Below are 144,179 nucleotides of genomic sequence, written 5' to 3'. Positions count from 1 at the left end.
TTGTGGATAACAGGGAGAACTGTACCTATGTTGTATATTGAGATTTTTGCATAAGAAATCAAACAGCTCTTCTCTAAATTCTAGTCCTCTATCCGAAAGTAGCTCTACTGGCACACCAAATTTGCAACATATGTACTCATAAACAAATTTTCCCATCTCCTTACTAGTAATCTGTTTGACATTTTTGGCTTCTTCCCATCGTGACAAATAATCCACTGTTGTCAAAATGTAAGCATTTCTCTCGCTACTCATAGGTGAGGGTCCAATAGCATCAAGACCCCATTTTTCAAACACATCAAAAGCTAGAATTGTTCGTCGTAATTTGGGCTTTGAAATTGTCTTTCCCATCTTCTGGAAAGGCGAACACGACTTGCACCAATGATTAACATCCCACTGAATGCTTGGCTATACATAGCCCTCTTGAAAATTTTTATGTAACATGATCTTCATGGCAAAACGGCCTCCACAAGATCCCTCATGATTTTCTTCCAGGATTTTGAAAATTTCCTCTTTCCAAGGCACACGACGCAAAACTAAATCACCTCCTTTCATGTACAACACATCATCAAGCATTTTGTATTTCTTGGATTTTCTTATGAATGCATACTTTTTAGAAGGACAAACCTTTAGGTAGAACACCTGTCAATAGAAAATCCACTTTCTTTGATAAGATTTCCCTCCCATGATATAAAGGGGCATCTACATTTACCTCAAACACACAAGTGATTATCTGCTGGGAAACATCATGAGCTTTTTCATTTTAAGACCTCTCAATATGCTACAAACTGCATGCTTCAAGCTTTTTGAGCAACGCTTTCACTTTGAAGTTTAAATTCTTTAGTCTAGGGTTCTTATTCTTCCATACACCCAACACTTGCTTCACAACCAACAAAGTAACTTCTTCAATTTGCAAGCGTCTAATTCCCAATGGTAAGCAAGTATGCAAACCACCTTCAAGAGCCATGTATTTTGCTTCATTTTTACCTTTGGCATCAAGTTTCAGCCCTTGATTCCACATAAGCTTTTCTTGTGCATCATAATGACAATGCCTCGTGAAGCAGTATCATGACCTCTTTGATAAGAACCATCAAAGTATAATAGTGAGGCATTAGGGATGGCAAGAGTCCTGACTTCCTTCTTTCACACCACCTCTTCTTTAACCAAAACTTGAGTATCCTTATAAGTGAGAAGATCTGCCAGGGTAGCCCGAGTACTTTCCTCCACGAGAAAGGTGAACTGAAACTCTTGAAGCTCAATAACCCATTTCTTTACTGTTTTTGATATATTTGAATTATTGAATAGTTGGGGAAGCAATGAATAACTGGTGAGAAAGGTGAATGAATTTTGCAGCAAGTAGTGTTTGAATCGTCTGCAAGCATAAACCATAGTGGTCATCACCAATTCAATTTCAAAAAAATCTCTTTCATGAGGAGTCTTCACTCTGCTAGCATCATGAATAGGCTTCATATACTGAGATTCCTTCCCCTATTGTAATAAAATAGCTGCAATAGAATCATCTCCGATTGATGGGTTGATATAAAACTCTTTTTCCCAGTCAGGAGCTTGCATAATAGGTAACGCACTACAAACTTCTTGAGCTTTGTCAAACACATCATCACACTCATGAGACCACTCCAAGGGATCATTCTTAGTTGTTTTCTGCAATGGATACAATAACTGTGATGCGAAAGGTATGAAACAAGACAAATATTTAACTTTTTGTATGAAAGCCGCCAACTATCTGGTATCTACAGGGGATGAGAGTAACAGCAAAGCCTCCACTTTCTCTGGGTCTGCTTCAATCCCATTTTCTAAAATAACATGCCCAAGAAGCTTCACCCGTGGTTGTGCCAAATGAATTTTTTTAGGATTGAGCTGACCCCCGCATTCATCATACTTGGCAAAAGTCGATTCAAGCCTTTGAACATGCTCTTTCCTTAAACCGTATACACAGAAATCATATAAGAATCCTTTGACAAACTTCCCAAGGAACAGGGTAAGGGTCCAATCTACTTCATTTTCAAAAGCTCTTGGCCCATTTGTCAACCCAAAAGGAAGGAAACAAAAGCAGAAACAACCCCATGGCATGATAAAAGTAGTCTTTTTCTAGTCTTCCTGAATACCCATCACATACCACTATATCTTTCAAAACTAGCCACTTCATTTAACAATTTATTAATAAAAGGCAAAGGGTAAGGATCTTTCTTGGTCATCTCATTTAGTGGTTTGTAATCAACACAAACTCTCCAACACCCATCTTCTTTGGGGTGACTACTACACGGCTCACCCATCAACATTATCTACTGGCACAATGAACCTTGCATCCAAAATCTTATCTACTTCCTCCTTTAAAGTATTCATCTGTTCCTTACCCACCGTTCTTAATTTCTGTCGTATTGGCTTGGCCCCTTCAACTAGCTCGATCTTCATATGATCCCCAACAAAACCCCTTATCTCCTGTTATGAGATAATGAAAAGATTTGGAAACCTGTCCAACATTGCTAAGTACTCCTTTATTTATCCTTGTGTCAAATCAGTACTCAACATATTTTGAATCAACTCTTTCTTCACTGGAAGTTCTTGTTTAGGTTGTGTCAACTCTTCAAGTTTCTCTAAACGGCTTGAGTCATTTATATTCCCTGATATTTGCAACACTTCACTAATTTCTTTCTAGTATTTGTCCAGCAACAAGAATGACACTTCACCCTCATCATTGGAACTCAAAGTAGTGCTACTTTCTGAGATTTAGAAATATCATCACTGGTAGCTTTGGACTCATCATTCTCACTCACATCTTCAAGTGCCATAGGTTGTTTGATAGTCATATCAAACACTTTATTTTCACCCTTCTTGCCATGCACATCAATTGTGCCCTTGCCTCAATCTTGCATGACACCAACAACTCTCAACCAAGGTCGTCCCAAAATGAAAGGAAAGGCTCCCAGACCAGCTGGCATAACATGAAAGTTCACCATAACCTTCACATTAAAGACTTCGTCTTTCAAATTCTTGATCATTCCCAAACATTTCACTTTGACATGGTTTGCTAGTCAAATTTGAAACCCAGAGCTTCCGCATATAATGATACCCAGTCTCTTGATACATAACTATGTGATTACACAAACTTGAGCACCTCCATCAATGTAGGATTCTCCCATGCCCACACCTTTGTGCCAAGAGTTCACCACAGGACATATGTTGGGTAACTCTCCCACAGACAACACTCTAACTTGTTCATGCTTTGGATCCTTTCCTGGATTCACTAATGACTTCCACTGCCTTTTAAGCTTGGGCACCATATTCATCAACTGTCCAAAAGTACAATCCACTGTCCTCCCAATCAAGTCTTTGTTTAAACTATAAGCTGTTTGGCCTTCTCCCAGCGTAAGTCCGCCACTTCAAATCATCTACGGTGATTTCTCTTTCTCTTGAATTTTGCATTTTCACCCTCTTTCTCCTTCCCTTTATTTTTGCTAGGCCCTGGTGCTGCATAGCCTTCCCTCTCTCTTTGCTGGCAGCATATCTGTTTCTTTCTTTTCAACTTGCACAATGTGTTGGGGTATAAAGCCCAATGTGGTCGCCCAGGTAAGTGGGCGGGCCGCCAGGTATGTACACATATTCTTTTGTAAAAACCTAATAAGAACTCACTATGCTCTACACATTACAGTAGAGCGAGTTCACCATATCGTCGTGCTCTTCTTCTTGCACTCTCTCTCGCGTCGCACTTCCGCTCGTACTCTTTCAACTGGTATCAGAGCTTAGATCGAGGCTCGGGGCACCACTGCAGGAGGTTAGAGTCACCAGCTCAGATTGGAGTGAAATTCGACAGGCAAAGACACTGCCCCAAATCTTGTGGGAGAGGTCGAAGGACTTGGTGTTCTCATAATTTCATTCTGAGGTCATCTCGGCCACTGTTCGGCTTCGACAAAGGTCTACACAGGCCATTTTCGACTACGTGGTCTCGACGGGTGTAGATCCGACTCTGCAAATTTGAGGTTTTCGGCCTACGACTGCAGGTGCTGAGGATATCGACACTCCCAGAGTGTTGATTTGTGGCTGTCTACACATCGAAGGACGACTCACAGTTCTTGGAGGCGTGTCACATACGACAGGGGCGCATCTACACACAGACTGTAGGCGACATCCACTAGTTCATCAGGTAGCTTGTGTTTGCTGCTTGATATTCCAGATTTCATCCTGACATTGCAGGTACTTCCACATGGGATGTATTGTCAGAGATGATGTATGTCTGTTGATGTTAGGAAATAAGACGTAGCTAAATAGATAATTGAGTAGATTACTTAATAAAGAGAGACAGATTTATATACACGAGATTATAGAGTAGAGAGAGAGAGAGAGTACACATGATATAAGTGGTTCACCCAATGTGGGCTACGTCCACGGGAAAGCAGCCACTCAATGGCTTTAGTACTTCAAAACAAGAAGTAGTTTACAAAGGGATTATACCCTTAATGGAGCTCCCGCCTTGCTTCACTCTCACCACCTCACACTCACCTTGTTGCATCAACTTCACACTATGAAATGTGTGTAGAAATGGCCTCCTTTTATAGGCCAAAAGGGCTGCCCTCTCTTATGAGAGACAGCCATGTGTAGCCGCCCTTGTGCGAATAAGTCCAAATCGGACCCTCCAATCCGCCCATGTGTGGCTGCCCTTGAGAAGACAAGTCCGCTTTTGAATTCGGCCACCGGCCACCGGCCATTGACTTGCGATCACCGGCCACCGTCCATTGACTTCCGACCACTGGCCATCGGCCATTGACTACCGGCCACCGGCCAATCGACCGGTTGTTTTCCGATCACTTTCCGGCCGCCGTCTGGCCATAATATTCCGGCGAAAAAAAAAAGTCTCGGGGGCCTCCGCCCCCAGGGCCTTTAAAGTTGCCCCTGAATCTTGTCCGTGAAAATTTTGGTTTCCGGTGAGTGATTTTCCTTCACGTACGATGGCTTCTCCTCATAATGGGGGCCTTACAAATGTGCGCTTTTACCACAGAAAATTACAAGGGTAAATCCGGCTCCATACTTAACAGTTGAGGGTTTGCTGGCTGTGAGTCACGCAGCAAACAACCGCCGCAGCGGTTACAGCATATAGTGGGAAATTTGTGGATGTATGACTTTGTGGGAAGTCTATGTACTGTCAGATTTACTGCAGCCTTTGTTGAGGGTCGAGTGAGGTTTTATTGAGATGGGGGATTCTCGAATGTTGAGATCCTTTCGGTGATACAGGTCTTGGAGCGATCCCTCCAGCACCCTTAGATAGGCAGCTAGGATGTATTGACTGTGAGTTAGACAGTTGGGATTGCATCTTTGCTTTACTGCCGTTGAGGCATTGTCGCAGTCTATGCTTACAGGACAGTGAGAGACAATACAGGTGGAGGACAGGTTTACCCGCAGCTAGGATGTATTGACTGTGAGTTAGACAGTTGGGATTGCATCTTTGCTTTACTGCCGTTGAGGCATTGTCGCAGTCTATGCTTACAGGACAGTGACAGGACAGTGAGAGACAATACAGGTGGAGGACAGGTTTACCCGCAGCTTCCAGTGTCAGAGAGACAGTGTTTTTTGAGCTGTTTTTGGTCTGTTTTTTGAGTACACCAGAGCCATTTTACAAAGGAGACTCTTCCAAAATTTATGCAGAATCTGAAGCTTTCTTGGTTCATTTGACAGGTTGATATTGGTTCAGAGTCAGTTTACAGGAGAAACTCTGCCGAATTTTTCCCAGGAAAGTAAACCACTGTGAAGCGTAGCTATGGCTGGATCACAGGACACTGCTCTTTACAATATCAAGAAGCTGGATGGAACCAATTTCCCATTGTGGAAGAAGCAGATTTGGCACGTGTTGGTACAAAAGAAGCAGATAAAACCTATAAAGCTCAAGGGGATAAAACCAGAAGATATGGACGAAGATGAATGGAGCGAAATGGATGAATTGGCACTTTCTACCATTATGTTGCACTTTCTACCATTATGTTGACTTTGGCAGAAAGCGTTTACTTCAATGTAGCAGACGAGATGTCGGCTTATCAAGCATGGTTAAAGATGAGTGATCTTTATGAGAAGCAGAGTGCAGCTTCACACGTATACTGGCTTAAGAAGCTTGTTGACTTGAAGATGAAAGAAGGGACACCTATGTCCAATCATCTGAATGAATTCAACACAATCTATAGTTAGTTGTCAGCTCAAGGTGTCAAGTTTGATGAACCTGTTAGAGCTATGTTCCTGTTGATCACATTGCCGGAAAGTTGGGACACTTTTCGCACAGCTTTGAGTAGTTCTGCACCTCCAGATGGTTTGAACATATCAGGTGTAGAAGGAAGTCTGCTTACTGAAGAAACCAATAGAAAGACAATGGACAAAGGCAAAGGAACAGCCTTAGTTGTCAGGGGAAGGACCAAAGAAAAGTACAAAGGTGGAAAGAGGAATCAGTCTCGTAGCAAGTCCCGCAGTGCTAAAGGCAAGAGTGACATAGAATGCTACCATTGTGGCAAGAAGGGTCACATGAAAAGAGACTGCAGAGAATGGAAAGCAGAAAAAGGCAAAGAGAAAGCTGAAGACCATGGTGAGAAGAACAAGTCCTCATTAAAGATTCAAGAAATAAATGTGACAAACACTGTTGCAGAGGATGACAGTCTAGTGTCAGGAGACATCTACTTCTTGAAGAATACAATGGACTCAGCTCTTCTTACAGCATCTGATGGAAATGCATTGATTGACTAGATTATAGACTCAAGGGTATCACTTCATGTGTCTCCAAACAAGGAGTGGTTTACCTCTTATGTGACCACTAAAGATCATGTTCGGCTAGGCAATGGGCAGACATGTGAGATCTTAGGTGTTGGAGATGTTCAATTGAAGTTTCAGAATGGCTCTTCTTTCACGCTGAAGAATGTGAGACATGTTCCCGCAATTACAAAGAGCTTGATCAGCACAGGTTTACTTGATGATGCTGGCTACGTCACCACTTTTGGACAGAACATGTGGAAGATATCCAAGGGTTCTATGACAATAGCACATGGAGTAAAGTCTGGAGGACTTTACATGATTTATGTATCAAATGTCTCTAAAAATGTAATCAATGTAACCGAGCAGCCGAACGTTTCTTTGTGGCATAGCCGGTTAGGACAAATGTCCAAGAAGGGAATGGAAATCTTGTCTCATTCTGGTTATTTGCCTGGCTTTTCATTTAATGATTTTGAATTCTGTGAACATTGTCTGTATGGTAAGCAAACACAACAGCCACATAAGCATAGAAGCAGTAGAAGAGATACACAGTTGGCACTTGTTCATAGTGATTTGTGTGGACCTATGCCTAACCTATCTCTAGGGGGAGCTTCTTACTTTATGACATTTATAGATGATTACTCGAGGAAAGTATGGGTTTACTTTCTCAAGCACAAGGATGAAGCGTTTAGTGTTTTCAAAACGTTTGTGACACTTGTGGAGAATCAGAGTGGCAAGAAGCTTAAATGCTTACGCACTGACAATGATGGAGAGTATGTTTCAAAGGCCTTTCAGGACTTTTGTGAGTCAAAAGGTATAAAACGTGAACTTATTGCTCTTTACAATCCTCCTCAAGATGGTGTTGCTTAGAGGATAAATAGGACCATACAAGAGAAGGTCAGAAGTATGTTGTCTAATGCACAGCTGCCAAATGGGTTTTGGGCTGAAGCTGTATCAACAGCTGTTCATCTTGTAAATAGATCTCCTAGCAAGGTTTTGCAGAAGGATTCAGTGCCAAAGATGGTATAATCAGGCAAAATGCCCTTATACAAGCATCTCAGAGTCTTTGGCTGTGAGGCATATACTCACGTTCCAAAGGAATATAAGAACAAACTTGAGCCAAAGAGTAGAAAGTGCATCTTTCTAGGCTATGGTAATTCTGGTGAGATGGGGTACAGACTTTGGGATCCCGAATCCAGAAAGGTTGTCCGCAGCAATGATGTTCACTTTAATGAATCCAAATATCATTCTAAACCAGAGAGGGTTGAGGAGATTAGAAGAGTTGTCATCCAAGAAGATGGACCTGCACGTGCAAGAAAAAATGTCAGGGCTCAAGAGGAGCAAGGATAGGATAGAGTGGAACCACAGGTTGTGGCTGAGCCTGAGCCACCTATTGTGCGTAGATATGGACATGTCACGCGACCTCCTGATAGGTTTGTTCCATCTATGAACTATGTCATGTTGACTGATTGGAATGAGCCTTCATGTTACAAGGAAGCAGTGCAAATGAAGGACTCCGGGAATTGGCAATTGGCCATGCAGTCAGAGATGAAAGCTCTGCATAAAAACCAGACATGGAATCTAGTTAAATTACCACGGGGCAAAAAGGCTCTACCTTGTAAATGGGTTTACAGGTATAAGATCACCGCTCATAATAGTCAGCCAAAGTACAAAGCAAGGCTTGTTGCCAAGGGCTTTAAGCAAGAACAAGGCATTGTCTTTCATGAAGTCTTCTCTCCGGTGGTCAAGATGACTACATTGAGATGCTTTCTTGCATTGGTTTCCATATTAGATTTGGTGTTGCACCAAATGGATGTCAAGACTGCGTTCTTGCATGGTGATTTAGATGTGGAAATTTACATGCAGCAGCCAGAAGGGTTTATTGAGAAAGGCAAGGAAGATTGGGTATGCCAGTTGTTAAAGAGTCTTTATGGATTAAAACAATCACCGAGGGCATGGTACCATAAATTCCACAAGTTTATGCTTTCTCAAGGCTACAAACGTAGTGAGTTCGATCACTGTCTATATGCAAAGAAGGCTAAGGATGGTAGTTGGCTTATCCTTATTTTGTATGTGGATGACATGTTGATTGTTGGAAAGCACTTGGAAGAAATTTCAGCTTTGAAGTCAAAGATGGAAAAATCGTTTGACATGAAAGACATGGGTGAGGCAAGTCATATCCTTGGTATGCGCATTGAGAGAGACAGATCAAAGAAGTTGATTTGGTTATCTCAAACAGAGTATATTGACAAGGTTTTGCAACGTTTCAATATGGAGAAGGGAAAGGCATTGAGTGTTCCATTGCCACCATATGTGAAACTTAGCAAACAAGATTGTCCTGTGTCTTAGGAAGAACAGGCTAAAATGGATAAGATTACATATGCATCTGCAGTGGGTAGTTTGATGTATGCAATGATTGCTACTCGCCCAGACATTACATTTGCAGTGGGAGTAGTAAGTCGATACATGTCAAACCCAGGAAAGAAACATTGGGAGGCAGTGAAAGGAATATTGAGATACCTGAAAGCTACAAAGAGTATGCGTATATGCTATGGGAGTCAGGAGCTAAGTGTAAAGGGTTTTACAGACTCAGATTATGTAGGTGACTTGGACAACCGAAGGTCTACGTCAGGGTATTTCTTTACATTGGCTGGTGGAGCAGTATCATGGAGTTCTAGATTACAAGATTGTGTTACTCAGTCTACTACAAAGGCTGAATATGTTGCAGCATCAGAGGCATGCAAAGAATCAATTTGGTTTAATCGACTAGTAACAGATTTGGGAATCAAAGAAGAGATGCCTGTGTTATATTGTGATAGTCAAAGTGCTCTACAATTGGCTCGCAATCCAGTTTATCACTCAAAGACAAAGCATGTGGATGTGAAGTATCATTTCATCAAGGAAATGCTCGAGGATAAGAAACTTCAGCTTGTCAAAGTTCACACCACAGAAAATCCTGCTGATCTACTTACAAAAGGACTTCCCTCAGAGAGCTTTGCGCATTTTCGCAAGCAGTTAGGTGTAGGGTAGTACATCACTTCTCTACATCTCTTGTATATTAGCTTGTATAGTAGCTTCTCTCACACTTAAAGTACCACATTGGACTTTAAGTGGGAGGTTGTTGGGGTATAAAGCCCAATGTGGTCGCCCAGGTAAGTGGGCGGGCCGCCAGGTATGTACACATATTCTTTTGTAAAATCCTAATAAGAACTCACTATGCTCTACACATTACAGTAGAGCGAGTTCGCCATATCGTCGTGCTCTTCTTCTCGCACTCTCTCTCGCATCGCACTTCCGCTCGTACTCCTTCACAATGCCCACATGACCACGAGAGGTTGAGTCTTGATTTTCCTGTGCAGTACCTCAATGCATAATCATTAGCCCTGTTATGGATTTGTTGAGGAAGTGGAGACATATCCCCTCCCATCCTTACTAGGTTTGAACAATAAGTGCTAGTATGACGAAGTTCACCACAATTATAACAAGTGGGGTTGAACCTCCTCTCTGGCTCAAAGCCACCTTGTCCACGTCCAACATTCGCATTAGGCTAAGCTTCACATGCTTGAGCCATTCCTCTACCACGTCCATGACTACAACCACCTCCACCACCAAGGACACTAAGTCACAATTCTTGCATCATGGTCGTCATGTCTTTCATATTTTGTTGTAACTGTTCGCTACTAGTAGCCCTTTGAACAGGTTGAGCTCCAATTTCTACCTGATTCTCCTCCTTTTGTCTACCATTATTTTGCTCAGGATCTCTTTTCCGTATTTATTAAGCCTTTGAGCTTTCCATTCTTTCTCTTTGGCAATGGCAACTGCCTTCTCAAAGGTGGTGGATCTTTTCAACTCATCTTTGAACTTCAGGATTTCTCTTAGATTTGCACAAAACAGTTCTTCTTTAACATGGATGGAGGGATCTCGTTTCCCAAAGCTCGGACCCATTTATCCCATAAATGGGTGAGTTGCATGACAAAATCATCAACACTGTGATTAGACCTCTTAGTGTACCCCAAAATTTCATGCCAAACTTCATCAGGTACTTTGATGGAGAAGTATTGTGCCAGGAAAGCTTGCTTCACATGGTTGTAGTCCAATAACACCTCTAGATTTTGTGCCTGCATCAACTCCTCAAAATTGTGTAACCAAACTTTTGCCTCATCCTGTAAACTATATTGCATGAGCTGCAACAATATAGCTTGGTCTAGTATATTGCATAGTAAGCAATTGACTTTAAACTTTTCAATAAACATCTGTGCATTTTTATTAGGCAATCCATGAAACTATGGGAACTTGTTTGCCATGTTTGATTGCCACAAAAACATATACATGTGACGTCGAAAACCTAATCCACCTCATGCTGGGTAACCCAGCCCCTAGTGCCCGGCTTCAAAAAACCTCACGACCCTCTAAAGGCTGCAATCCAAATATACGACCACCTCAAGTGTTGTCCACAATTTGCACTCCAATTATACCACCGCCTCAAGTGTTATCCACAATTTTCACATACATAGACAGTTGTCCATAAGGACCCACATCCCTTTTACATTCACTGCTTAGAGAATAGACATATTTCACAAGAATTGAACCATAGGAGCACTTGCTCCTCAGTTGTTGGTGCACCAAAACAATGTTATCATGTAAACAAGAAGGAAAATGATAACCTCTATAGCCTTGCACATACCACAACGTCGGAAGGAAACACCATAAAGTTGTGGAAAACACCTATGTCGAACACTTGTAAAGTCGGATAGGAAACAACCCTTACCCGGACCATGATAAAAATTGATGAGAACCAAGACCATAAAGATGAAGCTTGTGTCATGTAGACCTCCGTAGAGTATCCTTATGCTTGATTCTAACAAGAGACGATAGAGTTACAAGCTTTCGAAGTTGGGATATCTCTTAAAGCTCCAAAAAATCTAGTCTCTGTAAGCCAAAAAAGTGTGGAGGGAATTTTAGCTATTAAAAAGGGAATTGTTTTGGCTCTTATCCCAAGTAATTTTCTCTCTCCTCTTAGCCGACATGGTTCTCTCTTTGGGCACCTTTATTTGGTCCATCTTTGACCTTTTTTGGGTGAAAATTGAGCGGTGAACATTTGACCAAGGAATGGGGTGGGGGGCAAGTATCCGGGGACCAAAAAAAAGGCCAGGCGCATGTCCCGGTAGTGGGAACAATATTGGGCGCCCTTTCCTCCTCCAAAGTCCACGAGACCTCATGGGCTAGGCAAGTGAGCTCCATTTTCTCCTTTGATACAACCTTAGGGGGTACCCACTCCACCCCTTATACCCTCCAGTTTCCACTTTCTCCCCCCCATGTGGAATTACTCCATTTCCACTTGGCACCATCCTCAAGATTTCTAGCTTCCACAAAAATTTCCAGCTTCTCCCAAAGCATGACAGGACTTCTCAGACAATTTTTCCAGAGGCATACTTTGCTGCTCCACTCATGGAATGAACGCACCGTAACACACGACTCAAATCCTATCACCTCGGATATCTCCAGAAATATAGAACTTCAGCATTTTTAATCTTAGACCCCCAAGTTGGCCTAGTTTTCCTTCTTGCATGCACCTACAATCACCTTCTAAGTTGAGACCGCTCGTTTTGGATTCTCATAACTCATGATGTACAAGTCCGATTCACAAGCTATGAAGCACGACTAAAAATACTTATTGAAAACCATATTTTGGAGTATGGAACAACCCAAAACATCAGCATTCAAGCTTGGAAAATCACACCTTTATACATGAATTTTTACAAAGCCACTTCCAAAACTCGTAGGGCTATGTGCACACATATACACGAGGCTAGTGGGCAATCTTTTTGGCATGACCTAGTGACTTCATGCTTATCCAAAAAATGCCTAACAGCGTCCCCCTTTGCAGAAGTTTCTCGTGGTTTGACGAGCCTCGACATTTGTCATCATTGGGATTTCTTTGCCTACGACTTTACACGGTTTCTCCGCGACCCCTTACCAGACCTCGAGGAAGCTTCCTTCAGAGTGCATGTACTATTCCTTGCAGCTAGGGGGGATAGAGGCCTTGGACTAAGCGGTTGGATTCTCTTTTCCCCTATGCAATAGGGACCAGTCTAAGTGGACTCTAGACTTATTGTTGGAGTGGTTGCAAGCACAAGCCCTAGAGTTCTCTCATCACATGGGAGACCTAGGGGTTACAAACTTGGTTTAGACTCTGTGGCTACTGGCCAAGATTTTTGTAAAACCTCTAGACTTAGCATGATGTAGAAACATTGTGGTTCACTCCTTTGCTGACATGAAGATCTCGTCATGTTATGTACACATACATGAGGACTCCTGGATAGAGGAAGTTGCTTTGAGCATCGTTCTACTTGGGCTTGGGCTAGACACTTTTTGCAATAACACCTATCTTGGAGACACTCGGATGCGGATAACTCCCCATCCAAGCTTACCTCAAAGATAGCAGGGTTAGTCGGCCTGCAACATCATTTCTCTTTTGCTCCCCATGAGGATCATCTCATGGAATGTGCAAGGACTAGGTGGGCCCCAGTTTTAGCGTTAAAGGGGCCAGGGAGCTTCAACTATTCCTTATGGGAGAAGTGATTGACCTCCTTATGCTTCAAGAGCATCATCTGTGTGATATCTGCATTAGATGTCATGGTTAGCTTCTATGTGGATGATATGAGATTTTTTGGTCATCTACATTTGTACCTGGAGGCATTCAGGGAGGGGTATGTATGACTATTGCAGATTCTTTGCAACAGCCCATTGTGCGCAGATGGATTATTTTGCCAGGCAGGGCTTAGTGGATCATTATGTAGGTTTAGGGTTGCCTCGTGGGCTTCCTGAACATTTATGCACAAAATGTGGCGATTGCACGTGCAGAGTTTTGGTCTCAAATTGTTTAGTCTCTGCCCCATAGGTGCCGCAGGTAGAGCAATGGTGCATTGCAGGTGACTTCAACATGTTGTAGGACCCCTCTGAAAGGATTGGAGGTAGCTATCTACGGTGCATGGAGTTGAAGTGGCGGCTTGGGAGAGGTATTATATGACTGCGGTTTTTAGATGTGTGGTAGCATTCTAGCTTTGTGAGTCCCCCAGATAGCCTAGCCTTCTCTCATTCAATGGACCACAAAGGGGAAGGAGTTAATCTATGTCAGATAGATTGCTTCTACATTCATGACCACTTCTATATTCTCGTTGGGACTTCTTTTTTGGGCCATGCACTGGTGATCCTCATAGTGGCAGATAGACACAGGACTGGGAGCACAATGCTACACATCCTTGAGAAGCTTTTGTTGGACTCTCTCTCGGAGAGTAAGTGGTGGCTCTTTGGACAGAAATCTTAGACATGCACAACTCTACTGCTGACAAAGTGGCATCAGGACTTTCTCAGCTTAGTCGACAGGGTTTTTCTTCTTTGCAGAGGATGCAAGAGCAGCATCCACACAGTCCTTGGTTGGAGGATTAGTTTCAACAGGCTCTCCAGAAGCTCGTAAGCATAGAGGAGAGGTGCAATGAGTTTACTTTCCATCGAGACAGGCATCTCAGTGGACCTAGGTGGGTGAAAGAGTGACAGGGGCTTTCTTTGAGGCAGTGGCACCCCGGAATGTGCATGCCAAGGTTAGCCAATTGAGGAGGCCTAATGGGTCAGTTGCTTCAGAGTGAGAGGACATGCCTGCAGTTTCTATTGACTTTTACCAGGGCTTACTGTCTAGAAAGCCACAGTCAAAACATCAGGATCCCTACAAAGAGCAGGTGTGAGCATAGATGCCTTGTCTTGTGATTGAGGAGATGCACCAGAGGCTTGAACTGCCTCCTCAACTGCTAGCACGTGGCCCTTAGAGCACTTTCCCATGGTAGTTGTTAAGGTGAGGATGGTTTGACTCCCAAATTTTTCTTAGAGTACTGGGACTTGCTCGGCTCAAATCTCTGCAATGCTTTTCAATACATCTTGCATATAGGAGAGATGCCTGACAACATGAGTGAGGGCCTGATTTACCTCATTCACAAGGAGGGTGGCTCCTTGGATGAGATTTGACAATGGTGGACCATCACCATCCTCAACTCATCCTATAAAATGTTTGCCAAGGCTTCGAGTTTGAGGATTCAGTCATCACTTCTAGAGAGCATTATACATGGGACACAACTAGGTTTTGTCAAGGAGTGAAGTATCCTTGACAACATCTTTAATTCTTGGGAGGCATCTTCCCTCGCGTGGCTTTGTGGTGAGGATCCGGTGATACTTCTTCTCAATTTTGAGAAGGCCTATGATAGAGTTGACTGGGACTTTTTGGAGGTCACTCTATGCAGGATGGACTTCTTAGATGCTTGGATGTTGGTGTGTCAGCTCTGTACAGATGGACACAAAATCAGGTACTTTTGTTAGGAGGTAAAGGTGATTGTTTTATGCTCACACATTTGGTCAGACAGAGGGCTGCCCTCTTCCCCCCTTCCTCTTTATTTTCTATGCTGAGGTGATGAGTACGTTCTTGGTTTCACAGCAGGTTGGTTTATGTGCCTTAGCACTCCCTATTAGGGGAGATGAGCTATTGGATGCTTAGTTTACGGACGACTCATATTTGTACTTGGATGGCAAGGATGCCAAACTTTAAAGGTGTGAGCAAGATATTGAGACCTTTTGTTGTGCATAAGGCACACCGATCAACTGGAGAAAGACAGTGGCTTTCTCAGTTGGTACTGCTCCAACGCTTGATTGGATGGTTGCTAGGTGAGGGTTATAGGTGAAGTCCCCCAGGGACTGCAGTTCGATACTTGGGTTGTAAGGTTAGTTTGGAATTGTTTCTTGTGAGCAGCAAGTTTCTCCCCTCCTCGTGTCCATCAGGAGGAAGTTGTTACATTGGAGCTATGCACGACTTTCTCTAGCAAGCAGAGTTGTAGTGGCCAACCATGTGTTTTTGGCTACTATGTGGTACATCACTTCTTGTTGGATCTTTTCAAGCTCTTGCATCATTCATGTAGAGAGGTTGATCAGGAACTTCCTTTGTCCAGGGCCTGACACTCAGATAGCTCGGGCCAAAGTGGCATGGCAAGTCATCACTCTTCCTTGTTCTCAGGGAGGGTTGGGGATCATAGACCCAACATAGCATAGTAGAGCCCTTCTAGGGAAGTTTGTCATTAGAGGACTTCTTCTAGGGGAGGATCCTTAGAATGCGTTTTTGCTTTAGTGGCTTAGTGCTAGAGTGCCTCAGGCTCTGTTGACCTTCGACCAGATGTATTTTCACAGAGATGCATAGAGATTTCCTGAGTAGGAGATTGAAGGACCACTTTGCTGTGAATCTACTCCAATCCTCGGAGAAGCTTCTACGAGAGGTGTCAAGAAATGTCAGTCTACTTGCATGAAGGAGTTCCTAAGATAGCCCCTTGTTTGGAACCCCATGTGTAGCACTCATAGAGGCCACTTGGTTGGTAGTAGGCCTTATGTTTCCTTGGGTCCCATGGCAGAGGGTCCAACACGCACTTTAGGTGACTCGCTACAGTTGTCAGGCTTGGTAGAGGAGCTTCAATGCATCCAATTATAGGGCATGGGAGGGGTGCAAAGCATGTATCCGGACATCTCAGAGGAAGTATCAGTTGAGTGGCTCACACCTCTCAAGTCAGCAATGCCCAGATAGATGGGGCCCTTCACACACCTGGAGGTTGTCATCTTAGTTTGGGCTTTCTCAAAGATTGTACCCTCCCTATTTTTTGAGATACAGGGTGAGGGACGCTCACACCTAGTTTCATTTTTAGGTGGCAGAGTGTTGTTTTCAGAGGATCCAAATTGTGGGTATTTGGGGGAGGACTTGTGCCGTAGATCTTCACCCAGGAACTCTTGAGATAGTCTATTGGAGGCTATGGGCTTGGGAGTTTTTTCCACTGACACAAGTGTCGTGGGATCCTAGAGAGTGTTTTTGCAGGGACCATTTCTACTCACTAGACCATCCAGGTGTCCCTTTATTTTAGTACACTATTTGACTAGGACGTCAAATATTGGAATCACAGAGAGAGGCGCGTCCTGTTGCAACACCTCATTGGCAAGAGGAGGGTCTCATAGTCGAGTTTTAGCTTTCTGGGAGAGGTTGTGTCCAGATAGTCAAGGTGAGTCACTTTGTTTCAATGGATGGTGGTTTCACATCGAGCTATAGCAGTTAGGAGCTGGTTAGTACACAGTGGTCTCTTGACAGCATGTGCAGCTTCTGACCATCTTGTGGAGGGCTAGTACCACTGTCTTGGGGACTATCCTTTCACACAACACGTTTGGCTTGGTGTTCTTTGGTTGATGCCAGCTCTTTCCACAACTTGGCAGTACACTTGGGGGGGGGGGGGGGGGGGGGGGGGGTAGATTCTTTGTCCACTCTCATGGGCTCGACACTTCAGTTTGAGTTATCCTTCACTAGCAGGATGATAGTGGTACAGGGGGGGTCGACCTACACTCCAGGCTACTACAGAGCTTACTCCGCAGGATTGGTGCAGAGTGAGAGAGGAGTGTTAGGAGCTCATCTACGGCCCGACAGTCTAGTTCATCTGGCGAGCCCGTTGCCTCCACATCTTTGATGCTTTCCCTCTACCTCCAACAGAGACAGTTTGGGATCTTTGCCTAGAGCTGATCCATACTCTCAGAGGACATCTCAAGAGACTCCAGGGAGCTTCGACCGCATACGAGAGAGTAGAGAGGCTTTTCTTTTACTCTGACGCCCTCAGGCTTTCTTCACCATGGTCTAGGGTGTGCTCATATGGCACTACCATCCACCTGTGTGGATTTTCCCTCATCCCATTTCTTGATTTAGTCTCATTGTACATATGTTGTTTTTCTTTGGGCGAGTCTCCTCTTCATGATTGGTGTAGCCCTCTCTTGTAGAGGTGGTTATAGCCCCATGGACAGTTTCATTAACTAATAGAATGATCTTTTACTTTTTTTTTAAAGGCCATATTTTGCACTGCATGCACATTGCCATTGTCTCTTAGTAGCCTTGTGTTGAAACTTGTGGACCACTATCTCCTTAGTTTGGGATTCGAAGCCAACAACTACCCAAATGTAATATTAGCCTTAACTTTGCAAATCACTTACCAAATCATACTCAAGGTAGCCGCATCCCAGCTAATAATCTACTTGCTTGATCTTACAATGCCTCCTCCTCTTGCTAGTCTCAGGCTACTCTCTACCCTTGTACACTTTCTTTTTACCCTTGCAAGATTTTCTTTCCCTCTCTGTCTTTGTCTCCCTTTCACCTCTTACCCTTTTGTTAGCCAGAACTTTCACATCCTACTTATCTACTCCAATGATATTCACTCTAAGGACTTCATCACCATCTCACAAAGCTGGCTGCACTAGATTCTCAACTACTTGCTCTCTCTAGCCATTGAACTACCCTTGGCCTCTGTCTCTACCAAATAGCGAGTACATGCCTCCTCTTTCTCTTGATGGTTGGAGGCAATCTAGTGCATAATGTCCCTCTTCTCCACAATTTTAACATCTTCTAGGAAATGGACTCTTCATGCCTCTCACCCCTCTTGGTTGTCCTCTATCCATCACACTTAGCCGTAATTCTTGCATCTACTCATACAAATCATGCAGTTTTTGCATTCAACTTTGTGGAACAACCACTATGCCTTGATTTCCATGATTTTCCTCCCAAAAAACATCATGAGGGCTCTATGACTAGGTAGGAACACCACTTTGTAACCCAACATGCCCTACTCAATCTTTTTCTTTATCTTACTACTCATTGATCATGCTATCGCCATTTCCCCATTGTAATTATTTGGGCTCTCAAAGTCTAACTTTAGTATGCAAGCACACCATGAACTTGTCCAGCTTGAGATAATCACCATTAGCCAAGTGCATGGCTACTGCTAATTCTATCAAACATGCTTTAAAACGATCTAAAAACAAACTAAAACTATAACTTAAATTTTGTTTGAGCACCTTGAATTTGACATCCATATCAACTAGGGATGCTTCCTTGTAGAAATCATACAAAAATCGCGCCGCAAGAGCCGACCATGCCTACCTACAGAGGTCTCTACCCAATGTCTAAGTCACAGCTTTCAAGAGTGCATAAGAGGAAACTTCCTACAACGCTTTCTAGAGCCGAATACCCACCAAAAAATCTCGTAACACCATAGAACTTGAAAGAGACCCTACTAACACCAATAGGTCGCTCTCCCTAAGGTCTATGAACCAAAATCCCAACCCAAAACATCCGGTGCAAAATCATGTAGGATATCTGGCCGAAATTTGCACGTCTTCGTTTGCGAAATCTAAAGTGCCTAATGTGTAGCTCTACTCAATGCGAACGTGTGGATATGCTGCAATGAAAAATCGGACAACGTATGCTCACTGAATCACCAGATGAAACTCGTTTATGGAGCTTGCAAAACCGGACCGTACGCGTGCAATGTAGGTATTGGCGCGTAGCTCTTGTCAAGGGCAACACACTGCACTTCTCTGCACTCGATTCCGACCACCGGTACTCGCATAGCGTCAAGATGAAGCTCTCACTCTCTCTTGTACACAATACGGTCACTCATAGACTTCAAAACCTCTTTTAAAATGACAAAAGGTTTTTTCATTAAGGTCAAAAAGTGGTATAAATACCTTACAATTCTCAAACCCTAATGTTCCAATTTAACCATCTACTCAATCTAAATGTCAAAACTGGGATACAATCTGGAAACTTCTGTAAGCCCCCATATTTACAAAGTGAAATGTCAGGTTTTTCTCAATAAATGAATAATTACAAAAAATAATAATCTGTCGAAGCAGTCATTTTTCGTAGGGTGTGTCCAGCTTCTAACAGACGTATATACAATGCACGAGGGAAAACACCTCCTAGTGAAGAAAAAGTATCCCGACAATCACACACATCTCTACCGCATATATGGTAACACATTCATTATCAAGCAATACTATATCTGGTAAATAAGCCATGCTCTAAGGGAATCATTACAAGATGGTTACTCATTCTCCTTGAATTTGATTTTACAATGGTGGTAAGGCCCAACAAAAAAATCAGTCATAGGGTTGATCATTTTTCTAGCAAACCAAATGGGCAAGCTCCCATTGGAGTTTACAATGAATTGCTACATACTTCCCTCTTTATGTCTTTATGGTTGACACCATTCCTAAATGGAGTGAGAAGATTGTTAAGATTTTAGTCAATGGTTTTCCACCTAAAGAGCTTCAAGAGGATTTGAATAGGAAATTAATCAAGGAATGCAAGCCTCATTGCCTAATTTTCAAAATTTTCTATAAGCAAGAAAAGAGATAACATCCTTAGGCATTGTGTCCATGAGGAAGAGCATTTGTACATTTTGCAAGAATCACATATGGACATAGATGGAGGTAATTTCTTGAAGAGATTTAACTACCGGAAACGTGTTACAATCACGCTCACGATGGCCCCTTTAATAAGGATGCATCACTTTTTGCAAAAGGGTGTGGCAAATGACAGCATTACAAAAGAATACGTAGGAAGGATAAGATTCACTCACATCCTATTAAGGTATGCCAATGGTTTGAAAATTGGGGGTTAGGCTTTGTAGGTCCCATTGCTCCTACTGCCCGCAACAATCAATCTTAGTACATCATTGAAACTACTGACTATGTGATGAATTGGGATAAAACTAAGGCTACATGCAGGGACAACAACGTCTAAGTTTATCTTTGAGAACATTATTACATGATTTACATGTCTCTTTGAAATTGTGAGTGATAATAGTATCCATCTTATAAATGAAGTGATAAGCTAACTCACTTCAAGTTTCATGATTCACCATAACTCTACACCTTATTATCCACATGAAAATGACCATGGTGAGAGTACCAAAAGAATACTTTCTATTTTTATCGAGATGGTAGAGACCCATTGTACAAATCATTTGGATTTGAAGCTTACATTAGCTTTATGGGCTTATCGTATTGCTTATAAACTAGCTATTAATTGCACACCATTCAAGATGGTATATTTCCAAGGAGCAATTATGCCCCGGGAGTTAGTCATTCCTAGTCTTTGAATAACTCCTCAAGAATTTTGGGGTAGTAATCCGCTAGTCAAGCATTTACATATCCTTGAGAGGCTAGAAGAAGAGAGATAAGTAGCTATGTGGAATGCTCTTGTGGAGAAGGATAGGATAAATAAGTGGTTTGACCACCATTGAAATAACAAGGATATCAAAGTTGGTGATAAAATCATCATGTATAGAGTCCATAACAAAACAAAAAATTGAAATACAACTGGAAAGGACCATATAGAGTATGTGAAATTACTCCACAAGGTACCATTTGTGTGGAAAATCTTGATGGGGTTGAAACCATTGGACTCTTCAATGGGAGGAATTTCAAAAGATACTATTTTACTCATGAGTATTTTTTGTAGTGCTGTCCCCCCCCCCCCCTCGAATGTTATCAAACATGTTAGTTTATGTTTTTTTTTGCTTGATTCATTAAAACGTGACCTTTTTATTTGTAGATTTTATTGTAAGTATGTGATTAATCAAATGATCAAATGTCTATCATTATTTTTTCCATTTTTTGAAGAATTATCATGCTCTTTATAAATTTTTTTGTAAAATAAAAAAGAAGTACCCAAATTTGAGCATCTTAGTTCCAAACCGGTGCACGATAATGGTAGAGGTATTAGTCATGGAGAAACATGCGAGCGCTAATAACAATGATAATATTAGCAATAATAGATGTAGTATTTTTTAATTTACAAAAAAAAACCCTCTCCTCTTTGGCCACCCCATTTTGGACTCTCTCACTAAAATACACAATAAATGGCCGTGACAAACTCTTCATCCTCCTATAGAAAAACTAAATCAACTTGCTAAACAGAGGCACGGCTTTTCATCGTGTACTCCAAACTGCAAGAAGAGAAACTACAACACCGCCCATCGGGAAAGAATTCAAGTAAACAAAAGAGCCTCAAATCACATCAACAAACAAAAACACAGCTCCATGCTTACCTCTCCAATTTGTGATTGTCCTATACATGAAGATAATTTGAAAGTGGCTATCTAGTATTCAACACAATAAGAAAATCTCAAACCAACAGTCAAGCAGATTCATACTTGTAACATCATCACAACTTGATTTCATTTATCATCGGCTCCAAACCAAGAATATCTACCTCAAGGACATCTTGTCTTCCTAAATTTATATCCTCTCCTTCAAAACACCCCCTGCACATCGTGCATCAAGCAAAACAAGATGTGACGTTGTTGGGGTTTTAAGGGTTCGAAGATAATCCGAGACAGCACTGGGCTACTAGCTGTGAGAAAAGTGAGGAGAGGAAGAAGCACAACATTGTACAGTAGACAAATAGTTACCTTGAAATAAGACTTTGTATGAAAATAGAAGCATACTCTAATCATGAACAAGACAAGACACAAACGTTGATCAAGTGGCACCGTTATCAGCACCATAATGTAATTAAGTTGTAGAATATGGAGTTTAAACTCCCTTACAACGGGTTAATCCGGATGATTGTAGATAAACTAGAGAAAAATTGCCGAGGGAAGTACGTAGAAGAAGTTCATGCCAAAGAAGCTAAACCGATCTCGATCTCTCTTAGGAATACCGCCGTCTCGACCTCCCAAAACTTCCTCTTGCTGCTCTCTTCGCCCAATAATATCTCTCCAATAGCCTCCAAAATGGCTTAAAAAATTGTTTTTATAGCTCTCTGTCCATTTTTTGCTAAGTTCCCCCCTTATTGCATGTCGAACTCCACTTTTTATAGGGCGCCGGGCACTTGTCTGTACATTGCCTATGGAGTTGCCCCTTTTGGGGGGGGGGGGTACACTTCTCCTCTCTCTTTATTTTTGCTTTATGCACCGCAAGGAGGGCTCCTTGCGCTAGCAATATCGCTAGTGGGGCACTCTCTTGCTCTCAAAGTATTGGGTCCGTGGCGGGCCAGTGCGAACTACCTCTAGCCAGCAACACAGCCACGTCATCCACCGCTACGCCCCATCACCTACCAGGCCACCGGCCACCACTAACTACCACGCTACCAGAGCATTGCCAAAACATCGCCATGCGCCATCAAGAACCACCAATGCAACGACCGCCATAGCCCACGATAGAGCAAGCTCCCTTCTCCACTAGCTTACACACACAATGGTCACACTTTGGGACTTATAGCCCAATAACCGACAACTTAGTTGGACATGTGGGATTTCTTCCCCCCTTCCTTGCCGCGTGGCATCCCGGGGTCTTCACTAAGGATTACCGTATGGTGTCACGTGAGTGCACATTGGGGGGGGGTTTATGAGGCCAAAAAAGTAGATTTTACAAAGGAGGGTACCGTGTATAGAGGGTAAAATGGCAGCTTTGATGCACGCATGTGAGGTCTTCCTAGTGCTATTGGTGAATACCCCGAGCGTGGCAGCAGTAGAGCATTCCAAGCTCTAAGCCCTCACAAAATTCACCAAACATATAAATAAAAAGTTATTTTTGTTGCCTTGTTTCTCTGGCCACAATTCTTTGCTCAATACTCCTCTTGAAAATCTATAAAGCCATGCTTATAGACCTCGTCCCCAACTATGGGTGGTGTAGGCACCACCCCATTTGAATCTTGTCGGGCCCGCAATCTGACACGAACAAAACTTAAAAGAATCACCTGCAACCACTTCAACCTCAACTGCTCCAGACTTCCATTTTACATATCTCACTACCTGAGACTCTGATTGAATCACCGCCAATTCCTACTTATACCACTTGATGTATACTACATTCTCAAACCATGTCAAAGCAAGAAAAAAACACCAGACATAACAGTTTTTGATGCAGTCAGGCGGGCAAAAAACCAGCCCCCGCCAAAACTTTCTCTGCGAATATCTCTCTCACCTTGGCTCCAATTACCGATTGAAAAGACCAATAGGATCAATAAATCAAGCACTATGCATCTATACACTGAAACCACCTTGACCATCTGTCCCTATCTACCTTGTCCATCTCAGATCTACAACCACTTCTAGTGATAGCCGTTTTTTCGGCTCTTGGTAATTGCCACAGTGAGTTACCTCACCCTACCAAAATCACCCAAACACTGTGGCTATCCCTACCATTTCACTGTACATAGGCGTGCGTGAGTCACGGGACTTTTCCCATATCTTCTTAAAAACCCTCAGCTAGCTAGTCACTGGGCTAGGTGAGCCAAAAAAATTAAAAAAAATAAAAAAATAAAAGTATATTATGGCCTCTTTGTGTGTAAATATTTCATTGTATATATGGCCTAAATATAGGGATTTTTTATAATTATTTTGGTATTTTATTTAAATATTTCTACTTAGGTGTGTGTTTTATTAAACCTATGTACACCTTCTTTCATCCTCTTACACCATAATTATATATATATATATTTTTGCCAATATGTACATACTCTAACCTCATATTTTTCCTTTATACAAATCACTCCTACATTTTCACCCTCACCCTCGTGAAAACAAAAAATTGATTTCTACTCATTGGTTACTTTTATTATATTATTTACTTGCATACCTTTTCCTCTTTCACCCAAAATAATTCAAGGAGGGACCATATCATATGATTCCAATATCTTTCCATATCCATAACTCCTCCATATTTTTATTATTATTTTTACTCATTATTCTAACACCATGTGCTCATTGAGCTAAAGTCCATGAATAGTCCATACACTAGTCCCACCATGTATATATTTCTTTATTCACCAATAATCCTCCTCCATGCATGTGTCAAGGGCAACTTGGATGATTTGTATTATGATATGACAAAGGAGGGGCTCACTCTTGGATGCATTGTACAAATTCAACAAAGGAGGGGTCCACTAAAAGACTTTTGCAAGCATAAAAACAGGCTTTTTGGTGAGAATTTTGGCACCTATCTCCACTCCGAATTTGGAGCAGTGGTCAAAAGAGAAAATGTAGCCCACGCTCTGAATAATTACCTCAAATGTTTTCATGATTTTTGGAGCTACCAGCGGTGAGCTATGATTTTTTGAGTGGACCCCAGTCTGCCCACTTTTTTCACAAGTAGCCCATAGTCTTCTCTCACCTCTTTCCACACCTCTACACACACACACACACACACACACATTTCTCTCAATCCCTCACTCAAACCTGCACCTTCAATGGTTTCTCTCACCTTCTTCACCATTAACCTCCCCACTTACTCCCATAGCTCTCATATGAGCTCTCCATGTACATACACCATCTCTATGCCTCTCTCTATTATCTCCAAAGTACAATTCCATCTTACTCCTTATATATATACATAAATTCAGCATGTGTACCATGCTTAACCTCTGCAAATCAAAAGATCTCATCAACGGAATTACCATTTTCATCACGATGATCAACCTTGGCAGCGGTGGCGTAAAGAAGAGAAGACGAAGAAGAAGATCGATGGTCATTTTAAGAACCTACACAAGTAAGTCCAAAACTTCTTCAAGCTTCACCATCACAAGGATTTGTTCACTTCATTCAACCATCTTACTCCAACCATCCCACCCATTCTACCCATTGTAAATATATCATTAACTTTCTAGTGATTACTAACACTAACCACTAACATACTAACACAAAATAGCCATTGACCTAACCATAAAAGACACCTCACCTCAAGACATGTGTATAGTAACTCTCTCTCTCTCTCTCTCTCTCTCTCTCTCTCTCTCTCTCTCCCTCTCCTTACTTACTTTCACCTTATCTACCATCAATAATGCTCTCTTTTGAGCCCACACCCATGACTCAAGCAGACAAAGAAGGCCCACAATGTTTTGATATTCAAAAAATCATAATCTTGATTTGTTAGCTTGTAAATTAGGATTTCCAATAATCCTAATGAGGGGTCTCCAACCTATAAATAGGCCCCTCTCCTTCTTGCAAAACAACCTCCAATATCTCACATAGCACCCCAACACTCTATGCGTGAGGAGAGACTTAGGTGTAGCAACCACTTGTGAGCTTCACTCTTGGAGTGAGAGAAGCCTTCAAGCTACACATTGCAAGTGAGAGATCACGAGTTCCTCAAATCTCAAAACCACTATTGTATATGCTCCTTCATCATCAATAAATTGAGGTTTGGTGCATCAAAGGCGGGATTCGACGTTCAAATCTTCGTCCTTCCATTTGTGCAATACGGTTTGGTGAATTCAAGGTGACTTGTGTATTTTGAATTTCTATCGGTTGATCTTGATTTTAGAAAGTGTTTTAGTGTGTTTTTCATTGCCAATTTTGTGTCCATTGTAAGAGGGTATTGTGGTGAGAGGTCTCCCACACCCTAAGACAGTGTGTGTGTGTTTTGGCAATGTTTTAGCAATCACTAAGCATTGAGTGAGTTTTGTACAAGTTCTACGATAGCATCATAGCGAACCATCTCCATTTGCAAGTCACAAATAAGGTATTACGCAAGATCCTTTCCTCTCTCTCTTCCCTTTTCTCTAGCTCTCTCTGGTCCATTTCGTGTGTGTCTTGGTGTGAGGTTGCTTGTGTGTGTTGTGTGGTGCATCTTCTTGGTTGTGCCAAAATCTCTCTTGCGTCCTAGTTCGCATACCATAACTAGGTGGTGCCCCTATTTTGTTTGGGTTTGGCTGTGGGTTTGTTGTTGTGTTGTGCTTGTGGTTGCCCCAGCCCCAATTGAGCAGCACGGGAGCCTTGAGGGGTGTTTAGAGGTCGCCTCTCTTGTTGCCCGCCCCGGACCGCCTCAATTTTGGTGCCCCCACGGAGGACAGGCTTGTGTATGTTTTGTGTAGGCTCAACCTTTAGCATAATCAAGTAGCTTGCATGAATCACGAGAATTTGTATGATCCCTTCATTCCCATTGCAAGGCAAAAGGTACACATAATTGTTAGTACTAAGTTGCAATTTCAACGTGTAATTCGTAGAATTTTAGGTCCTCTTAGGTTGGCAGAGATAAACGCATCAGTAAATCCTTTTATTTTGCCTCTCATTAGGTACGACCTTAGTTTGGACGTCTATATTTTTGTTTTGTTTTAAGCATAAGGTCATGCATAGACAATGGATAATGGCCCAAGAATAGAGGTTTTCCCCTTTCATTTCACTCCACACATTAGAATAAACATTGCAATTAGTAGAAAAATCCATTTTCAACAACGTATGGTGTTCATGTTTGGTGCCCAAAGAGTACGAGAAATTCTCGCGTCACCAAACCCTGTCATCCTACCTCTCATTGATTATCATAGGTCATTTGATGTGAATATTTTTATTTTGTTGTAGAATAGATTGCAATTTAGAGAATATTATTGTGTAGATCTTTTAAAGAAAGAAAAAACAAAACGCGTCACTTTGAAATCAATTCAATGGAGAATCAACGCCAAATGTCTGGATATCCTCTTTTCTTTGGAGAGCCTGGAGAGGATGCAGAATTATTTTTGGCAAATTTCAAGATGTCTTGTCGTATCAAGAGGATAGTAACTGATCAAGAACGTGTAGAAATGTTTGAGGTAGTCCTTAGGAAAGATGCTAGCACTTGGTTTGACTCTTTGCCTGAGGAAGTTAAAGAGAATTACATGGAAGTTGTCAATCATTTCAAGAGATACTTCTTTGATCCCCAAAACACTCAAAAGCTATGGCAAGACATTGTTTCTCATAAGCAAAAAGACTTAGATGACTACTACTTGTACAAGCAAGAGTTCCTACGTCTTTGGGCTCTATGGATACGAAATGTTGCTAACCCTGGTGATGGTGCAGAATTTCTAAAGAAGGAGAGGTTCATAGCCGGACTCTTTCCTGACCTTAAGGTAAAAGTTGAGGCGGGTGCACCTGCTACCTTTGATGCAGCTGAAACTAGGGCTGCTGAGAAGTATAGGAAACTCAAGTGCTTAAGGGGAGAGGTTCCAATAGAAGGTCTTAGACCCAAAGGTAAGTCACAAGCATCAACATCTAAGGAGCTTCCTGAGGTAACGGTTGAAGTGATTGAGAAGTTAAATGAATCCTTAAGCAGCCTGTCAATTCACCTTGCACAAGCCGTAGGTCCAAAGGGACAAGCAAAGAAGTCTGAAGAGCGAGACCCACGACCTAGGAGAGTCTTGCAATGTTGGAATTGCGGAGAGTCTGGACATGGGATGTATAATTGTCCTTGGCCCCGTGGAGAGCCAGGGAGACCTAACTTGAATTACCCAGTGATGAATGCAGGAGAAGGAGATGGTCAACAACCAAGGCTTCTACAAAGGCCAAATGGACCAAGACCACCTCCACAAGGGGTAGAAGGAGTTCCACCTTTGCCAGATCCAAATGTGCATGTGGTAGAGGTGACAAACTCAAATGAGGTTGACATGGAAGCCAATGGAATTAAGCGTGGCCGAGGAAAAGGTAAAGAGAAAGAAGGAGTCACATCACAGAGTGACCATGGACAAGGCAAGAAGGCAAAGGGAACCAAGGAAACCAAGAGGACTCGACGTCGTATCAACCTCCAAGACTTCCCTCTTGGACATGGTATGGCTCCGTACAACTTGTTGGAAGACATGAGAGGTAAGGGTCCTGATATTTCATGGCCTCAATTTCTTGCATTATGTCCACAAGTTAGGAGGGATTTAACAAGGGCAGTTAGCACTAGGAGAAAGGTAAAAGAGAGTGTGCCTGTTGTAAAAATTGCACAAGCTGAAATGAATGAGGACATCACACCGGTGCTAGACTGTTACATCAAAGGGAGATTGGTTAGGAAAGGTCTAGTGGATGGGGGTGCACAAATTTGCATCATGACAGAGGGACTCATGCAAAAACTAGGCATGCACATCCATGAGACACCTGAAATTAGGGTTAAGATGGCAAACAATAGCAAGGCTAGGTGCGTAGGCATTTGTAAAAATGTTTTTGTGGAGGCCTTTGGCATTAAGAAGGCAGTGGATTTCTATGTCATGTCTACCAAGGGAAATGGTTACCCATTTATCCTAGGAAGACCATGGCTAATGAAAATGCGAGCTTTGCAGGATTGGGAGAGTGGAAAGCTAATTTGCAGGAATGACAATCACAAGAAGGTTGTCTTTGACATGAAGGAGCAACGCCAAGAGGAGCTCCATGAAGAATCATCTCAAAGTGAGACGGAAGAAGGTTGGACCGATAGCACTTCAGAAGAAGAAAGTAGCAGTAGCATTACTGAAGAGGAGTCTTCCATCGAAGTCATGGGGGTAAGGTTTAAGCCAAGCAACCAAGAGACCTCTTGTCAAGGCTTGGAGGAGGTAGGTCCTCAAGAGAACGAAGGTGAATATCAAGATGAAGGGATGCTGGAAGGTATGCTATCAACAACACTTACAAAGGATGAAAGAGAGGAGTTCAAATGTGTGCTAAGGAAGTTTCCTAGGCTTTTTGCTAAAGACTACACCGATGTGCGTGGAGTAGATGCTGTTCAACACAAAATTGAGTTGAAGCCAGAGGCCACACCTAAGGCTCAGAAGCTACGAAGGCTAGGAGTCATCAAGGAGCAGGCTTTACTCAAGGAGGTAAGAAAGCTTCTAGCAGCAGGGTTCATTTATCCAGTGGAGAATTCAGAGTGGGTCTCTCCTGTTGTTGTCACTCCTAAGAAGAACGGAAAGTGGAGGGTGTGTGTGGATTACCGTCCACTCAATGAGGCAACAAAAAGAGATCACTTTCCCCTCCCATTTCAGGATGAGATACTAAATGAAGTAGCTGGTCATGAGAAGTACACTGTGTGTGATGGCTACTCAGGCTACTTTCAAATAGGTATCGCATTGGAAGATCAATTGAAAACAACCTTTATCACTCCTTGGGGTTGTTATGCTTTTAGAGTCATGCCATTTGGTCTGACAAATGCTCCTGCAACATTCCAACGTTTCATGAACATGGTGTTTCAAGCATTCTTTGGAAAGTCAATTAGGGTGTTCATTGATGATTTTTGCATTTATAGCTCAGAATCATTGCATCTACAAAGGGTAGAAGAAGGTTTAAAGAAGCTCTACGACATGGGAGGTCAACTCAACCCCGACAAGTGCCACATAGGTGAGGATGAAGTGATCTTGCTCGGTCACAAGGTTTCCTATAAAGGCATTGAGGTGGATCCTTCAAAGGCAAAGGCTCTTATTGAGCTCCCATCACCGAAGAGTCTTAAGGAGGTCATCTCTTTCATTCAGAAGGTGAAGTATATGTCACGCTTCATTCACTTAGCCTCGGAGTTGCTTCATCCTTTGCAAAAGTTGACACAACAAGTAGAATTTGCATGGTCTGATGAGCTTGAAGAGTATTTTTGTAACATTAAAGTCATTTTGTCAGAGCTACCAACACTCATGCCTCCTTGTTGGGAGTACACATTCTTTGTTAGCTCTAGTGTTGGAAGGGAAACAATTGGTGCTGTGTTGCTACAACAAGATCCCCACAGTACAAGGATGCGACCCATCTACTTTGCTAGTAGGGTCATGAATGCTTTGGAGAGAGACTACACAGAAGCAGAACTCATGATGCTTTCTCTCATGTTTGCGGTGAGAAAGTTTAGATCCTACCTACTACCAAAACCTTTTGTAATTCTCACTGCAGAAAATTTGTTCCCTTGGGTGTCATCTCAAATGAATCTTAGTACTAGGATCTCAAAGTGGATTATGGAGTTGCAAGAGTTCCAATACTCTTTCAAGGTAGAAGATAGTGTGCGTGCACAATTGGTAGGGATTCTCACTTATAGGGTACATGAGAAGGAAATTAAGGTGCCTCAAGTAAAGACCCTACCATTGCCACCACCAAAAAGTATTCCCAATGCTTTTACCTTGTTCTTTGATGGAGCTTTTCGACGAGCCACAGGAAAAGCAGGGGGAGGGCTAGTGTTGCTCAACCCAAGTGGAGAGGTGGTCATGAAAGAGAAGTTCAATCTACCAAGTTCAGCTAGCAACAATGAAGCAGAATATGACACTCTACTTCAAGGTTTGAAGATGTGCATTGGCCAAGGGATACAACGCCTCATGGTAAAGGGAGATGCACTTCTCATTGTTAAACAGATTTTAGGCATTTGGGCATGCAAGAATGAGAGCTTACAGACAAAAGTTCATGCCATTCGTAGATTGTTTAATCAATTTGAAGAAGTGCAACTATATCATATTCCTAGGAAACAGAATGAAGATGCTGATTTACTTGCACAACAAGCCGTTGCATGTGTAAAGAAAGAAGTGCAGGTCATCATGGTGGCGGCTGCTGTGAAGCAACCGAGGTACCAGGGATTGGAGTCATTGGCTCCCATCATTGGCTACATTTTGGAGGGTGAGTTTCCACCAGACTTCACAAAAGCTCAGAAGAGGAGACTCATGAAGAAGGCAAGCGTATATCTCTTCCTAGAAGGCTCCCTCTATCAAAAAGGGAAGGATCAAGTATGCAGAAGAGTACCAACTATTGAGGAAATTCCAGCCATTCTAAAAGGTTTGCATGAAGAGGCATGTGGTGGTCATTTTGCCCAAGAATCAACTGTGAAGAAGATTTTGCTTGCGGGGTATGTTTGGCCAAGCTTGCATGTGGATGTTCAACATTGGTGTAAAAGCTGTCACAATTGTCAGATAAATGGAAATAGAAGGTTGGTGCATGGCCCGAGGCAAATAGTGCTTGCAAATGGACCCTTTGAAAAGTGGGGCATTGATGCTATGGGTCCTCTGCCTAGGACAAAAAATGGTAAACTCTACATTCTAGTGGCTGTAGACTATATGACTAGGTGGGTGGAAGCTCAAAGTGTGGCAAGAGTGAATGAGAGGACAGTTAGCAAGTTTGTGTACACTCACATTTGTTGCAGATTTGGCACACCTTTGGAGATTGTTTCTGATAATGGTCCAGGGTTTAGGAAGGTCTTGCTCACAGAAGTTTGTGAAGAGCTTCACATTCTACATCGTCATAGCACACCATACTACCCACAGTCAAATGGTTTGGTGGAGAAGGCTAATGGTGTCATTGCAGGAATCATTAGAAAGATGGTGCAAAACAAGACAAAATTATGGGATGACTTCTTGGATGGTGCCTTGTGGGCATATCGAACCACATATAGGGAAGCCACGGAGTTCACACCATTTCACTTGGTCTATGGTCAAGAGGCTTTGCAGCCTATCGAGCTCAACATTCCAACAATGCGACTTCATGGCAAAGGAGCACAAGATGATCAAGAGGTATGGATGGATCGACTTCTTACGTTAGTGGAGCTTGAGTGGAAAAGAGAAGCAGCATACGAGTGCTACAAGAGGAAAGCCACACAAGCGAAAGAAACGCACGACAAGAAACTGAAGGACAAAGGCATCAAGGAAGGAGAGCTTGTGCTAAGGTATGACAATCGACTTGACAATCGTTTTGATGCCAAGTTTGAAACTAGATGGCAAGGGCCATACATAGTCAAGAAGGCTTTCAATTCTAGTTACTATCAGCTTATGGACTTGAATGGTAAAGAGCACTCCAGGAAGGTAAACGGGTATCGCTTGAAGCCCTATTTGAGTCGCCTTCTACCAAAGGATCTACCAAAGATCTGTCCAAAGGCCGCTGTCTCATGTAAGTATTGTTACATGAAGCATGAGTGTAACTCCAGCCAAAATTTTGAGGGGCCAAACAATGAAGATCTCGTCAAGGACTCTGAAGCACTCTCTTTGGAAAAGATGCTCTATGATGGTACATGAATATACCATCATCCAGGGGGAGGGCTAATGATAGCCGTTTTTTCGGCTCTTTGTAATTGCCACAGTGAGTTACCTCACCCTACCAAAATCACCCAAACACTGTGGCTATCCCTACCATTTCACTGTACATAGGCGTGCGTGAGTCACGGGACTTTTCCCATATCTTCTTAAAAACCCTCAGCTAGCTAGTCACTGGGCTAGGTGAGCCAAAAAAATTAAAAAAAATAAAAAAATAAAAGTATATTATGGCCTCTTTGTGTGTAAATATTTCATTGTATATATGGCCTAAATATAGGGATTTTTTATAATTATTTTGGTATTTTATTTAAATATTTCTACTTAGGTGTGTGTTTTATTAAACCTATGTACACCTTCTTTCATCCTCTTACACCATAATTATATATATATATTTTTTTGCCAATATGTACATACTCTAACCTCATATTTTTCCTTTATACAAATCACTCCTACATTTTCACCCTCACCCTCGTGAAAACAAAAAATTGATTTCTACTCATTGGTTACTTTTATTATATTATTTACTTGCATACCTTTTCCTCTTTCACCCAAAATAATTCAAGGAGGGACCATATCATATGATTCCAATATCTTTCCATATCCATAACTCCTCCATATTTTTATTATTATTTTTACTCATTATTCTAACACCATGTGCTCATTGAGCTAAAGTCCATGAATAGTCCATACACTAGTCCCACCATGTATATATTTCTTTATTCACCAATAATCCTCCTCCATGCATGTGTCAAGGGCAACTTGGATGATTTGTATTATGATATGACAAAGGAGGGGCTCACTCTTGGATGCATTGTACAAATTCAACAAAGGAGGGGTCCACTAAAAGACTTTTGCAAGCATAAAAACAGGCTTTTTGGTGAGAATTTTGGCACCTATCTCCACTCCGAATTTGGAGCAGTGGTCAAAAGAGAAAATGTAGCCCACGCTCTGAATAATTACCTCAAATGTTTTCATGATTTTTGGAGCTACCAGCGGTGAGCTATGATTTTTTGAGTGGACCCCAGTCTGCCCACTTTTTTCACAAGTAGCCCATAGTCTTCTCTCACCTCTTTCCACACCTCTACACACACACACACACACACACACATTTCTCTCAATCCCTCACTCAAACCTGCACCTTCAATGGTTTCTCTCACCTTCTTCACCATTAACCTCCCCACTTACTCCCATAGCTCTCATATGAGCTCTCCATGTACATACACCATCTCTATGCCTCTCTCTATTATCTCCAAAGTACAATTCCATCTTACTCCTTATATATATACATAAATTCAGCATGTGTACCATGCTTAACCTCTGCAAATCAAAAGATCTCATCAACGGAATTACCATTTTCATCACGATGATCAACCTTGGCAGCGGTGGCGTAAAGAAGAGAAGACGAAGAAGAAGATCGATGGTCATTTTAAGAACCTACACAAGTAAGTCCAAAACTTCTTCAAGCTTCACCATCACAAGGATTTGTTCACTTCATTCAACCATCTTACTCCAACCATCCCACCCATTCTACCCATTGTAAATATATCATTAACTTTCTAGTGATTACTAACACTAACCACTAACATACTAACACAAAATAGCCATTGACCTAACCATAAAAGACACCTCACCTCAAGACATGTGTATAGTAACTCTCTCTCTCTCTCTCTCTCTCTCTCTCTCTCTCTCTCTCTCTCTCCCTCTCCTTACTTACTTTCACCTTATCTACCATCAATAATGCTCTCTTTTGAGCCCACACCCATGACTCAAGCAGACAAAGAAGGCCCACAATGTTTTGATATTCAAAAAATCATAATCTTGATTTGTTAGCTTGTAAATTAGGATTTCCAATAATCCTAATGAGGGGTCTCCAACCTATAAATAGGCCCCTCTCCTTCTTGCAAAACAACCTCCAATATCTCACATAGCACCCCAACACTCTATGCGTGAGGAGAGACTTAGGTGTAGCAACCACTTGTGAGCTTCACTCTTGGAGTGAGAGAAGCCTTCAAGCTACACATTGCAAGTGAGAGAGCACGAGTTCCTCAAATCTCAAAACCACTATTGTATATGCTCCTTCATCATCAATAAATTGAGGTTTGGTGCATCAAAGGCGGGATTCGACGTTCAAATCTTCGTCCTTCCATTTGTGCAATACGGTTTGGTGAATTCAAGGTGACTTGTGTATTTTGAATTTCTATCGGTTGATCTTGATTTTAGAAAGTGTTTTAGTGTGTTTTTCATTGCCAATTTTGTGTCCATTGTAAGAGGGTATTGTGGTGAGAGGTCTCCCACACCCTAAGACAGTGTGTGTGTGTTTTGGCAATGTTTTAGCAATCACTAAGCATTGAGTGAGTTTTGTACAAGTTCTACGATAGCATCATAGCGAACCATCTCCATTTGCAAGTCACAAATAAGGTATTACGCAAGATCCTTTCCTCTCTCTCTTCCCTTTTCTCTAGCTCTCTCTGGTCCATTTCGTGTGTGTCTTGGTGTGAGGTTGCTTGTGTGTGTTGTGTGGTGCATCTTCTTGGTTGTGCCAAAATCTCTCTTGCGTCCTAGTTCGCATACCATAACTAGGTGGTGCCCCTATTTTGTTTGGGTTTGGCTGTGGGTTTGTTGTTGTGTTGTGCTTGTGGTTGCCCCAGCCCCAATTGAGCAGCACGGGAGCCTTGAGGGGTGTTTAGAGGTCGCCTCTCTTGTTGCCCGCCCCGGACCGCCTCACTAGCTTTAAACTGTAATAACTTTCTCACCAGAGCTCTGTCTGATGAGCCATTAAGACAGGCCTATAAAGCACTTCAAGTACTCCAGTTCTAATCAATAAAATCCCAGCTATAGCCATTTTAAGAATAATCTCTTTTAGCATTAACAAGACAAATTTTGGCACTTTAGAGTAGCATCTAGCATAATTTTAACTTAAAATTGGCTTCTTATCAAACCCTGACCTCCAATCACTAAATACATAGCCTTCAAAGAAGCTTATTCTGCCTCCTTTTGCTCATTTTCTCTCCCTGGAACCAGAGCTGCAGGACATCCACCCTCTCTAAACCTGCACTGCCTCTGGTCTGTTCCAATTGTACTTAATTAGCTTCATCAAAAACATCATCAGGCACATCGTTTGATGCATACATAACATTATCTTGTTGAGGTTGATCTAAGTTGAGATCTTCCAGACCAATCTCCCCTTGTTGCTTTTTGAAAAGCTTGATCCGTTTTCCTACAATTGTCACCTTGAGCACATTGCCATCAAGTTCATGTTGCATTATAAAAAACATGAAGCACATTATATGGTCCAAACCACCGTTTGATCATTTTTCGCATAGTAGTATATTGATTCTCCAAGCTACTGTCATAAACAAGTACCTAGTCATCATCTTTGATAGCATGAGGACATAGTCTGTGCTTTTGATCAAATGCTGCTTTATTCTTCAATTTTTCCTCCTTAATCTTCTCTTTAGCCTATTCAATATCTTCTTGACGCCTCTCAAGTTGGTGAATACGTAGAGCAAGAAAATCTTCTGTAGTAGACATACCCTCTTCCCATGGCATTACAGTCCAAGTCATAACCGCTTCCTCAGTAGGCATAATGGGTTTTTCCCCATACATCAACTCAAATGGCATAAAACCTGTAATAGAACTGTGTGTAGTGCTATCAACCCATAAAGCAGATCGCAGGACTTTAGGCCAATCACCAATATTCCCTTGACACGCCTTCTCTAAATCTTTAACAATAGTCAGATGTCCTCTTTCACTTTTCCCATTACCTTTTGGATTATATGTTGTAGTGAGAGCCAATTTAATGCCCATACACGCAAAAAACTCTCGAGCTTCATCTGCATCCAGCTCTCTTCTATTAGCAGTAATTTTTCCAACACATCCATACCTGGAAATAACATCTTCAAGCAAGAACTTTCGTACAGAACTAGTAGCTTTGGTACATAAAGAGATGCCTTCAACCTCGTTTTAGTAAGATCTTCTCTAAAAAGAACAATATACCTCATCTGCCACACTCTTGCTCGAATTTTAATAAGGTTCACCACCACTTGTAGTGAATATCCAGTGGATAGGTGGGATGCAATCCATCTCTATGTCGCACACTAGAATATTGTTGGCATATTAAGCATGTTTCCACAAATTGAACCACATCTTTATACATACCTTTCCACTAGTACCGGTCTTTAATCTTGACAAAATTTTCCCAGACTCCTCTGTGTCCAGCCCATTAACTTTCATAAAATTCTTTGATAACCTATTGTTGAGTTTCTTTATCACAAAAAACCCATTGTGGTACACCTCCTGGGCACTTTGGTTGCTTCCATAAATGTCCATCCTTCAGGAAATAGCCGTAGGAATTTTTCATGGTGCTCTTGTAATCTTGGTCACTCCGTCCTTCTTGGCTAGTGAGAGTGCTAAGGTAACAGCCAGTCATAAGCTACTCTCCCTCATGGAATTATTCAAAAAATAACTTAAAAACATGAGCAATATCACCAAAATTTTCATGTATATAAGAAGATGTATAGAACTTCAAGCCAACATCATCACTTTGGGTGATCATCTCTTCTTCATCTTCAAACCTAGCCCTTGATAATATATCTACAACAAGATTATCTCTACCTGCAAATGAAAAGATTCAGGGTTAAGAGACTTAATATAGGCTATCGACCGTAGCATGGCAATGTCAGGAGTAGAGCAGTTTGTAATCATCCCTATCAATGGCAAGCAATTTGTTTCTACCACGATTGAAGCTCTAATAAAATATTCTTTATCAAACCTTAGAGTAGTAGCAATGCCCCTTAACCCTTGAATAACCTTGTTGACAAGCATTGAGCACCTTGGCTCCAATAGAACTGCATACATGTGTCCTCCGACATCATTTTGACCTACAGCCCATCCAATACCTGTCGGGCTAGTGTAAACTATTAAAATAAAGAGACTTTCCTCAAGGTCAGAGCCTCACGAAGCATCTTATTTAATTTCGTGATAGCCTCTGTGTGAACTTCTTCTCAAACAAACCTTTTACCTTTCCTTAGCAATTGATACAGCACCTTTGTAACATGAGCAAAGTGTGGCAACCAAATAAGGTAGAACACACACGCACCCAAAAACCGACGAACTTCAATAACTGAAGAGCATGTTTCCTTCATCTTTTGGATAGCTTCAAATTTAGTTATACTTGGCCTTCTACCCTCAGGAATACACATATGTCCCACAATTAAGACCTCCTTAGCACCAAGAGATGATTTTTTGACCTGGAAGTGTTAAGTTAACTTCTTCAAGCCTGGATAAAATAACATCACGATCAGCACTATGTTGAGCAACAAACCGCCGGCATCTGGTCTGATATTTTATCTCATTTTTGGATCCTTTTTCACATCCTTTAATTGGTAGATCATCAATGAAATTCATAGTAACATGCGAGATAAATTCCCTTAATAATTTATTCATGACGCTCATCATATGAGCTATAGAATTAGTAGCACCCTTTGGGAGAGTGCACATCCTTACCAAACCAAGAGGAGTACGCACTGTAGTAAGATCTCTGCTCTCCAAAGCTAACTGGAATTGATCATATTCAGAATAAAGATCACCCATGGAGTAAATATATCTACCTGCAAAGGCCTCAAAAAATTCCTCCACAATTGGGCCAGTACCCACATTGCGGATTGTTACCTTATTAACCAGCTCCATATCTTGACATGAGCCGGGCTACACCTTATTTAAGTATTTCTAGATGAGCCGAGACAGCATCGAGCTGCTAGCTATGAGAAAAGGGAGGAGAGGAAGAAGAACCACACCGTATAGTAAACCAATAGTTTCCTTGAAATAAGAAGGAGACTCTAATCATGAACAAGAAAATATGCACGTTGATCAAGCGGCACTATTATCAGCACCATAATGTAATTAAGCTGTTGAATATGGAGTTTAAACTCCCTTACAATGGGTTAACCCGATTGGTTACGGATAAAATAGAGAAAAATAGCCAAGGGAAGTACGTAGAAGAAGTTTAAGCCGAAGAAGCCAAAGCGATCTCGATCTCTCTTAGGAATACCGTCGTCTTGGCCTCCCAAAACTTCCTCCTGCTGCAAAAGATTGGGTTTGTGGTAGGCCAATGCGAACTGCCTCTAGCCAGCAACAGCCACATCATCCACATCAACGCCCCACCGGCCACCGGGTGCCATTGACTGCCGCACCGCCAGATCTCCGTTCGAACACCCCCACGCGCCATCAAACACCACCAACGCAGCGCCCGCAGGCAACCTCCATAGCCCACAAGAGAGAAAGCTCCCTTCTCCACTGAATTACACACACAATGGTCACGCTTTGGGACTTATAGCCCAATAATCGGTAGCTTAGTTTGGCATGTGGGATTTCTTTCCCCATACCTTGCCAGTTGGCACCAATAGGGCAACCCAAATTCTAAGCCCTCATAGCCTTAAACTGTAATAACTTTCTCACTAGAGCTCCGTTCGATGAGCCATAAAGACAAGCCTATAGAGCACTTCAAGTAATACAATTCTAATCAATAAAATCCCAGCCATGACTATTTTAAGAATACTCTCTTTTAGCATTAACAAGACAACTTTTGGCACTTTAGAGCCGCATCTGGCATATTTTTAACTTAAAACTGGCTTGTTATTTAGCCCTGACCTCCAATCACTAAATACATAGCCTTCAAAGAAGCTTACTTTACCTCCTTTTTCTCACTTTCTCTCCACGAAAGCAGAGCTGCACGACAATGTTAAACTAGACTACAAGGAGGCACACATATCACAAGATAATTCTTAACCCTTCCTCTCTATGGCATAAAATATATCACCTCATGCACAACAAAATAAATTGGTTACATAACAAGCATACACAATAATCACAATGGCCATTAAATTGAGGATTCAAAACAATTTTGCCCACCCAATAGAATTGAACAACCACAAAATTTGTTCTTTTTCTTGGAAGATGCCAAATAGCTTGCTGTGTGCATCCCTTAAAGCATTGAAACCTACATAGAAAAATGCAAGACGTGATTGCCTCCTCTCTATAGAAACACTCAAGGAAATGGTTACCTCTTGCTAGACACGCTAGGCAAAACTACTAGAGGCCACCTCATCAATGCCCTACACCTAGATAAAAACATAAACAAAAATTTGTGGTGTTAATGCCCAACAAACAACGAGAAGAGGAAAAAGGATATCTCTATGTGCAAAACCCAAGATGATGATGGCCTATAGAGAAGGCCATAGTAGCACATATAACAAAATAATGAAGGGGTGAAAGCATGTTAACCTGTCGCGCTTTTTGTGCTAGTTAGTAGTTTCAAGTTAGCACATCTTCAAAAAGTTGGGCGTCCGATAAATTTTTTACAAATAATATCAAAATTGTCGGAGGTTGTACATTTGGATTCCTTGTTTCAAGTGCTTTCTATTGATATATCATATGTCATAGATCTTGGAGATGTAGCTCAAGTTATTGTACTAGTTAGCATATGTCAAAATTGTGCTAGTTAGCATTGTCCGGGACATGAAAAAGCATGACAGGTTAACATGCTTTCACCCGAAGTTACTCCAACCGTAATATGAACCTTATAATTTTTTTTATAAAACACCTCACATCATCCCCTTCAAAGCCCATCGGCCCTCTAGAGTCTTGAGATGTAGAAGAGTTTGTCTTAAAATCTAATATCTAACCAGCCTAGATGACTTTCTCAAAATAAACTGATCATTGAATGTGGGAGAATAAACGCGAACAAGGGTTAGAATATAGACATGTTCGTACAGATCTATCTCAACATGGGACCAATGGATAAGGGGTCCAAATGAGAGACGATATGTCAAAGAGAAAGGCTACCTAATGGAGCTTAAAGGACTTAGCTTTAACTTCATTAAAGACCTACAAAGGCTACTATTAAAATTCCTTTGACCTTAGGCAAGCTAGCGTTGTGCTTGAGGTGGAAACCCGGCCCAATCTTGAGGTGCTTGTCGGGCTTGCTGACTAAGGTTCTTGAGGTGCTTGTCATGCTTAGTGACTAAGGTGTTGAGGTGCTTATCAAGCTTGCTGACTAAGGTGCTTGAGGTGCTTGTCATTCTTGCTGACTAAGGTTCTTGAGGTGCTTAATGACTAAGGTGCTCCATGACTAAGTTGCTTGAGGGGGTAAGATATTCAAAAGTCAATGCATATCCCTACACAAGGGGGGGGGGGGGGGGGGGGGGGGGGGGGGGGGGGGGTGGGGTGAGCCCTCATTGTAGGGGCTAGAGAGAGAACACATACACCCTCACACAAGGAAAGCTTGGTACAAAGAAAGCAAGTAGGACACTTTTCAATCTCCTCTTCATGTTTCCCTCATGGTGTGCCTAAACCGTATTGGTTGGCCTCCCAAGGGGTCCAATGATAATTTACTTTATTTAATTCATTGTCTATGCATTTATCAAGTCCTCTCTGTCAAACGGGAAAGAAAGACACTTTTCCAAAGGCTACCCTTGTTGTTTGATATGCACTAGGCCTATGATTGGCCAAGCTGGAGGAGGTCCAATCATGTGCAAGATAGTGCTAGAAGAGGGTTCTCCCAAAGCAAGGAGGGGGCTAGCTAGCTTGGGGGGTATACTCTCCCACTCTCCCACTCTCTCTCTCTCTCTCTCTCTCTCTCTCTCTCTCTCTCTCTCTCTCTCATTGTCTGAAGTGCAAAGTGCAAGAGCTCCATCTCCTTCTCCAAGCTAGAAGAGAAGTTGAGATCCTACACCAACACTCTTGGCTATGGAATGAAAATTCAATCAAGAGCCATGCTTCAATGCTTAAGCTTGCCATCTTCTCCATCTTCATTACTATGCTATTATGTATGCTAGCAAGAAGAGTGATGATAAGTGAGGAGATATTTCTTTCTCCTATGAATGTTACTTCTTCCTCTTCCATACCCTCATTCCCCGCTAGCTCTCTCCACCTTTGAAGGTGTTTGAGGCCTTGGGACTGAGGCCGGGGATAGTTAATGCTTGCTACAAAGTCTATGTTATGTTCATGATGCATGAAGCTTTCCATATTCATTAAATCACCTAGGTCACAAGGAACACAAAGATTGTATTGTATCAAATCTCTCTTGATGGGATAATCTATAATACAAAAGCCTATTGAAGAGGGGATCGGCTCCACATAAATCTGGTCCTCAAATGTTGTCAAGTTCTCTAAACGCTCTCTCTTGAAAAATTATTTTTCATGCCAAGTTAATTAAGTACTATGGTTATGTTGCTACCGCTAAATAAGTTCGGCCTCTATGTTCTTAAAGTAGTCTCACAAAAATTATCACTATAATTCTCTTAATTCCGCTATTCTCAAAGTTCGTAGACCTTTTCCATTACATTGGTATCAGAGGTATTGGTTTCTCTTTTCTTTTTGAAGATGAGAGGTCCTTAAGTTGTCCATGAAAGGTTGGGCATGTTTATTGCACTAGGGTAAGTGGGACAAGGATCTATTATCTTGGTTGAAAAGGACTGTGCGTGAGGTACACCATTGGGAACTATAGTCTTAATAATGGAGCCTCTCGGGGCTTTCCTTTGGCTTAACCATTATTGAGCTACGAGCAAGCTCAACAAGAACCATAATCAATCGAGCAATGTTAGACACTCTCCACTAGTCTTTGAAGTCAACAGCGTCTAAACCATGGGTGTGGCTGCTTGAAGGCTGATTTTCAAAGATAAAGAAGAGTAGCGACTAAGGTTTATGAGGGTACCAAAGCACAAAGTACTCTATACATAAGTTTAATTATAATGGTTGACAATAACCAAGAGAGTAGAATGAACATTGTTAACTTTGATTTTGCACATGAAAGTGCTAATGATGATGTCCCCATGTTTTTCAATTATCTGGTTACTAGGCTGCAAGAAGCTATGGGAAACCGTGCTTTGCAAGTCAAAGTTACCCAGCAACTTCATCCTTATGGGATTTTGCGGGGATTTTGTTTTCTCTCTAAGAGGAGAGAGAGCTAAGGAGGCCTCTTGATGAGACCCCCAAAATAAGACTCTCCCATACGAGAGGAGAAATCCAAAGAACTAGAAAGTAATTAATCCCTAAGTTCCTCTGAAGATGTGGCTCCATGAAGACGGCGGTCTAGACGATCGCCAACTCCTCCCAAGAGGAAACGGTCAAACCATAGTCCTTCTCCTCGTCACTCCGGAAGGGAAGAGAGGAAACAAAGGAAGAAAAGGGCAAGAAAAGAGTTCACCCTCTTCTCCTTCTTCTTCACCTTCCTCCTCTTTCGATAAAAGCTATGGCTAAAGAGTATCTCTTTTCTCACCTATGATGACACCTTTAGTGCTACCGACAAAGTATTGGCCTTCATCCAAAAATTTTATGCCGTCTTTGGAAATGAGGGCTTCACGGAGTTTTCCCAACTAGACTATGTAGCTATGCACTTCCAGAAATTGGCGCATCATTGGTGGGCTAGCATTTGTGGAAATGGCAAAGCCCCAAAGACATGGAAAACTCTACGAGTTTCCATCATGAAGCAATTCCTTGCAAGCGATGTAAAGGACAAAGTGCTTACCAAATGGAGGATTTTGAAGCTTCTCTCCCATGACTCTATCTACAAATATGTGGATAAGTTTTGGGATTTACATCTCAAGGCTACTGTTTTTCAAAAGACAGACTTCGTCGAGAAAAAGAAACAATTTTGTGTGGGATTACTGAAGTAATCCACCACACTATGGTTTCTTCGTAGATCAATTTCCAACAAGCGGCTAGAAGGAATGGCAAGCCCATGGAAAGAAAAGACAAAAGTGATACAAAGGGGAAAACCAATGCCCAAAATTCTTCCCAAGGAAATTCCAATAACAACAACAACAACACAATCTGTCCAAGGAGAAGGCAGTTTATAAAGGTAAAAAATACTCTCTCCTAAAGAGCTTGAAGCTTTTCGCAAGGACCACAAGTGTTTTAAGTTTGGGGATCAAGGACATGGCTATTGTTCTTGCCCCAAGATAAATGGCCGCAATGAGACTCCTAGAGCTTTCACTATTGAAGCTCCAAAAGAGGATGCTCATAGGAAAGGATTACCTCTCTCCTATCTTCGAGGAAAGGTAAGGGAACATGATGCCTTCATCTTTTTTGACCCTAACTCTACTCACAACTTAATATCAATGGATTTGGCCACCAAGTTGGGCATTCAAGCTTTTGAGATGCGAGATAGTGTAACTGTTGATACCTCTTTCAAGGGACAACAAGCCTCTGTTACTCCCTTGATTGGGAAGTAGAGGCTTCATGTCCAAAGCTATGTCGACAAAGAAGAATTTTTCATCTCTCCTCTCGAACATGAGGATGCTATCCTAGGGTCATCGTGGCTCAATTGCATGGCTGTCAACATGAATTTCCCTCAAAGGAGAATCTACTTCACCTACAGGGGAAAGAGTATGTATATAGATGCTAGTGATTCTGGTCATACTACACTACTTGTAAATCCTTCTGGTTTTGATAAATCAATGAAAAGCCCAGTTTTTGTATATATGATTTTTGTTAAAGAGTCCCTTGAAGATTCTAATGTTTCATCAAAAGTAAATGATAGGAATCAAGAAGAGCTAGACTTGTATAATTTTCTAAAAGGATTCCAATATGTGTTCATCAATGATATCCCTGGGGAATTACCTCCAAAACAAGGGGATGATGACCATCGAATTGAGCTCGTACCAGGAATCTCACCGCCTAACAAGCCTCCTTATTGAGTTTCTCAAGCTCAACAAGAGGAGACCGTGAGGCAAGTACAGGAATTGGTAGACAAAGGGATGGTGAGTCCTAGCTCCTCTCCCTTTTGTTCTCCAGTCTTTTTAGTGCAAAAGAAAGATGATACATACCATATGTGTGGGGACTATCGAGCACTAAACCATATCATTATCAAAAATAAATTTTCTATACCTCGAGTAGAAGATATGTTTCATAAGCTATAAGGCTTTACCTACTTCAGTAGGATTGACCTTAAAAATGGTTATCATCAAATAAGGACAGTGAATGAAGATATCCTAAAGACCGCGGTTTGTACAATGTTTGGTCTTTATGAATATATAGTCATGTCTTTTGGCTTGACTAATGCACCAACCATGTTCAATCATCTAATAGAGAAAATATTTAGGCCCTACCATGAATTCACTACAGTGTTCACTCCAAGTCCTTGGAGGAACACAAGAAACATCTCCACATGATTTTTCAAGAATTGAGGAAGAACAAGATTTTTCTAAATTAAAAGAAAAACTAATGTTCCCTTAAAGAGATTCAATACTTAGTTCATATTATCTCTCAAGATGTTATCCATATGGATCCATCAAAGTTGGATGTGATAAAAGCATGGCGTAATCGAAGGAATCTACATGAGCTAAGAAGCTTTATTAGTATGTGTGCATACTATAGACACTTCATAGAAAAGTTCTCTCAAATAGATCAGGACAATTACATGACTTGAAAGAGAAGAATGTTAAGTATTCATGGACTACTAAGGAGCAAAATGCTTTTGACAAGTTCAAAGAGAAGCTTACCTCCCAACCCGTCCTTATGCTTTTGGATCTCTCAAAGCCATTTGAGGTCCAATGTAATGCTTGCGGTGATTGCCTTAGAGTAGTCTTCCTTCAAGAAGGGCATTCCATAGCATATGAGAGCCGAATACTCAATACGATGAACGGGTCTTGGGAATTTATGAGAAAGAGCGTTTAGTTGTTCTACATGTCCTAGATGAATGGAAGAACTATCTATCGGGGACTCCATTTATTTTAGGAGTAAACCACTAGAGTCTCAAGTACTTCATGGCACAAACCAAGCTTTTCGACAAACAAATTAGGTGGGAAACTTTTCTTTCTCAATTTTATCACTACAAGAGGTACTTAATAGTAGCGACGCTCGTAGTGCGACGCTCAAACATGAAAAACCACGGCATCGCTATAGGCGTTGCTATAGGGCTAAAAAATAACCAAGAGCGTCCGAAAACTCAGATCTCATATCTGAGTTTTCGGCGCGCGCTCAAGCAAGCAAGGTAACGCTCTCCCTCCCTCTCTCTCTCTCTCTCTCTCTCTCTCTCTCTCTCTCTCTCTCTCTCTCTCTTTCTTCTCCACACACACACACACACACACACGAGGAGAGGAAGGAGAGCTAGGTATCCTCCTTCCCTCTCCTCACTCTCATGTTATCTTCCCCTCTTTCTCTCTTCCTCTCTCTCTCTCTCTCTCTCTCTCTCTCTCTCTCACACACACACACACACACACATTGTGTTTTTGAGAGAGAGAGAGAGAGAGAGAGCACAAGCATAAACAAAAAACGCACACACACATGCATAAAAAAATAATGCACACACACATTGAGAGAGGAATGCACACACACAGTGAGAGAGGAAAAGAGAGAGAGAGAGCATGCATAAACCAAAAACGCACACACACATGCATAAACAAAGAATGCACACACACATTGAGAGAGGAAGAGAGAGAGAGAGAGAGAGAGAGATAAAACAAAGAGAGAGAGAGAGAGAGAGAAAGAGAGAGAGAGAGAAAAGAAGAAGAAGAGAGTCTTAACATCGTAGGAAACTATCCCAAGAGACCTTAGAGATCTAGTCGACAGGAGTTGAACTCAAGACCTGTTATTCATGAGGGAAATGGCATAACCAATCTATCACACTTTGGTGATAGAAAAGTTATACTATTTTTCTACTTTTTTTATTGGTGTGTACACACACCCAAGAAGAAGAGAGTTTAATTTAATGTCGTAAGAAACTAATTAAAGAGACCTAAAGATCTAGCCGATGAGGAGTTGAACTCAAGACCTACTATTCAAGAGGAAAATGGCATAACCAATCTACCACACTTGGGTGATAGAAAGGTTATACCATTTTTCTCTTTTTATTGGCACACACACACACACACAAGAAGAAGAGAGTTTTAACGTCGTAGGAAACTATCCCAAAAGACGTTAAAGATTAGGTTAGATCTAAACTTACGTTAAATTAGATTTAGGTTTATTTAAGTTAAATTAAATTAGATTTAGGTTTATTTTTAGTTAGATTTACGTTTGATTAGATTTAGGTTTATTTACGTTAGATTTAGATTTACGTTATATTCGATTAGATTTAGGTTTATTTACGTTATATACCTGTTATTGAAGAGGGAATTGGCATAACCAATCTACCACACTTGGGTGATAGAAAGGTTATACCATTTTCTTCTTTTCATCATTTAAGATAAGGTTAGATTTAGATTTTCGTGTAGACACAACTCAGAGAGCCACCGACGCTTGGAAGAAATGGCAAGAAAATTTCTTGTGCTCAAAGCCTCGATAGTCCATGCGGACCAGCAATTCCACCTACATGTTCGACTGCTACTACCATACAATAAGCCGTCATGTTCAGCTAATGGAAGAGCAAATTGAGCCTACACAGAAATTAGTGATGCAAGATGACGATTCCAAGGGTCAGACACACACACACACCACATCCCGTCAAATCTAGAGTAAGAATTAAGTGCCTTGAGCAGACATCAGCTACATTGCAATAATGGCGTACCTGCATGCTACAAACAAAGATCTACTGTGAAAGATGTTAAGATGTTGTGAAATGCTACAGGTAGAGAAGAGACAAAGGGTTTTTGTCCACTACATGCAGTATCATGTAGACGTGGGTTTGTAGATTTCTTGTACCCACAAATATAGGAATTGACCAATAAAGACGAGATTATAACCCGGTGGTTCTGATCTCCGTGCACCTCTAGACCGAGGTGTGCGGGTATTGGACATGACTAGAGAATGTGAGGTAGTTTATAGTGTGAACAAAGAGAGAGAGAGAGAGAGAGAGAGAGAGAGAGAGAGAGAGAGAGAGAGATAGGATGAAGAATGCCAATAGAAGATTAAATTTTTTGTCCAGGTTATAAGATTTTTACCCTCATTATGAGTAGTGACGAGGATGTGGGGCCGTCCAACCGAAACACCTATCTCTCAACCAGGATCTTATGTCCTTGTAATCATTGCAAGCATGATGTGCGACAGACAAGACGCGTTTCTTTGCATCACGTTCATGAATTTGGCAAGTCCGATCCATCTATTATAGATCGAGTTGTTGCCAATTATAACTCATCGGACTTTGACGCTGGCCAACAGGCAGCAATCTTGCAACCCAATAGACGTGTTCGCAGGCGCTTTGGTCAAGCAGCATATGTGAGGCCACAAGATGTAGCCTCTGACAGCTCGGGGGATGATCATGCAGACCACATTCCCAACGAGGCAATGTTTGAGCCGGAGATTGATGAAATGATCGAGACGATCATGGATTCAGAAAGGCTTGTCTATGATGATATGAAAAGTGAAGCCGATACGCCATTGTATAATGGAGTACGTGTGTCTATATTGAAAGCGCTCCTGGTTCTTCTCAACATGGAGACAAAGTTTGGATGGAGTGACACTAGCCTCACAACGCTTTTCAGGTGATCTATTACAATTAGTTTACTTTAATAAAACTCTAAATGTATAATGATCCGATAGATTTTTACACAATTGTACCATATTTTTATGTTGTGTAGATTGCTCAAAGAGCACATACTACTAGCTGATAATGTAATGCCAGATTCCCGAGAGGAAGCAAGAAAGATTTTGCGAAACTTGGGGATAGATTACAATTCGATCCACGCTTGTCCTACTGAGTGCATTCTTTTCAAAGGGAATACATAGACGTGGAGAAGTGTCCAAAATGTGATTCCGAAAGATATCGAGTAGATCTCCACGGAACAAAAATTCCGCAAAAGGTTTTGCGGCATTTTTCTCTGATTCCTCGCATCAAGCATTTCTTCGAATGTAAGTCCATGGCCGCCCTAGCATCATGGCATGAGGAGAATAAATCTTCGGATGGTGTACTACGGATTTCTGCAGATTGTGCAGCCTGGAAACATATAGATGGAACATGGTCGGATTTTGCCAGGGAAGCTCGAAATTTGCGCTTAGGCCTGGCTATGAATGGCATAAATCCATTTGGTCAAAGATCAACATCTTACGGTGTATGGCCCGTTGTCATCGTGAACTACAACAGTCCCCCGTGGTTGACTACGAAGAAGGAGCACCTATGGCTAAGCTTGATTGTGCCGAGGCGATATAAAGTGAAGAATATGGATGTGTATCTTCATCCACTATTGGAAGAGATACAACAATTGTGGATTGGCATAGAAGTGGTGGATATGAGCCGACACACAGGTCGACGGAATGCTTTGATCAGAGGCATTCTGACTATCCCGGACTAACAGAATGCTCAGGTGATCTATTTACACTCCTCACTCAGACACTGTAAATCTTGGTTTTTCTCAAGATGATCTATTATCATGTGTATACATGTAGGGCTTCAAACAAGCGGATACAGAGCATGTGTCACATGTGGACCTATACTGAATGCACGTAGGGCGCCATCATTGAAGAAGCAAATCTACGAAGGTCATCAAGTGTATCTTCCAGAGAATCATGTGTTACGCGATGGCTTTTTGAGAAGAGAGCCACCGAGGATGTCTGCACAAGCATGGTTAGAGCAAAAGGAGATGTGTGATGAAGGATTGCCCCCAGGGATGAAGAGACTATCTCTATGGTACGAGTTACCATACTGGCCCCGACTCATGATCAATCACTTGATCGATCCAATGCACATATTCAAGAATGTGGGTAATCTACTATGGGACCATCTAACCGACAAGAAAGATACTTTGGGAGCCAGAGTTGACCTTAGAAATGTGGATTGTATGGAGCAATATTGGCTGCAAACAGCATCGGATGGATCGATAAAACTCCCTAAAGCACCATGAATTTTCACAGGAGCCCAAGAACGCAAAGTAAAAGAGACCATTCCATCTTTGCGGACCCCCACTGGCGTAATCCACTCGCTCCGAATGTGTTTTACTAAAGAAGGAAAGCTTACCGGTTTGAAGTCACACGACTGGCATAAAATATGTCACGTATGTTCATAGTGGAGTATATCATAGTGGGAATTGTGTAACAAATTCGTGGGTGGACTTTAATATCATTGTTGCACGTGTTTTGCATTTTATTTTATCGGTTGCCATTGAGGGATGTTTGTCTCTTGACATCCGTAACACAATCTACAAACTTCCGAAGTTGGTGCAATGGATCTCACAAAAGGAGATCAACGTAGACTCCATACCATTCGCCAAACTAAACGTTGCGGAGGTTGTGTGCATGTTTGAGAAAAATTTTCCTACTACCATGCTAACCATTCATGTGCATCTTCTTGCTCACATCGTTGATGAGGTGGAAATAGCTGGCACAGGACATTCCATATGGATGTTCTTTTTAGAACGTTTCATGAAAACGCTCAATGGATATATGCCTCAGAAGGCACGTCGGGAGGGTAGCATGGCAGAAGGTTGGCTGGTATCAGAGTCCCTAGTGTACATTAGAGAGTGGCTAGACGGATTTGATAAAGCCCGGGATACGCTATGGCTAACCATAGATGATGAGCGCATATCTGGAATTGTCATGTGCAATCTCGGTGTTGAGAAGAAGATGATGGAAGATCTAGAGGCTAAAATCAACCAATTTTGCATGCTTCACAATCCATTCGTGCAGAAGTGGATTTCACAATATGAGGATGCAAAGCAAGAGCGACAAAGGGCACGAATCGAGTGGAGACGGGGAAGACGACCACCGATGCACTATCTGACGGGTCTGGAGAGCCTACCACCATTCATGAGCTTGAGATGGTTTCACAACCAATTGAAAAGCGCACAACAGTGCGGTGAAGAAGTGACTGAGGAAGAGTGGGAGTACTCTAGGGGTTGCGCGACCAAGGTAAGTTTGCAATGTACGACTAGTAACTTTCTGAATGTTTGAACGGCCACTCATAATCTTTGTTGGTTGTAGTATAAGTCATACGCAGTAGCATGGTGTAAAGGTCGACATTTTAGGGTGGAACGGATCGACAAAAAGCGTTTTACTCAAGATTGTGGAATCATGGCAAAATTTGAACAGTCTAGTTGACGACGGTCCTCTGATGCAGATCCTGTGGTGGAGGAACTCACTTACTTCGGCACGCTACAAGAGATTTTGAGGATCGATTATAGAGGATTTTTTATCGACTTGTTTGACGTGCAATGGTTCAAGATAATCATGGAGGGTCGCAACGCTATTGTGCGTAGAGGAGAGTCTGGTTTTCTTGAGGTGGATTCAACTAAGAAATGGACTGACCTAAGAGACACTTTCGTACTACCCGAGAATTCTGAACAAGTGAGTATGTAAATAGTTAACATCCCATTTTAGAATTTATGTGCTTGGAATCTCTCATGTAAGTTATGTGGCTCTGGCAGGTGATATTTCATCCTACAAAGTCTGCATCAAACTGGTGGTACGTCATAGAGGTAGACCCTCGTAGTGCACGGACGTATGAAGGCTACCATGTGCCAATCATAGCGGCATCAATGGAGGAGATCGGAGAAGATGCTCAGTCAGAAGCCGTGGAGGTGGTGCCAGACGAACATCAAGCTGCTACTCTCTATGGGGTGCATGCAGAGGATCTAAAAAATGAAACAGAGGACATCTGTTTAAACGGAGAGCTCTATATAGATATAAGAAGTTATGTTGAGCTATGCGAGGATGAGAAAGAGATCTCTTAAAGCCATAAATATTGTATTTGAACAATTTTGCTCCGTTTTGTAATTCAGAGTTATGCACTTGCCTCTTCCATCACTCAAGTTGAATAGAAGAAGAACGCTTTTTGTTCCTGCTAGCCTTTGAACATTCCAAAGCTACAAGCACCTTCAAGTTCTTGTACGATTCTACGTTTTGAACAATTTTGCTCCGTTTTGTAAAAACTCTGGCTCTCTAAGTACCTTCCATGTTGTATAACGCTCTTTTGATTTCTCTCTCTCTTTTTATTTCGATTGAAAATTCAGAGTTATGCACTTGCCTCTTCCAGCACTCAAGTTGAATAGAAGAAGAACGCTTTCTGTTGCTGCTAGCCTTTTAACATTCCAAAGCTACAAGCACCTTCATGTTCTTGTATGATTCTCCGTTTTGAACAATTTTGCTCCGTTTTGTAAAAACTCTGGCTCTCTAAGTATTTGTGTCATTACGTCATTGCGTCATTGTATTTATATGCGTCATTGTATTTAATGGTGTTTGCGTACACTCCAAGTACGTATACTCTAGGTATGTTCTCATAAGTAGAGACGACGATCACCTCCTCCTCCTCCTCTCTCTCTCTCTCTCTCTCTCTCTCTCTCTCTCTCTCTCTCTCTCTATCTATCTATCTATCTATCTATCTCTATCTATCTACTTGTCCATGTTTTCTACTCCATTCATTCAATATTAAGTTTAAATGTTCGTGTGTTTAATGCAGGTATGGATGATAAGGAGTTTTTTTCTTCTTTGTCACCCCAGCAGAGACAACAGTACGTGGAGCGTCATCACTCTGGCATACCATCGCACGTTCCTACTCCATTCGCATATCCCTCTATTTCGGAGTCCTCAGTGCGCTCCGAAGCTTCGGTGTCGACGAGACGATCTTCAAAATCGTCTAGGCACTGACGCTCTAGTGGTGGCGGTGGTGGTGGCGGTTGTTGTGGGGATGCCGCCACCGATGCTTCGACACCGCCTCGTGTTCGATGAGGCTCTTTACCCTCCCCTTCTTTGCCCGTCCTAACACCAACCACAGCATCGCCATCGACACCAGGTTTACCACGGCTGACTGCCGTTCCCCGCAGCTACACACCACTAGCTACACCTCCAGGAGTCACTCCTCGCTTCGCGGCTCAGACTCCAGTGGAGACAACTGGCATCCATACCCCCGTTGACACGTCGCTAGAGACCCCTGCCGAGACACCCAGGTTCATGCGTCAGCGACGAGAGGGCTTGCCTTACTCCGTCGACTTCAGCGGCGACATCATCTTGGATGATGAAGGCAAGAAGGTGATTTCGTGCATGCGCAAGAAGGCAAGAAGGCAAGAAGGTGGAGAGTCATCAACATGCTTCATGATGAGTTTTCCGTTCCAACACGGGATGACCGCTTCAATGAAGATGTGATGAAGGTTCGAATACGCGAATACTGCAAGCATAAGCGTTCCAAAGTGCAAAAAGCAATCAAGCATGGGTGGAGCAGACCAGATTGGCTGGCCAAAGAAGATTGGAAGAATGCAAAGAAAGAAGGGCGCGAGAATAGTGACAAGTGGAAGCAACAAAATGAGGTAGCCAGAGCGCGAGTAGAGGCAAGGAGCTCGCACCACTTGGGGAGCGGTGGTTGGACATTATTTGAGGCCGATTTTGTAAGTGTTTTCGCATCTCTGTTTGATAGTTTAGGGTTTATGGGATTTGAAATTCTAACATAATGGATTCTTTATATGTTTTGGCAGTGGTCGTTTACAGGACGTGATTCCACACCGTACGAACGTGAGTACGCAGGCAGGAAGGGCTTAAACGCCCTTATAGACATCCTGAGTTCTTGCGGCGGCATGGTTAGTATTAGGGTTTATTCTTTTCTATTTATTGTATTGTTTAATAAACGTCACTATATGTTTATACTTACAAAAAGCTATCTTATTGTTTTTTTTCTCAGAATCCGACAGATACGCCGCTTCGACGCGATGAGACGTCTGATTAGACGACGTCAGTTTAGACATAGCTAGATAGCATTAGTTTCTTTTTGTCATAGATTATGTATCATGAGACGACTTTTATACATCTTTTTGAAAACCATGTATTTTTTTTAAATAATGACAATGGTTTGTAACTACTACATTTGCAAAGATTAACAATCAAGTGATTTTGCCTATGTGTACAGTTGTCATTAATTTACTTTCATCAATTCGCGCTTGTCATTTGTTTATCTTTATTTTGCAAACAATACGTACTATGGATGATGGAGTTAATGAGTATATTGTCTTGTGGGTGACTATTTTGGGTCTATATTTACCTTTGCACTTTTTTTCAAAGGTAAATAGACAAATGAAACATTCAATATGGTTGATGGTTCAATGCCCTGCCACCAATTTTTTTTCCTCTCGGGTGTCACTATGACCGTCGCTACATAAGGCTCTGCAGTGTCGCTATAAGCATCGCTATTGATGGCCCTGCAACATTGCTATAGTCGTCGCTATATAGCGACGTTTATAGCGACGCTTATAGCGACTGTCATAGCGATGCGTATAGCGACGTTCTCGTATCGATGCTCTTAGCGACGCCGGGGGTTATAAAAACCCAGTGTATTTCCATCACTAAAAGCGTCACAAGAGCACACAACCTCTTGTAGTCTATTTTCATATTGCTCACATTGCGGGTAAGCACAATCAAGTGACGGATGCACTTTCACGAGACGACCAAAAGTTAATGTGGTGTCTATAGCAACTCACATTCATCTATCTTCTATGATAGATGAGTAGGGTATTGACCTTGACTTTAAAGACATAATATCAGAACTTGCGTTCGGAAAGAATGAGGAACCATTCACCTTGCAGGATGATTATCTTCTCCATGGAAATAGGCTATGTGTTACCTACTCCCTTCGTGAGAAAGTCATCTATGAATCCCATGGTCCTTTGTATGCTGGGCATAGAGAAATTCAACCTACTCTTTAAGGAGTAGAGCCATACTTCTATTGGTACCATGAAAGTGGACATACAAGAGTATGTTTCAAAATGTGTGGTATGCCAAAAGACTAAGTATGATAGAGGGAAGCAACTTGCATTACTCCAGCCATTGCCAGTTCCTAATTCACCAAGGGAGAGTATATCCATGGATTTTATTTTTGGATTACACAAGTCTATCCATGGGAATACGGGAATATGGACAATAGTCAATAGATTTAGCAAGCAAGAATACTTTATTCATGTCAAAAAGACTATAAAGGCACACCAAATGGTAACTCTCTTCATATCTAAGATTTTCAAGCACCATGGATTACCAACATCCATCGTGTCAGATAGAGATCCTAAAATGACTAGTAATTTTTGGACAGGTCTCTTTAAAAATCTAGGTACAAGATTGAATTTCCCTTTGGCCTATCACCCACAAACGGATGGCCAAAGTGAGATAGCCAATCTTACAAAGTGCAAAGTGCAAGAGCTCCATCTCCTTCTCCAAGCTAGTAGAGAAGTTGAGAGCCTACACCAACACTCTTGGCTATGGAATTCAAATCCAACCAAGAGCCATGCTTCAATGCTTAATCTTGCCATCTTCTCCATCTTCAATACTAAGCTAGTAGGGGGTACCCAATCTTTTTTAATATTTTATTAGTGGGAATCTTCATCGACGCTAGGCCCAGGCCGTGCAAGCAAAAGGCGGAAGAGGTGGGGATAGAGGCAAGGCTGGGATGGATGTTGTGCAAGCACGCGGGGAGGGTGTCGCATTGCAGAGTCGCCTGGAGCCGAGATACGTCATGCAAGCAAGAGGCCATGAGCAGGGAGCGCGGGCCAAATCATATTTCTTTTAAACAAATTTGTCTAGCTACGACAGATCTTCATGTTAGCCTATGTGGTGTAGGGTAGCCAAGTTGAGGCATTCTTCTATTGTGCCCAGGATCGAATCCTTCTTTTGGAGGTTGAAGGCCCTTCACCTTGGCAATGATTCCTAGGAATCTAGGAAACTAACAAATATAAATAACGAGCTACCGGTAAGCATCTTCAATACTAAGCTATTATGTATGCTAGCAAGAAGAGTGATGATAAGCTAGAAACTATTTCTTTCTCCTACGAATGTTTATTCTTCCTCTTCCCTACCCTCACTCCCCGCTCTTTCCACCTTTGAAGGTGTTTGAGGCCTAGGGACTGAGGCTGGGGATAGTCAATGCTTTTTACAAAGTCTATGTTATGTTCGCGATGCATGAAGCTTTCCATCTTCAATGCATCACCTACGTCACAAGGAGCACAAAGATTATATTATATCAAGTCTCTCTTGATGGGAGAATCTATAATACAAAAGCCTCTTGGAGGGGGGGCGGATCCACATAAATCCGGTCCTCAACTGTGGTCAAGTTCACTAAACTCTCTCTCTTGCAAAAGTATTGTTCATGCCAAGTTAATTTAGTACTATGGTTATGTTGCTACCGCTAAATAAGTTCCCTCTCTATGTTCTCAAAGTAGTTTCACAAAAATGCTCACTGTAATTCTTTTAATTCCGCTATTCTCAAAGTTCATAGGTACAAGTTAAATGACAAGGTCCACCACTCACAAAGACCTTTAAAGCTATACACAACGTTAATGGAAAACCCACCCTACTATGAGCAGAGAATCCCAAAGCTACATGGTGGCACATAGCAAAAGCGGAATCCCTAAAGCATATATTGTTACTAGTTACTAAGGAAGAGTAGGAATAATCAATCCAAATTGACAAGATATTAAGAACCCTAGGATACCTCGACAACACCACCTCCACACTCTATATACCTACCCTGTTACCATATACATGTGCTAGCAATGTGTGTGAACACACTAGGACCGCCGGGGCATTTTTTCCCTCTTTAGGAGGTTTTTTCCCCTGTGCATTGTATATACGCCCATCACTCTAGGGCTATCTATCTTTCCATTGCACACTAAGTAACACACTCTCTATTGTGTGCCTTGAGCTTCCTTCGTCTTCTCCAAGCTGTGTGTGTTTCTCTGCAACCCTAATTCCAACAATTGGTATCAGAGCAGGTCAAGTCCTCCCGGGCTTAGTCGCCACTGCTCCAGCACACGCCTGCTCACTTTCTCCGATTTCAGTGAGCTTTGGCGAGCGTTCGCAGGTCGACAGAAAATTTGGGAGAGGTCGAAGAGCTCGGTCTGCTCAGAATTTTGATTTGGGCTCATTTCGGCCTCCGTTTCCACTACAGGCAGTACTGCACAGACTATTTCATCATTTTGTGCAGAATTTCTATCAGTGCCGTTTTCTGCATAACAGGTGCCTTACAGTCTTCTACGGTTTGTGCTATATAGCACAGGTTGTTCCCTCTCCATTTCTCCTATTTTCGAGCAGTTTTCACATCAGGTGCAGCATTTACCATGGCTGACAACAACAACACAGATGTGTTCAAGATGTTTGCTGCTGAGGACAGGTTGGATGGGGACAACTACCCTATGTGGGCTTATATGATGCAACATGTTCTTGTGTCAAAGGGTGTCTGGAACATTGTGCAGGGCATTGATGTACGTCCTGGTTCTGAGGATGTAGGCGATGTTGAGGATGTTGCAGGTCTTGCTACAAGGATTGCAGCTGTTAGAGTTGTTTTGCCTACGGCAGAACAAGCTCGTTGGGATGTTAAGGATGCGCAGGCTCATGCATTGATTGCGTTGTCTGTGAAGCGCACCATTGTTCCTCACATCCGTTCAGAAAAATCTGCAAAACAGGCTTGGGATATTTTAGCAGGTCTTTATGCAAGCCGCAATGAGGCTAAAATTGCTTTGCTGCGCAAAGAGCTGGAGTCGAAGATTATGCATGAGGAAGATGATATGGACACTTTCCTTGCTAGTGTCAAGGATATCAATGAGCAGCTTATTTCTGTAGGTGAAGTCATTTCAGACAGTTCCCTTTTGCAGACGGTTCTTGATGCCTTACCAGATTCCTACCAGACATTTGCTAGTACTTGGAGACTGATGACCCAAGGAAATCCTGAAGTTGTCAAGTTTGATGCATTATGCACATTGCTATTGCAAGAGTCACTTTCTAGAAAAAACGGGACTAGGCAACGTGCAGTTGAACGGGCCTTTATTGCTTCTCAAAGAAAGGGTGGTAACAGTAATGCAGCCACTTCTTATGGTTCTGCTGCGAGTGGCAAAAATTATGTTCTTAATGCTTCTGCTGGCAGTACTTAGTCTGGCAATTCTGGTGATAAGGGCAAAAAGAAGATGCGTTGCCATTATTGTAAAGCCAATGATCACTTGATCAAGTCGTGTCCTAAGTTGAAGGCCAAAGAGGCTAAGAAGAAAGAGGGTGGTTCCACTGCAAATGCTGGTTCCACTACAAATGCAGCCATGGTTGAGTCTTCTATGAAAGGAGACTGTGTTGCTGATGTTGATGCAGAATGGGCTTTTAGCGCAGAGTGCACTTACAATCCTGTTGTCCATGATGCATGCTTGTCAGTTGTTGCAGATTCACACGTGTGGTATTTTGATAGTGGTGCTACAAAGCACATTACCTCACATCGTGAATTGTTTACCTCTCTCGAGTCTGTCCCTCATGAGAATTCAGTCACTTGTGCCAACAACGCCTCTTGTCCAGTTCAGCGAGTTGGAAAGATTGTGCTCACTGCTGCTAATGGCAGTTCCTTCACACTTGTTGATGCACTTTATGTACCTGGGATCAAGAAGAATCTCTTATCTATATCCGCACTTGCTAGACTTGGACTTGTAGTCAAATTTGTGGATGAGAGATGTACAGTTCATGATCTTAGTTTTGGTGATGAAATTGTTGCATCTGGGCTTTTGTGCTGTGGGCTGTATAAGCTCACTTTGTATGACAAGTGTGGACAAAATTTTGCAAATGCTATTGCAGATTCAAGGGCTATTTCAGATGCAAAACTTTGGCATGCACGTTTTGTTCATCTGAATTTTGCCAGTTTGCTACGTTTGAAGAAATCTGATATGGTTGCTTCTTTGCCGCCTCTTGAAGCACCTGTCAAACATGTTTGTGAAGGCTGTATTTTGGGTAAGATGCAGCGTTCTAAGTTTCCAAAGGATGGTTCTGTTCGGGCCACATGCAGGTTGCAGCTTGTGCATAGTGATGTTTGTGAGCCCATGCAAACTCCGTCCTTGGGCAATTACCTGTACTTCGTGACTTTCATTGATGATAACTCCAGGCATGCATGGGTATTTTCACTTAAAGCGAAGTCCGAAGTCTTTATGTGCTTCAAACAATTTCTGGCTATGGCTGAAAATGTCTCGAAATGTACTATGGGCACCCTCCGTTCAGATCGAGGGGGGGAGTATATGTCTCATGAATTTAATGCATTTCTGGCTAGTCGTGGGATAAAACACCAATGTACAGTGCCTTATACACCTCAGAAAAATGGTGTTGCTAAGAGGAAAAACATGTCACTTACGGAAATGGCACGATGTATGGTCAAAAGTCAAGCTTTACCGCATTCTTTTTGGCTTGAGGCCATTATGTGTGCCACTTTTGTACTTAACAGGTGTCCTACGAAAGCTTTGCAGTCTATTACTCCATATGAAGCATGGCATGATAGAAAACCTTCTATTGAGCACATGCGTGTTTTTGGATGTTTGGCATATGCTTTGGTGCCACAAGTGCAGCGCAGAAAATTGGATGATAAGGCTGTCAAATGTATTTTTGTTGGTTATAGTGCTGAAAGCAAAGGTTACAGGTTGTATCATCCGCAAACAAAACGTATTCTGGTTTCTTGGGATGTAGTGTTTGTGGAAGATTCTGTTCAACCCTTGCTGTCATGTACTAGAGACAGTAATGTAAGCTCACAGGACATTTATGACACTTTGTTGCCTCTTTTTAGTGGTGGAAATACGAATGTAAGTTCCAATGAGGCAAATGTACAGCCTATGGGGGTTTCTGAAAATGTTTTAGATCAGCCTATTACTGATGCAGATGTACATGATGTACTTGATGAGGAAAGGGCTGAAAATGAGCAGGCTAGAGTTATACCAAAATGGCTGGTGCACACTTTGCGTGATAGTAAATTGGATGCACCTTTGTCTAGTCGTACTCGTTCAGGCTCTCGCCGTGCATCTTATGCATCAGATTGTTATGCTTTGGCTGTGTCTAGTTTACATGATGTTGAGGAGCCTCTGTCTTTTGATGAAGCACAGAATTCAGAAAATTGGATGGCTGCCATGCAATCAGAATATGATGCACTTATAGAAAATGACACATGGACTTTATGTGATTTGCCTCCTGGCAAAAAGGCCATTGGTACAAAGTGGGTTTACAAGTTGAAACGCAAACCGGATGGTGAGATCGATCGCCATAAGGCTCGACTTGTTGCAAAGGGTTATGCACAGCAAAAAGGCATAGATTATGAAGAGACTTTTGCTCCCACTTGTCGTATGACTACTGTGCGTTTTCTATGTGCATTGGCAGCTCATTTTGGTTGGGATGTACATCAATCAGACATTGTTACTGCTTTCTTGAATGGTGACATATTTGAGGAAGTTTATGTAACGCAGCCTTACGGTTTTGTCATAAAAGGACAAGAAGACAAAGTGTGCAAATGTAACAAGGCTTTGTATGGGTTGAAGCAATCTCCTTGTGCTTGGTATGAGAAAGCTGACACTCATTTGGTCAAACAAGGCTTTCGTAACAGTCCAACAGAAAACACATTGTATGTAAAGCGTGAGGGTGATGTATTTCTCATCGTGGTTCTTTATGTTGATGATTTGTTAATCACTGGACCAAATGAGAGACATATTGCTGAATTTAAGGCTGATTTGAATGCTACTTTCAAGATGAAAGATTTGGGGCTGTTGCATCATTACTTGGGTATACAGTTTAAGCAGTGTGATGGTGGTATTGCCTTGTGTCAGAAAAGTTACATAGAGACATTGCTATGTAAGTTTGGACTTGAGGATTGCAAACCTATTGCCACTCCCATGGAAACAGGTTTGAAGTTGAGTCTACATGATGCTGGCGATCCTGCTGATGTCACTCTTTACCAAACTGCTGTTGGCTGCCTCATTTATGTATGCAACACGAGGCCGGATATTCAGTTTGCAGTCTCACAGGTCAGCAGATTTATGCATAGCCCAGGGTCTAAGCATTGGCAGGTTGTCAAGAGGATTTTCCGCTACCTTAGTGGCACTTTACATCTTGGCTTGTTTTATCCCAAGGGGGGATCATTGCCGCCAGACTTACATGCTTTTTCGGACTCGGATTGGGCTGGTTGTTTTGACACGCGAGTGTCCACAAGTGGTTTTTGTTTCATGCTTGGCAATTCATGTATATCATGGTTGAGCAAGAAGCAACCTACTGTGGCCACTTCGAGTTGTGAGGCTGAGTACAGGACAGTCTTCACAGCTACGGTTGAGTGTGTATGGCTCAGACGCCTTATGGCTGATTTGGGTGTTGGACAGGACATTGCCAACACTATCTACACTGACAGTCAGAGCGCATTGGCAGTTGCGAGGAACCTAGTTTTTCATGCTCACACAAAGCCCATAGAGGTGCATTACCACTATGTCAGGGAGAGGCTCTCAGCAGGAGAGATCAGCTTGGCTTATGTGCCAACACAGGACAACCTTGTAGATCTTTTCACAAAGGCATTGTCTCATGAGAAGCTTGAAGCTTTCCGCAAAGCTTTGGGCTTACTTCCCTTTGTGGACTGATCCTGTCCTCAGGGCATGGCACTTCCCTTTACTCATGTGCCAACTCTCGTTCACCGCATCACTCCAGGGGGGATTTGTTACCATATACATGTGGTAGTGATGTGTGTGAACACGCTAGGACCGCCGGGGCATTTTTTCCCTCTTTAGGAGGTTTTTCCCCCCGTGCATTGTATATACGCCCATCACTCTAGGGCTATCTATCTTTCCATTGCACACTAAGTAACACACTCTCTATTGTGTGCCTTGAGCTTCCTTCGTCTTCTCCAAGCTGTGTGTGTTTCTCTGCAACCCTATACATGTGGTAGTGATGTGTGTGAACACACTAGGACCCCCGGGGTATTTTTTCCCTCTTTAGGAGGTTTTTTCCCCCGTGCATTGTATATACGCCCATCACTCTAGGGCTATCTATCTTTCCATTGCACACTAAGTAACACACTCTCTATTGTGTGCCTTGAGCTTTCTTCGTCTTCTCCAAGCTGTGTGTGTTTCTCTGCAACCCTAATTCCAACATACCCCACTTTCTTGCTTGGTGAATTGGAACCGGAAGTGATTGTAATATGGGTGTCCATCCACTTTACTCATCAATTTTATGCATGACATGGCATGGGTTTTTAATTGCCCTGCTATTCCCCTATTTTTATTAAGAGAACACAAGTGTAATTATTTGCAAGGTGTCGATGAGAGCTCTCTTGGCGTCACTTGTTGGTGAAGGAAACTAAGCATGCGAAGAGCAAGACAAATGCAGGGCCTTGTCATTATAATTCAGGCGACAAGAGATTACCTTGTTATTGCCAAGGGATATTCTGTTTGCCGGCAATGTCAGTTTCCATACTGATTCATACTACGTAGCATATATAGGGAGGGAGAGCCTCGGGAGTCGGGAGCAATATCCCAATCATGGCAGGCCCACGCAGCTGTACTTTGCTCATGGTGATTCCTTTGTTACTATGGCAAGCTCACGCGCTCACCAGCCAGGAGGGGCGGCCGGGGGAATTCGACGCTGACGTAAATATAATAAGCCTGCATATTTTCGTGTGTTGATTTACTCTCCCAACATTTTCAGGCCTCTTCCGGCCCCTGCGCCTTTACAGTCTGCTTCCACACACACACACACAGAGAGAGAGAGAGAGAGAGAGAGAGAGAGAGAGAGAGAGAGAGAGAGAATTGGGTTGATCATGGTATTGTGGTAGTATGCATGCACGTGCTTGAGAACTTGCATCTATACAGAATTATAGAATCTTGAGAAATTCTGCAGGTGCTGCAGCCAAACGCTCTTCAAAACTAGCACAAGAAGATTTATAAATTTTCTTATGTAGGAAAAAGGGAGCCTGAAGTGTTTTTCATACAATGCATAATTACATCATGAGCTTCTGCTTGGGAGGCACCGCATACTTGGCTAGGTATGATTGTTACCCCTCACCCGGCCGGCGATCCCCTGCCCCTAATCATACCTAGCTAGGTATGCCGTGCCTAAATACAAATTGCATCTTTTCATTGGATAAGACCTTTCTTCTTAGACCTCGTCACAACCACTATGGGAACTATGGTATTTTGGTCTATAATTTCTTCAATTGTAATGCAATTAGAGCAATCACATTCCACACCCATAACTTCTTTAGATGCCAACACTTTTCCTTTTATTTGACATCTCTTTAGTGAGCAAATCCATATCCCGAGCAAAAAAAATAGAGCGTGTCATTTTTTCGAGCAAAAGTGAAGAGAACTATAACACAAATTGCTTTTTTTATTAAGCTCAAGATGTTGAGGTAAGTCATAATGTTGGAATTGTTGTGAGAAACTGTCCAAAACTTTTTGTGACTGGCAGAGCTCTCTCTCTCTCTCTCTCTCTCTCTCTCTCTCTCTCTCTCTCTCTCTCTCTCTCTCTCTGACTCGGATTCATTAAAGTGGCCCTTCAACAACAGTGTGCCGTGCACATGCATCACCTTACTAATTTTGTCATAGTATCGTGGTGATAGCAAAGAGGCCATTTAGCATGCGGGGTGCTTGGAAGGGGCTGGAGATGGGACACAAAACAAAGTGTGCCAGATTGTCGAGCATTGACTCTCTACTAGGGTGAAGAAAACATTATCCATGGCATCGCCTTTTCTTTTTTTTGGGGCCGTTTGAAGCTTCTTTTCAACTAGTTTTACGAGATTGCGCCCACTCATCCACACCCACATGTCTCAAGAGTTGAACCATAGTGGGTGCGCTGGAAGCCCCTTACCTTAACCACTAGGTCAAATGGCACTGCCTTCTAAACGTGATAAGTACAATATCCTATGTAAACACGTAGTCATTTGCGCCATTTGCCACCTTAATTGTCCAGGTGGCTCTCGATCTGCACGCTAGAGTTTGTTTATAGTCTGTCTTTTCTATCCCTAGGACCGAATCTCACTAGATTCCCCTTGAAGAAATGCTTTCAAAATCGTATCCCAATAATCTAATTGTTGCCATTTGATGTGTGATCTTAAGCTTCTTGTTGTTAACGGACGAGAGCTAGCTTGGTTAGTAGAGTACTCGTCCTTCACCATCACCTAGGTGATGGATTCGAGTGCGGCCCAGACAACCCTATGAAAAGCTAGTTGGTGCACTTGTATCATCGCCCGCGGGATGTGTGGGTATTGCTACCAAAAAATAACTTCTTGTAGGTAGGTTACTTGGATTTTGTTGTAATTTTCTTGTAGGTAGGTTACTTGGTTTCTTGTAGGTAGGTTACTTGGATTTTGTTACTCGGAAATATTGCTTGATGAACAATGTAATTTTTTTGGGAAAAAAATCTTCTTGGTGACTTGCAACAAAGTCCATTTCTGTAAATCAGGAATGAACTTGGATGTGCTAAGAGCAGACTCGTTTCTACACTTGCTACTTGGGAACAAACGCGTGAAACAAACGCGTCTTCAAAAAAGCAAGGGTAGAGAATTGTGTTTTCCGTGTTTGCCAACTCTGTAGATTTCGGTAAATCCACAAGAAGATTTACGAAATTTCTCACGTAGGAAAAGGGAGCCTTTTTCAGTGTTTTTCATACAACGCATAACATCATGAGCTTCTGCTGGGGAGGCACCGCATACCTAGCTAGGGGACCACGGGTGCCTCCCTCACAGAAGTTCAAGATGTTGAGGTAAGTCATAATGTGGGAATTGTTATGAGAATCTTCTTTTGAGAGTAGAGACTAGCGAGCAACATTATCTTATGTAATCAAGCGGGGGTTCAACTTTGCCTGTACAAATGTGGAGTGATTTAGAATGGTGATGGTGCCATTACTAAAGTTTTGAACTTTTATTGTGCAGGCACAAGAAAGTGCAATTGATGACATTGAGAACTTTATGACTGCGCCTATTGACAGTGATGATTATTATCCACCCGGGTTTGTATCTGCCATAGACACTGACATCACGGATTCACTACGCCTTCATACTAGTTTAACACTCCACAATACTGGTCAATGCTTTGGAGGAGGTACTGGAGAAATCATTGGCCTCGACCTTGTTCAGGCATGGGCACTTTTTCTCTCTCCTTAGCTATCATACATACACTTACACATGTACATTGCACACTAACATCATGGTCAACAGTAGTCCAGCATATAGAACCTCAAAATCACAATATGAATATAGTAGCTTAAAGGTAATCCTTGCACTATAACCTACAATCACTCTTCAACGAAGTTGGCAAAATCAATTCATCGTTTTTAAGTACTTCTGGACCCACCTTAAGTTTTGGCACGTTATCTATTAATCCCCATTTTATCCCTTTTTCCATAGGTATTTTTCAATAACATGCTTGACACCATACGAAGTCAAATTAGAAATGGATTCGGATTTGGAGTTGTGGTGGAGGGTGCAGGTGATCAAAACTTGCTTGAAGAAGGTCTCTCTGCACAATTCTACTACTGGGTGGAGAGGATAGGTGGCACTGATGATGGAGCAGACACACCTAATACAGGAGAGGCATCGGGTGACTCGGATAACGATTCCAATCGTCACGATGAACTTGTTGTTACTGCAGGTACTATTGTGTATGGTTTGTAACTTTTACTAACTCCTTGAGTGAAAACAGGAGACGATATAGCCACACATGCATAGCAATACATGCACACATACACACACTCCATTTGCATGTGGTGCATGTATGCATGTCCACCTTTGTGAGAGGGAGGGGCTATGTGTGTTTGTGTGTGTGTGCGTGCGCATGTGTGAGTGAGTGAAAAAGAGAGGGAGACGTGATTTGTCAGAGATAGGATTCTAGACCTTCTTTTTCTTTCACAACTTACAATTGTCAGTGAGTTATATGAGAATAGCCAAAAAATTTACAAATTCAAGTCATGCTCGAGTCGAGCCATCACATTTCCTCACCATAGGTACGTCATCTAATAGGGGAGCCACCCCATGACACCTAGTAAGGAACCTCTACTTTAGCAATGATCATCCATTACGACAGCAATAGACATATTCCACTCATTAGAGTTCCTGTGTTTCCCTGTGTGAAAGATAGGATTCTAGACAAAATAGCGGCATGCCCACAAACATGTTTTTCCTGCAAATTTTCTAAGAGGAGACCAAACTTCATTTAAAAGTGAACTGTGTGTGGCAAGAATAAAAACCCATATTTTCAATGTGTGTGTGTGGCTTCTTTTTTTCTTTTTTTTCTTTTTCTTTTTTTTTTTTTTTGGGGGGGGGGGGGGGGAATGGCAATTGCATCTAGATCATTTGTTATGCATTTTTTATATTAAAGGGTATTTCTAGAACGATGTATTATTTAGTTAAAATATCATTTTGGCTAGCTAATCATACACTTTGATTTCCATTCAGGTGTTCCGCAAGGAAAAAGAAACTCTTCAATGAACTCAAATAGGGATTCAATTTCAACCAACACCACGTATAGAAGCCACCCTCCTCCACATAGGCATATTCTTCACAGCAATGCAACCAAAAATAGCACTGCAACCAAGAACATTTCACGAGCACAATTTAATACTACCAATACAAAAAGAATTATTTCACAAGAAGATACTATACGAGATTGTCCACCATGGTATAATGCTCTATTTACATCTAATTATGGTATGAACGTGCTGACAAGTCCAGACTCTGGCAGCGAATACCCGGACCTCATATACTCACCGAGTGAGGAATACTTCTTGCAAATGCAAAATGATTGCAATTTGGTGCTATATCATCACCTACCAGATTCAAACAGAAACAAACCAATATGGGCATGTCCTAATTACTCATGCTTTAATAAGGGACAACATTGTTATGCTCGCATCAACCTAGATGGGACTTTTGCTGTATATAGTGGTTATGGTGAGCCAATTTGGTGGACCCCTACTCAATGCTCTAGTGGATCTGGTTGCTGGTCTAAAACCTACCTTATTGTACAAGACGATGGGAACCTTGTCCTCTACCTGCAGGAAACGGGGCAGGCCATTTGGGCTTCAAATACAGATGGCCAATGAGCCATTCAACATATCAATATAGATATTTATTTTATACATCAAAAACAAATCCGATGTGTATGCATTTGCATATGACATAATATGCTTTTATATTTAAAGTCCATCTTGTCTCACGAATTTATTTTCAAGTATTAATTTAAAAATTGACTGACATTGTTTTAAAAGATTTTAAATAAGTAAGTAAAGTGCAGCTTGTCTTCTTGATAGATCGTGCATGCATACCCATTTTTGTTACTACTATTTGAAATATCACTTTGTAGCTAAAATGAAATTTCATATTCTTTGATGTTGTGCAAAGAAGTAGCCCATCTTTTATGGTTGCATTCCACCACCTCTCTACATTTCCATGCAGTGCCAGTCGTTGTTGCCACAATTTACCACCTCGATGTTGTTGTTTTGAGTTGTGCACTACCCTATTTAGGTGAGGGTGCACTCACCTTCCCATTGGCTTTGCACTTTGGCTACCTTGAGTTGCAGGCACATTCCACCGAGATCGCCAAGAGGAAACAACTACATTTGCCAAAATTTCCCTTAAGCTTCTGACATGTATATTAACCCCACGAGCCTCTTCATTTGCCTTCGCTCCTTCGAGCCATACCAAGAGTTTCAGATGGCCTTGTTGTGGCAGATAAGCGGCCAAGGTGGAGCTTGACATTGGAGGCCCTTTTCTACGTAGAGGTCCAATTCTCCGACATTGCTACTTGCTGGAGCTAGAGGGATGGGTCAAGGAAGACTGGACAACTACATCTTGATACACTAGAAGAAGAAGTTGCTAGGATTTGAGGTAGGTTGCAACAACGCCAAAGTATTTTCTATAATCATGTCTGGATAAAGTCATGATGGCTTTCAATGCCATGCTCACATTCAATATATGAGTTCCTTTTCTCTCTTGATCTATGGCCACTACATCAGTGTGATCATTGCACTCTAGCATCAAGATTTTCATACCACCATGACTCTATTGCTAGGGTAGTACCGTAAATCCCATACCTCTGTTTCTCTATCTACAACACATATACAAATTAAGATGTTTCTAGATTAGTACCCTTTTTGCCACTATTTGACATTAATTTTTGAGAGATTCCGTTGTCGTCTCCATTTTTTATCTTTTATCATTCAGCCTTGCTGAATAATTTTGATCTCTCTCTTCTTTCCATCATCTGAAACCTCCATGAGACAACGGTACAATGGCCAGCTTCTTGCGAGCATGAGTATACTATTTGTGGAGCAAGTGCTTGCCATATTGGAGACCAAGTTTCATATGTACCTTCATCATCTTCCTCAATACCACGATGAGTATGGTGAATATCATATGCTGGGTAGGTGACAATTGCATGCAATATTTTCATAGAACAAGCCTTGATATCTTTGTAAAGGTAGCTAAAAAAAAATATTGTTGAGCATGGTGTGTGTGGTCGTGCTTGAATCTTGGTCACCACGTGCATCTAATTGCTCACTTAGTTAAATCCCTTAATTTGGATTGAACCATTTGTTTGTTGGATCTGATTGGCATTTGTAGGGAAGGGTTGAATTGATTTTTTTTATAATGAGGCACCTCACTCCCTATATGAAGTCCCAAGCTTGATATTATTTACCACCCTGGCCATCAAGAGAAGGTACACCAACATGCTCATCATCTCCCTTATGGTGCACATCCCCAACACATATTGGAGAATAAATGGCTTGGATACAAATGCGGTAGAGGATCTTAAGGCACAAAAAGTAAACGATAGTCTCCCTTCCTTCTGATACACCAAATCCATCAAATTAAGTTCCACAATTTTTTTCAAATAGAGGATTAATCATTGCTTGAGAGCATCTACGGAGGCTAGAATGACAATAATCATTGTTTTGACAATAATAGTATTATGCGTTGTGATGTCAATAGTTCCTATGGTTGATGCTAATTGATACTTAAATTTATATTGTGGATAAATTTAATTAGTATGCATGCTTATAATCATGTTTGTGATGACTACGTCTCTCAAACACCAAGTAGAATTTTTCACCCTCGGGAGAATGAAATGCAGGACTAAAGAGCAGACATGCTTGCGGCAGCTACGTCTCCCAACCACCAAATGGATTGGTCATCCATCTTGGAATGATGTCATAGGGTAAAAAAGGATCCTCTACCCGCTAAGAAACATTGGCTAATGACTAAAGCTTTATCTCTTCTATGTCATAATCGATGACGATTATGATTTCAAGAGAGAGGTAATGTCATAAAATCTAATATCTAACCAACACAAATGATTTTTTCATATTAAAATGATCATTTAATGTGCGAGAATAAACGGAAACAAGGATTAGAACATAGACATGTGCTTACAGATCTATCTCACCACGGGGCCAATGGTCAAGGGGTCCAAATGAGAGATGGCATGTCAAAGAGCAAGGCTATTTAATGGAGCTTAAAGACCTTAGGGCTAGATGCATTAAATACCTCCAAAGGTTAGTCTTAAGATTCCTTTGGCCTTAGACAAGCTAGGGATGTGCTTGAGGTGGGAACCCGGTCCAAGATCGAGGTGCTTGTCGTGCTTGTTGACTAAGGTGCTTGAGGTGCTTGTCAATCTTAATGACTAAGGTGCTTGAGGTGCTTTTTGTGCTTGCTGACTAAGGTACTTGAGGTTCTTAATGACTAAGGTGCTCCATGACTAAGTTGCTTGAGGGGGTAAGGTATTCAAAAGTCAATGCATATCCCTACACAAGGGGGGGGTGAGCCCTCATTGTAGGGGGCTAGAGAGAGAACACATACACCCTCACACAAGGCAAGCTTGGTAAAAAGAAATCAAATAGGACACTCGTTAAGCTCCTCTTCATGTTTCTCTCATGGTGTGTCTAAAGCCTATTGGTTAGCCTCCCAAGGAATCCAATGATAATTTAGTTAATTTAAATAACTGTCTATGCATTTATCAAGGTCTCTCTCTCAAAGGGGAAAGAGGGACTCTTCTACCCTTGTTTCATGATATGCACTAAGCGTGTGATTGGCCAAGCTTGAGGAGGTCCAATCATGTGCAAGATAGTGCTAGAAGAGGGGGTCGACCAAAGCAAGGAGGGGGCTAGCTTAGGGGGTATACTCTCCCACGCACGCACACGCACACACGCACACACATAGTTATTGTGTCAAGTGCAAAGTGCAAGAGCTCCATCTCCTTCTCCAAGCTAGTAGAGAAGTTGAGAGCCTACACCAGCACTCTTGGCTATGGAATCCAAATCCAACCAAGAGCCATGCTTCAATGCTTACTCTTGCCATCTTCTCCATCTTCATTACTAAGCTATTATGTATGTTTGCAAGAAGAGTGATGATAAGTAAGAAACTATTTCTTTCTCCTATGAATGTTTCTTCTTTCTCTTCCCTACCCTCACTCCCCGCTAGCTCTCTCCACCTTTGAAGGTGTTTGAGGCCTAGGGACTGAGGTTGTGGATAGTTAATGCTTTTTACAAAGTCTATGTTATGTTCGCAATGCATGAAGCTTTCCATCTTCAATGCATCACCTACGTCACAAGGAACACAAAGATTATATTATATCAAGTCTCTCTTGATTGGAGAATCTATAATACAAAAGCCTCTTGGAGAGGGGGCGGATCCACATAAATCCGGTCCTCAACTGTTGTCAAGTTCACTAAACTCTCTCTCTTGCAAAAGTATTGTTCATGTCAAGTTAAGTACTATGGTTATGTTGCTACTGCTGAATAAGTTCACTCTCTAGGTTCTCAAAGTAGTTTCACAAAAATGCTCACTGTAATTCTTTTAATTCCGCTATTCTCAAAGTTCATAGGTCTTTTCCATTACAAGTTAAATGACAGTCCACCACTCACAAAGACCTTTAAAGCTATACATAACCTTAATGGAAAACCCACCCTACTATGAGCAGAGAATCCCAAAGCTAGAGGGTGGCACATAGCAAAAGCAGAATCCCTAAAACATATATCGTTACTGGTTACTAAGGAAGACTAGGAATAATCCGTCCAAATTGACAAGATATTAAGAACCCTATGATACCTTGACAACACCACCTCCACACTTTATGTACCTACCCCACTTTCTTGCTTGGTGAACTTGAAGTGCAAGTGGTTGTAATATGGGTGTCCATCCACTTTACTCATCAATTTTATTCATGACATGGCATGGGTTTTTAATTGCCCTAAAACAAGCAAGTTTTTTTTTCCCCTATTTTTTCAAAAGAACACAACTCTAATTATTTGCAAGGTGTCGATGAGAGCTCTCTTGGCGTCACTTGTTGGTGAAGGAAACTAAGCATGTGAAGAGCAAGACAAATGCAGGCGACAAGAGATTACCTTGTTATTGCCAAGGGATATTTTGTTTACCGGTAATTGGCAGTTTGCATACTGATTCATACTACATACTGATTCACCAGAGTTTTAGACATGTTATCATGATTAGAAACATCCATGAAAATTTTGCATAATAGAATCACGGATTTAACAAGTTGTTCATTTTGCATAACACTAAGTGACACATTTACAAGTTGCACTTTACTTGAGAAACATGAAGATGATAATAAACCTTACTTTGTCACGAGGTGAAAATATTTTCACTATGAGAATGTGTGCTTTTTTACATACACTTTCAACATAAGAACTTTCACTTTCTATGGATGAACAATTTCTCATCGTGAAAAACAAACAATTTCTCATCATAAGAAATGTCACTTTTTCAAGGACTCTCATAACCATGTGAATGTAGAAGTTCTACGTTTGTAAACAAAAGAACCAAATTACAACCATAAAAAATAATTCAAATTTTATTTTTAATATGCATGCACACGATTTATTTGATTTTATTCTTCGACGCAACAGAGGGCCCACGAGGGAAGATGCTTATCTCTTTCAAATATTAGCCATGAAACATGGTCGGGCAAGGGTCACGTACCATCGCCACCTAATTGATGCCCACATTTTAAATTTATGATATACAATAATGCTTCGTGTTTGCACTAGCACAAAGTAATTGTTTTTGTACTCGTATAAAAGCTAAAAAGCAATCTTAAAGTTTTTTTTTCATTACCTTTAATTCAACAATTCCTTAGAAGTTTTGCAAATATAAATCACGTGATTAATTTTTAATGTGATTATTGCACATATAAAATAGATATTCTTACTTCAAAAGATAGGGAATGTGCATTTGAAAATTGATTGTTTCTTTGAAGCTTTAATAAAGAAACCAAACAGAATACTTATAGAATTTATTTTTTATTTTTATTTTTAAAAAAAACTTACCACAGTGAGTAGAATTGAATTAATCAAAAAATTTACATGATAAACCTTGCGCACAAACAGTGCCAGAGCATCATCAAAACATACACATTCATAAGCAATAAGATTGAACCATCCCAAAATCACCGATCAAATAAGGGAGACCATCCGACATCGCAAAAACTAATAGACGTACCAGATAGATCCGACAGGGTGGGGAGGGTGGGGCTCAAATGTACCCATCACCAAGAGATCTCCCGAGTTGTCACGAAAGTGTGTTGCCTCGAAAGGACTTGAAACAAACAAACTGTCAAGAAGACCGCATGAGCAAGACAAGAGATGACACAAGCCCTTGCAACCCTAAATTATACGGACATTTTAAACCTATGACTCGTGGCTCTTTGTGTTAAATAGAAGATGTAACTAATCTCTAGTTAATTTTTTAATTTAAAGTCATGTGAAATATATTCACATAACAAGATCAAAAATCTCACTTAACCAAATTTTGACATTAACAAGATGAAAACATTTCTAACAGCTATACAAAAAGAGCATTGACTACTTCATCCAACTTATTTCTCTAACAAATTGTTTGTGGATTGCTATAGATGACTAGATAGTTTGATTATAGCTTATGTATTGTCCTCTTTGGATGAGACAGACAGGTATATAAAGTTAAGGTTTGATAACCTTAAGCTTTTTATCAAAGAAGAAATCTTATGTTGTCACTTCTATCATTTGACAATTGAAGTGTATTACATTGTTTTAACAAAAATGATAATTGAAGTGTATTTCATTCTTTTAACAAATTGATAAAGTACAAACATATATCTAATGAAGGTCGCTAACGACAATGTAGCTCTCATTTTGAATTCAAATATACAAAGTGCATCAAAGGTATGGCCCAAAAATTTAAATTGTAGAGAAAAATTAATCTTTTGATAGATGTGCCAAAGCTATTAAAGGAAACTGAATTAAGATTGTTCTCCCTACAAACTATGAAATTTCTTTGGCTAGTGATTTCCATTACTTCAAAAAAAAACCACTTTTATGAATTTCCAAAATCCTTTATCTATTTGAATCTTGGTGGAGACATACATCAGACAACATTCAAACAAATTAGACTTATCTTTCAAAAGTTATGATCAACTTATATGTCATTTCAAAAAAAAAAAATCTTGAATAAGCATAAGGTGACACTTTCTCTTAGATTACATTTCATTATTTTTTATGACTCAAAGAACCAAACTTGATGAAAAAATTTAAAATAACTAACCATAGTCTAAAAGAAAAGGCTTGATTTAAAATTGATAGAGAATAGCCACAAGAATACTTTACAGTTCTTTTACTATTACCTATTTATTTTGAATCTCAAAAGCCAACCACCAATTACATTTTAAAATGGGAGATCATCTTTACTCCACAGAACAAGTAATGCACTAATGAGAAAAGAACATCTAAACAAAGGTACATATAAAAGAAAGCTATATCATTAAGTCGAACTTCAAACCTATTTCAAACCTACAAGCACTACTCATATAACATTCTCAACTAAGAGAAAATATAGAGAACACTTCAATGTCCAAAATAAGAAGTCATCCTAATACAAAACCTGCACATGAGTAAAACATGAAAAAATTTAGTTGCAAACACGGTTTAGACAACAAGGGTAAACTGTATTATACACACGATTTAGACAACAAGGGTAAATTGTATTATACAAACATACCTCAAACAGAAAGCGATTGACTCTATGCATAAGTTGATACCATGTGCCAACATAGATATTTACAAGTTTCTGTCGTCTATGAACAAATGTTATCCTCCTTTTGCACTTTAATAGAGAGCTAGTTTTCCTTTTAAAGCCTCAACTAAGGGTTTTATGAGAGTGCATGTGTGCAAAAAGAAGTGAGGAGAGAATAAAAATGATCTACATAAAAGAAAATGTTATGTGAAAGGACACATAAAGAAGACCACTCAAGGGTCACATACAAGATGCTATCGGAGTTGACAAGGATGCCACAAGAACGGGTTTTTTTTTTTTAACCCAACGTTTCGTGCAGTTTCGCCAAAACATTTCGGCTATTTCAGGGTTTTGGGTTTTCAGAGTAACAAAACGTGTTTTTATGTCACACTGATCTAGCCCTCTCAACACCAAATGTTTAGCAAACAAAACACCAAAGTTCAGATTCTGTTACTTGAGTGACCACATTGGTAAAGATCGACAATGACGATCGAGGTACAGTTGCAGTCGATGTCGACGACGATGATGTAGACAACGACAAGGTACTGATGGGGTCTATGTCGACGATTAGGTTCTATAGATCTATGTCGACGACGACCAGGTATCGATGGGGTCTATGTCGACCCCGATGATGTCGACAACGAGGTACTGATGGAGTCTATGTCAACGACGATGACGGCGACGATGAGGGTCTGGCACAAGGGGTACTGGGTGTTGAGTTACTGTGTGGACGACAGTAACGACGGCGACGACACTATGGCTGAATGTCGGAATCTTCTAGCGGTGTCGATGGTAAGGGGTCTGCAACCAACGACGAGGCTAGGTTGAGGTCTGTTGCCGCTTCACAATTGAAAACGTTGGCTGTCTTCACTGAAAACGTCGTTCATGCTGGTTGAAAACACCGATCATCATGGCTGAAAACGTTGGTCATTATGGTTGAAAAACGTTGGTCATCATGGCTTGTCCTGCTGAGAAAACGTTGGGTTGCTACTGGCTACTACGGCACGGCTTGGTGCCCTACAAATTCCCTGGTTCTCTGGCTTCTACAAGCGCGCTATGGGCTACTTAACATGTTGGAAAGGGGGAAGAGGGAACAAACCCAGCACACTCTACACTTGCCTCTCTATAGCCCAGGATAAATTCCGCACCCCTAACCACACAGAATCACATACAAACACACACTATCTGCCAATCTCCCGTACACCGACTCACCTACGACAATCACGACTACACACACTCGACCATAACCGCAAACATTTGTCAATAAACCACCATCCCACACTTGTACCCACCAATGCATACACTCATCCCAATACTGTAAACACACTCACACAGGCGACACACGCCTCGACCACACATATAATTGCTCACTCAATCATTCTCTCCCTCCCTCTTTGCTCACACACACACAATCCCGGAGCCAATGCTACCACGGGCATATGGCAAAAGACGAGCCGTAGATGAGATCGATGGCAAGCTCAACAAAAAACACAAACCAACTATGTATCACATCAACACAATCCCAATACAATGATGGTGACTATCAATTGCGTGCTTTGGTGCAACCTGGTACCCTTCCTCGGCTTTTGGAGATTATCCCTGCTCATGTTTCCTCTTGTACTCTTTCCTTCGTGCTTCCATGTGCCTTGGCGTCTAGCTATCCGCAGCTTGCAGCGGCACCTTTTCAATTTATGGGCATCCCCGACATGCTAGCCCTTTGCATAACAACTCCCTCCAACCAGCACGCTCCCCCAAAACTTAACATGGCTTTGTGTTACTCTGCTCATGGCACCTTTCTTTCCACACCAGTCGACCCCTTCCACAAGTGGACGCCCCTCCTCTATCCACCAGATGGCGCTCTTCTCTCTCGCCTTATGCAACCCCCGCCACCTCACGCAGCACCTCTCTGGCTGCTTCTTTACTCAGTGATGGCCTTGGATGGACCCCCCTTGGTCACAGCCTTGAGCCTCCCTTGCTGGCGGTCTCTTCACCTTCTCAGAGCTAGCCCCCTCTTCATGGCGGCCTCTGTCGGTTCTATAGCCCGTCATGACTCCAATAAATGCCCCCTTGGTCTTCCCAAGCTCCACACATGCAGACTCCGCCGTCCTCAGAGGCACCCCCTCCGTACTGCTTGCTCCAGAAAGCCCGCGGCTTTTCCTAGTCCTCCTTTCTTGCTGCTCGGCCAGCCCTTGGCTAGCTCTCATACACCTTGAATCATATTTACTCTCTGTAGCATCCTCCCTGTAGCCCTTAACTGCAGCCCCTCCTATCACTTCTACGGCCCCCTGCAACAGCAGCCTGATCAAACCCCGTCCGCCTCTGTCCAAAACTGACCGCCCTCCCATGCAAACCTCCAAGTGGCGCTACTTTCCCATGCAAGCTACAGAGCCCGCAGCCCTCCTTCCAGCGCTCTCAGACCGCCACCTCTGTAGTTAACGCCATCTCCTTATGGCCCTCATTTTTTTGCTTTTGCATGGCCACCAGGTGGCGCCACTTTCCCTGTGCTGCTTGTTCTCTGTTGTGTTGCAGGCTTTTTTCAAAAGTTCTTTTTTTTTTAAATTTTAACGTCCCCAATTGGGTAGCATTCCTGCACAAGGTGATCGGTGATCGATTCACTTTGAGTTTCGCCCGGCTATGTCGATGCCAATGCTGTGCTTGGTGGTAGGCATCAGAGTTTCGATACCAATCATGCACAAATGTCTTTACGACGGTAGTCCCCGATCGGCGAGATCCTGGTCGATCCCAGTCCCAAGAGACGACGACTGCCACAATCATCACAAACTTCGAGCTGGTTGATTTCGTCCACCGATCAAGCATAGCTTCCCCTCAAGAGCTGCACAGGGCAAGCCGTAACACCGAAACCACACAGCATATCAAAAGCCACCAAAAATATCAATAGTCCTCGCACTTGAGGCATCCCGACCAATAGAGCTCAAATCCATGACTCGACCATCAACATATCACACATACACATCACAAGAACACTTGTTCCCATCTACATCTAGTACGTGCCCAAGTATTCAGATATCCTCCTGCAAAGCTTCATGCACCTGCTCCTGGCATTTCCATGAGCCGACCACCTTCAACTGTACCAACGTTGGATCAAGCAGGGTTTAATTCAGCCCCACGACCATTTAAATAATAGGTTGAAAAGTGACTTATTAAATAAGCTAGGCTAAGAGGTGGTTCACATGCGGCAAAACACCTACATGATGAAATGTTGTCCTGTGCAAGAGAGGGTATGCAACTATAACCGGTCTCGACATGCATGTCCTGCTAGAGACTCACAAAGGTGCCAGGCTCTGTCCTAAGCTAATGACTCATGCTAGATTATAGCAGAAGTATGTCCACGTAGCGCAAGTGAAGTGCGCACGTGACATGTTGTGTGAATAAACCAATTTGACTATGAATGTTGTTGCCTCTAACCCAATTGCAAACCAATGTGGGCACGTGTGGTTCTCATCAACTGGCAAACCCCACCATGCTGGCAACCCTAACCTCTTTGTTCTCAACCCCAACATCCTCTACAACCTCCACCCTATAAATGGATCTCTTGCAAGGCCCTATAGTTTATATTAAAAACCTTACCAATGTTACTACTAGGAAGTCTTCTTGGTGTTTAACTGCGCTATTTCTTGCCTGGTTACTTGACACACTCCATCAAGATAAAACATAGCCTAAGATGCAAACACCAAGAAAAACCATAAAGCCACAAATAGGATTGACACAATTACTTCACAACCAAAAGTCTTTAAAAAAATTCATCCACACTACAAATTACTTTATTGGACTTTTGACATTTTCATGCTTCAAATTCAAAGGTGTAAACTTGCTAGTTATATCCTTAGGTGAGCATTAACATCTCTACCTTCTAGGCTCTTTAAGGCTCGTTCCAACAAGATTTTGGCATGTGTATTTCTAGAGAATTGTGTATTTATTTTCTTCTTGACAATCCTCTTGAGAGAGAGAGTTAATAAAGACTACCTACACCTACACCTTGGCTAGTATTTATATAGCAGAGGTTCCTCTGATTGATCCAAATTCAAATCTGAATTTGAGTTCTTCAAAAAAATTCCTTTGAATATGCACACATATGACGTATCGTTTCCTTGATTCTCTCACCAAAAAAATATATATCATTTTTTGTGTCGTTTGCTTCTACTTTTCTTTCATGGATGACTATTATGCCATGGTCTTTTGGGATAGTTTTCTTCTTCTTCTTCTTCTTAATCTAGAGCTCTGTAATTGGTCCTCCTGATCGAACACCATGGAACTTAGGAGTCAAACGGTCATCAAGATGATAGCCATATCCTTTAAAGAGATCAGCTTCCTTGCATGAAGCACCTGTTGCATCTCTTGCATCTTTTGAATGTGATCCTTCATGGGTGCCGATTGTCAAGTGTCCATGGTGTGCAATTGTACCTCCAAGTAAGCTCTTGTCAAAAGCAATCATCCAAGTGCTTTGTCTCTTCCATCGAGAAAGATAAATGAGCGAAACCATATTTTTCATTGATCCCAAGACAGTTGAGCCTGTAAGTTTCCTCGATTACATGGGTGGGAGAGAGACATGCATGTAGGAGCCTTTGGCCGATTAATCTCGACGTGCATCATCAAGATAAGGTTGTAGGTCTCCAACACTGCCTCCATAGGCACCTTCCAATCCAAATGGTTGGTAGCATCGAGCTTTTGATCTTGAAGAAACACCGGCAACACCAGAACCTTCCTCTCAGGTAACTCTAGCCCTCAATGTTGCAAAGCAATCCTCCATAGACAGCAAGCTCCAAGGCTATGTATAACACACCACCGAGAACTGCTACCGTTGCCCACTTGCAAAACCGATTAGAGGGGAGAGAGAGAAAACTCAATATACAAATTGAGAGAAATGATCATAACACAAGGTTACCTAACCCGCAATTACTGTATTAGTAAATGGTACAATTATACCATATGAATTGCGGGGTTGAGAAGCGCAATGTGGGTCCCGGTTTGTGGACCATGGAATGTCGATCCCTCTGCAAGCTGTGACTACGGACTCTGGGTATCAAATGCAGTGGAATTGAAATGGTGACGATCTAGTTTTACACTTCCACAAATCCTTCAACTTTCTTCCTTGCGTTAGTGATTCCTTTTAGCTTAGATGATGGTTCCTTTTAATTTCCCTTGAAGAGAGGGTTTGAGAGAATGCAATAGAGAGGTGTAGAGGGAGAGAGAGAGAGAGAGAGAGAGATAGAGGGAAGAAGAGAGCGACGCCCGATGGGGTCAGATAAAAAGAACATCTCCTAAGCTTGACTCTAATGAATCTAAAGAACCCACAAAACCCACATCCTCTATTAATGTCATAAATAAGAACACTCATGTGTCCCAAGTTTCTCATGATCCTCCCATTGATGAGTCTCTCATTAAGTGTTATGGTCATGTGAATGGTCAACACATGGTGGTCTTTGTCACGTGACACATCCAACCCTATGTGTCCGTGGACAAGCTACAACATGATCAGGGTTCAATCATTCCAATCCGTCTAGATTAGAAGTGATCTGGCACTTTTGTGAGTCTATTCGTAGACCGTGCATGCCCAGTCACTTAGTGTAGATGCATATCCTCTGGTTGAACACAGCATGATCATAAGCATTCCCATCAGAATCCTTCAAGGGAATTTTCTAGTGCATTTAGCCTATTTTACCTATTTTTAACATTTTTCACTTATTATTTTTAAGTGACTTTTGTTGAAAAGTAGGTAGGGCAAATTGAGTAAGTTTGTATATAAGTAAACTAGAGCTAGCACTAAATGGCAGAAGAGGCAACAGGAGCCAAGCTCAGCAAGCAACTTCTCAACAAGACCCCTTGGTGGATTTCCTCCAAGCAAAGAAGAACCATCCCCCTAGCCTAGCGTTTTCCTTCCACAGGCACCCCTAGCGTTTTGGATCATCTTCGCCGCCGCTTCAAGCCAGTAGCGTTTTTGAAGAAGATCATCGCCACACATAGCAGCTAGCGTTGTTGAGAGCTTCATCACCTAGCGTTTTTGGCAGTATTCATCACGCGATTCAGCACTAGAAAAGACCAACAAGATTCAGCCCAGTAAGAATCTCAGATTTCAGCTTTAAGGAACCTCAGTTTTCAACCCTAAACCTGCAGATTTTCAGCGACAAAGACCCACAAAAACAGCCCCCCAAATCAGCGTTTTGGACTAGTAGCAGATTTCAACCCATAGCATTTTTGGACAGCTGTAGAAAGATTGCAGATTTAGTCCTAGTGTCGGTCTCGTCGTCATCGCCGACATAGCCTAGACTTGCATCGGTCCCATGCATTCCATTTGTACCAGATTGTGCAATCATAAGTAGACCACTCTCGTCGACGAGAGTGGGGCCTTCGAAGGAGGGTTTTACAACGTCTCTGGTGTCGTATCTCTCCTCTCTCTATCTCTCAGTCTCATACACTTGCACGCACAGTGTCCATTCACTTTGTTTGTGATCATAGCATTCTCTCATTAAGAACGGAAGGCTCTCCCTTCCATAAGAACAAAAGGAACCTTGAGCACAGTTCGGAGCACTCATCTTGAGCAAAGCGCAAAACATTCATTCCACTACACCTAACAATGGTATCAGAGCTTTGGTAGCGTTCTGTATCACTCAAGGAAAGAACCACAGAGTTTTTTTTTTGGCTTGTTGAGGTCGCACGAACCCAAGTTCGCTTGGGCGTGTCGATTCCTAATCGTGTTTTTGAAGAGTGATAGGAAACCCAAGAAAGAAGGGCTTGTCTAGCCTCCCCTTGTGCCTCCTTTCACTCATTGAGAGCACACCGTGCACTTAGCGGCCGGCCAATCGACGTGAGGTGGGAAAAAGCAACCTTGGTGTGAGAGCAAGGTCGCCAAGGGGTGCACCCGCGGAAAAGAGCAGAACTCGGGTGAAGAGAAGATCCTTCTCAAACACAGATTGCAAGCGAAAGAAGAATCTCAAGAACTCAAGAATCCCAAGAACCAAGAACCCAAGTTCCTTGTGAACTTAAGAACCCAAGACCGCAAGAACCCAAGTTCCTCGTGAACTTAAGGACCCAAGACCACAAGAACCCAAGACTTCAACGGATGGTCATCACTCGAAGCGGAATGGATACTTCGCTTGGAGGTGATGAGCATGAGAGAGGCGAAGAAGAATTTTCCTCACCAGGAGGTTTTTCCGACCCTCCTCCTTCCCCATCTACGCCAAGGATTGCACTAACTCCTATGGAGGCTTTGAAGCAGTTGTTTCTGGAAGGAAAGTTAGAACGCGAAGAAAGAGAAGCAGACAGAAAGGCCTATGAAGAAGAAATGGCAAACATAGATCGTGAATACGAAGAAAGCATGGCAGTAATAGAGCGTAAGTACAACTTGGAAGAGAAAGAAAGAAAAGCCAAATTGGATCGCGAGAATAAAGAAAGTCAAGCAGAATTTGATCGCGAGAACAAAGCCATCAAAGAAAAGAGCGACCAACACATGAAAGAATTCTTGCGTTTCGTTTCTCAAGTTCGGGCACAGATGGAAGAGATTCGGGAAAAGGAGACTCTCTCAGTCTCTTCTTCTCCAAAGCATGACACACAAGATTTGCATGATGATTTGATTGACAATGAGAAGCATGATGATTTGGATGATAATGATGAGCATGATGATTTGCATCAAGATGTGATTTCTCACAAGCATGATGATTTGCATGAAGATGATGTGATTGTTCACAAGGATGATGAGTTAGTTGATACTGTTTCTTAACCTTATTGCAGATTCGATCAATCACGAAGAACCAATCTTGGCTTACGAGTCGAGGTCCAAAGCACCCACACAGGAAGATTCGTCCAATCAGGAAGAACCAATCTTGGCTCTCGAGCCTAGGTCCACAGAACCCTCACAGGAAGTACTATGTGTTCGCATGATTAGTCAACACGCATTGTTCGACTATTTCATTCGTGATCATTTCCTGTATTTTAGTTAGCGTCTTTATGTGATTCCTTTTCCTAAGCATGACATATTGTGCGTTGAGCACGTTTCACTCATGAATGAGCACGAATGTATGCGGATTGTTCATGAAAAGCTGAAAAGTATGCATCCCTAAACCTGCAGATTTTCAGCGACAAAGACCCACAGAAACAGCCCCCCAAATCAACGTTTTGGACTAGTAGCAGATTTCAGCCCATAGCGTTTTTGGACAGCAGTAGAAAGATTGCACATTTCAGCCCTAGTATCGGTCTTGTCATCACCGTCGTCATCGCCGACATAGCCTAAACTTGCATCAGTCTCATGCATTCCATTTGTACCAGATTGTGCAATCATACGTAGACCACTCTCGCCGACGAGAGTGGGGCCTTCGGAGGAGGGTTTTACTACGTCTCTGGTGTCGTATCTCTCTTCTCTCTCTATCTCTCAGTCTCATACACTTGCACGCACAGTGTCCATTCACTTTGTTTGTGATCATAGCATTCTCTCATTAAGAACGGAAGGCTCTCCCTTCCATAAGAACAAAAGGAACCTTGAGCACAGTTCGGAGCACTCATCTTGAGCAAAGCGCAAACATTCATTCCGCTACACCTAACAGTCTTGTTTGATTCTAGTAGTATACATGATGTGGTTAATCCCTGTCTTGTCGAAAGAGCCCGCTTGGAGGTTAGCAAGATTGCAGATAACCTAGCGTTTTTGGACAAGAACCCAGATCAGCCACCGTTTTTGCATCTACATTAGCCTAGCGACAGCAAAGGACAGATCAACACTAGCATTAGTGGATTTCACCAGTAGATCCACAGCATGTTTGCAGCAGGACCCATTTTCAACATTAGCGTTTTTGGTTTGCAGATCAACCTCAACGTTTTTGCAAATCTTCACGACGGAATCAGCCCTAGACTCAACGTTTTCAGTTTTCAACAGTCCGCAGTAGAATCCCCGAACCTCGCAGATCTCACCTTCCCGCAGCACATCCTCGCCGCACGGTCAGATCTCGTGAAGTTTGCAGATTCAGCCCGAAAAACGCAGATTTCAGCATCTGCGTTTTCAGCGTGTCGTCGTCGCATCGTCGTCATTGACATCGTCACCGACATAGAGTCAGAATTCAGCAGATAAAGATTTGCATATTTCAGCCCTTAGCGATTTCAGTTTTCAGCCCGTCTCGTCGTCGTCCTCATCGTCGTCGACATCGTCGGCAAGGCCAAGCATTGTAGAGATTTATGCAATCATAAGTAGACCGCTCTCGCCATCGAGAGTGGAGCCTTCGGAGCAGGGTTTGACAACATTCTGGTGTCGTATTCTCTTCTCTCTCTATCTCTCAGTCTCAACACCTTCATGCACAGTGTCTATTTACTTTGTTTGTGTCCATTGCACTCTCTCACTAAAGGAACGGAAGGCTCTCCCTTCCGTAAATAAAAGGAATCCTTGAGCACAGTTCGAAGCACTCATCTTGAGCAAAGTTCAAACATTCACTTCTGTTGCACCTTACATCTCTCCTCTTTCAGGATGTGATATGCTTTTAGGCATTCGATGGTTTCGTGAGCATAACCCTCTCATTGATTGGGCAGCTAATACTTTCACTTTCAATGCCAAGAGTGACTCTTCATTGTCATTCGTGGGGAGCAAGTTGTTCATTCTTCATCTCTCATTTCTAATGTGCAGGCAAAGATTGAAAAGAAGCAAGAGAAGGAGACTCTCTCAATCTTGTCTTCTCCAAAGCACGACACACATGATTTGCATGATATAGATGTGATTATTCACAATGATGATGATTCATGACGATCGAGTATTTCATTCGTGACGGTTTCCTGTATTTTAGTCACCGTCTTTATGTGATCCCTTTTCATAGGCATGCCATATTGTACGATAAACACGATTCGCCCATGAATGAGCACGGATGTATACGGATTACTCATAAAAGAATGATATGTTTGCACCCAAGGAATTCACATTTCATGTCTCCTTCTTGGCATGACACAGTATCCAAAAGAGCACAAGAAGGATTTAGCATCAAGCATCGGCATTTTCATTGTCATTTGTCACATTTGATAGATTTAGATCAGAAAGACAAGTTTTGATTCCATTGTTTGCGTATGTTTGATGAACATTTTGGCACTCCGTCTATATGTTCATCTACATTGCATGCACAGTCCTGAGAGAAGACTAGAATTTTTCCAATCACTTTACGTGGAATGGGTATGTTCATGTTTTTGTGTTGGAAAAGGTTTCAAGAATTTTCATCCTCGGAGATTCTTGAAGAAAGTAGATCCACGACTAAGCCGAAGTTGGAGCTTTGACGTAGCCACATATGACTTTGTGTCGCTTTCGACGCGGCCCAAAGAAGCAAGCATTACAGACCTTTATGAAGTTCAAGTATCACATGACCCACGCATCAGAGTGGGCCGGCGAAGAGTCCTTTCAAGGATTCCAGACGCTATTGGCGATCTCCCTCGACGCCATACAATTCAGTACGAGTACCTCACTTTAAAAAGGAGGGGATGTCACGTGCACATCTAACCCTATATGTCCGTGGACAAGCTACTTCATGACAAAGGTTCAATTAGCTTAAGAAGTGTTCCGGCATCTTTGTGAGTCTGTTCGCAGACCGTGCATGTTAAGGCACTTAGAGTAGTTGCATATCCTCTGGTTGCACACAGCATGATCATCAGATTACAGTCAATACCCATCATAAGCATTTTACAGTGCATAGAACCCATTTTCCCTATTTTAGCCATTTTTCACTTATTAATAAGTGACTTTGTTGGGAAACTGGATAGGGCAAATTGGCTAAGCAAATATATAAGAAAACCTAGCGCTAGAAGTTTCTGGAGAAGAGGCAGCAGAGACCACAAGTCTTTCTCAACAAGACTCCCCGGCGGAACATCTAGCGTTTTCAACCATCAGAATCACCTGGCGTTTTCATCAAGTGCAGATCAGCCCCAACGTTTTGCCACTTGCAAACAGCCTGGCGTTTGCAGATCTCCTAGCGTTTTCTGCGGCAGACACATTTTCAGCCCTAGCGTTTGCAGTTTCCGGCAACAGGTTCTTGCATTTGCATCAGCGTTTTTCATTTTCAGCAATTAGCCTCTGCATCGCAGCCCCCAAACCTCGCATATCTTACCTTCCCGTAGCAGATCCTGACCGCACGGTCAGACCAGCCAGTGTTTGCAATTTCAGCCTGCTATTCGCAGATTTCAACATTTGCATTTTTAGTGCGTCGTCATCGCCATCGTCACCGACAAAGAGTCAGAGTTCAGCATATACAAGATTTGCAAAATTCAGCCCTTAGCGTTTTCAGTTTTCAGTGGGGCCTTCGGAGGAGGGTTTGACAACATTCTCGTGCCGTATTCTTCTCTCTCTATCTCTCAATCTCAGCACCTTCATTCACAGTGTTTACCACTTTGTTTGTGATCATTTGCACTCTCTCACTAAAGGAACAGAAGGCTCTCTCTTTCATAAGTAAAAGGAACCCTTGAGCAGAGTTCAGAGCACTGATCTTGAGCAAAGTTCAACATTCATTTCCGCTGCACCTTACACAAAACTAGGAAGTAAACTTGGCGTCCCCATTGGAGGTGATGGTCTTGGGCAACCCAGCAATGGGATACCAAAACCGGATGAATAGTCGAGCGACGTCTTCTGCTGAAGATATATGCTTGCAAGGGATCAGCATGACAAACTTACCGAACCGACTAATGAGTGCATAGAAAGCCTCCAAAGACCTTCCCTCTACTTACACTTTCTGGCCCTTGGTCTTGCATCCCTTGAGTAAATCTATAAGTGGTGCTTCAATTTCTGAAAGATTCTACATGTGTTTGCTATAGGCCTGACAAAGACCCACAAAAGAGCGTATCTGCTGGGCGGTTTGGGAAATCTCCCAAGATAAAATGGCTTGGATCTTTTCGGGGTCCAATCTCATGTCCTCGCTGTTGATGATGAAATCGAGGTAGGAAACCTCATGTACCCCAAAGGTACTCTTCTTGGCATTGACATAGAGTTGATTTGCTTCAAGAATCTGGAAAACCTTCTCCACATCCAACGTTTTTGGAATGTCTACTTCAAAAATGTGAATCTAGTGGTAGCCGCTCTTCAAGTTGATTTTGGTGAAGAACTTTGCACCATCCAGTTGCTTCAAAATGTACTCAATGATGCGAGACATGGGAAACTTGTTCTTGATTGTCAACTTGTTTATTGCTTTGTAGTCAACATATAATTGGGCGATTTGTCCTTCTTCATGATGAAGAGGATGGGTGTTGTGAATGGTAAGGATGATGGGTGGATAAATCCGGCCCCAAGAGGTTTGCATTCTGTGTTTCCAACTCCCCTTCTAATGCTTCTAATGCTTTGGATAAGCGATAGGGAAATTGGCTGGGTGGTTCTGTGCTTGAAATAAGCTCGATATGATAGTCTTCTGGTCAAGAGGGTGGAAGCTTTGAACGAAGGCCATCTCACAGTATAATATGCTAATACCGCTTAATGAGTGTCTGCATCCTAGGTTCCCCTTCTAATGCTTTGGATAAGCGATAGGGAAATTGGCTGGGTGGTTCTGTGCTTGAAATAAGCTCGATATGATAGTCTTCTGGTCGAGAGGGTGGAAGCTTTGAACGAAGGCCATCTCACAGTATAATATGCTAATACCACTTAATGAGTGTCTGCATCCTAGGTTCCATCTTTAGCTGATATGGGATGGTGTTAGTTCCATGAACAAATGTCAGGTGCAGTGGAATTGAATTATGGTGAAGATCTAGAGTTTACACTTCCACAAATCATTTCTTTCTTTTCCTTGCGTTAGTGATCCTTTTTAGCTTGAATGATGATTCTTTTTATTGTCCATAAAGAGAGGGAATGAGAGAGCGGTAGAGATGTGTAAAGGGAGAGAGAAAGAGAGAGAAGAGGAGAATGACACCCGATGGGGTCCCAACCAATCCTTTCAAGGGCCCCCCACATTGTTGTTGATCTGGTATTTGCTTTCGATTGCGTAAACGGAATATACACACATGCAATACCTCAAGTGCAGACTCTACTGACTCGAATGATGACTATCGCCACAGTAACTCCTCAGAAAGAGGCACCTCCGGGGTTGATTTGATGCACCTTTGGATCCTTCTTGATGTGGGATTGTGGATAGCCACCAAGGGTAGATCTAGAGCTGAATTGCGCTCCCGATGTGAGAGAGGGCTGAGAGCTGGCTGCAAAAACACAAAACTGCGAGACGAAAAACGCAACAGCTCTCTCGCGTAAAGCATGGCTGAAAACGCAAATCTCTATGAGGGTGATGACGGATAGTAGTGGAGCACTCGATGTCGGTGAGGGAATGGCCAAGTGGAGGCTCGATGGGTTGCCGAAGTGCTGGACCGCAACGGGGAGACCTAGCAAGTGCAGATCCAGGCCGATCCGGCGAGGGAAGGATTAAAAACTGAAAATGCTAGAGGCTGATCTGCTACTAGGGAGGGCGCTGGGCTGAAATCTGAAAACGATGGGGATCTCTGCCCAAAAACGCAAGGCTGATCTGGGAGTTGGAAAACGCTGGGCTGACCTGCAACCTCTGCTAGCGCTATCCACATCTAATGATAATCAGTGGCTCCTTGACTCCCTTTATAGGTGAGTTTTGCAAGTTATAATCCACTTAAGAGCTAGGACCTAGGTAGGGCAAATTGTCCACCAGACCCAACAAATAAATCATAAAAATGATTTATTGATAAGTTTTGACCAAGACTAAGTTTCGGGTAAAACTATCACATATGTCCGGGACACCCAAGGATCCGATCGACGTGGAGAATGGCTCATTGGATTCCTCTAGCCTAGAACTATATGTATGTCATGCTAGATGCACACCATAGTGTAACAACATTTGTCAAAACGCTTTTACAAACCATTTGTGCAAGAGGGTTTCAAACTGGAAAATTGGTACTACAAGTCGATGAAGCTTGTCCACGTGGCACATAGAGCCACGTGCACGTAGTATCCCCTCTTGCTTAAGGTGAGGTGTTGGTATCAAACTCCATGCACGCTATAAGATGGTCTCAGATGAATTTCCTTCTAGATGATGTCCTCCACGGCGACTTTTGAGAGAGGCTCCCCTGGGTGATGTGGAAATGTCCAAAACACAAGGATGGTGATGATGCATCTACTCGCAAACAATGGACGGCATCTTGGATCAACTATGCCCTTGTTGGTTACCGGCAAGTAATAACCTTTGTTGCCCCAACTCGGATGGTGTGAACCAAACCGCAAACCGGATGGATGGTTGTAGAGCGAATGGCTGGATATGCAAACGCTGATGTCGACTAAGGTTACCGACCAGCCTATACTGCCCCTACGCGGAAAGATTGGTGAGAGCAACGCCGAATGGGAGATGAAAATAGATATGTCCTTTGGAGTGCCCATGAGCCATGGCAAGTCCTCTTTATGATGTCTCATGATACCGCCAAGTAACTCCTCAAAGATAGAGGCTCCTCTTGGGGCTTTGACTAGATTGCCATATGATAAAAGCCCTAGATGAATCCTCGTCTCTGCAACGGATGTGGCTGCAAATGTAGGCTCACGATGCCTGCGAACTCCCGTGGTGGTTGCCTTGGATTGGAACCCTTTGGCTCCAGGTTAATGGCTATCGATTGCTAAGAAGATGCAGATAGTGCGGACCTGATGTGCTGCCAAAGATGTGTACACATCATAGACGATGCAATGCCTCCTCTAGAATGATGGTATTCTCCAAGCAGATGGGAGAGATGGTTCTTCAAACAATGCCCACACTCCATAGCTAAGAGGCTGATCCGCATGGCGTCCTTCTTTGTCATCATAGGCCGCTAACAAATCCTGGTACTTGCAATCAACATCTTCATATTTCCAATGCATGTCGTCAATGATGTGATTTGTCATGTCGAAGAATTTATGAATGCAAATATCCATGCTTTTTATGTCGAGGTGGTCAAGTGCGCACACCAAGTCAACTACCCTCTCGCAGGTGCACCACAACTGTAACCCCCGGTATTGTCACGTGACACATCCAACCCTATGTGTCCGTGGACAAGCTACAGCATAACCAAGGTTCAATTCAGTTCAGTCAATCTAGAATAGAAAGTGATCTGGCACTTTTCTGAGTCTGTTCGCAGACCGTGCATGTCCAGACACTTAGATTAGATGCATATCCTCTGGTTGCACACAGCATGATCACCAGATTTCCATTAGAACCCATCAGGAGCATTTTTACAGTGCGTGGATCTATTTTCCCTATTTTTGACATTTTTCACTTATTTATTAAGTGACTTTTGTTGGAAACTAGGTAGGGCAATTTTGCTAAGTTTGTATATATAGAAACCTAGCACTAGCAGTTTCTTGAGGAAGAGGCAGCAAGAGTACCTTGCTCAACAGGCACCTTCTCAGCAAGACCCCCCAGCATGGCCTAGCGTTTTTGCAACACAGCATCAAAGCTAGCGTTTTTGCAAGACATATCAGCCTTGGAGTTTTTGCATTGCAAAGCAGCTTCGACATTAGCAGACACAGCAGAACCACTTTACGACAACAGATCAGCCCTAGCGTTAGTAGATTTCTCCCAGCAGTAGAATTCAGTTGTCACGTGACACATCCCAACCCTATGTGTCCGTGGACAAGCTACACCACAGCAGGGTTCAGTCAGTCCATCAGTCTAGATTTAGCAGTGATCTGGCACTTTTGTGAGTCTATTCGTAGACCGTGCATGCCCAGTCACTGGCATAGATGCATATCCTCCGGTTGCACACAACATGATCATCGGAATTCCCATCAGAATCCATTAGCATCAGTTAGGGGAATTTTCCAATGCATTTAGTCTAGTTTCCTATTTATTGGTTATTTTCACTTATTATTTTTAAGTGACTTTCCAACAAAAGTAGGTAGGGCAATTTTGCTAAGTTAATATATAAGCAAACCCAAGTTAGCACTTTCTGGGGAAGAGGCAGCAGGAGCTTCCCGCTCAACAGGCAACTTCTCAGCAGTACCCCCCACAGCATCAGATCCATCACCATACCTCCCACTTCCTTGGCGTTTTCACAGATCATCCATCGCTTGAAGTCTTCTCCCTTCTGGCGATAATTCCTTTGCAGATCAACCCCATCATAGCGTTTTCGAATCAGCCTTGCTGGCGTTTTTCCACAACAGCCTATTGGCGTTTTTGAAGCAGATCAACAATAGTGATTTTGGGATTGTAGATCACCAGCAACATCAGCGTTTTGCTCAGCTTTAGGACCCTCTCACACCAACGTTTTCAACATGGATGTGCCTGCATAACCAGCGTTTTCAGCATACAGTAATGGCCTTAAAAACGCAGCCAAAGCCTGGTTTTTCCAGCGTTTTTATTTAGCCTAAGTCCCTCGCCAAAACAGAGATTTTCAACCGTGTGAAGCAGCCCCAAGACCACGCAGAACATCAGCAGTTTTCCCCCTTTGGACAGCAGATAGAAGTAGACCAATTCAGCCCCGAAACAGTCCAAGAATTTAGCATATAGAAGATCCCCGATTTCAGCCATTAAGTTGTCGTCGTCACCACCGTCGTCGTCATCGGCATAGTCCAAGTTGCATCAGTCCATTGCATTCGCATTGTACACCTTTGTGAAATCAAAGTAGACCACTCTCACCGACGAGAGTGGGGCCTTCGGAGGAGGGTTTTACAAACTCTCGGGTGTCGTATCTCTTCTCTCTCCTTCTCTCAGTCTCATTCACTTGCACGCACAATATTCACTCACTTTGTTCGTGACCACAGCACTCTACAAGACGGAAAGCTCTCTCTTTCCCTAAGGAACTAAAAAGAACCTTGAGCAATAAAGATCACTAATCTTGAGAAAATACAACATTCATTCCGCTGCACCTTACATCAGCCCTAGCGTTTTTGGAGCAGCAAGACATCTAGCGCTTTGTAGTTCCATCATGACAGAACCAGCCCATAGACCAACGTTTTCAGTTTTCAACAGTCAATACCCGCAGAAGAAGTCCCAAACCTGGCAGATCTCAACTTCCCGTAGCAGATCCTCGCCGCACGGTCAGATCCAGCGTAGTTTGCAGTTTCAGCCCAGAAAATGCAAATTTCAGCATCTATGTTTTCAGTGTGTCGTCGTCGCATCGTCATCATCGCCGTCGTCACTTACATAGAGTCAGAATTCAATAGATAAAGATTTGCAGATTTCAGCCATAGCATTCTCAGATTTCAACCCGTCTCGTCGTCGACATTGTCGGCAAGTCCAAGTATTGTACCAGATTGTGCAATCAATAGTAGACCACTCTCACCATCGAGAGTGGGGCCCTTGGAGGAGGGTTTGACAACATCTCCGGTGTCGTATTCTCTCTCTATCTCTCAGTCTCAACACCTTCATTCATAGTGTTCATCCACTTTGTTGATCACTTGCACTCTCATTTAAGAACGGAAGGCTCTCCCTTTCCTAAGTAAAAGGAACCTTGAGCACAGTTCGGAGCACTCATCTTGAGCAAAGTTCAACATTCACTTCAGCTCCACCTAACAGGTATACAGTGTTTGCATTTCCTATGCTCAAGGCACACAATTCTATGCACAATGGCAAGTCCTACAGTTCCTTGAGTGAGAAAAGCGTCCTTGGGTGAAACGCTACAACATACTCAGACACAAGAGAGGAAAAAAAATTTCAAAGATTAGTGGATTAGAGAAAAATCTTCAAAGCTTTAATACCAATGTTAGGTTCAATGGAATTGAAATGTGCTGAAGATCTAGGTTTTACACTTCCACAATTCCTTTCCTTCTTTTCCTTGCGTTTAGGGTTTCCTTTTAGCTTGAATGATGATTCCTTTTACTATCCCTTAAGAGAGGGAATGAGAGAGAGCAGAGAGAGAGGGGAAAGAGAGAGAGAGAGAGAGAGAATGACACCCCAAGGGGTCCCAATCAACCCTCTCAAGGGCCCCAACCACCGTTGCCAATGTGGTATTTGCTTTTGATAGCTGAAATGGAATCTACACACATGCAATACCTCAAGTGCAGACTCTACTAACTTGAATGATGATTGTCGCCGCAGTAACTCAAGAAGAGGCACATCCAGGGCTGATTTGATGCACCTTTGGATCCTTCTCGATGTGGGATTGTGGATGGCCATTGAGGATAGATCTGGAGCTGAATTGTGGTCGCGATGTGAGAGGACTGAAGCATTGAAAGCTTGCTATAAAAACACAGATCTGCAATGAGAAACGCAGCAGATCTCTTGTGTAAAGCAAAGCTGAAAACACAGATCTCGCTGACAGCGATGATGGACGGTAGTGGAGCACTTGATGCCGGTGTGACAGAATGGCCGAGGGGAGGCTCGATGGGCTGCCGAAGTTCCAGACCGCAACGGGAAGACCTAGCAAGTGCAGATTGAGGCCGATCCAGCAAAAAAAGGGCTGAAAACTGAAAATGCTAGGGCCTGATGTGCTGCTAGGGAGGGCAGTAGGCTGAAATCTGAAAACGCTAGGGATCTTTGCCCAAAAACGCCAGACTAATCTGGGAGCTGGAAAACGTTGGGCTGCTCTTCAACCTCTACTAGCGCTATCCACATCTGAGACTCCCTCTATAGGTGAGATTTGCAGGTTATAATCCACTTAAGGGCTAGGTAGGGCAAACTGTTCACCAGACCCAACAAATAAATCATAAAAGCGATTTATTAATAAGTTTTGACCAGGGCTAAGTTTCAAGTGAAAATGCTGCACAATTGTCCACCCGGGAATCTGAGAAATGAGGAGTTGAAAGCTGGCTATAAAAACGCAGATTTGCAATGAAAAACACAGCAGATCTCTCGCATAAAGCAGAGCTGAAAACGCAAATCTCACTGACAGCGATGATGGACAACATACACTTGCAAATCCTCCTCTGCCATCCAATCTGAGTTCTGGTAATGCTCAGCATACACTTGCAAACCCTCCTATGTCATCCAATCTGGCAGCAAATCTGAGGCTTTCACAAGGTCCAGCGTTTGCACAAAGTGGGGACACAAAGTTTTCCTTTTCCTCTCTACGACCCTCTTTCAAAGACTGTAGTGCCCCGTATGCGTTTACGATTCCCCCTTTTATCTGCATCGTGAAGTTTTCGAGGGATCTATTGTCTGATCAAATCATTAGCTTTATATCAGTCCATTGACAAAACATGGCAGATTTACTATCTATTACTGGAACATGAATAGCAAATCAAGGATTCCCAAGACGAATGTCTCAACCTGTGAGTGGTGCAACAAGGACATCTCGCTGAAATGTGGCTGTTGAACCGAAAACTGTAATTGAGTTGCCTTTTCCGTGATCTATGTGCGAATGTCTGATGTGAATCCATCAACATCCAACACATAGGGCTACTTGCTACACTCCAACTTGGCGGCTAGTTGTGGAGACAAAAGATCCTCCATACTACCTGTGTCGAAGAGAATGGTGAAACTGTGATCCTTGTTGGCAGAGCCACAAGCGTGCAATAACCCTAATAGTGTGGGGGGGGACATCCTGCTTATCTTCGAGCAAAACCTGAGGTTGCTGGAGACTTGGTACAAAATGTACCACTAATGTAGTGCTCGGGGCTGCCGGGGTCGTCGTTGGTGGGGTTGATGCAACTGTGGAAGTATTGGCTTGTTTTGCCTTCCACTTTGCACAATCCTGCTTGCAATGTCCTTTTCAATATGTACTCTCCTGGAAGATAGTTCCAGCAAACACAAATACATAAAGCTAATGGCTTTAAATTGATACCTGGTGAGAGGGATTTTTTCCAACGCAATGTCTGTTACGCCTATCAAGGGTTGGGCAAGGATAATTTTCCCCACACATCCTCCCTTTGAATAAAATATTAGGAAGATGTGTTAAGCAAATTTGTTGTTATTATGTCCTTGCAAAAACAAAAGACGGTCTCGACAAGCATTTCACCCCAGATTTTATCTCTTGGATTGAATGACTGTAGGATGTGTTGGACATGGGAATGGCCAAAAAGCTTTAGGCTCTCCTTGGTGTTCCAAGGATATTGTAGCTCGTCATATTTATTGCTGGCCTAAGACACCGACATGTTGTTAAAAGGTCTCACCTTTATTGAAATGGTGAAGAGGAACTCGCCTGTTTTGAACGATCGTAAATCAACAAAAGCAGTGAGAGGGCACCTCCTCTCATGTAAGTTTTGTTATGAGCAAGCAACATGATCTAACCACTCTAGTATCCCAACAAATTATGCAAGGGTCTATGACAAGTATAAGAACTTCATTTCTGAGTAATTTGTAATTAGGTTCTCCTACAGATTTGTCCACTAGCTGGTATTCACTGAAGGTTGTAAAATATGGAGTTTGCCGCATTAAATTTGCTGCTGAAGGCTCTCTCTCTCTCTCTCTCTCTCTCTCTCTCTCTCTCTCTCTCTCTCTCTCTCTCTCTCTCTCCCCGCAATCTCTTTACAGCTAGTTCCAATGTCAAATTGACGATACATTAGATTACAACAAGAACAGTAAAATGAGAACCTGCACAAATGAAAAATCTGAACGTGCAGAGCATACCTGAAAATTTTCTGTCCTGCAGCTTGGACCTTATTTTAGCCATTGTATGCAATTACCACTACGAACGAGCAAATTAATGGGAAGGCGATATATTGAATGCCATTTTTGCACGCAAGCAATCTCCCCTCTTTCTCTCTCTGTCTCTCTCTCTCTCTCTCTCTCTCGTTTCGTCGCCCTGTGATTTTTGGCGGTAAACGCCCAGCATTTTCAAAGCATGTCAATTTCCTACAACGTTAAAAGTTGGATTCTCTCTCTCTCTCTCTCTCTCTCTCTCTCTTTTGAATAACAGGTCTTGAGTTCAACTCCTCATCAGCTAGATCTTTAAGGTCTCTTGGGATAGCTTCCTAGGATGTTAAAACTCTCTTCTTCTTCTTCTTCTTCTCTCTCTCTCTCTCTCATTCTCATTCAACATGGACAGACTGCCTCCGTTCCAGTACTCCTTGGATGCACCCTCCCTATCTCGCACACGGTCAATGATCACTAGACTCGCATGTCAGGATTTGATTCAGCTAGATACCAAGAGCACATGGATACAGCCACGTAGAGGTTGGTGGGCACGAAGATGTCTTTCTATTGAGAGCATCGTCTCCAACTCGCAGAGGATGGATTTGTGATCAGACTTGCTTATATGGACACTCATTTATCCCATGGGATTCGATGTGCTATTGATCAAATGCTCACATCATCGCATCAATTAGTGATTGAGACTTGCAGATTCGAGAGAGTACTAGTAGAGACCAGGATTTGCCATATAGAGCCATAGACAGAGTTACATCACATATGTCATCAACCAGTATCTTATGAGATACAAGACCGCTTTCATTGTCTATTTAGAGAGGGCTTTGTCAGATATCAAGATCAAAGATGCCTCGGGTTTTTTTTGCTAGACACAGGGAGAGGCTCTTGAGGCGATCAAGTAGTGGGAGACATTCATAGATTGCATTATTTAGGCTAAATTGGGAAGCCATGGTAGTGGATGGCTTGTCTTAACATGTGTAAATATATAGAAGTATGCAGCAACAACCACTATCACATTTGTACCAATAAAGACTACCACATTTTGCACGATCGTGTGCAGAGTTGTGCAGACACACAGGGAGAGGCTCTTGAGGCGATCAAGTAGTGGGAGACATTCATAGATTGCATTATTTAGGCTAAATTGGGAAGCCATGGTAGTGGATGGCTTGTCTTAACATGTGTAAATATATAGAAGTGTGCAGCAACAACCACTATCACATTTGTACCAATAAAGACTACCACATTTTACACGATCGTGTAGTGTTGTCAAAACTCAAAGAAGGTCTGTGAAGATTACCATGTCCTAAAAGGTCATATGTTGTCTAAAGCGGCCCGAATCTTGACTTATACTAATTGTGTAGTAAGAGTGAATCATCTCCTCCTATAATTCAACAAAAATGCCAAAAGTTAGAAAGGTGTAAACATTGAGTTCATGTGTGGAACATGTATATAGTGGGCCTTCCATATAAACAACATATAGAAAATGAAAGAAAAACTAGGTGTCTACAATGAGCCTCAATATCTTTGACAATAGGTGGATTCATATCCAAGGCACCTCACATATACCATGTGGATGTAAGCATGTAGCTTGGGGAATCACTCTCTCTCTCTCTCTCATCAAACTAGTGAAGTCATGGCACATTCATCAACCATGAAGCGGCACCCGAGCAATCATTCCCTCCAAAGACATAATTGCTTGAGCGAACAACATGTTGGATACCAAACCATTCAAGCTAGGTAGGAAACACCACGAGCATTACAATGTGGACTCTCTCTCTCTCTCTCTCTCTCTCTCTCTCTCTCTCTCTCTCTGAGCTTGCTATGCAAGCAAAGCTCAGAGAGAAGAACAAAGCTATATCTTCAAGAAAAGAAGGAGTATCGAGATAATCTACATTTGTTTTCAAATATGAAGAACAAAGCTATATCTTCAAGAAAAGAAGGAGTATCGAGATAATCTACATCTGTTTTCAAATATGTGGGCAAAAATACATTAACTATGTACCACAAAGATAAATATCTTTTTATTGATGATTACCTAGACTTCTATTCCAAATTTAGAAAGCTTATATTTTCTATTCTGTTATATAAAAACGTTGGCCACATTTTTGCACGATCACTATTTATAAACTTTGATGTTCTAAAGTTAGGAATCTCTAACCTTAAATGTTTTGTATTGTTTATGTTGACCCATGCAAAGAAAATTGCACGTTCATTCTCAAAGAAACATTGGGCAGCTTACATTATAGTAGGGACTAGGGTGAGTTCATTCATTCTGAAATAATTATTGGTCTTCATGGGAAGAGGCGATGTTTCTTGGGCATAAAGGAATCCTTCAATGAATTAATGAGTCTTTGTTGAGTTCTTGTTCTCCTTCTTGTTTTATGAAGCTTTTTTGTTAGAAAGTTTTGGTTTTGGTAGATCCTTTTAAGTAGAGATGAGACTATAATAGAGATGAGACATCTTGACCATTGCTTTAAAAAAGTGATGTCATTATTTTAAGTATTGTTGAAATTCGGGTCGAATGTTCAAGCACACTATTGATGGCTTAAATGATTTTCCATCGAAGTTTGTGATTGTTTTAAAAGTGTTTTATAAGCGCAAAGAAATATACGACTCACGAGTTTCTTGATATAATTGTTTACAAGCAACTCGTGAAGAACCACATAAAGCATCCCATGTTGCTTTTGCTACGAGTGAAGACTAATACAATCAATAAAGTGTCATCAATGCTTTTTTCTATGATCCCCAAGGTCATATCATTGTTAAATTGCCACAGTGCGCCCTCATTTAGTGCTCCCTTGTATATAGATGCCTTTGAGAATATTTCACAAACCATTTTCATTAAATGAAACCTTATTTTTACCTGCCATATATGAAAGTTAAAACCATCAAACATTTTTCTCGCAATTTAAAGGCTCAATGACAAGGTCTTGCCACTTGTGATGACAAAGGTAGTACTAACTTTGGTATAATCTTGTATAATAAGAGACACTATTTAAGACCCCCTTTTAAACTTTAGGGAAACTCTTGAAAGAGAGCTAATGCAATAAAATCTTTCATGTAATGGTTTCTCAATGACCAATTGCTTACTATAAGGCTGTATTCTTTTTTTAATTGTACATTTAAAACGTACACTGTGTCAACTAGTTGGCATGGTAACTTCGCCAGACTACTGATTTGCTTCTTGAAGTATTGTCAAGTGACTGAATCAGATGCTGCATTAGAAGAAATGCTTTAAGCTTAGTGCTGACTGCTTTATTTTGAATACATAAGAGGCTTTGATTAATCAAATACTTTTTTTACACACAAAACCTTTTGATTAAATTTTAAATAAACTATTGAAATGGAAAAGAGAATTAACCAGGTCAATTAAGGGCCATTTATAAAAGAACAAGCTTTTCTTGAGCCCTTTGTGACAACATAATTGAGGTCGCCCAAGCCAAATAATTTGTTTTTTCGGAGGAGCCTACTAAAATACATAGAAGATGACATGCATTTAGGCAATTGTTATAACTTAAAGAAAAGGGCCATTGAGGGAGTCTACTAGTACCTATACATGTGTGGGCAAATGAGAATAATTTCTTTTTGTGGACCACATAGACCTTTTTGAATGGATACAAGAAACACTCCTAGCATATTGCTCCAAGAAGGAGATCCTAGCAATCGTGTTGATTGCTAGCAATCCTAGCAATGGATTTAAAGACATTCCTAGAAATGGTATTAATTGTAATAGAAACATCTCCATATTAACTCTGAGAGACAAGATATCAATAAATCCACAATACTTCTAACTTTGAATTTTTTTTCCTTAACAAATTTCTTTGAAATGATAAGCTTGTACATAATACTTGTGAGACAAGACAAAAATGCACTCCATTGCTCTAGGATAATTGACTGTAGGCAAAAAAGTAAAAAGGATTCCAACTCCATCAAAGCCACGGGAGGGCAATACAAGGCTGCATTGTAATTTTAGGACATGGCCTATGTATTCACTCTATTACGGAGGCCCGAATTCAGACAATGCCATGTGGCACATGGAGGAGGTTCAAAGCGAGGTCTGTTGAAATTTCTGAGTGGAAATATGGGATCAGGCGGTGAACCGCTACGATCAAAGCTCTCTCTCTCTCTATGCAGAAATCGGCGCAGAGCTCTCTCTCTCTCTATTGAAGTGCCGTCGTTAAAATTCTATTCTTCTTCTTCTATCTCTCTCTCTCTCTCTCTCTCTCTCTCTATATATATATATATATATATATATATATTATATATATATATATATATATATATATATATATATATATATATATATATATATATATATATATATATATATATATATATGGAGGTTGCCCCCCTTCGTGCAACAGTGGTCACTGGTCACATAGTCCTTCTAGTCGAGTGGGAGAGGGAAAAGATGGAAGAGGAGCCAGAGGGTGCATATGTTGCCACGTACCTTCCGAAAGTCCTCTCCGAAGAGACACTGAGAGTGGAGAAGCCTTGCAAGGTTAATCATGAGGCCTACACCACTCGCTGCCACCAAAAACTTCCAGCTCCCATCGAGTTCCACTTTAGTGAAGCCTATGTCACACTTCCGCCCAGACGTGTGTGAGAACGAGGTGGCAAAAAGTGGTTCATCGAAGAATGTGTCCGTTTTGTTGTGCGAAATCACCCGAGGCAAACCCGTCACCCATCCCCGCTTCATGGCGGACATGCTCAAAAGAGGTGGTGGGAAGGGCATTGCTAGGATTCAAGCTAACAATATCGCACGTCAAAGGCAAACGTTTCACCAGTTGGGCTGCGCCCATTCGACGAATGTCCAAGTCAAAAAATAGAATTTTAATTGTTATCCGCCAAGTGTGACAAGGAACGAGCCCAATTCTACATATCAGGGTCCCCTCCGGCGTCCCCATCTCACAGGGCCTCATATGCCTTTCACCAATATAGCTCCACCCTACAACTCGCCACCCACTACAAGATCTATAACCACTAGCGTCCGGGTTGATGTCCTACTGTGTCATGTCTACGTTCCCACACCTCATCATGAAGGGTTGGTCCCTCTAACTGTTGCTCGCGAGCTTTCTCTCCCTTGGCTCAAAATGAAATTGTATAGGATTGGCTCTTTGGTAAGAGCGAACATGATGCATGTTGAGTGAATTCGTCATAAAAAGGGGCTTTAAATTGGTGGCAACACTTGAAAACAGATTATATGAAGCTCAAGGTGACTTGAGAAAGGAAAGTAATTGGCGCCCAACACTGGACATTTTGATTTATGATTACGTGCCTTAAACTCAAAACACAGCGAGCGTACGTCTTAGAGGTTGGGGATCGAGATGGAGGCTAAGGAGGTGTCAATAGGCCTAGCTTGCGATCACTCTTCACTCCCCTTTCAAGTACTCGAGCAATTAGCATCTCTCTTCTTTCTTATGCAGCTAGTTGAACAGACACAGAAAATCTCAACCTGCTTGCAACTCGGACTTGTGAAAGTCAAAAGGTGAGAGTGGTCTAGCTGTACCCATCACGACTCTCAAATACCTGTTTCATTCGTACTCAGGATGATCTTCTCATCTCCAGCTTTTGCTTTAGATTCAAAAAACTTTATTTGAATGCATTAGGATTTGGCTCTATTCTTTCTACGGCTATCTAATAGCTTCTGTTTTGTAGTAAAAAATGGAGTTTGATAGCGTCGAGAGCATCTGCAATTGGAGTCCAACTTTGCTAGTCAGCTACTAGGTACAGACATGTACAGCAAGCCTTTGAAAATGCACAATGTCAATGGACAAACTTTGGTCAGCTTGCACAACTGGAGGATTGGAAGCAATTCGGAATACAACAACTATCTCACAGAGCTGCATTATATGGTTGGGTGCAAGGAAAGATGAATCTTCATCAAGGTCAGCATGCTTCGCCATTTCTCCATGGAATCAACAAATAAAGCTCGAAACCAGCAGTTAATGAAGCCAGAGGATACACAAAAGAACCCTCAATACAAAGAAGTTCACACAACAAAGTGACATACAAATAGCACTTGAAGCCAAGGAACAAAAGAAGGTACCTGCAAAAGCTATTTTGAAGGAGAGCTATAGATCTCAAGCAAAGATATGCAATGACAATATTAAAGACATGCGAAAATGGTTCGATAATGGTGTTGGAAGATTTTCAAGGGAGGAGTTTCTTAGTGGAAACTTAAAGAAAAATCCAGAGTTGAGGGCTGCCATAGTTGAAGTAATAGAGATGAGGAAAGGGGAACTCACATCAGTATTCATAGATAGGAAGGAATGTGCTTGGAGCATGGAGGAGCTATTTTCCAAGGTACTCACGCAAAGAAACTACATGAAAAAAACACAACCAGTAGAGAAAGGGTCCTCATCAAATATAGCAAAAAGTTTGCTTTTGCATTCCCATCATGAATAAGTCTACGTTCCAACCATAGAAGAAAGAAGCAGTGCAACTCAATTTAAAATGACAACATCAATAGAGGACATGATTCTTCCGATCCCAGCAAAAGATGCTTCTTTTCTCTGTGTCGCCATGTTTGGTAGTTCCTTCTTCATTCCGGAGCAAGTGATCCAATTTCGCCAAGATAGGCTGGCAGCTATAGGTGCAACAATAGAGTACACATGCCTTAAAGGATTGGATGAAGGAATGGTTGGCTTCGGAGGCGGTGCTTTTGTTCAAAAAATCTTGACAGGTCCTTATGAAATGTGGGAGGTTGAAGTTACTGACTTAGCCATTGGTATTGGTATGAGTACTTTGTTGCTTCCGGGAACAAGGAGAATGGCAAGTTCTGTAAGAGTGGTAAGTGAATAGCTTATTTTCTACTAGAAGAAGTAATTTTTTGATTTATGACCTCACTATGAACCAATTTTGATCATAGGGTGAGAGATTGATTCTTCTTGCTGTGTATCTTTTATTGACTGAAAGCATCTCAGAAACTGAGGTTGGGCATGTACAAGTAAGATGTCTATACTTTTTCTTGTTGTTAGTTTTATAAATGGGGGTTGAGCCATACTTTGCTTGCATATCGTTGGTTATAGGCGACAAGGTTGGATAGTGGTTCTTGTGGTAGCCAATTTGTGAGAGATAGGTGGCATGCGTATTTGGTTGACTTACGAATTGAGAAATGAGCTTGGGATTTTTTATAGGAATCAGTATTCTAGCCAAAGACATAACTTGTTCTTAAAGAGTTCTACCAATCTTTCCCAAAGCCCATGTGCATGCTCTTGTGCATAAATTTGCGATTTCACTCCATCTCACAGGTCGAGGAAAAAGAAAAGTTCGAAATACTTATCTATCAGCCTTCCAAATCAGTAGACTTGTTGATCTTTAGACCATTAAATACTTGTAATGATAGCGTTGTTTTGACCGTTGTACAGTCCAGAAGGTGGAGATCTATGTGCTCCTTTGTTTTGCAACCTATTGGGGTCTGAAAATAGGTCTAGACAGCAGTGGAATACCTTTCCATCGGATGTATGAAGCACGGACATGGGGGCCGGTGTCACTGGATGACGAAGATATTGATGTTTACTATCACTATAGAAAACACAGTACAGGTTTGGCTGAATTTTGATATCCATGAAAACATAAGTAGAGTGCTGCTGCCCACCACCTACTGCTGCAGGGCTGAATTTTGTTGCTATACTAAAAAAACAGTGTGCTCAAATCTCCTCGATCGATATGCTGAGGTGCAATAGAGTCCAGAAAGAGGTGTTCCTCTGGTTTGCAGTGAGATAGGGCTGAAAAACATGTCCAAATAGCACTGTAGACTGGCTCCAAAAGTGGGTAGATGCACGCATATCTACTCCAGATTTGCAAAACAATGCTGATGCAAAAAGCGCTGATTGTAAAGTGGTGTGCAGGGGATGGCCTTGCCTCTAGGAACCTCAAGAGAGGTGTCAAATGAGGAAAACTCTTGTGTAAATTTGATCTTGATATACATATGAACCATCGTTTTCAAAGATGCTGCCACTAGATGGCCTCCAAGATTTAAAACATAGGTATAGGAAATAATCTACATTTCCTATACACCACCGCATCAAATTCACCTTTCTATAGAACATCATAGGGCACGTGGATAGACAATTCTATCCACCAATGACAACCAAGCAGGTACAAACATCATTAGTGTCTCCTTGGCTCCAAGAGCCTATCAACAAGCTAGAGCTCCTCCGCATGTGCACCATGCCTTGGGGCATGCTTTATCAACAGTTGTAAGGTATATGGAAAAGTTGGAGGTCGGCCTTGCCTCCTAGAACCAGTCGAGCCATCTTGCTCCAAAGTCTGGCTCACAATGCAAGAAGGAAACATACTCTTGTCCCATTTTTGAGTTTCACGAAGGCCAACAACCTTTGACTCGTTAGCCACCCCATCCTCTAGAGACTGAATAGGTCCTCTTAAGTCCTGCCAAGGAAGTAAGAGCCATTAGTGAGCTTGGTGCTGATAAAGAAATTTATCAAGAGTATTATTAAAATGCAACTCTCTACAAGTCCCTAATGAAGTTGAAGGTAGATTTGAAGTAAAAGCAAGAACATTTGTAGTCACCGCATCGGACTCCGAATTTGAAGTTTACTTCTTCAGACAGTTTCTCCGTATACATGATGCTACACAATACCAAATACCCCTTCCTTGCTTCAATTATGCTTCTTTTTAGATCTCAAGTTTTCTTTAGAGAATGTGGATAGAGATGATTGGGGGGGGGGGGGGGGGGGAGAGAGAGAGAGAGAGAGAGAGAGAGAGAGAGAGAGACCACACACCAACTAGGGTCCCAATACCCTCTCAATGGCCCCCCATCCCGTTACCAGAATGGTAATAATTTTTCATTGCATAAAGTGAACATACACCCTGTGATGCTTGATGCATGACTACTACTTGACTTGAGACTAGGGAGATGATACTGCCTTGATACCTCTTCAATAAATGGGCCTTTGGGGCTGATCTGATGTACCTACGATAGACCTTTGATGTGGGCTACCTATGACCACCAATGGAGATTGGTTAGGAGGCCAACAAAACGTCTCAGATGTGAAGACCACCTTGGCTGAAAACTGTCCACACAAAAACGCAGTAGATTTGGGGTTCTCTGACACCCTCTGACCACCACGATAGTCGGCAAAAATGGGCTGAAACTTGCAGCAAATTGGAACCACCTCCTAGAGCCAAGGGAGGGGCTGAGTGGGAGAGGATAACTGGCTGAAAAATGCAGCAATATGCTGGGGCTGGATTGGGGCAGCAGAAGGCCTCAATAGGTGCAGATGTCGACGACGAGGTATTGGTAAGTCTATGACAACGACGACAACGACAACGACGACGAGGTTCTGTGGATCCTTATGCCGAGCCAAGGCACAAGGGTTACTGGGTGCTGGGGTACTGTGTTGACGAAGGTAACGACGACGACGACGACGCTAAGGTTGAATGCCGGGATCTGTTAGCGGTGTTGATGGCAAGGGGTCTGCAACCACGACGAGGCTATGCTGCGGTTCTGCTGGCGCTTCAACTTGAAGTGCTGGCTGTTTTGCCAGAAAATCGCTGACCATCTAGGGCTGAAAACGCTGATGGAGAGGCTGAGAAACACTGGCTGATCTTGGCTGGAAACGCCAAGGAGATGAGGCTGAAAACGCTGGCTATCTTCTCTTCTGCTTCTGTTGATCCTAGTGCCCAATGGGCTGCCTATATAGGAGGCACAGGTTGGGTCGAGCAGGGACATAAATCAGTGAGATCTAACAGAATCCGACATCAGTAAGATCCGGTGTGGATCTAGATGCGATTGCCGAGAGACCATGGTCTGAGATCTCGATGGATTTTATGCGATATTGTGGTAGGCTACAATGTCACTTTCACAGGACAGTTAGTTTACAGTTGGTCTTTGGTCAGTTGGTCTTTGGTCTGGTCGGTTCACACTAGACGGACTCGCTGGGCAAAGACACGTGGCAGGGATACGGTGGTCTAGCGGACATCGTGGCCAGTTCACCACCGCCACCCAGTGGGGATAGACTTAGATGATGTTCTTTATAAGCAGTTGGTGGCTCTTGATGATTGTACATATGAGTAGTTGTTTTGGGCCAGGGGGATTATCTTGTACGTAGTCGTCTAGAGTGAGTTTATTCACAGAGCACATCTTCACCATCCGTGCACATCTGAGCCTCGACACCCCATTGTACTTGTGAGTCCTGGGCTGGAGCTGAGTGTGCTGCCACGCCAGAGTCTGTATCAGTCTTTGAGATAGTCGAGTCATATGTTCTGGTCTGCTATTGTGACTTTGTGAGCTCTGTTGATGTCTATTGTTTCCTTTCTGTTCAGTTTGTTTGTTCAATCTGTTTGAGTGAGATTGTCACGCACATTGCACTGAGGACCACCCATTGTAGAGAGCACGACACATTATCCGCGCTACAGGTGCTCTCATTTTGGCGATCACGGTGGGACCCGAACCCACAATCTCACTCCTTCCCTTTGCTTTCTTCTTCTCTTTGCTTGTGAGTGCCTTGAAAATACCACTAACCCCTCACCTAACCTAACCCTGATGAATTGTTGCCGTAACGGTCTTTCTATAACCACGTGGGGAAGATTGGCTATGCCATTTCCTTTTCCTCTTCAATCGCACCCTCTTCAATAGCAGGTCTTGCTTTCAACTCCTTGGCTTGATCTTTATGATCTCTGAATAGTTTCCTGCACGTTAAAACTCTCTTCTTCTTCCTCTACCACCCTCTGTTTTCACCCCTAGCCCTCCCCTTTCCCTCGCCCTAACTTATCCCCTATTCCCTCGCTACTCGCCCTCTCCCATTCCCTCGCCCCTAGCCCTAGCCCTCCCCTTCCCCTCGCCCTCGCCCTCGCCCTCGCCCCCCTTATCCCCTATAGCCCTCGCTACCCTTATCCCCTATACCCTCGCCCTCGCCCCTATACCCTCGCCCTTTCCCATTCCCTCGCCTCTCGCCCTTGTTCCCCCTCGCCCTCGCCTCTAGCCCCCTAGCCTCTCGCCTTGTCCCTTCCCTCGCCCTCGTCCTCGCGCTCGCCCTCCCCTTCCCCTCGCCCGAGCCCTCCCCTTCCCCTCGCCCTCGACCCTCCACCTCGCCCTCACCTAACCCCTCGCCCTCACCCCTAAAGCCCCTCAAGTCCCTCGCCGTCCTCAGCCCTCGCCCTCCCAGCGCCCTTGCCTCCTTGCTGCTGCGCCAAAGGCAATCAAAAATAAAAAAAAGCAAAGACCAGAAAAGCACATTAAAAAAAAAAAGAAAACATCTAGAAAGCGAAAGCTTACTTACGTGGCTTTAGCTTCAATTTGAACGTAAATCAGCCTCCAACTTCTTCATATCAGAAGCGCCAAGCGTACTCCTGACTCCAACATCTTCCCATAGCCAGGGTGCCTCCCAAGCTCCGTCACCCTGCTACCCAAGTTTCTCAGTGGAAGTCCTTGGCACAATTTATAAAGATGGTTAGTACTCGGAATAGAGAAAAGCATCTCCAATCAGAGGAAGAGTCCTCTCCCTCTGGGGATAGCTCTGACAGTAAATCAGACTATGCTCCTAGTTCAGAGCAGCTTTCAGAGGAATCTTCAGAGGAAGATTCACCCCAATCAGTCACTGCTGACAGGGTCACCACTCTCCAGGTGCCTCGCCCGTCTGGTGCCCTCTCCAAGGTACCTTTACTAATGATATATCATTTACAGGCGCCTAACCCGGCACTCAAGGATGTGTTCTCTCAGCAGCAAATGATACACTTGGATCTTCAAAATTTGGCTCAGGCCGATTTGTCCTGCAATATCTCTACTGCTAAGCTAAGTTCCCTCTTGCTCACTTTTCCAAAGCTGAATGGTACTACACTTACAGTGGAGGATATCGGACAGGCTATGGGAATATTGACTGTGCTGGCACCTCTGCCCGCAACCACAACCTTCTCGAATCTCTACCCAGAGGAAATTGCAAATGCTTGTCAGGAACTTTTGCTGGACTCACATCCAGACTATCACAGGAGTCAGCAGCTGTATTCAGTGTTACAATATTATTTTTTACTGCGCGCACCGGAAAGAACAGGGGTTCCATCTTCTCCAAGTTCTCCAGCAATATGCGATGCTTTTTTTGTGTCTCTGCCACTGCCTGCCGTATCCATTTCACCATCTGTTGTTTAAAGCGCTACAGGATAGGGCAAAGCGTTTTCGGATTCAACGTAAAGGGAAAGCGGAAAGGTTCAATTGCTATGCAGCCCCTATTATGAATTGGGTAGTGCAGATTATGCAGCAAAAGGCAGATGCAATAGCTGTGCTCACCCTTCAAGATGATCCAAAAGAACAAGACCGTTCCAAAATGGCCAAAGGGAAAGGCATCTTGCGCAAGAGGGCAAAGGTACAAAAAGATTCGTCTGAGCAACTAGCAACACTACCCTTCTCCGAATCACAGGTCAAAATCTCTGACGTCCATACTACAACACCAACAGTGCGTATGTCTACTTCTGTGGCCACCTCAACTTTCACACCACCTCTTGTGAGTAGTGTTGCAATCACTAAAACACAACCTCCAGTGGTGTCGTCAGCACCATGTACTACTCTTAGTGCAGGGGCACCTAGGGGTACTGCAGGGGCATCTAGCTCTGGAACACCTCATGCTTATATGAGAATTTTGCACCTCAGGCCGACAGACTTTTAGATGCGGACAGAAGAGCCATTGCGACGATTATGAATGTAGCCCTCTCATTGCAAGGTACCAACGGTCTGCATCGGGCTTGCTATGACGGTATGCAAAGGGAAGTGCAAGCTCATTGTCAACGAGCGACGGATCGGGACAATTTCATTGCTGCGGCTCAAGATCGCATAAAAATCTTAACTCAACAGGTAGTGGACCTCAAACATATCGTCCACACTTAGCAAAAAAAGTAAAAAGAGGCAAATGATATAGCCGCAGCAGTTCAGGACCTCTCTCCTGTGGTACATACACTGTGTCCCTCATGTGCCAAATACCAAGCTGTGGCCATTTCACAAACAGTTCCAGCTACAGCTACAACTACAATTACAACCCCGGTTTCTACGCAAATTTCTGCTATGGCAACACAGATACAGACGGACGTTTCCAAAGCCCATTCAGGGGATTCTCAAACAGCAGAGAAAGCAAATCCCACCAATATGGAGTCTAAACCAGCAAGATCGGTCTCATCACAATTTCATGGACCCTCTATGGCCTCCCTCTCCGAGTCTCCATCCTTTCCTCAGCACTTCTACGGCTTCCCTGGATTCCAACAACCTGTTCCACCCTCTCAGCCTACTCAGTCTTTTCCTGGATTTCCACCAGCTCCACCTTCTCACCCTACGCAGCTTGCTGTTGCTCATGGGGTGGCTACTCCATACCCGATGTACTCTCCTCATGGCCACTACCCCTCACCATACACTTGGCCTCCATCTCCTTACCCACCTTTCTATCAGCCTCCTCCTCCTCCATCATCCGACCACCAACAGTAGATCGCCGATATTTCAGTTCTTCAGTTCCGCTCTCCGGGATGGGCAACGGTCTTGTGGCGGGCAACCTGTAGCAGGCTACAGTGTTACTTTCACAGGATAGTTAGTTTACAGTTGGTCTTTGGTTTGGTTGGTTCACACTAGACAGACTCGCTGGGCAGAGACACGTGGCAGGGATATGGTGGTCTAGCGGACATCGTGGCCAAGTCACACCGCCACCCAGTGGGGATAGACTTAGATGATGTTCTTTATGAGCAGTTGGTGGCTCTTGATGATTGTACATATGAGTAGTTGTTTTGGGCCAGGGGGATTATCTTGTACGTAGTCGTCTAGAGTGAGTCTATTCACAGAGCACATCTTCACCATCCCTGCACATCTGAGCCTCAACACCCCATTGTACCTGTGAGTCCTGGGCTGGAGCTGAGTGTGCTGCCACGCCAGAGTCTGTATCAGTCTTTGAGATAGTCGAGTCATATGGTCTGGTCTGCTGTTGTGACTTTGTGAGCTCTGTTGATGTCTATTGTTTCCTTTTTGTTCAGTCTGTTTGTTCAGTTTGTTTGAGTGAGATTGTCACGCACATTGCATTGAGGACCACCCACTGTAGAGAGCACAACACATTATCCGCGCTATAGATATGATTGGAATGTGATGTGGATGTTCAGTGACTGTCGTCTTTGTGCAAGTGCTTGATTTGTGTCGTCTAACACGTTAGAACTTAGAGTTAGTGTCTATTGAGCTGGTTTATGGCCTATGTCAAATTTTGCTGGTGTAATCGAGGACGATTACAATTCTTTTAAGAGGGGCGTATTTCACAAAGTGATGACGTGGCACGACTACCTGAACATCAGATAAAATTGATTTTTAAAGTTGTTCCAACTTATGGTTCCTTTCGAATGGGTCCCAAGGGACACAAGGTCATTAAAATATGCCAAAAGACTAAATCGCGTGGAGTGCAGACATGGACAACTGTACGAAAACTCCCCGTTTTGCACTAACTGTGCCACGTGGCAGGTTGAATGGATTTTTGCAATTCATGCTGGTAGCTTTTGAGAGCAAATGCTTTTGGATTCACGCTTGATCTTTCCGTCATATTGATTAAGGCTCCCCATGCTCCCAACAACGGTTCAACAACACACCATTGGTTCATAACTCACCCAATTTCACAAAGTATGACGGTAAGACCAACCATGGAGTAGTCAATCAATTCATCCATCAATTTGTGGCTCAATTCAAAGCTTCCATCCTCTCGACCTGAAGACCATCAGATCGAGCTCATTATAGGTGCAGAACCACCCCACCAATTTCTCCATCGCTTATCCAAAGCATTAGAAGGAGAATTGGAAACACAGATTGCAAACCTCTTGCAGGTAGGATTTATCTGCCCATCATCCTCACCATTCGTAGCACTCGTCCTCTTCATCATGAAGAAGGACAAGTCAGTCCAGTTATGTGCTGACTACGGAGCAAGAATGTCACAAATTGGTGACGTGGTAGTGCCCTTGGATACACACACACACACACACACACACACACACAACCCTTGCTGACGTGGCAGCAACAACCGAAAAACGCGCCGCAATTCTCGCCGGAAAATGGGCTGATAGGTTGATGTGGCAGGCAGTATGGACCTCCGCAATTTGTGCTGGTTTGCTGACATGGCATTCTGTACGGATTTTTGTAAATTGCGCTGGCTGAATTTGCTGGCAGCTTTTGGGACAATTGCTTTTGAATTAAAAAGCTTTTGAGTTAAATGCTTTTGGGCATCCCTTGTACTTAATAAATAAGCGGGCAGGGCCTCACTTCTCAGAGCATCTGGACGCAGAGTTTGAGAGTGAGCACCTACCTGCTCTCTTGTACTTTGAACACAGATTAATACAAAAAGAAATACCGATAGGGGCCCCAGTCTTTGGGGCCAATACCTCTAGGCACGGAACTACGTCGGGCCGTGTCAATTTTGTGAACTATTTTGAAGTGAATCACTGTTGTATCGCGGTAGAATCTTGACTTGGGGTGTCCAAGTTTGTTATAGTGGTATCAGAGCACATAAAGATTCTTCTTCTACGGAGGATCCGATCCTTTTTGCAGAGCACACATCTTTTGGGAAAGAATCTTCGTGTCCCGACCCCGGACTTATTAGCCATTCCCACCCTTTATACATCGCGCATCGGGTGCGCTCCCATCTTCATCGCTCTGTCTTACAGGGCATAAAGCCATAAAGAATCCCAGGTTACACATGGGTTCTCGTGAAGAATCTGACAGAGATGACACCTCTCAATGGGAAGACAAAGTGAATCACTGTTGTGTCGCGGTAGAATCTTGACTTGGGGTGTCCAAGTTTGTTATAGTGGTATCAGAGCACATAAAGATTCTTCTTCTACGGAGGATCCGATCCTTTTTGCAGAGCACACATCTTTTGGGAAAGAATCTTCGTGTCCCGACCCCGGACTTATTAGCCATTCCCACCCTTTATACATCGCGCATCGGGTGCGCTCCCATCTTCATCGCTCTGTCTTATAGGGCATAAAGCCATAAAGAATCCCAGGTTACACATGGGTTCTCGTGAAGAATCTGACAGAGATGACACCTCTCAATGGGAAGACAAAGAAAAGTTGAAAATCCGACGCAGGAACTGAAGAAAAGAATGAAGATTTGGGCAAATTTTTCTTTGGACAAGTTTGCCTGAAAGAAGTACAAACGTCAACTGCAGATCGGCATATGTGTGAATAGTTTGAGTAAGTACTCCAGGGACCCGAGATTGGTGAAACACCTGACGAATTATCGGATTGATAAGATTTACTCGAGATGGCGTGTGGTCATTGCTTCTCCTCTCAGGTAGTGAGGAAAGCCGAAAAGACAGACAAGTGCAAAAAAGCGGAACCTGTATTAAATTTGAATCCTTTTTGGGTTCCGAGATGCTCCGAGGTCTTTTGCATATGTGTGAACAGATTGATTAAGTACTCCAGGGACCCGAGATTGGAGAAACACCTGAAGAATTACCCGATTGATAAGATTTACTCGAGATGGCGTGTGGCCATTGCTTCTCCTCTCAAGTAGGGAGGAAAGCCGAAAAGACAGACAAGTGCAGAAAAGCGGAACCTGTATTAAATTTGAATCCTTTTTGGGTTCCGAGATGCTCCGAGGTCTTTTGCATATGTGTGAACAGATTGATTAAGTACTCCAGGGACCTGAGATTGGCGAAACACCTGAAGAATTACCCGATTGATAAGATTTACTCGAGATGGCGTGTGGCCATTGCTTCTCCTCTCAAGTAGGGAGGAAAGCCGAAAAGACAGACGAGTGCAGAAAAGCGGAACCTGTACTTGCAGAAAGACATGGACAAGCACTCTTGAAAAGAAGCACTTCTACAGAGCCAACCAATATGACTTCCTCGAAGATAAGAAAACAAAAGAGTTTAAAGAAGGTGGAAAGTCAATTAAATTTGAATCCTTTTTTGGGTTCCGAGATGCTCCGAGGGCTTTGGTCCTCATTCCGTAGTTTGACATAGCCTTCTCTGGAGGGTACTACTCAGAGCACTCCAAGATTAGGATGGCTGTATCTTTCTTCAAAGAAAATGCTCGAACATGGTGTGGAAGTCCACTCTTCTTTTGAGGAAGGAAGCTCCAGTTAAATGGTTGAAGGCTCTTTATTTCTTCTTGGCTGACTCGGGAGTACAAATGAGATATACGTGCCGCTTGGAATCATCTTCAGATGACCAAGGAGATTCTTTGGACGCTTATTGCGAGATATTTTGTGTCACGTGACACATCCCAACCCTATGTGTCCGTGGACAAGCTACACCACAGCAGGGTTCAGTCAGTCCGATCAAGTCTAGATTAGTAGTGATCTGGCACTTTTGCGAGTCTATTCGTAGACTGTGCATGCCCAATCACTTAGCATAGATGCATATCCTCCGGTTGCACACAGCATGATCATCGGAATTCCCATCAGAATCCATTACCATCAGTTAGGGGAATTTTCCAGTGCATATAGCCTATTTTCCTATTTATTGGGATTTTCACTTATTATTTTTAAGTGACTTTCCAACAAAATTAGGTCGGGCAATTTTGCTAAGTTAATATATAAGCAAACCAAAGTTCACACTTTCTGGCAGAAGAGGCAGCATGAGCTTCCCGCTCAACAGGCAACTTCTCAGCAGTACCCCCCCCTCATGACCCCCCATCGCCATACCTCCCATCACCTTGGCGTTTTTCATAGAGTATCCTCGCCCTGAAGTTCTCCCCTTCTTCTGGCGACAGTCCCAACAGTAGATCAGCCAACCTCGGTGTTTTTCCCGCGACAGAACCACACCAATCTCTAGCGTTTTGAACCTCAGCATCAGCCCAGCCCTTAGCGTTTTTGCTAATGCCAGCATTGCTGAATTTCCCAGCGTTTTCAGCAATATGCTAACGCTAGCAGATCAGCAAGTCAAGCATACCAGCGTTTTTGGTTTTCAAGTGCAGATCTGCCTGGCGTTTTTGACCAGCAGCAAGAAACCTCAGCGTTTTTGATTCTCAGCCATACTGCAGCAGAAAACGCAGGTTTTCAGCAGTAGAACAGTAGCCGATCCGCCCCCATTCAGTTGCAAATTGATCCCCCATTTTCAGCCACAAAAACGCAGCCAAAACAGTCATTTTCAGCCACCGAAACAGTCCTCGAATTCAGCGATTAGAAGCCTACAGATTTCAGCCCTCGACTCGTCGTCGTCATCACCGTCGTCGTCATCGGCATAGTCCAACTTGCATTTGTCCATTGCATACGCATTGTACACCTTTGTGCAATCAAAGATAGACCACTCTCACCAACGAGAGTGGGGCCTTCGGAGGAGGGTTTTACAACCTCTCGGTGTCGTATCTCTTCTCTCTCCTTCTCTCAGTCTCATTCACTTGCACGCACAATCCACTCACTTTGTTCGTGACCACAACACTCTACAGACGGAAAGCTCTCTCTTTCCCTAAGAACTAAAAGGAACCTTGAGCAGTAAAGATCACTAATCTTGAGAAAATACAACATTTATTCCGTTGCACCTAACATTGGTATCAGAGCTTTGGAAGTGTTCTGCATTACTCAAGGAAAGAACCACAAGAATTTTTTTTTGCTTGTTGCGATCGCACGAACCCAAGTTTACTTGGGCGTGGCGATTCCTAATCGTGTTTTGTTGAAGAGTGATAGGAATCCCAAGAAAGAAGGGCTTGTCCAGCCTCCCCTTGTGTCTCTTTTCACTCATTGAGAGCGGACCGTGCACTTAGCGGCCGGCCAATCGACGTGAGGTGGGAAAAAGCAACCTTGGTGTGAACGCAAGGCCGCCAAGGAGTGCGCCCGCAGAAAGGAGTAGAACTCGGGTGAATCTAAGATCCTTCTCCAATGCGATTTGCAAGTGAAAGAAAACCTCAAGAACCCCAAGAACCCAAGACCCTCAAGACTCAAGAACCTCAAGAACCCAGGATTCTCACGAATCAAGGACCTCAAGAACCTCAAGACCCTCAAGAACCCAAGTTCCTCGCGAGCTTAAGACCCCAAGATCCTAGTGCATGGTCGTCACCCGAAGCGGCATGGATACTCCGCATTCAGGTGATGAGCATGAGGGAGGCGACGAAGGATTCTCCCCACTAGGAGATTTTTCCAACCCTCCCCCTTCACCATCTACGCCACGAGTTGTCCTCACTCCTATGGAGATGATGGTCAAGTCGATGTTGGACATGGTTGCACAACAACAAGAAACGAATCGAGTTGCCTTGGCACAACTCGCAAGCAAAGCAGATGAACAAGCAGCAAAGGACCGTGCACAAGAAGCCAAGGACCGCGAGCGCGATGAAAGAAACGACAAACTTGCTGCACAACAAGAAGAGAATCGACTTGCTTAGGAACGTGAGCGCATTGCTCTTGCCGCAAGACAAGAAGAACAACAACTTGCTCAGGAACGTGAGTGCCTTGCTCAGGAACGTGAGCGCATTGCTCTTGCCACAAAACAAGAAGAACAGCGACTTACTCTCGAACGCGAGCGCGCTGAACGAAAAGAACGCAAAGCAGAAAAGGAGGCCGAGCGTGAAGCTCAAAGGGAGCTTCGCAATCAAGAATTTATAGCCCAAATCCTAGCCTCGAAGACCGAACCACCCAAAGATTGTGGGAGTTCGTCAGGTGGCGCAAGCCACGATGCGGATTCACACAATCCAGTCACAGAGAAGTTGACTTTCAGTAAGTATGACGGTAAGATGGATGCTACTGTTATTCATTCTTGGTTGCATCAATTTAATGCTTATTTTGCGACAACTAAGAAAACAGGCAATAGCAAAGTTTTGACGGCAGCTATGTACCTTGCAGGTGATGCCATAAATTGGTACCAGGCATGGCAAGAGGCACAGCTAGCCGCGCACCTAGAGACAGCCGACGATTTCACGTCCCTCTCTTTTAGTTGGGCTGATTTCCAAGACAAGCTTAAGACGCGGTTTATGCCACCTCAGTACCTTGCACGACTGAAGGACGATTGGCGAGCTCTCAAGCAAAATGGTATGCCGGTTATGTCTTTCTCTAATCGGGTTTTGCAGCTCGGCACTCAATTACGCAAATCGGATGCGAAGCGCAAGGAGACATTTCTTTACGGATTGGACGAGTATATCAAGTATGATGTCGAGGTACTCGATCCAATCGATCTCAACAAAGCTGTAGTCATTGCTCTCGCCCACGAGATGAAGCACAACAAAGGAAAGCCTAAGAAGAACAAGACTTCCACAAGTACCTCGCAGACTTCTCAGAACCCGCAGAACGGTAAGAACGGTAAGAATGATAACTCTTCGAACCAATCTTCCAATAGTATCTCATCAAAGAATTCTTCCAATGAATCTAAGGGTAAGGCTAACACAATTGCTAAACCTAAGCTTACTCCAGATGAAAAGGTAGCACAAGGAATTGTAGGAGGATACATCACTTCGGAAGAACAAAGCACTTATTCTAAGGAAGGTCGTTGTTTTCATTGTCACATTAAGGGTCACATAAAAAGAACATGTCCTAAGCTTGAATCGAATGAATCTAAAGAACCCACAACACCCACTACATCAGTCAATGCAATGAATGGTAACACGATTGTGCCCAAAGTTTCTCAGGACCCTCCCATTGATGATTCTATCATTAAATGTATGGTCGTACGTCGGGGCACCGTTTTGTCATATTGTTTGACCTAGGTAGTATGCATGATGTGATCAGTCCCTCTCTTGTTGAGAGAGCCCGCCTCAAAGTTAGTCAGAGATCTCCTATCGAGGTCTCTGGCTTTCGTCCTAGTACGGACGCTCTCATCACGAAGGAGTGCCTTGATGTGTTATTTGCAATTCAACAGACTGCCTTCACTAGAAGATTTGTTGTTTCTTCTCTCTCAGGATGTGATATGATTTTAGGCATGAAATGGTTCCTTGAAATAAACCCTCTCTTTGATTGGGAGGCTAGCACTTTAACTCTCAATGCCAAAAGTGATTCTCCTACTGTCTTTCATGGAGTGGATACTTCTCCTTCTCCATCTCTCATTGCTAATATGCAGGACAAGGTTGAAAGGATTCGGGATAAGGAGATTCTCTCAGTCTCTCTTCTCCACAGCATGACACACAGGATTTGCATGATTGTGTGAAGCATGATGATGATTTGATTGACCATGATTTGGATGATAAAGACAAGCATGATGAATTGTATGAACAAGATGTGATTGTTCACAAGGATGATGTGTTAGTGGATGCTTTTCCTAGCAAAGCTAACCTCGTTGTAGATTCGATCAATCACGAAGATCCGATCTTGGCTTTCGAGTCGAGGTCCAAAGAATCCCCACAGGACGAGTCGATCATTCAGGACGAACCGATCTTGGCTCTCGAGCCTTGGTCCAAGGAACCCTCACAGAAAGTATTATGTGTTCGCATGATTGATACGCATGCATTGTTAGAGTGTTTCATTCGTGAAGGTTTCCTGTATTTTAGTCAGCATCGTTATGTGATCCCTTTTTCTAGGCATGACATATGGTATGTTGAGCACGTTCTCTCATGGATGAGCACGAATGTATGCGGATTGTTCGTGAAAAGTTGAAAAGTTTGTATGTCAGGAAGTCACATTTCATGTTTCTTCCTTGGCATGACACAGTTTCCGAAAGAGCACATGATTGTATGAGCACCAAGCATGGGCATTTCCATGGTGATTTGCCACAGTTGATTGATTTCGATCATACAGAAAAGATTCGATCGCATTGTTTGCATGTGTTTGATGAACAGGTTGTCACTCCGTCTCTATGTTCATCTACATTGCATACACAGTCTTTAGTGAAGACAAGATTTTTTTCCTTCACTTTACATGGAATGGGTATGTTCATTGTTTTGTGTTGGAGATGGTTTCAGGAATTTTCAGCCATGGAGATTCTTGAAGACGAAAGAATCAGGATACTCGACGAAGTTGAAGCATCAAAGGAGATTCAGAAGACTTTGTGTCGCTTTCGGCGCGGCCCAAAGAAGCAAGTGTTGCAGACCTTTATGAAGTTCAAGTACCGCACGACCCACATATCAGAGTGGGCCGGTGAAGAGTCCCTTCCAAGATTCCGGATGCTGTTGGCGATCTCCCTCGACGCCATACAGTTCGGTACCAGTACCTTGCTTTGAAAAGGAGGGGATGTCACGTGACACATCCCAACCCTATATGTCCGTGGACAAGCTACACCACAACAGGGTTCAGTCAGTCCGATCAAGTCTAGATTAGCAGTGATCTGGCACTTTTGTGAGTCTATTCGTAGACCGTGCATGCCCAGTCACTTAGCATAGATGCATATCCTCCGGTTGCACATATCATGATCATCGGAATTCCCATCAGAATCCATTAGCATCAGTTAAGGGAATTTTCCAGTGCATATAGCCTATTTTCCTATTTATTGGGATTTTCACTTATTATTTTTAAGTGACTTTCCAACAAAAGTAGGTAGGGCAATTTTGCTAAGTTAATATATAAGCAAACCAAAGTTCATACTTTCTGGCAGAAGAGGCAGCACGAGCTTCCTGCTCAACAGGCAACTTCTCAGCAGTACCTCCCCCTCATGATCCCCCATCGCCATACCTCCCATCACCTTGGCGTTTTTCATAGAGTATCCTCGCCCTGAAGTTCTCCCCTTCTTCTGGTGACAGTCCCAGCAGTAGATCAGCCAACCTTGGTGTTTTTCCCGCGACAGAACCACACCAATCTCTAGCGTTTTGAACCTCAGCATCAGCCCAGCCCTTAGCGTTTTTGCTAATGCCAGCATTGCTGAATTTCCCAGCGTTTTCAGCAGTATGCTAACGCTAGCAGATCAGCAAGTCAAGCATACCAGCATTTTTGGTTTTCAAGTGCAGAGCTGCCTGGCGTTTTTGACCAGCAGCAAGAAACCTCAGCGTTTTTGATTCTCAGCCATACTGCAGCAGAAAACGCAGGTTTTCAGCAGTAGAACATTAGCCGATCCGCCCCCATTCAGTCGCAGATTGATCCCCCATTTTCAGCCACAAAAACGCAGCCAAAACAGTCATTGTCAGCCACCGAAACAGTCCCCGAATTCAACGATTAGAAGCCTACAGATTTCAGCCACCATCGAGTTGTCGTCGTCATCGGCATAGTCCAACTTGCATCTGTCCATTGCATACGCATTGTACACCTTTGTGCAATCAAAGAATAGACGACTCTTGCCGACGAGAGTGGGGCCTTCGGAGGAGGGTTTTACAACCTCTCGGTGTTGTATCTCTTCTCTCTCCTCCTCTCAGTCTCATTCACTTGCATGCACAATCCACTCACTTTGTTCGTGACCACAACACTCTACAGACGGAAAGCTCTCTCTTTCCCTAAGAACTAAAAGGAACCTTGAGCAGTAAAGATCACTAATCTTGAGAAAATACAACATTTATTCCGCTGCACCTTACATTTTGGAACTCTTTTTTACCAACCTCTTCATTTATGAAGGTCTCTTTTATACAGATTGAGCGTATTGCTGCAGACTCCCTACAGAGTTCCGAGACTACTTCCTGGAACAAAAATCGAATTCTATTCAAGAATTGATGGGTCATGCGAAACAGGGTTTTGCGATACATTTGGGAAACTTGACTTACCCCACTGATGAGATCTTGACTCAGAGAACCAACAGATCTCTCATAATGAAAGTAGAAAGAGAAAGAGTTCCCATGACAAAGAAAAGAAAGATACACGTCCTCGACTGACTCTTAGAGAAAGGGCTATCTATCTCAAAGAGGGGAAGTGTTTTGGTTGCGGGGAATTTGGACACATCTCCGTAAAGTGCCCCAAAAGGCATAGCAAGAATAGACTGAAGATAGGCCAGAGAGTTCTAGAGCAGCAGAGGAATGTGGCAGAAAAGGCAGATGAAAACAAAACTGGTACCACATTGCATGGGGCCCGATCCGAATCGGATGGATGAAAGTACAAAACTTTGCCGCACTTAGGGCAAAGTGAAAGATCAGGAAGCCCTTATTTTCTTTGATGGAGGAGCCAAGGCCAACTTCTTTTCACTTAAATTGGTGGCTCGACTTGGAATGACACCTGACAGGCTGAGGCCATTGGCGGAGGAAGTTCTAGGGGCATCCGGATGGGATGTTGCCATTACACCAATCATTGGCAAACTTTGTTTGCAATGTCAGTGTTATTTAGGGCACGAGGACTTCTACGTAATGCCCTTAGGAAGGTTGTGACATCCTCCTCAAAATCCCTTGGTACCACAAGAACAACACCATGGTTGACCATCGAGCTGAGAAAGCGACTTTGACAAATGAAGGGCAAAGAGATTGTACTTGATGAAATTCAGTTTCTTTACTCAATTTTCTAGAGAGAACTGAATGATGATTGAAGGTCGACTATGTTTTGACCTTAATAAAGAATGCCAAGATTTTTCTCCACACTCATGCCGATTGCTTTTCAAAGGGCCTGCCAGGCGAGTTGCCATCATCTTGTCCTGAGGATCATACTATTGATCTGATACCTAGAAGCACACCACCGAACCGGCCACCTTGACGTGTGAGCTGAGCCCAAAATGAAGAGATTATGAACAAGTGAAAGACCTTTTGGAAAAGGGTCTTATCCACCCGAGTACTTCAACCTACTGCTCTCCGTAGTTGTTGGTTTTAAAGAAAGACGGATCTTGGAGAATGTGCATTGATTATAGAGCTCTCAATAAAATCACCATCAAAAACAGATTTTCGATTCCCAGGATCGATGATATTCTTGACAGATTACAGGGATCCTCTTGTTTCAGCAGGACCGATTTGAAAAGCGCATATCATCAGATCCGAATTGCGTCGGGAGATGTCTACGAGACAGCTTTTCGGACGAGCTTCAGTTTATATGAATTTTTGGTGATGCCTTTTGGCCTTACCAATGCTCCATCGACTTTTAACCGAATGATGGATAGGATTTTCAGAGAGTACAGATCTTTTGTTGGCATTTTCTTTGATGACATTATAGTCTTCTCCAAGGATGAGGCAGAACATAGACAACATCTGCTACAGGTCTTTCAGGCATTGCGAGATCACATGTTAGTAATCAATGCCAAGAAGATTGAATTTTTCTTACCGGAGATACACTTTTTGGGACACATCGTCTCACCACAGCAGGAGTACAAATGGACCCGGCCAAGATTTAGACTATACGTGATTGGCCCGATTTGAAGAATGGTCATGAAGTGAGAAGCTTCTTGGGCGACAATTGTGGTTGAATTCCTAAGTCCATCAGATCACCGGGTCACCAGGTAAGGACTAGACTGGTCCCAAGGTTGGCATAAATGTGCATTATTTATTTTTAGGGATTTGGTTTTGTCAAATCTCGATTTATGCATCCCCTACCTAAAATATAAAAGGAAAACCTCTTGCCTATTTAAAGGATGCCTGCCCCTCCATTTCCCAGAAGTTTGGGTGCCCTCTTTTATGGCTCATGGTTGGCGTTTTCAAAAGGGTTGAAAGCTGCGTTTTCTCAAGCAGTTGGCGATCTGCGTTTCCTGCCTTTTCCCATGGCGTTTCAGCAACCAGTAGGCGATCCATCTCAGCAGCCATAGGCGCCCCTCCTGGCTGGCCTTCATCGCCCTACCGAACGCCAATTGAAGCCCCTCATTGCAGCCCATTCACCGGCTGCACATTGGGAGCCATCTCAGCTTTCCATCTCCCATTGAGGTCACTATTGGCAGCCCATTCGTGGCTGCCCCATTCCCCTCTCATTTTCCTCCAATTCCCCATCTCGGAGGACATTCTTCCTCATCCAAATCAGGCAATTCTCAGCCTGTTTTGCAGCCATCATTGGGCCACATCAGGAGCCATTCCCTGCTCCAATACCAGTCCAGATCTCAGCTAGGTTTGCCTCTTCAATTGGTGAGGCCAATTCAGCCCGGCAATTCCCGGTGCATTCCTGGCCTCTCCATCGAGTCGCAACATCAACAATTCACATCAGCCCCGGAGGTATTCCATTTCGGAGAGTTATTGGTGCCATCTTCCCCATTCTCAGAGTCTAGAGTCTTGTATACAAGTAACATTTGTGTACATTCCATCATTGCAATCAAAAGCAAATACCACATCGGCAACGGTGTGGGGGCCCTTGAGAGGGTTGGTTGGGACCCCATCGGGTGTAAAGGATTTGTGAAGAGCATAAAGCTAGATCTTGTCAGCTATTTCTATCTGCTTCGCATGACATTTACGACAAGGATTTGTTCGCAATCGTTTCGGCTTTCAAACATTGTAAGCACTTTATTTATGGTAGAGAGCTCACAGTTAAAACATACCATCAAGCCCTCAAATGGCTTTAGAACATGCCTAGTGCTGATTGGAGCGATTGTCAAGACACATCTTTCAACGGTTCTGTGGCATGATAGAGTATGTGCTTGGCAAGCCCAACCCAATTGTAGATGCTCTTAGCTGGAAGTCTGACATAGTAGAGGCCATCTAGTCAGCCACAATCTTGGAGATTTAGGGCATGGACTTGGATAGCATGAAAGCGGAGTATCGTGACTCCGTTGAGTTTAGCACTCTCTACAATTTGGCCTTGGCAGGAGAACCAGGTTATTACACTCTTCAGGACGGTTGGCTCTTATACAGGGGTCGCCTTTGCATCACAACAAAACAAAGAGCGGCTCTCCTTCATGGTGCTCTTGATTCACTTGTTGGGGGTCATCGAGGTATCAACAGTACTTTGGAGAAGCTTTGAGAGGTCATTCTTTCGGCCTAAATTAAGGAAGGATGTGTATGACTATGTCCACAAGTGCCCAATTTGTCAAAAGTTGAAGAGTTTACCCTCAGATTGTCCCTCGAAATGTCCCTCGGAAATTTTTGAGCTAACTTGAGCTGTTCTGCAGATTTGCTCTGTAATCGCGGACGATTACGTTCTTTCAAGAAGGGGGGATGTCACAAACTCCTGACGTGTCAATGTTAGGTGCAGCGGAATGATTGTTTGCGCTTTGCTCAAGATGAGTGCTCCGAACTGTGCTCAAGGTTCCTTTTAGTTCTTATGGAAGGGAGAGCCTTCCGTTCTTAATGGAAAGTGCTATGATCACAAACAAAGTGAATGGACACTGTGCGTGCAAGTGAATGAGACTGAGAGATAGAGAGAGAAGAGAGATACGACACCAGAGACATTGTAAAACCCTCCTCCGAAGGCCCCACTCTCGTCGGCAAGAGTGGTCTACTATTGATTGCACAAAGTGGTACAATGACGATGCAATGGACTGATGCAACCTGGGACTATGTCGGTGACGACGACGGGGATGATGACGACGACTTTAGGGCTGAAATCTGTGGTCTTCTATCTGCTGAATTTTGGGGCTGATTTTAGACTGCTAAAAAACGCTGGTTTGTTGCGTTTTTGGGATGCTGAAAATGGGGGTACCTGCAGGTGCTTAGGGCTGAATCTGTTGCTATTCTTAAGGCTGAAAACGCTGCTGCATTTGCCGCACTTAAGGCTGAAAATGAGAACGCTGGCAGATCTGGGAATCGTTAGCAAAAACGCTAGGCAAATCTGGGAAGTGCTGGCGATAGTGGTAAACTGGAAACGCCAGGCCAGGGGGAGGTGCCAGTGATTTGCAAAAACTCTAGGGCCGAGTGTGGGCGATGAGGGAAAACCAAAAACGCCAAGGGATGCTGAGGGTACTGCGGGGTTCTTGCTGAGAAGATGCCTGTTGAGCGGGGAGCTCCTGCTGCTTCTTCTGCCAGAAAGTGCTAACTTGGGTTTTCTTATATATTTTCTTGGCAAAATTGCCCTACCTACTTTTGTTGGGAAGTCACTTAAAAATAATAAGTGAAAATGTCCAAAATAGGGAAAATAGGCTAAATGCACTGGAAAAATTCCCCTAATTGATTCTAATGGATTCTGATGGAAATATTGATGATCATGCTGTGTGCAACCAGAGGATATGCATCTACACTAAGTCACTGGGCATGCACGGCCTACGAATAGACTCACAAAAGTGCCAGATCACTTCTAATCTAGACTGACTGGACTGACTGAACCCTGATCATGCTGTAGCTTGTCCACGGACACATAGGGTTGGATGTGTCACGTGACAGTCAAGTCACAGAAGAACGGAGCCAACCTATAGATCCCGGCTGAGGGGCCTAAACCCTAAGAAGCAGGAACAACAGAAGAAGAAGAAGCGGAAGAAGTTCCCACCAACCTGCAAATCCCGGCCGAGGGGCCTAAACCCTAAGAAGCAAGAACAACAGAAGAAGAAGAAGCGGAAGAAGTTCCCACCAACTTATGAGACCCCGTCCGATGGGACCGAAGTGACATAAAGGCATTAAAATAAAGCAAGCCCACACACACACACACACACATGGAGATGGTGACGTGGCATGACCACCCAAGAGCAAAGGACAATACGGACGTTGGTTGATAGCTGGTAGTACGGACGCATGCGAAATGCACTAACAGGCAGCAATATGGAATCCTACAAAACGTGTTGGTAGGCTAATGTGGCAGATTGTACGGAATCCAGCTTTTTGCGCTGGCTGATGATGTGGCTTGTACGGATTTTTGAAATTTACACTAATGTTTTATCTGGCAATTTTTGAACCAAGTTGCTTTTGGGATAATTTGCTTTTAAGTTTACTGCTTTTGGGGCATCCCTTGTAAGAATAAATAAAGCCCAAGGGGCCTCACTCTTCAGAGCATCTGGACGCGGAGTCTGAGAGCAGAGGACCCCTTTCGGTAATTTTACTTTGCTCAAGCATTAATATAATAAAAAAATACCGAAAGGGACGCCAGGTTTTGGGGCCAATATCTCTGGGTACCTCTGAGCACGGAACTACGCCGGGCCGTGTCGACTCAAGTTTTTAAAGTTGTAAAGTATTTTAAGTGGTTCTCTCGTGTGTCATGTCGGATTTCTCGACTTGGGGTGCCCAAGCCTGTGACAAGCAGGGTGGGAGGGGAATGGCAGCAAGAGGGAGGGGAACATGTAGCAACAAGGGGGCACAAGCAGCAGACAGCAGGGGGCGTTGTACGACACCGCACAGGGAGGAGGTGAGAGGTTGGCAATGCAAACAAGGGGGGAGGGGGGTGAGGTTTAGTAATGGCAAGGGCAGGCAAAGGGGAGAAGCGCAACAACAAGAAGCGTTCGGCTTCCTCCTTGTACACATCTTGTATATGATGATGAAGTTGTTCCTTGTCGCAATCTCTCTCTCTCTCTTCGCTTCTCTTTCAAGCTTATACATGTGCACGGAGTCCCAACCACCCTTCAGAGGTTTGCCCCACCTTGCTAGATTGGCATTTACTTTACTTTTGTTTGCAAATCATTGGTTGCCGAAAGAAAGCCTATAAAGGGTTCTAAATGGAGAGACTTTAAAGGTCTCAACTATAAGTTGGATAGGGGAGAGGACAGGATTGATATCCTTGGCAGGACCTAAATGGTCGAGTTTTGGTTGGCTGGGAATCGCAGCCTCCTTCCCTCCTCCTAGCCAGCTTCCTTCACCACTCTCCCACATATCTGTCAATTCCTAAAATCAAATATGTGGCAGGCTTCTAGTGTGGCAATTCTCAGATCTCATGCGGCTCCTAATTCAAAAGCCACCATTGGTCCCATCGTTGGAACCTCACACTAGCTATTGATGAGGCTCTCAAGGCCAAGGTGGTTGTGGTATAGGCACCCTCAATTGGGGAATCAGCTGGTCTGTTGAGGCTGATCTCACATGCAAATTTATGCAGATACGTTCGTTTCTAGACATGTGTTTTCCTATATTTGTTCTCATTGTAAGTGCTACAAATGTTGCATTGCATTCTATCTTTGGTTTTAAACTCATACCAAAAGGCCCTTGACGTGAAGATGTCTATCAAGACTATCACCTATGCTTGCAACTTGAAGTGCTTTGGCATTATGTTGTATATGCAATGGAAAAATATTCATAATGGAATGTTAATTAAAACTACATTTTGATTTAATAAATACTTTCATTTTGATATGTTACAGGAAAATAATGAAACATGTGTATGTTTAAGTGATGCCAATATTGACAAACTTGAAAAGGAGGAGGTAATAATACATGTAGTTGTTGATTATGGGAAGTGCTACTCAAGCAGTATGCAGCTTGCCAAAGTTCATTGTTTCTAAATGTGTAAAATTACATTTGTACATTGCATTGTCCATGAGAGGGTAGGTAGGATATTGCACAAAGCAAGAGCAATTTTCTACTTGCTTTAAACCATTAGATACATCTCACATGTTAGATATGAATGCAAAGTGTTTAATGGTTAGATATTGACCGGCTTGAGCGAAAGTGAAGAAAAAATGTCCAGCTATGAAAGTGTAACAATCAAAGAGGTATTGCACTTTAGCTTACAGATCTTGATTTCATTGTTTTCTTGGACAAAGCTAGTTGTTATAAGTGCTTTGCAAAAGAGTTTGTTGTGCGAGGATAATCTTATATTAAAGATGGTGATAATGCTATTTGTCTAGGCTTTTGATGAACCGAGCATTAATGAGAATGAGAAAGAGAGCTTCCCTCATTTGCAAAATAATGAGATACGTGTTTCAAGTGGTTTCTATCTCTTATTATAATGTGAAAAGCAATAATATGTTTGCTCTTATATTGTTTTGCTTATCTAGTTACTTGTCAAACTCTTGTTCCTTTATTTAGGACGATCACTTCACTCATGGTCAAATGAGTATCACGTCTCCGTGTGCACTCATAGCTTCAAGGACTTGTGAAGAGAATGTTGTCAACGATGACAATGCTAAGTTTGCCAATACTTCAAAAGTTATGGAGAAGCAAATTGGAAGATCAAACATCCTAGTCGATGAGCTAGTTCATGAATATCACTCGGTAATGTGTAGCATGCATGCAATCATGAATTACAAGATGCTTATTTGGATTGATTTATGGTCTTAGTTTCTTTCAACATCGTGTGTTTTTATTTCTCTTTGATAGATTGATATGACTTCTAATCTTGCAAGACAAGCAAAACTTTGCAAAAAAGAGGCCTTCAAGACGAAAGAAGATGATGAGAGTGCAGCTCAAGAAATGAAAGCTTCTAGTGATTTTGAGAATGTAAGTTGAAGAGTATGTACATCTATGTAAAGTGTCTTGGAACTTTACACGATTTCTTGCTTTGAATCTTGTAGGACATTGAAGTAGACGAAAATTTGAGGAAAAAGTTTTTTCACTTAAACTTTAACCTCGTAAGAATTCTATCTTATTGTATACATCAAAATTTAGAATCGTATGTATTTAAATACAAGTCAACTCTCTACTTGAGTCTTGTCACATGTCACATGTAGGTTGAAGGTAGCTCCAAAAAGAGGACAAATTCAAAAGAGCTTGAAAAGAGTGTGAAGAAAAAGGTTTCTACTTGTAGATTGAGTTTGTTTCTTTGGTTTTCAAGTGCAAGTGGATTAAAGTAATGTTTTATTGTAGGCGTTGAGTGATATCACAAATGCTAACAAGGGTCTTCAAAGTTCCAAACAAGATACTAAGGTGACTGCTCATTCTTTTTAAGTTGAATATAGATTGTCTTGTACAAGGAATGTTTTCCAAGTTATCCAATTTTTTGTAGGAATCACAAGTATCCATTGTAAGAGGAAGACGTGGACGTCTTGTGACAGCTCCTTTTAGATATAGAGATTGAGATTGGAGTTATCTTTATGGCTTTTTACCTTGGTTTTTTGAGACTTGACTTGTATGAAGGATATATTTTTAGTGTGTTTATAAATGAGGTGCTTATGCATGCTATAGTAAATTGCCACTTGTGCATGCTTATACATATAAGCTGAATTCTCACTCCTTTTGAGTATTACATTTATGAATTTATACTTATAAACGCTCAAAGTTTTAGAGGTTTCTTCTTTAAGTAAACTTATGTAACAAGAATTACTTTTGTAGTGTATTATGGAGCTTTGATTATAAGTGTTTTGCTTGAAAGTTGAAGGTTAAGCTTACACAAATATCTTTGATTGTAAATATTGACATTACAAAGCAAACAACACTAAAATGGAAAGTGAGACAAGAAAGACATAGAGATGCTCAAGTATGGAAGTTATCTTTTTTTACACAGGGGTGTGATTTGATTTGTGTTTAGTATTGTTATTTATGTGTTTATTTACTTGGTTGCTATCTTCAACCTGTACAAAAATAATTACTTCTTTGGGTGTTTATTAGAGTGACATCAAAAGCAAGAGTAGTGTTGATTTAGATGTCCTTACAAAGGAAGACAAGGAAGCAATTGTCATGAAGTACTTAGGGAAAAATGATGTGGATGCCATGTATGGAAACCTATCTTTTAAGGTGAAGCCAATACAAGAAGCAAACAACGTATATTTTGTGGATGTAAAAGGGTCTACATCAAAGATTGTCATGTTGGACACATTACTTTCTTGGGTAATTGCATTGGGAAAGGTACATGTAAATCAACGGATAGGGCTTGTTGCCACTCAAGACGTGATTGTTTTATCTTAATCAATTCATAGTAAGAATTGATGTTGGAATTGAATGATAGTTATAATGTTGATTTAAGTATTATGGTATATCTTCCAACTTTGTTACGGTAAATGTTTTACAATATATATTGCTTTAAATTACCAATCAAAATTAACGTACTTCTGTAAAATTGTGTTTCACTTTTGGTTTCTTTATCTTGTAAGATGTTAAATGGTGTACTGAAGAATCTTATGAAAAGTAAAGTGTGCTCATATTATTGAACAATTTCTAGGTCTTAGGAGATTTTGCTTAGATAGGTAGAATATGTAAGATGGTTTTGAGGAAATACATACATAATCCATAAAAGCATGTGTATGTGTGTGTGTGTGTGTGTGTGTGTGTGAGAGAGAGAGAGAGAGAGAGAGAGAGAGAGAGAGAAGAAGAAGAGTATTTTAACGTCGTGGGAAACTATCCCAAGAGACCTTAAAGATCTATTCGGCGCGATGAGAGTTGAACTCAAGACCTGTTATTCAAGCGGGAAATGGCATTACCAATCTACCACACATTTAGGTGATAGAAAGGTGTGTGTGAGAGAGATTGTTATTCAAGAGGGAAGTGGCATTACCAATCTACCACACTTGGGTGATAGAAAGGTGTGAGAGAGAAACTGACTTTTTTGGTATCAAAATATACAATTTTAGGGTACGGGGCCCAATAATGGGATGGTCCCTTGTAGGAAAACGGACGGGGCTTAAAACAACTTAAATAAAAGCACCAATTCTAAGACATCGAGTGCTATTTGGTGGGATGGTTTTTGAGAGCTAAATCAACCTCTTATTGGTTGAGAGCAGGCTCGAGTCCACGTGAGTCCGCATTCGTGAATAAGCCTATGCTTGTCTCGCATCTTGAACCCCTTTATTTTTCACGAGAAAATTTTTGCTTTTTGTCGTCCATGTTTGTAAAGACGCCATCATGGTCCAAATCTTTGTAGCTACATGACCTTTGTCTCATCGGCCTTTTGGGCACAAAGTCATCAAAATCATGTAGCAACCACGTTTTTCGCTCGGCACCACCATAAAGGTTGTTAATATGGCCCCTTTATCCTAGCTAGTATATTATTCAAGAGTATAATTTTAAATAGAGAAAATTATTTTAATCATAAAAATAGCAAAATTGTATCATCATAATGAAATTTTTCTTACGATGATGAGAATATAATGCTTATGTTGTGAGAAAATGACTTTATTATCTTATAAAGGTCCTATGAATTTTTCTCATGTTAGTCACTTAGCCATGAAAAGTTTACTTTCTAACCATGTAAAGTAGGTTTTCTTACTTAGAATTTTAAATGAAAAATAGTAATGATCGTAAATTTTTCTCATCGTATGAATTACTTTCTCACAATGCAATGATGTTTCTAAGAATGAAACGTCAAGGGAATATTTCTAACTTTAGAACAATCATTTTTATGAAGGAACTAGAACATTCATTTTAAAGTTTCTAAATTGTGATTGAACTTGATCTTTATGTCTATGAAAACACACATTCTACCCTATTTTCATATCATGAGAACGTGTCTAAAACTCTTGGTGATTTAGCCCACCCAGCTGTACTTTGCTACTATGACAAGTTTACGCTCTCACCAGCTAGGAGGCCGGGCGGTCGGGGGAATTCGACGCTGACGTAAATATAATAAGCCTTCCTATTTTCGTGTGTTGATTTACTCTCCCAACATTTTCAGGCCTCTTCCGGCACCTGAGCCTTTACAGTCTGCTTCCACAGAGAGAGAGAGAGAGAGAGAGAGAGAGAGAGAGAATTGGGTTGATCATGGTATTGTGGTGGTATGCATGCACGTGCTTGAGAACTTGCATCTATAAAGAATTATAGAATCTTGAGAGATTCTGCAGGTGCTGCAGCCAAACGCTCTTCAAAACTCACAAGAAGATTCATAAATTTTCACATGTAGGAAAAGGAAGCCTTTTTCAGTGTTTTTCATACAATGCATAACATCATGAGCTTCTGCCGCGCCATACCTAGCTAGGTACGATTGTGGGCAGGGGACCCCGGCCCCCCACTCGGGCCGGCGGTCCCCTGGTCCCAATCATACCTAGCTAGGTATGCTCCCAATCATACCTAGCTAGGTATGCCGTGCCTCCCTCACAGAAGCTCAAGATGTTGAGGTAAGTCATAATGTTGGACTTGTTGTGAGAATCTGTCCAAAACTTGTTGTGACTGACAGAGCTCTCTCTCTCTCTCTCTCTCTCTCTCTCTCGTGCACGGAAAACTGTAGTGTAGCCTTGAACTGGCAGCTCTCTCTCTCTCTCTCTCTCTTCTCACAGACTCAGATTCATTAAAGCGTGGCCAAAGAGGGAATAGCTAAGTGTGCGTGCAAAGAGTCTTAGCTTTAAACTAACCCCGGGTAGTATATTGGTATGTTGAGGAAGAATCTCCAAAAGATTCGTGCCAATAAGAGTGGCCGTGCACATGCATCACCTTACTAATTTTGTCATAGTATCGTGGTGATAGCAAAGAGGCCATTTGGCATGCTCATTGCTAATGTAATCGTCAAAAGTGGGGTGTTTGGGAGGGGACACAAAACAAAGCGTGCCGGATTGCGGAGCATTGACTCTCTACTAGGGTGAAGAAAACCTTATCCCAAAGAAATGGCATAGCCTTTTTTTTTTGTTGGGGGCCGTTTGAACCTTTGTCTCAACTAGTTTTACGAGATTGCGCCCACTCACCCACACCCACATGTCTCAAGAGTTGAACCATAGTGGGTGCGCTTAAAGCCCCTTACCTTAACCACTAGGTCAAATGGCACCGCCTTTTAAATGTGATGAGTACAATATGCTCTGTAAACAAGGCGCTCGTAGTCATTTGCCACCTTAATTGTCCAGGTGGCTCTCGATTTGCATGCTAGATTTTGTTTATAGTCTATCTTTTCTATCCTTAGGCCCGAATCTCACTAGATTCCCCTTGAAGAAATGCTTGCAATATCGTACCCCAATAACTTAATTGTTTCCATTTGCTGTGTGATCCTAAGCTTCTTGTTATTAATGGACGGGAGCTAGCTTGGTTAGTAGAGTACTCATCCTTCACTGTCACGCTGGTGATGGATTCGAGTGCGGTCAGGCGACCCCTATGAAAAGCTCGTTGGTGCACTTGTATCATCGCCCACAGGATGTGTGGGTATTGCTACCAAAAAATAACTTCTTGTAGGTAGGTTACTTGAATTTTGTTGTAATTTTGACTATCATGGCGGAAATATTGCTTGATGAACGATCTAAATTTTTTTGGAGTTAACACAAAGAACAGCTAGCAGCTGCGAGGGTTGCCGTCAACAAAGTTAAAAAAAATCTTGTTGTTGACTTGCAACATAGTCCATTTCTGTAAATGAGGAATGAATTAGATCACCATGGGAGGCTTCTAATTAAACGAAGTGGATGTGTTAAGAGCAGATTCGTTTCTACCCTTGCGTCTTCAACAGAGCAGGGGTAGAGAACTGTGTTTGCCGTGTTTGCCAACTCTGTCGATTTCGGTAGAGAGTTGAGACTAGCGAGCGACATTATCTTATGTAATGAAGCGGGGGTTCAACTTTGCCTTTGCAAACGTGGAGTGATTTAGAATGGTGATGGTAACCAGTACTAAAGTTTTGAACTTTAATGCATTTTTTAATGTTAAAGGGTATTTCTAGAACCATGTATTAATTAGTCAAAATATCATTTTAGCTAGCTAATCATACACTTTGATTTACATTCAGGTGTTACTCAAGGAAAAAGCAACTACTCAAATAGGGATTCAATGTCAACCAATACCACGTATAGAAGTCAGCCTCCTCCACATAGGCATATTCTTCACAGCAATGCAACAAAAAATAGCACTTCAACCAAGAACATTTCACGATCACGGTTTAATACTACCAATACAAATTAAAATATTTCACGAGAAGATACTATACAAGATTGTCCACCATGGAATAATGCTCTATTTACATCTAATTATGGTATGAACGTGCTGACAAGTCCAGACTCTGGCAACGAATACCCGAACCTCATATACTGACCGAGTGAGGAATTATACTTCTTGCAAATGAAAAATGATTGCAATTTGGTGCTATATCATCACCTACCAGATTCAAACAGAAACAAACCAATATGGGCATGTCCTAATTACTCATGCTTTAATAAGGGACAGCATTGTTATGCTCGCATCAACCTAGATGGGACTTTTGCTGTATATAGTGGTTCTGGTGAGCCAATTTGGTGGAACCCTACTCAATGCTCTAGTGGATCTGGTTGTTGGTCTAAAACCTACCTTATTGTACAAGACGATGGGAACCTTGTCCTCTACCTGCAGGAAACGGGGGAGGCCATTTGGACTTCAAATACAGTTGGCGAATGAGTCATTCAATATATCAACATAGATATTTTTATACATAAAAATTAAATCTGATGTGTATGCTTTTTGCATATGACATGATATGCTTTTCTATTTAAAGTCCATCTTGTCTCACGAATTTATGTTCAAATATTAATTTAAATATTGAGAGACATTGTTTTAAAGGATTTTAAATTAGCTTAAGGGTAGCTTGTCTTTTGATAGATCGTGCATGCATACCAATGTTTATTTTGACACATTACTACTATTTGAAATATCACTTTGCAGCTAAAATGAAATTTCATATTCTCTGATGTTGTGCAACCCTAAGAAGCACCCCATCTTATATATATATATATATATATATATATATATATATATATATATATATATATATATATATAAGAGAGACTAAGGCTCCACATGGTTGCATTTCACCACCTCTCTACGTTTTCATGCAGTGCTAGTCGTTGTTGCCACAATCTACCACCTTGATGTCGTTGCCTTGAGTTGTGCACTACCCTATTGAGGTGAGGGTGCACTCACCTTCGCATTGGCTTTGCACTTTGGCTACCTTGAGTTGCGGGCACATTCCACCAAGATCGTCAAGAGGAAACAACTACATTTGCCAAAATGTCCCTTAATCTTCTGACCTGTATATTAACCCCATGAGCGTCTTCATTTTCCTTCGGTCCTTCTAGCCATACCAAGAGTTTCAGATGGCCTTGTTGTGGCAGATAAGCGGCCAAGGTGGAGCTTGACATTGGATGCCCATTTCTACGTAGAGGTCCAATTGTCCGACATTGCTACTTGTTGGAGCTACAAGGATGGGTCAAGGAAGACTGGACAACTACGTCTTTGAGACACTAGAAGAAGAAGTTGCTAGGATTTTGAGGAAGGTTGCAACAACACTAGAGTATCTACACAAAGAGTTGGGAGTGCATGTGTACAGAGGTGACCAAGGTAGAGTTTGACACAAGAGGCCCATTTTTGTGGCATTTCTACTTGCTTGAGCTACAAGGGTGGGGCTATGGGGATGGACACGGCAGGTTGGACGACTCGTCTTCAACAACTAGAATAAGAAGCTATTGGGCTATTGAGGCACGTGCGGCAATGCTAGAGTCTCACATGTAGAGTTGAGTGTGCGTGTGCTTCACCAGGATGTGAAGGTGGGCAAAGTGCTGCTAGTCATATCTAGCATATGGCTGCACGTATATAATTTTTTCTGAATCTGCACAACGGGTCAGCATCAATATAGTCAATAGCATCAATTTATTCGTGCGACCACAAGTCATGAGTGTAGTACACCTCTCTCTCTCTCTCTATCCGTTCAATGTCGGGCATCCTCGGACACTCATGTTCATTTTAGCTTTTATTTTACGTCATTTTATTTTGTACCCAAACATTGTATTAGATTCACCAAGATTGTATCAAATTGGTTTCACAAGTCGTTTTAGCCATTTGAAGACTTTTAATATAACATTTAATTTCACCTCTCTCTCTCTCTCTCTCTCTCTCTAAATAATAACTAGAGTAGGGGTTTTGAGAGTGTTTAAGAGAAAATATATATTTCTCTATTAGACAGGACCAAATTCCAACATGCCAAGTGGCTCAATAAGCATGCATGGGCGGGTATAATACTATGGGAGTACTACTGATGGGGGCTTTTCACAAGCCAAGCTCCCATACCCCTCTTCTCTCGTCCCCACCCCATGAAAACCCCTTCTTAGGGAGGGAGTGATAAAAGGCATTGAAAAAAGTAAGAAAAAAATAAAGTATGATTATGTAAATATATAAGAAAGGTAAAATAGGCCACCTCATGCTTGCGGGTAGCCCATCCCCACCTTGCTTCTTTTTTCTTCACTGGTGCCCCGCCGAGTGTCCCTTTTCCTCTCCTCCACTCAAAAGGTCAACCCCCTCTCTCTTCCCCTTGTCCTTTCTCCTTTCTCTCTCCCCTCAAGCTACCCCACCTCTCACCAATAATGCATTCTAACTCACCAATAATGCACCCTAACTCACATGCAACTTACCCTATCTTCCAAAATAGTATACCCCACCCCCCCTTTCTCTCTCCTATCATATCCCATGACCCAAATACCCCCCCCTCTCTCTAAAGGGCGCCATGTCTCTTGTCTTGTAGCTAAACAACCTCCCACACACTCTCACACACTCAGTTTCACTAAAAAAAGTGCCCACAGATCCATCCCCACCCGGTGGTTACCTGATTTTTTTTGTGTTCACACACATCTGCACACAGATTCACCTCTGAACACACTCCTCTCTCTCCCCTCTTGTAATTACTTTATTCTCCATGTCACCTCTCACTTTTTTTCATCAACCCATCTCTCTCTCTTAGTCTCTCTCTCATGAGACTGCTGTTCTGGCACATATACACACAGCCAGACAAGTGGGGCCCACAGTCACATGGCCTATGTAGATAATGATTTCTTCATTTCTAAATTCTAGAATTTCTCCCCCCTCCTCCCCTATATAAAGAGGGGTCACCATCACACAAAAACACACAACATCACCAAAGAACACACTATGCACTGTGTGTGCCTAGTGCACACACACACACCCACACCATCACCATCACCGCAATCACCATGCTCGTCTTGAGCATGACCTCTACACCCTTGGCTATGAAAGATGAAGGGAAAACTAAATGAAGGATGATGACCATAACCCTCCTGCGAGTCTTCGCCATCAACTCCCACCTATCCGCCATGTGCTCTACCACTCTCTCCCTTCTCATTTCCCTACCCTATGCTCCCCATTTCATCGCCTAATTCTCTAAATAAAGCTTGAGGTTTTGTGAGTATGTTTTCTTGCAATGTTTTGCCCATGTGAGGTGTGCGGAATCTCCACTTAGTCTTGTGTTTTGGAGTGAGCTTGTGTATGTGTGAAGGGTGTGCGGATTCGCCATCCTTTTGTGATGCCTAAGTACTAAGCCGCTATACTCTCTCTCTCTCTCTCTCTCTCTCTCTCTCTGTCTCACCTGATCTCATTCCCTTTCCTTTTCATCATTACTCCCAAGCATCCATCTCTCTTGGATGAAAACTTTGTTATGGTGGTGTGTTGTTTGCGTCCTAGCCGCTGAAGCTAGGTGGTGCCCCCTGTTTGCTTTACCATGACAGGCTCGAGGCGTGCCATTCGGTCCCCAGTGTTTTAGAGGCCGTCGGGGTTCGAAGTTCGCTTTGCTCCCGTCATTTGGTGCCCCCACTGAGGATCTTTTCATGAAACCCTTCAGTTTACGAGACTGAAACCCTTAAACTATTGTGAATGGATGAATGGCTAGCAGGATTTGCTAATTGGACGATAGAAGAAGAAGAGCTCCAAGCACAACTAGACGAACTCCGCATCTCCATCGAAGCTCGAGTGCTGGGCGTAACGGTAATCGATTTGCAGTGGGAGAGTCAACCAACACGCCAAACCCAGTGGATATACATAGGCCAAGTGCCAAGAAGAAGAAGGAGAAGGTCGAAACCATGTCCGCAACCTACAACCAACGTAATTATCACAGTCAGTTTTCAAGTCGCACCTGATGCTGCAGCACAGATAACGGAAGCATTGGCTCACACTCACTAGAGAAACTAGGGATCTACTGAGTTTGTTTCAGGAAACAACACCACCCTCTCCCACAAGCTTGGACAGTGACTAAGCACCTCTAAGCTTCACATGAATCAATACAACCTACCTCAAGACAGATCACACATACCAACACGTGTACGCTCAATCAAGGTAATACTGGATTTGAAGGCTCACTACCAGCACGTCATTGACACCATGCTGGGTGGGGAGAGATTTTTTGAGGTTCTGGCATCAGATCAACCATTTGTCCTACCTTTGGTACAAGGCAATGTACCGTTTGAAGTTTTAATCTATGTCCTAGTATAAGAGGGTATACACGCCTCCTTGTAAAGAAGAATTTTTTTTTTTGCAAGTTAAGCAGTGTGTCTTTCTAGCTCTCTCTCAGTAATCATGGCAAGTGTAGCATTTCCAACATTTAAAGGAAAGAAGGGGGAGGATTTGGTAACAGACTTCCTAGATGACTTTGAAGTAGCATGTGTAGTGAGCAACAAAGATACGGATGAATCCAGGGTTATAATCTTTAAGCATCTCATGAAGCTAGAAGCTAGATCATGGTACAATGCACTTCCACAAGCAACCAAGGATGACTCGGAACCCTTAAAAACCGCTTTTAAGAGGCGCTTTGGGGGAGGTACCACTTCAGAAAAGTTGTGGGACAAGTTGAGAGACTTGAAGCAGGAGGGTCTTTTAGAATATGCCACCTATGAGTCCAAATTTGTGGATTTGTGGGAACGGTGGGTTGAGTCACTGGCAAGGGGGGAAGCTGCACCCGATTTCCTAAAAAAAGATCGGTTCACGCATGGCTTATGGCCGCTTCTCAAGGAGAAGGTGAAAGGTAGATTCCCGGCTACGTACGAGTTAGCCGTTGAGATTGCTTGCCTTAAGGACAAGAAGCTGCGAATGAAAGCCAAAGAAACCGAGTCAACAGAATCAGGAACATTGCGTCGACCAGCAACTACGACAACCACCATTCCACCACCACCACCAGCTCTTGGGGTAAGAGATGACGAACAAGATATGTTGGCCCATATTACTGACCAACTGCAGAATTTGTCTGTCCACTTAATACATCAAGGGAGGAGTCAAGAAAGAGATCAAGACCCTGGAAGAGCACGACAAAAAAACAGGGAGTATCATTGCTACAACTGCGGAGAAGACGGTCACGGTATGTACTACTGTCCCAAACCACGACAAAACTATAATAGAGGAGGTAGGAGGAACCAATTGTCACCCCCTAGAGAAAGAACACCCCCACCCCGAGCACCACCCCCACCAACACAAATTCTACGTCCACCCCAGACACCACTACAAGCATCCATTCCACCTCTTCCACCAGCCCCACCACGTGATCGCCCTGTAAACATCATAAGGCTAGAAGAGAAAGGAAAAGCCGTAGTAGTGGATCCACCCAGAGCAAAGGAGAGGGACAAGGGTAAGGAGAAGGTAACCTTTTTAGAACCACTTGAGGCCATGACTGTGAAAAGAGCTAGGAGGGAGAAGGCTACACAATCAGATGATGAGAGAAGCATGAGAGGAGAAACTAGCAAGAGGCCATCCAGGCCACGACGGAAATTGGGCATCACCGACTTCCAGCTAGGGGAAAGTTCTAAGCCCTATGATCTAACATTGGATGTGGCAGAGCAAGGACCGAAGATTACATGGCCACAGCTGCTACATCTTGCACCAAAAGCAAGGCGACAATGGTCTAAAATGGTAAGTACAAGACGCTCCAAAACAAAGGTAGCCGGAGCAATTTCGGGATGCAACATGGATGACATCCTTCCAATTGTCGACGTAAACATAAAAGGAAAGAGGGTTGGAAACACCTACATTGATGGAGGTGCACAAATCTGTGTAATGAGCGAAGCTATGATGCTTCGATTAGGGCTCGAGGTTGACAGGCCTTCTCCATGCAAGGCAAAGATGGCAAACAACGCAAAAGTAAAGTGTGTGGGTGTGGTAAGTGCCGTGAAAATCAAAGCTTTCAACACTGAGGTAGAGGTAGATGTTTTTGTAATGCCTACTAAGGGGGAGGGCTATCCACTAATTTTGGGAAGGCCATGGTTGATGGCCATGAAGGCAAAACAGGACTGGGGTACTGGCCTTCTACGCATGACCGGTAAGAAAGGGGAGACAATCTACTACGACATGAGGATTGGCAAGCAGAAGCAAATGAATCTGGAAACATCGGCAGATGAAACCACTAGCGAATCTTCCAGTTCTGAGGAGGAGACCACATCCACCGACGAAAGTGACAGTTCCATTGATGTGATGGGTATCATTATGAAGGATCCACAAAGGGTAAGCACAACTGGTGATCCATCACCAAAAGGGCAACCCAATGAAGAAGAGAGCAAATCACCTGGCCTAGGAGGAAGTAGGTTGAAGGGTATGTTGTCTACGGAATTAACACTTGAGGAGAAAGATAGTTTTTTGCAAATGTTGATGGGATTTCCTAACCTGTTCATTGACAACTATGAAAGAATCACAGGCATTATAGTGGTGGAACATCATATTAAGCTGAAGAAAGGGGTAAAACCAGCTGTGCAAAAGCTACGACGACTGGGGGTCATACAAGAAAAGGCACTCTTGGTCGAGGTAAGGAAATTGCTGGAGGCGGGATTCATCTATCCTGTAGAAAACTCAGAATGGGTGTCACCCGTAGTGGTGACGCCTAAAAAGAATGGTAAGTGGAGGGTCTGTGTTGACTACAAACCACTAAATGCAGCTACAAAGAGAGACCACTTTCCTCTCCCTTTCTTGGATGAAATTCTGAATGAAGTAGCGGGTTTTGAATGCTATACCGTCTGTGATGGTTATTCTGGATACTTTCAAATACGCATAGCCTTGGAAGATCAGCTAAAAACCACTTTTATCACGCCATGGGGTTGTTTTGCATACAGGGTTATGCCATTTGGTCTCACAAATGCACCTACCACATTCCAAAGATATGTCACATATGTTTTTCAACCGTTCTTTGGAACATCCATAAGAGTGTTCATTGATGATTTTTTTTATATATAGCTCCCGTATTTCACATTTAGAAAAGGTAACTGAAGGTTTGGCCAGGTTGCAGAGCCTAGGTGGGCAATTAAATGTGGATAAATGCCACATTGGGGAGAGTAAAGTCATTCTCCTAGGCCATGAAATTTCAGCAAAAGGTATCAACGCCGACCCAAGTAAGGTGTGCGCACTCATAGCCCTACCTTCACCAACGACCGCACGTCAACTGGTCTCTTTTCTACAGAAGGTGAGGTACTTAAGTAGATTCATACATCTACTATCACAACTTGTTCTACCACTGCAACAACTCACTCAAAGATCAACTTTCACTTGGGACGAGGAAAGCGAACATCACTACAACAAGGTAAAGGAGGTCTTAGCCACTCTGCCAACTATCTCACCACCTAAGTGGGATGAAAAATTCTATGTCACCTCAAGTGTTGGTGATGACTCATTGGGGGCTGTGCTACTCCAAAAGGATACGACGACATCTTTCATAAGGCCAATCTACTTCTCTAGTCGAATGATGACAGCAGGAGAGAAAGGTTTCACCTATGTGGAACACTTAGTCCTAGCTCTTAGATTTGCAACTACAAAGTTTAGGTCATATTTGCTGCCTTAGCAATTTGTGATTCTAACCACGGATGAAATATTTCCCTATGTTGTACAACACATGGATGTGTCTGCTAGAATTACTAAATGGCTAGTTCGTCTGCAAGAGTTTGACTACACGGTACAGGTAGAAAGCACGACAAGGGCAAGTTTGGGGGGACTCATGACCTACCAAGTCTTTGAAAGGAAGGAGAAGCAATCTAAGGAAGGAGAAGTCCGATTACCTCCAGTACCACCGATGGTAGAAGGAGCATACTCTCTCTACTTTGATGGAGCCTACAAGCGAGCGTCCGACAAAGCAGCTGTAGGCATAGTGGACTTTGATGACAAAGGGACGAAGGTATTTTCGTTGGGCCAATTGTTAGATTCACATTCTAACAATGAAGCTGAGTATGCAGCACTAACCAAGGGTCTACAATGGTGCGTCTCGCAAGGTGTACAACGCCTTAATGTATTTGGGGATGCTCTACTTCTGGTAAGGCAAGTAAATGGAGCATGGACATGCAAGAATCCTAGTTTAAGGACTCACTTAGGTGGTGTAAAAGCCTTGTTGGGTAAGTTTGAAGAAGTTCAAATACACCATATCCCAAGGGCTCAAAACCAAGAAGCAGATGCCCTAGCAAGTGAAAGACTACAGGAAGTGGTGGTTGGAGCAATAAAACTAAAGCTCCCTCTATTTCAAGGCAGTGATGCCTTGCCTGACATCATGCATTTTTTGGAAACAGGGGAATGCCCATCAGATTTAACAAAGGGACAGAAGAAATGGCTGACACGGAAGGCCACAAGGTATCGACTCATCAATGACGGTTTGTACTGTAAGGGTAAGGACCAAATACTCAGGAAGGTCCCTCTCTCTCAGGAAATCACGGGAGTAATTGCTAGCTGTCACGACGGGGTTTGTGGTGGTCACTTTGCCCTAGACATAACAAGTAGGAAAATCTTGCAGGCAGGCTTCATATGGCCTAGCCTCAATCGTGATGTACACCACTGGTGCAAAACATGTAAGTTGTGTCAAAAGGCCGGCACTAGGTCACTTATGCCTGAACCATAGACACCTATTCTCTCATATGGCCCATTTGAAAAATGGGGTATCGATGCCATTGGGCCATTACCTAGGGCCAACTCAGGAAAATTCTACATTATCATGGGGGTCGACTACATGACTAGATGGGCAGAGGCTACAACCACCACTAGAATCACAGCGGTAGAGGTAGCTAAATTTATCTATGAGCACATATGCTGTAGGTTTGACACACCTTTAGAGATCATCTCTGATAGAGGGCCAGGTTTCAGAGCAGACTTGGTAGGAGAATTAATGCAGAAACTGGGCATTACAAGGAGGCACTCTTCACCATATTACCCTCAATGTAATGGCCTAGTTGAAAAGGTAAATGGAATTGTTTTTAAAATGATTACCAAGCAGGTAAACAATCATCCTGGAGACTGGGATAAGTATCTACTACCAGCTTTATGGGTCTACAGAACTTCATTTCGTACATCCTTGGGATTCACACCGTATCATCTAGTATTTGGTAAGGAAGCAATCTTGCCCATTGAAGTACAACTACAAAGTCTCAGAGTAATGGCAAGCCAGTTTCAACAGCCCAACATGCATTTAAGAGATCACATCATCAACTTGGAAAGACTGCATCTGGACAGAGAAGAAGCAATAAATTATTATGCAGCACAAGCAAAGCATAGACGGCTTAGCTTTAACGAGCATCTCCGGATTGAAGAAAGGAATGTTGGTGCTCCGCTATGACAATCGCTTCGACACGCGTAAGGATAAGAAACTCCTACTCCGATGGGAAGGTCCTTTCATCGTCAAGAAAAAGTACGCCAATGGAAGCTACCAGCTTATGGAGGCTGATGGAAAACTTCATAAAACCAGGGTAAATGGTTGGCGACTTAAACCTTATTTTCTTCGATTTGACCAGGCTCCACCAATTGACATTCCAGATGAGGACACACCATCACCCGCCACCTCCGACGATAATGATCAAATAGATGAGCTAGAGACATGAATGCCTCTAGCCAAAAGGGGAGGGCTAATGATGGGGGCTTTTCACAAGCCAAGCTCCCATACCCCTCTTCTCTCGTCCCCACCCCATGAAAACCCCCTCTTAGGGAGGGAGTGATAAAAGGCATTGGAAAAAGTAAGAAAAAAATAAAGTATGATTATGTAAATATATAAGAAAGGTAAAATAGGCCACCTCATGCCTGCGGGTAGCCCATCCCCACCTTGCCTCTTTTTTCTTCACTGTTGCCCCGCCGGGTGTCCCTTTTCCTCTCCTCCACTCAAAAGGTCAATCCCCTCTCTCTTCCCCTTGTCCTTTCTCCTTTCTCTCTCCCCTCAAGCTACCCCACCTCTCACCAATAATGCATTCTAACTCACCAATAATGCACCCTAACTCACATGCAACTTACCCTATCTTCCAAAATAGTATACCCCACCCCCCCTTTCTCTCTCCTATCATATCCCATGACCCAAATACCCCCCCCTCTCTCTAAAGGGCGCCATGTCTCTTGTCTTGTAGCTAAACAACCTCCCCCACACTCACACACACTCAGTTTCACTAAAAAAAGTGCCCACAGACCCATCCCCACCCGGTGGTTACCTGATTTTTCTTGTGTTCACACACATGTGCACACAGATTCACCTCTGAACACACTCCTCTCTCTCCCCTCTTGTAATTACTTTATTCTCCATGTCACCTCTCACTTTTTTTCATCAACCCATCTCTCTCTCTTAGTCTCTCTCTCATGAGACTGCTGTTCTGGCACATATACACACAGCCAGACAAGTGGGGCCCACAGTCACATGGCCTATGTAGATAATGATTTCTTCATTTCTAAATTCTATAATTTCTCCCCCCTCCTCCCCTATATAAAGAGGGGTCACCATCACACAAAAACACACAACATCACCAAAGAACACACTATGCACTGTGTGTGCCTAGTGCACACACACACACCCACACCATCACCATCACCGCAATCACCATGCTCGTCTTGAGCATGACCTCTACACCCTTGGCTATGGAAGATGAAGGGAAAACTAAATGAAGGATGATGGCCATAACCCTCCTGCGAGTCTTCGCCATCAACTCCCACCTATCCGCCATGTGCTCTACCACTCTGTCCCTTCTCATTTCCCTACCCTATGCTCCCCATTTCATCGCCTAATTCTCTAAATAAAGCTTGAGGTTTTGTGAGTATGTTTTCTTGCAATGTTTTGCCCATGTGAGGTGTGCGGAATCGCCACCTAGTCTTGTGTTTTGGAGTGAGCTTGTGTATGTGTGAAGGGTGTGCGGATTCGCCATCCTTTTGTGATGCCCAAGTACTAAGCTGCTATACTCTCACTCTCTCTCTCTCTCTCTCTCTCTCTCTCTCTCTCTCTCTGTCTCACTTGATCTCATTCCCTTTCCTTTTCATCATTACTCCCAAGCATCCATCTCTCTTGGATGAAAACTTTGTTATGGTGGTGTGTTGTTTGCGTCCTAGCCGCTGAAGCTAGGTGGTGCCCCCTATTTGCTTTACCATGACAGGCTCGAGGCGCGCCATTTGGTCCTCGGTGTTTTAGAGGCCGTCGGGGTTCGGGGTTCGCTTTGCTCCCGTCACTACCAACAAGAATCCAAGGGAGTTGAAGAGCAATTGTGTGTGTGAATTGGGGGGGGGGGGTTAGTGGATGTGAAGAGGCATGAGAGAGAGAGAGAGAGAGAGAGAGAGAGAGAGAGAGAGAGAGAGAGAGGCATCTCGATCAGACATAAATGGATGTTTGGTAAAAAATAATAGGTTATCAAGTCTTGAGTATCTAGCATATTGATTGAAGGGTCATTGAGCATTCCCTCTACACCTATGTCTCTCACATATTTCCCTCTCTCTATGATGGTGTAGATGGGCCACTGCTTCTTCAACTTCTCAACCGTTCTCTCTACCTACATTTATTTTCTATGATCATGTCTGGATAAGGTTATCATGGCTCTCAATGCCATGCTCACATTTAATATATGAAATCCTTTTCTCTCTTGATCTTTGGCCACTACATCGGTGTGAGCACTGCACACTTGCATCAAGATTTTCATACCACCATGACTATGTTGCTAGGATGGTACCGTAAATTCCGTACCTCCTTTTCTCTCTATACAACACATATACAAATTAAGATGTTTCCCACTATTTGACATTAATTTTTGAGACATTCTGTTGCCATCTCCATTTTTTTAATTTTATCATTCAACCTTGCTGAATAATTGTGATCTCTCTCTCTCTTCTTTCCATCATCTGAAACCTCCATGAGACAATGGTGCAATGGCCAACTTCTTGCCAAGCATGAGTATACTATTTGTGGAGCGAGTGCTTGCCATATTGGACACCAAGTTGCATATGTACCTTCATCATCTTCCCCGAAACCACGATGAGTGTGGTGAATATCCTATGCCGGGTAGGTGACAATTGCATGCAATATTTTCATAAAACAAGTCTTGCTATCTTTGTAAAGGCAGCTAAAAACAAAATGTTGAGCATGGTGTGTGTGGTCGTGCTTGAATCTTGGCCACCATGTGCATCTAAGTGCTCACTTTGGATTGAACCATTTGTTTGGCTGGTCTGATTGGCATTTGTAGGGGAGGGTTGAATTGATTTTTTTTATAATGATGCACCTCACTTCCTATATGAAGTCCCAAGCTTGATATTTTTTACTTGCCTGGCCATCAGGAGAAGGTACACCAACATGCTCATCATCGCCCTCATGGTGCACAGCTCTAACACATATTGTAGAATAAATGGCTTGGCTACAAATGTGGTAGAGGATCTTAAGGCACAAAAAGTAAACGGTGCTCTCCATTCAATTCTTTATGATATACCATATCCATCAAATTAAGTTCCACAATTCTTTTCAAACAGAGGATCAATCATTGCTTCAGAGCATCTATGTAGGCTAGAATGACCGTAATCATTGTTACGACAATGATAGCTATTATGCGTTGTGATGTCAGTAGTTGCTATGGTTGATGTTAATTGGTGGCATGTGGGTCTCAAAAATCTGACTCATCCCCTTCAAATTTGAGTGAAAATAGCATAAATATGAAGAAATAGGAAGTTTATTTTATAGAAGTTGAGTGAAAATAGTGCAAATATGGAGAAATGTATGGCGAATTTTGTGAAAGTTTCTACTAATAATTTCTTTCAAGGGATTAATTGTGTATGCTTGCAAAAGAAAAAAATCATAATTGGTGTGGTGGCTTTAAAGAAGTGAATCAGAGCTCCTCTCAAGTGCCATCATGAGAGTGAGAGTGAGTGTGAGAGAGAGAGAGAGTGAGATCCCTTGGGATAATCATGAGGCCACTAGCAAACCCAATATTCATTGGGAAAAGTTATGACCGGTCCGCCAAGTTGTAGTCAGTTTGACCATTCAAGAAATCTATCAAGTAAATACGTGCAACAGGGAAATGGTCATTCTTGCACGGGAGGGGGAGATTGCACCCAGTGCTCGTGTCTATTCTTCTCTCCTCTCCACATTTGTCTCTTGCCATGTTGGCATAGCACTCCGCTCTAGGAGGTGCACCTGCACGTGCTCGCCCGCTCTCTGTCTCTCTCTGTTCGCGTACATCTTGGATTATGTGTTGTGTGATTTGTCACGTATACAGATTTGTTTGTTTAACACTAGAATGGTAACATGACACTTTTATGTCCTTGGACACTTTTGTGTCCTGTTAAGTGACCATTTTGCTTGAATTATTTGAAGAGTATGAAAATGAATTTCTAGGTGCTATATATCCACAAAGTTGCCTTATGAGTTGAAAAAAACTTAGCATTTTTTTTTTAGTATCGATCTCACCATTAACCTTACTCTTGCACAACATTTTTGAACCTAAACTGTGTGAAAAAATCAGTCCTGTTTTTGGCTTTTTTTCAATTTTTGGCAACTATACCACTCTAAACTTCATGTTTGTGAGGTTTAGATGGCTAGAGGTTAGGCCTTCATAGTTCTCAACATGTTTTGATGCTTGTAGGGAGAGCTAAGTGTTAAAATTGAAAGTTATGAGCAATTTGCAAGAATTGCATAATCCTGTTTTTTGGCCGAAATTAGCACTTTTATGATTTTTTTGGTGGCTTTCTTGATGTCCAAATTCAATTTTGATTGTGTAAGTGTAATGTATAACATAAAGCTAATCTTCCTTGAGTTTTGGGGGACCTAATATGCTATATAGCATAGTATATGATGATGGTTGAGTTTTTTGATTGCTGAAGAATACGATACATTTTAGAGTAGCAAGTATAACTTTCTCAATATTGCTAGTTTCTTAGACCAATTGTGTGTATTTTGTAGGTAGTGACCATATCTAATCATAGACTACAAACTTGGCTAGATATTGAGTAGTTTCTATGGGTTTCTAGAGGTCATAATGCTAAACCCAGTTTTTTCATGTTTGCTGTATTTAGCACTTTATCATTGCCTCCAAGGTTCCAATTGTAAGAGATCCATTATTCTTTTGACATGCTCCATGGCTCCTTTTGAATCCAGAGGCCCAAAGGGAACTAAGAAAACATGTATATAGTATCGGTATTGAGCGTGACTATAGAAACTTTGATGATAGGTCCGCACAATGGCAAAAATGCAACTTTTTTGTACCTATTTTTTTTTCCCAAAAAAAATTAGTGAGGTAAAAGCAACCATATTTTTTTGTCACCAACCCATTGAAGTTAACGGGGCATTTTATCTCATGTCCTACAAAAGTCTCCACTCTTATTTATATGCAGTCAACCATAAGAAATTGTTGTTTTGGGCAAAATGCACTGGTCCGTCAACTTTGGAGGCTTGTAGTGACCAAGGGATGAGAAAAATTACAAGTTTCTCATTTTTCCCATATGT

General features: G+C 42.6%; 3 protein-coding genes, 1 long non-coding RNA gene and 1 pseudogene across 6 annotated transcripts; 4 read left to right on the top strand and 1 right to left on the bottom strand.

Moving 5' to 3' along the window:
* The first annotated feature begins 61,458 nt into the window (after window positions 1–61,458).
* On the top strand, window positions 61,459–66,016 carry LOC147420991 (uncharacterized). The gene is made up of 4 exons (XM_086505185.1): window positions 61,459–61,566; window positions 63,849–64,052; window positions 64,323–64,566; window positions 65,370–66,016. Exons 1-4 carry the CDS (start codon window positions 61,459–61,461, stop codon window positions 66,014–66,016), a joined length of 1,203 nt encoding a protein of 400 aa, XP_086361311.1.
* Window positions 66,017–72,551: 6,535 nt separating this feature from the next.
* LOC147420990 (uncharacterized) lies at window positions 72,552–93,672 on the bottom strand. The gene is made up of 2 exons (XR_015187050.1): window positions 93,413–93,672; window positions 72,552–72,845 (listed from the first exon to the last, which is right to left on the bottom strand). It is a non-coding gene; the product is annotated as an uncharacterized LOC147420990 (long non-coding RNA).
* A 4,094-nt stretch (window positions 93,673–97,766) lies between these two features.
* LOC147420989 (uncharacterized) lies at window positions 97,767–99,156 on the top strand. Its single transcript, XM_086504601.1, has 3 exons — window positions 97,767–97,931; window positions 98,857–98,918; window positions 99,089–99,156. Exons 1-3 carry the CDS (start codon window positions 97,767–97,769, stop codon window positions 99,144–99,146), a joined length of 285 nt encoding a protein of 94 aa, XP_086360727.1. The 3' UTR covers window positions 99,147–99,156.
* Window positions 99,157–99,168: 12 nt separating this feature from the next.
* Window positions 99,169–125,146, top strand: LOC147420988 (uncharacterized). Of its 3 annotated transcripts, XM_086504780.1 has the most exons (8): window positions 99,171–100,222; window positions 100,302–100,379; window positions 123,947–124,132; window positions 124,238–124,357; window positions 124,432–124,488; window positions 124,588–124,650; window positions 124,724–124,783; window positions 124,863–125,146. In XM_086504780.1, exons 1-8 carry the CDS (start codon window positions 99,887–99,889, stop codon window positions 124,932–124,934), a joined length of 972 nt encoding a protein of 323 aa, XP_086360906.1. In that variant the 5' UTR covers window positions 99,171–99,886; the 3' UTR covers window positions 124,935–125,146. The 3 variants fall into 3 exon arrangements, with proteins under 3 accessions (XP_086360907.1, XP_086360908.1, XP_086360906.1); XM_086504781.1 differs by lacking the exon at window positions 124,432–124,488 and having other exon boundaries at window positions 99,169–100,222; XM_086504782.1 differs by lacking the exons at window positions 124,432–124,488; window positions 124,588–124,650 and having other exon boundaries at window positions 99,169–100,222.
* Window positions 125,147–129,347: 4,201 nt separating this feature from the next.
* Window positions 129,348–130,123, top strand: LOC147420987 (uncharacterized; annotated as a pseudogene).
* The last annotated feature ends 14,056 nt before the right edge of the window (window positions 130,124–144,179 follow it).

This window comes from Adiantum capillus-veneris, chromosome 28, assembly GCF_014529385.1.
Source record: "Adiantum capillus-veneris isolate H3 chromosome 28, ASM1452938v2, whole genome shotgun sequence".
NCBI lineage: Eukaryota > Viridiplantae > Streptophyta > Polypodiopsida > Polypodiales > Pteridaceae > Adiantum > Adiantum capillus-veneris.
The sequence above is the reverse complement of the archived record's forward strand: the minus strand, read 5'-3'. Positions and strand labels throughout refer to the sequence as shown.

What these genes read in the sequence shown, in the direction of transcription:
- LOC147420991 (XM_086505185.1), top strand. Translation starts at nt 61,459, where the DNA reads ATGGCAGGCCCACGCAGCTGTACTTTGCTCATGGTGATTCCTTTGTTA. An exon ending in TTGGCCTCGACCTTGTTCAG is followed by an intron (nt 64,053 to 64,322) that starts GCATGGGCACTT and finishes CTTTTTCCATAG; the next exon opens with GTATTTTTCAATAACATGCT. An exon ending in TGAACTTGTTGTTACTGCAG is followed by an intron (nt 64,567 to 65,369) that starts GTACTATTGTGT and finishes ATTTCCATTCAG; the next exon opens with GTGTTCCGCAAGGAAAAAGA.
- LOC147420989 (XM_086504601.1), top strand. Translation starts at nt 97,767, where the DNA reads ATGGAGGTTGCCCCCCTTCGTGCAACAGTGGTCACTGGTCACATAGTC. An exon ending in GAGTGGAGAAGCCTTGCAAG is followed by an intron (nt 97,932 to 98,856) that starts GTTAATCATGAG and finishes TTTCTTATGCAG; the next exon opens with CTAGTTGAACAGACACAGAA. An exon ending in GGACTTGTGAAAGTCAAAAG is followed by an intron (nt 98,919 to 99,088) that starts GTGAGAGTGGTC and finishes TCTGTTTTGTAG; the next exon opens with TAAAAAATGGAGTTTGATAG.
- LOC147420988 (XM_086504780.1), top strand. Translation starts at nt 99,887, where the DNA reads ATGACAACATCAATAGAGGACATGATTCTTCCGATCCCAGCAAAAGAT. An exon ending in TGGCAAGTTCTGTAAGAGTG is followed by an intron (nt 100,223 to 100,301) that starts GTAAGTGAATAG and finishes TTTTGATCATAG; the next exon opens with GGTGAGAGATTGATTCTTCT. An exon ending in TAGTTCATGAATATCACTCG is followed by an intron (nt 124,133 to 124,237) that starts GTAATGTGTAGC and finishes TCTCTTTGATAG; the next exon opens with ATTGATATGACTTCTAATCT.